This window comes from Narcine bancroftii, chromosome 2 (genome assembly GCF_036971445.1).
Source record: "Narcine bancroftii isolate sNarBan1 chromosome 2, sNarBan1.hap1, whole genome shotgun sequence".
NCBI classification, from domain to species: domain Eukaryota; kingdom Metazoa; phylum Chordata; class Chondrichthyes; order Torpediniformes; family Narcinidae; genus Narcine; species Narcine bancroftii.
The window spans coordinates 192,103,066-192,247,244 of NC_091470.1; the positions used below are offsets into that span (position 1 = coordinate 192,103,066).

The window sequence follows — 144,179 nt, forward strand, 5'->3', positions numbered from 1 at the left end:
CTCACACAAACACACACTCACACAGACACACAAGCACACACTCACACAAACAAACACAGACACACACACTCACAAACACACACACACAGACACAAAAACTCACACACACACATTCACACACGTACACATTTCCTCCCTCTCGCTCCCTCTTTCTCTCTCTCCGTCTTTCTCTCTCCCTTTTTATCTCATTTCCTCTCCTCCTTTCTCTCTCTTATTTTATCTCCTTCCCTCCTTTCTCTTTCTCCCTCCCTTCCCCCCCCCCCTTCTCTCTCCCCCTCCCTTTTCTCTCTCAATCCTCCCCCCCCCCTTTCCTGTTTTGTGATTTGTGAAAGGTCGAAGGATATTGAATGAAATTACACAATCTTGCATCATGGACCACGACCTGAACTTGCCAGGATACTGGTGGTTACATTGATGGCGATGAGACTAACTATTTTGTTTGATTAGATATGCGTTTTGTCTCAGGTATTAACGAATTAAAGCTCCTCCTTTCCAATAAAGGGGAATGATCGAGATCAGAATTGATTTAGATAAATTAATCTTATGTTCATCATCTGCAATTCTCATCCCTTTAATCTTATCATTCTGTCATATTATCTGAGCTAATGGTTCGATAGCCAATGCAAACAAGGCTGGTGATAATGGACAACCTTGCCGAGTCAATCGCATCAATTTAAATGGTAAATAAATTTGACCATTTGTCACCACCCTAGCAATTGGATTTGTATATACAGCCTTAACCCAACCAATAAAATAAGGGGCAAAGTTAAACTTCTCTAATATCTTAAATAGAAAATTCCACTCAATCCTATCAAAAGCTTTTTCCGCATCCAGTGCAACCACCATTGATTGGATGGTTGGGTTGTTGTCTAGATGCATTGACCAATGTTACCAATCTAAGGATGTTATCCGACACATTTCTATTTTTAATAAAGCCTGTTTGATCTATATGTATCAACTGAGGTAAGTATTTATTTGCAGATGATGTGTATTTGACAGAACCGGAGCAGTCTTTGAAATATTTGATGAAATTTGGAGAGTTATCTGGATATAAAGTAAATTGGGGTAAGAGTGAAATATTGCCAGTTTGGAAAGGAGATTATTCAGAATATAAAAATATTATAAAATTAAAATGGTCAGATAGAATTAAATATTTGGGAGCAATAGTCAATGCAGATGATCAATCTTTATATAAATTAAATTATGTTCCTTTATTAAAAAGGATTAAAATGGATTTGTTTAAATGGAAAAATCTACTGTTAACATTAATTGGTCGAGTAAATTGTATGAAAATTAATATTTTTCCTCGAATCCATTATCTGTTTCAGTCGATACCATGTTTACTTCCAAAGGGTTTTTTTTCAGGATTTGAATAGAGCAGTGCAGAAGTTTTTATGGAAGGGAAAATTAGCACGAGTAGCTTTGCACAAACTTACATGGAAATACGTATTAGGTGAATCAATAGGCAAGCCCTTAAAATTTAAGATGCTATTTATGCAAAGTTACTGGGATTTATATCCAGATACCTGGAAAAGCATTCATCTGGAAATCCAATATCATAAAATTGAAGAATTAAATTCAGTCATTAAATCTGGATTAAAACACTATAGTGATAACAAATAGTGGCTTGTGGTAAAAGTATCTGGTTGATTAGTCTATAGAGGAGAAAATTTAGTTTTCTTACCCAGACAAGCTTGTATAAGACACCATACCTACCAATGTAACTCAGGCTTTGAGAAAGGTTGAGCAGCCTGGGACTTTTTTCTCTGGAGCATAGAAGATTGAGGGGGGATTTGATGGAGGTGTTCAAAATTTTAAAAGGGATGGAGAGAGTCAACGTGGATAAGCTTTTTCATTTAAGAGTGGGAAATATTCAAACCAGAGGCCATGGTTTGAGATTGCAGGGGGAAAATTATAAGGGGAACATGAGGGGAAATTTCTTCAAGCAAAGGGTGGTAGGATGTGGAATAAGCTTCCGGCGGAGGTGGTTGAAGCAGGAACATTATTTACATTTAAGAAAAGACTGGATAATTACATGGAGGGGAGAGGATTGGAGGGGTGCTAGTCAGTGGGACTGGGAGGGTGGGGATTTGTTCCGGCATGGACTAGTAGGGCCAAATTGGCCTGTTCTGTGCTGTATATGGTTATATGGTTATGGTTATATGGATTGCAGTTGCCTCATTTTCAAAATTATTATGAAACACCTCAGTTGAAATTTGTTAGTAGATTGATGGATATGGATCTGCCTCTGAGTTGGGTGAAGGTGGAAATGGCTTGTATTTACGAAGTTGAGGTGCATCAGTTTATATTTAAGTGGAATGTGAATGTATTATGGGAATGTAATATGCAGGTATGAAAACATTTGTTAAGGATATGGGTTAAAAGAAATATGGTTTTAGGATCAAAGGGTAAATTATCAATTCAAACCCCATAATATCATAATCAGCTTATTCCTTTTTCAATGTTCAATAATCATTTAAAGAGATGGAATTCTAAGGATATAAAGATAGTTCAGGACTGTTTTGAATAAGGTCAGTTTCTTGCTTTTAATCATTTGAGGGAGAAATTTGATATATCTGTAAATTCTTTATTTGTGTATTATTAACTCAGAGCTTTGATAAAAGATAATTATGGTAAAGAGATTAATTTATCTATGTTGTTGAAATTTGAATCTTTGATTTCCTCTGTACCAAAGAAAAGTTATATTTCGGATATGTATTAGTTATTACAGGGAAGTATGGATAAACTGGAATGGGAGAAATCTAGGACTAAATGGGAAAGTGATTTAACTTACATTTTTCCTGAAGATAATTGGGAAGGTATGTGTAGCAAAAGTGTAACAAACCTGACAAATGTAAGATATGGAATGGTTAATTATAATTTTTTGCATCATTTATGTTTGACTCCAGAGAAATTGAAAAAATGTGGGTTTAGTAATTTGGACTCTTGTTTTAGATGTGGATTATGTACTGGAACTTTTTTACATGCCTTTTCGTCTTATGTTAAAGTACAACCACTTTAGGAAGGAATCAGGTTGGTTTTCGAAAAACTATTTAAAATTAAATTACCATTAGACCCATCGATTTTTTAATTGGGTCATATGGTTTCTTTGAAGGGATTGGTGCTGGATAAATTTCAAATTGCATTTATACGCTTAGTGCTGTCTGTAGCACGAAAATGTGTAGCTAATACTTGGAAAGATAATGTGGAGATTAATATGTCATGTTGGCCTAATGAATTGAGAGCTTGTATTATTATGTAAAAAATTACATGTAACTTGCATTATTCTTTTTTTGTTAAAATGTGGTCTCCTTATTTGGAATATATGAATTTAGAAACACTTTGAAATACTGTATATATTCTGTTTTATTTTTATATTTGCTCCCCTTAAGGGGGCTGCCTGAAGGGGTGGGAGGGGTTTTTGTTTTTTTATATATACAAAAAATTATTTCTTTTTCTGTTGTGTTGGATTGTAAGTTGTTTAAATTCTTCTAAATAATTTTTTTAAATGATTTAGATTAATCCCCGTGTTACTGAAGGGTTGTAGCTTCCTGGCCTCTTCTTCCCAGCACACTTCCAGACGGAGGTGTCAGGATGGGAAAGTTTTAAACAATAACGTTCCACGCTCTCCTACACTCCCCGTTCATGGGTCCTTGCATGGGACTGGGAAGGAGTCGGCTAATCAAAGAGTTTCGACTTGAAAGGAGGTTTCACATACATGCTGGATGGAGCTCGCCTCTTTGCTCTCTATGAATCGGTCCGTCCGATCAGGACACGGGGAACGATTTTTCAACGTAGGTTTCAATGGGGAAAGTTTTCGAGTTCTCTAAAGCAAGATGTATGTGCATCTTGATTTTGTTTTTGTTGTGCAGAGGTTAGAATTATTCTTCTGATTAGTCGACGTCCCACAGCAGAAATAGAACCATAGCAAGTTACAGCCCTTCTGGTCTGTGCCGAACTATTTATTATTTGCCTGGTCCCCGACCACATCCCCCACGGATCTGCCCAAATATTTTTTAAATGTTAAAACATCCACCACCCCATCTGGCAGCTCGTTCCACACCCCCACCGCTCTCTGTGTGAAGAAGTTTTCCCCTCTGTCTCTACCCTAGATCATTTGGTACACCTCTGTCAAATCTCGCCTCATTCTTCTACGCTCCAGTCCTAACCTGTTTAACCTTTTCCCTGAAACTCCGTTCCCGGCCACATCTTCTCTGCACACTTTCCAGCTTATTGACGTAAGGTGACCAAAACTGCACCCAATGTTCCAAATGTGGCCTCAGCAATATGATTCCTGTGAATGCACGAACCCGCCCCATCTCACTCGTCTTGGACACGGGCCCTTCGAAGGTCGGGAAAAATCGCAGGGAGGTGACAAGTTGCCCGTTTGACACATCGGCGGGACCAGTGTGTCAGAGCCAGGTATCTTTTTCATCCCGAGTGTTGTTTCTTCTTCAAGTGCCGGCCCGGGAAAGGTTCTCGCGAAGTTGGGATTGCTGTAGAGGTAGGGGCGGCCCGGGTGGTGCAGCGGTAGGTGGAACCGCGCAAGCGATGGAAACGGGGGTTCGAATCCCCGCGCTGCCTATAAGAACTTTGTACGTTCTCCCCGTGTCTGCGCTTCCCCCGCCTCCCCCCCACCCACCGTTCAAATAGGGTGGCACGGATGCGGGGGTCCGAATGGCCTGTTACCGTGCCGTAGGTCTAAAATTCAGATACAGTCCACGCAGAAAGAGGTTTCCGCTCAGGACGATTGGCCCCGAATGAAGAAACATGTTTCTTTTTTACTTCGCGAATGAGAATCTATCCCCAGTGGCATTTTTCAAACACTCGCCGATGATTCGGGTTTAAACGCAGTGGGGCGTGGAGATGAGAGAAAAGTTGGCTGTGGGCTTGACATGGGGCGGGAAGCTTTAGACCTCAGTTAGAAGCCCATAAAACGCGATTGGGTGTAAGTCATGCCTTCATTCTATTCAAATATTATAAAATGATGAAAACTGGTTCACAAGTTGAAATGTTAAATCTGGTCAAGGCTAATATCGATGCCTCCATGTGCCTGCCCTGAAGTCTCTTAGATGTCCCTATTGTATCTACCATCGCCCCGACAATGCATTCCAGGCACCTACAACACTCTGTATTTAAAAAAAACTTACCCTTGATGTCTCCCTTAAACTTCCTTCCTCTCACCATAGAACCAAGGAAAACTAGAGCACAGAAAACAGGCCATTTGGCCATTCTAGTCTGTGCTGAAACATCATGTGGCTAGTCTCACTGACCTGAACCCTTTCCATAACCCGCCAGACCTTTCCCATCCATGTATCTATTCAATTTATTCTTATAAGGTAAGAGCAAGCCTGTATTTACCATGTCAGATAACAGCTCGTTCCACACTCCCACCACTCTCTGAGTGAAAAAGTTTCCCCTAAACCTTTCCCCTTGTACAGACTTCCTCTGGTATTCACTACAACCGCCCTGGGGGGGGGGGGGGGGGATGCCTTATCTGTGACTCTCAGAATCTTGTAAACTTCTATCAAGTCTCCTCTTATCCTTTTTCGTTCCAAAGAGAAAAATCTGTTAACTTTCCCTCGTGAAATATATTTTCTAATCCAGGCAACATTCTGGTTAATCTCCTCTGCCCCCTTCCATATCCTTCCTGTAATAAGGTGACCAGAAATGAACACAATATTCTAAATGTGGTCTCACTAGAGACTTATGGAGCTGCAATATGACTTCAAGATCACTGAACACCATGGCCTGACTAATGAATTCCAGCATCCCAGTTGGTCTTCCTAAATATCCTATCAACTCGCACAGTGCCCTTGAGAGATCTATGATTTTGAACCCCAAGGAACCTCTGTTCGTCCACACTGTTAAGTGACCTACCATTAACCACATGCTCTGCCTTCCAAAATGCCCTTCAATCCTGAGGTGGTGCTCTCTTGTCCTTGACTCCCTTACCATCGGAAACAAATGTTCCTCATCCACAGGTGGTTGTGGAGGCCGGGTCACTTAAGACAGAGACTGATAGGTTCTTGATTAGCCAGAGCATCAAATGTTATGGGGAGAAGGCCGGGCAGTGAAGCTGAGAAAGGAATGGATCAGCTCATTATTAAATGGTGGGGAAGACTCGATAGGCTGAATGGCCTATTTATGCTCTTTTGTCTAAAAGTCTGACAACTGTAGTTCAATCGAACTTGCTCTGGGTGGCTAGTATACCTTCCTGGTTTGGCGATTAAATAGTTATCGTCAAGCAGACAGAACAGATGAAATATTATACATTTCAGCATCTTTTTAGACAACGGGGGCTTCCTGTCTTCACACAAGTTAACATCTCAAAGGTGTCGACTCTGAATAGATCAGCTGTTCCTTTCATTTTAAATTCGTTTTTAAAATTTTAGACAGGCACACAGGCTCGAGCCTGTGTCGCCCAATTACACCCCAATGACCTCCAACCCCCAGTTATATTCTGAAGGGTGGGAGGAAATGGAAAACCTGGAGGAAACCCACGGGGAAAACGTACCAACTTCTCACAGATAGCGCGGGATTTGACCACGGGGTCGTTGCCGCTGCACGAACCGTGGATCCCTGGATTCATGTCATGAGATTTGATTTCTTTATCCTGCAGTGGGATCGGCGCTGTGTGAAATGCACCAATCAATGAGTTTATTTTTAAAATGTTAAGGCACAACAGCGACTGCAGTTCCTGAGAAAGACGGAATCGAGCAAGGCTACCGGCCACTATCATGTCACCCTTCGACAGGAGCTCTATCGAGTGTCCAGTCATAAAGAAACAGGGATTTTATTACACTCAGTTTGGTCTTGTATAAAAGTGGGAAAAGTTTTGGAAAGATTTGAGTATATTATTGGGACAAATTATGAAGAAACAGATACCAAAACACCCGAGAATATTTTTACTTGGTAATTTATATGAAACAGATACGAAATTAAAGTTAGATACACATCAAAAAAAAAAGTTTTTGAGTGCAGCGGTAGCAAAGAAATGTGTGGCATTAACGTGGAAACCGGACAATTGTAGAAGGTTGGATAGATGGCAGACTGCAATACAAAATTGTAGACCTTTGGAAGGTCTACAGTTCAAGGAATCAACCCTGAGAATTTTCATATGATTTAGAAACCGTATGTGGATCTCGACGGTAAAAGTCCGTCCCCGTCGTCCACATCCCCTGCTCCTTCCAACTAATATCCAGAGAATAAAATAATCAGGTTAGATTAATATGAATAGTGATCAATATATAAATCCAGGTGTTTGCTTTCTCATTTTTTGGGGGGGGGGGGAGGTAAAAAATTATGAATTATTTTGTGTCGATTTTTATTATAATATATTGTTAGATGAATGATTAATTGTCTGTATTTGATGCAAATGAAAAATAAAATGTTCAAAACAAAAACAGTGTGGGTCCGGTTGCTGCAGAGAAATGGATCGGCGGTCAGTCCACAGGGCCAGAAGAGAGGTAGAGAGGATCACTGGGGGTCTCCCTCTCTGCACCTCCTCCCCCATTGACGTGATCTACTGAGATTGTTATCTGAAGAGCAAAATTATAGCGGAATTCTACCACCCCCACCCTATTCCACCTCCCCTCCCCACCTCACAACACAGAGCGCCTTTCAGCTGCTCCCGTCGGGGAAGAGATCCAGGAGGATCACAGCCAGCACCACCAGGCTGAGGAATGCTGAACGTCCAAACTCCTAACATAGAACAGTACAGACCCTTCATCCCATCAAGGATGTGCCCAACAACCAAAAACTAACCTAAGCACACTTTCACCTTCCAACTGACCCTCCGAGCCGTTATTTGTTTATTAAACAATATTTATGAATTTTTATATCAGTTTTCTTGTCCTGCAAATGTATAGCTTGTCTGTAGGTGAGTTAAGTTCGGTTGTGTGTCTGCATGTTTTGCACCGAGGACCGTTTGTTTGAGGGGCTTTTCCGGCCATTCTCAGCCCCTCAACGTCCAGTTGCAGAAGAACCCTGAACTGTGGTGCTTCCCACAAGCGTTGCCTGCACCAAGCGTCAGTTCACCCCCGCAACACATGCTCCTCCAGTCTGGAATGTTCCAGTCGGCGGCCTTCGCTTAACAACCTTGTGCATGTCCGGCAGACCGTGGAGCATGGTTCCTGCAGCATCTCTGCATGCGTCCGAGGCAACAGCCTGTAAATTGGCTGATGATCTGTCCGCAACTATCCAACACCTGAGGCTTCCAGTAAACGATTTCTTCCCAGCACACTTCCCACTTCCAAAGGAAGGTGTCAGGATGGGAAAGTTTTAAACATTGTTATTCCATACTCTTCCTCACTCCCCATGCACAGGCCTGAGGTTTTGTCGTGGGGGAGACGCTGGCTGATCAAAGAATTAAGAGTTGAAAGAGAATTTCACACATTTTCAGTCTTTGTGTTGAATTCAGATCAATTGGTCCATCTCTCTCTCACCCCCCCCCCCCGTCTCCCATACTCTCTCTCTCTCTCTCTACCCCATTCTCTTCCCCTCTCTCCCCTCCCTCTTCCTCTACTCCCCCCTCTCTCTCACTCTCCCATAATCTCTCTTCCCATTCCCTTCCTTCCCTCTTTGTCTCACTCTCCTTCTGTCTCTCTCCCACTATCTATCTATCTCTCTCTCCCACCATTTCTCTCCCCTCTTTTTCTTTACCCCCTCTCACCCTTTCTCCTCTCTCTCTCTCTCTCTCTCACACACACACACACTCCCTGCCTCTGTCTTCCATACTCTCTCTTCCCATTCCCTTCCCCCCCTCTCTCTCTTCCTTTGTGTTGTCACCTTTCTATCTATAAGTCAGTGGCCTGGTTGTCTAGTATTTGGATAAAGCTAAATTATCTCTGGAGATTGGATGAAAAATATGTGTTTCCAGTTTTGAGCAGACGTCCACAAAAGGCTGGACTTTGAACACACCGGTGCTGCATGAATCATTGAAAAGATCTTACTAGAGTGACATCCAAGGGATCATTCTGTTGAGGAATATTCATTCACAGTTTATAACGAAGAAACATTCTTGAGACAATTAATCGGATTCCAGAGGTCAAAAGCCACCCCAATGCCCAAAGGGTCACAGGCATAGGAAGAGTCCGTGAAACCCTCGAGGCCAAAATGAACACAGCAGGTCTGGCTATTCACTCAGATTTCTGTTCCCAAACCTTTGATTCAAATTTAAGCATAGACATGCAACATGGTGACAGGCCCTTCTGCCCCATGGGCTCCTGATGCCCCAAATACCCCAATTAACCTACCCACCCCACCTCACCCCGGAAATCCACACAGACAAGGAGAGAACGTCCAAACTCCTAACGTAGAACAGTACAGACCCTTCAGCCCATCAAGGTTGTACCCAATACCTATTTCAATCATTACCAATTCACCTAACAGAGAAATTCTTCAAGGAGGTAAAGAAAATAATAAGGAAATTCTTATGGAAAGGGGATAAACCGAGGACAGCACTAGATAAATTAATAGAATGGTACAAACAAGGAGGCTTACAACTACCAAATTTTAAGAATTATTATAGAGCAGCACAATTAAGATACCTATCAGATTTTTATAAAACAAGAGAAAAACAGGAGTCACGTGATGGAGTAGTGGCCGGTAGGGGAACTCCAGCCCTCTCCAGAAAAGTTAAAAAAAGATAGAGAAAAAGCAAAGGCACAAACTTAAAAACCAAAACAAAGTGAAAGTAAAAGTGTGAAGAAAATGGCAGCAAAGAAAGAAAAACCAAAAACAACGGGAAGAAAAGAAGAAGGAAAGACGTCGGAAGAAGAAGGTGAAGGCCTTACCTGTCTGAAGAGGCCCGCCACGGAGAGAGAGGCTCGCTCCCACAGGTCAGAGGAGGTCCCGGGCTCGGGACTACAAAAATGGCTCGCAGAGCCGAGTAAAAGTGCGCAACCGCGCATGAAAAAAAACACACTGACGGGAGGGGGGAACAGCTGCGGAGTCGATCTCCACAGCTGAGAGAGACACCTGCAGCACAGCAGCAGGTGCAGAACACAGACAATAACGACAACAAGAAAGAAGAGGGTAAAAAGAAAACAAGGAAACAACAGATGGTCAACCCAGAGGAAGAAGAAGAAGAAGAACAGAAAGAAGTGGAAGAAGAAGAGAAAAGCAAGACAATGGATGTATATTTTTTTAAATAATATATGGATCAGTGAAAGAATGGCAATTACAAGAATTTGATGAGATAAAAAGAAGAATTAAGAATGCAGAAGAAAGAATGAATAAAATGGAAGTGGCCATATCAGAATTGGCAAAAAGAGTGGAAAATATGGAAAAATGAGAAACATTTGTAGATATGGAAGTAAAAGACTTAAAAGAGAAATTAGAAGAATCTAATAAAAAAAGCTAAAGAAGCACAGGAGCTGTTAGCTCAGAAGATAGATATAATAGAAAACTATAATAGAAGAAATAATATAAAGATAGTGGGCCTTAAGGAAGATGAAGAAGGCAAGAATATGAGAGAATTTATAAAAGATTGGATCCCCAGGGTCCTGGGAAGACCAGAATTACAGGAAGAAATGGAAATAGAGAGGGCACATAGAACTTTAGCCCCGAAACCACAACCGCAGCAAAAACCAAGATCCATTTTAGTAAAATTCTAAAGATATACAACAAGAGAAAATATATTGGAGAAAGCAATGAAGAAAGTAAGAGAGGACAAAAAGTCACTGGAATATAAAGGTCAAAAATTTTTTTTCTATCCAGACATAAGTTTTGAACTCCTGAAGAAGAGGAAGGACTTCAATACAGCAAAAACGATCTTATGGAAAAAAAGATATAAGTTTATGTTAAGGTACCCAAAGGTACTTAAAATAGTTATTCCAGGGGAACAAAACAGACTATTCTCGGATCCAGAGGAAGCAAGGAAATTTGCAGAACAACTACAAAACAAGCAGAGATGAAGACATGTAATAAGAGTAAAAATGACCACGATCTATATGTATGTGTGTAAAGGGGTATATGTGTGTATATATATAGTGTGCATACATGAATGTATCCGTATTTAGAGGAAAATATATCGAGTATAGACAAGAATTAATAAGGGAGGGAAATGGAATAGAGGGAATAAGGAGGGAATTAAAAGAGTGACCTTTGTTACATATGAAAATTGAAATCTTTTCCGTGGGCGGCTGGGTGGGGAGGAGTTACGGTCACTGCAAAATCAGCTGACGTTTGCGAGTGAATTCGCAAATCCAAATGGAGAGGGGAGATGTGGTTGTCCGACAAGGGATAAAGGACAACTCAGGAGGGGGAGGGGAGAATGGGGTTAAAGAAGTTTTAAATAGGAGAATAAGGAAAATGTTTGATGTTTTAGAAATGTTGTCTTATAAAGTGTTCAAAACAAGAAAGCAGAAATGGATAAGAAGGAAAGGTAATGATGGAGAAACGGAAAGGGAAGATAAACAAAGTATAAAATGGCTATGCTGAACTATATGACTTTAAATATTAATGGAATACATAACCAAATTAAAAGGAAGAAACTGCTAAATTTACTGAAAAAAGAAAAAATTGATATAGCATTTGTGCAAGAAACACATTTAACTGAATTGGAGCACAAGAAATTAAAGAGAGATTGGGTAGGACACGTAACAGCAGCGTCGTATAATTCAAAAGCAAGAGGAGTAGCTATATTAATTAGTAAAAAATGTGCCATTTAAAATAGAAGAGGAAATAATGGATCCAGCAGGGAGATATGAAATGATAAAATGTCAGATATATTCGGAGTTTTGGAATCTACTCAATATATATTCACCTAACGAAGAAGATCAAAAGTTTATGCAAGATATCTTTTTGAAGATAGCAGATACACAAGGGAACATATTAATAGGAGGGGATTTCAACCTGAATTTGGATTCAAATATGGACAAAACTGGGAAAAAAATTAACAGAAAGAACAAAGTAACCAAATTTATAATTAAATCGATGGAAGAAATGCAACTTTTGGATATATGGAGGAAACAACACCCAAAGGAAAAGGAATATTCATGTTACTCGGCTAGACATAAAACATACTCAAGAATAGACCTATTTTTGTTATCAGCTCGTATGCAAGATAGAGTAAGAAAAACAGAATATAAAGCTAGAATATTATCGGACCATTCACCCTTAATATTGACAATAAAGTTAGAGTACATCCCTCCAAGAATGTATAGATGGAGATTAAAATCCATGTTACTCAAAACGCAGGATTTTAGAGAATTAATTGAAAGACAAATTAAAATGTATTTTGAAATAAACACAGAATCAGTGAAAGATAAGTTTATACTATGGGATGCAATGAAAGCATTCATTAGAGGGCAAATAATAAGTTATGTAACCAAGATGAAGAAGGACTATAATCAGGAAACAGAGCAGTTGGAAAGGGAAATAGTAAATATAGAAAAAGAATTAGCAATGAAGGAAGATACAACTAAAAGAAGAGAATTGGCAGATAAAAAAATAAAATATGAAACACTACAAACATATAAGGTGGAGAAGAATATAATGAAGACAAAACAGAAATATTATGAACTAGGGGAAAAAACACACAAAATTCTAGCATGGCAGCTTAAGACAGAACAAGCTAAGAAAATGGTATTGGCATCAAGGAAATAAGACAAACAAATCACATATAATCCAAAGGAGATCAAGGAAAACTTTAGAGAATTCTATGAACAATTATACCAAACTGAAAACGAAGGGAAAGAAGGGAAAATAGATGAATTTCTAACTAAATTTGAACTACCAAAACTACAAATAGAGGAACAAAATAAATTAACAGAACCATTTGGAATAGTAGAAATACAAGAGATAATAAAAAAATTACCAAATAATAAAACACCAGGAGAGGATGGATTCCCAATAGAATTCTATAAAACATTTAAAGATTTATTAATTCCTCCCCTCCTGGAAGTAATCAACCAGACTGATAAAACACAAAGCTTACCAGATTCATGTAAAACAGCAATAATTACAGTAATACTAAAGCAAGGGAAAGATCCACTCGCACCAGCGTCATATAGACCAATATCTTTACTTAACACAGATTATAAGATAATAGCTAAACTATTAGAAAACAGATTAGCAGAGTATGTACCGAAAATGGTAAATCTAGACCAAACTGGATTTCTTAAAAAAAGACGCACAACGGACAATATTTGTAAATTTGTTGACTTGATTCATGCAGTAGAAGGGAGTAGAGCGCCAACAGTAGCAGTTGCTTTAGACGCAGAGAGGGCCTTTGACAGAGTAGAATGGAATTATTTATTCAAAGTATTGCAAAGGTTCAGTTTACCAGAGAAGTATATTAATTGGATTAAAGCATTATATAAGGGACCATTGGCAAAAGTGACAGTAAATGGATATATATCAAAGCAATTTAACTTAAGCAGGTCAACACGGCAGGTATGCCCACTATCACCTTTATTGTTTGCGTTAGCTATAGAACCACTAGCAGAATTGATAAGAACAGAAAATAATATAAAAGGGATAAAAATAAAAGACAAGGAATATAAAATCAGTTTATTTGCGGATGATGTTATAGTGTACTTAACGGAACCAGAACTATCAATGGAAGAATTATATAAGAGGTTGAGGGAGTGTGGAGAAGTGTCGGGTTACAAGATTAACGTAAATAAAAGTGAAGCAATGCCTATGAATAATGCAGATTTCTCAAAATTTAAGAAGGAATCACCATTCAGATGGCAAATGCAAGCAATAAGATACCTAGGTATACAAATAAATAAAAATCTCGGCCAACTATATGAACTCAATTATTATCCACTAATGAAAAAATTACAGGACGATTTAGAGCATTGGAAAGATAAACTGTATTAAAATGAACATTTTTCCAAGGATATTATGCCTATTTCAGGCATTGCCAATACACCTGACAGAGAAATTCTTCAAGGAGTTAAAGAAAATAATAAGGAAATTTTTATGGATGGGGGGGGGAAACCGAGGATAGCACTAGATAAATTAACAGAATGGCATAAACAAGGAGGCTTACAACTGCCAAACTTTAAAAATTATTATAGAGCCGCACAATTAAGATACCTATCAGATTTTTATCAAACAAGGGAAAAGCCAGATTGGACTAGATTAGAATTAGATAAAATAGGGGAAAAGATACCTGAACACATATTATATAAATGGGATGAAAAATTGGTACAACATAGAAGTTCTCCAGTATTACATCATCTACTCAATATTTGGAAGAAGATTCATGTAGAAAGAAATAAAACAAATTATCAATTACCAAAACTAATATTGACGCAAAATAAGTTACTCCCTTTTACAATAGATAACCTTTCCTTTAGAGAATGGGAGAAAAAAGGGATCAAAAGAATAGAAAATTGTTTTTCAGGAAATCGATTATTATCCTTTGAATAAATGAAAGATAAATACAATATAACTCAAGATACAGTGCTGGCATATTACCAATTGAGATCCTCCTTGAAGGACAAATTAGGAAGCAGTCTGAGTTTACCAGAGGGAAGTAACTTTGAATATGTGATTACAGATTCAATGATAATCAAAAGATTTATAACAAATATGTATATTAAACTGCAAGAAAAGGAGAATGAGGAAACAAATGGTAAAACTAAACAAAAATGGGAACAAGATTTAAATATAAAGATAAAAAAGGAAACATGGGAGAAGTTATGTTCTGGAACGATGAGAAATACAATAAATATGAGGTTACGTATGATACAATATAACTGGATACACAGGCTATACATTACACCTCAAAAGTTAAATAAATGGGACCCAACAGTATCTGATAGATGTTTTCGATGTAAAAAAGAAATGGGAACAACAATTCATGCAATCTGGACATGTGAGAAAGTAGAAAAATTTTGGGAAGATCTAAACCAAATATTAAATAAAATTACAGAAAACAGTATACCAAAGAATCCAGAGATCTTCCTCCTAAGTAACATAAAAAACAAAGAATTTGGAATTGATTTGGATGATGCACAAAAAAGATTTGTTAAGATAGCTCTAGCCATAGCAAAAAAATGTATGTCAACCTGGAAATCGGAAGATAATTTGAAAATACAACAATGGTATATAGAAATGAATAAATGTATTCCATTAGAAAAAATAACATATAGTTTAAGAAATAATACTGAAATATTTGAACAAATATGGGAGCCTTACATGAAACACAATAGCGAAAACCTACCGGGGACATTCACTACCTAAATTAACGAAAGGAGAAGGAAATGAAAAGAATTGACTCAGTGGAATTTCTTGTTTATTTTTATTGAATGACAACATTGTTTGACTGGTTTAATGTATCCTAGATTTTGTACTTTAAATGGACGGGAGGGGGAGGTAGGGAGGTTGGGATGGGAGAAGGGAGGGGGGGAGAAAAGGGCACTGTATATATTTGAAAAGGAAAAAGTATGTATCATGGTTAAAGTGGTTTATGGTGTGAAAAATAAAAATTAAAAAAAAACAAGAGAAAAACCAGATTGAACCAGATTAAAGCTAGATAAAATAGGGGAGAAGATACCTGAACATATACTATATAAGTGGGATGAAAAATTGGTGCAACATAGGAATTCACCAGTATTGCACCATCTGCTCAACATTTGGAAGAAGATTCACGTAGAAAGGAATAAAATAAATTATCAACTACCAAAATTAATATTGACACAAAATCAACTAATCCCTTTCACAATAACCTTTCCTTCAGAGAATGGGAGAGAAAAGGGATCAAAAGAATAGAAAATTTTTTTTCAGGAAATAAATTATTATCTTTTGAACAAATGAAGGAGAAATATAATATAACTCACGATACAAGGTTTGTATACCACCAACTGAAAACCTACTTGGAGGACAAATTGGGAAACAGTCTGAGGTTACCAGAAGGAAGAAATTTTGAATATGTGATTACAGACACAATGATAATTAAAAAATTTATAACAAACATGTACATCAAACTGCAAGAAAAGGAGAATGATGAAACAAACTGTAAACCTAAACAAAAATGGGAACAAGATCTAAACATAAAGATAAAGAATGAAACATGGGAAAAGCTATGCTCTGGAACTATGAGAAATACAATAAACACGAGGTTATGCATGATACAATATAATTGGTTACATAGGCTATACACCACACCCCAAAAGTTAAATAAATGGGACCCAACAGTATCAGACAGATGTCACTGTAAGAAGAAAACGGGAACAACAGTACATGCAATTTGGACGTGAGAAAGTGAAAAAATTTTGGGAAGATCTAAATCAGGTATTAAATAAAATCACAAAAAGCAACATACCAAAACATCCAGAGATCTTTCTTCTAAGTAAAATAAGAAATAAAGAATTTGGACTCGATTTGGATGGTGCACAAAAAAGATTTGTCATGATAGCCCTAGCTGTAGCAAAAAAATGTATTATGTCAACCTGGAAATTAGAAGACAACTTGAGAATACAACAATGGTAAATAGAAATAAATAAATGTATTCCATTAGAAAAAAATAACATATAATTTAAGAAATAACATCACAATATTCAAACAAATATGGGAACCAAACATGAAACACAATAGAGAAATCCTACCACGGACTTCCACCACCTAAAATGACAGAAGGAGAAGACAATGAAATGAACTGACCCAGTATGTAAAAGTAAAAGACACAAATTTCTTGTTTATTTTTATTAAGTGATGACATTATTTAACGGGTTTAATGTATCTTATAGATTGAACTTTGAATAAATGGGAAGGGGGAGGTGAGGGAGGGAGGGAAGGGAGGGGGGAAAAGGGGAGAAAATGACACTACACATATTCAAGAGAAAAATGTCTGTATGTATTTTGGTCAGTATGGTTTATAGTGTGAAAAATAAAAAAATTTAAAAAAAAGGTTGCGCCCAACAACCAAAAACTAACCTAAGCACACTTTCACCTTCCATGTTTTACATCTTCCACAAACCTGCCAAGTCCCACGGCTACTTCGACTCCTATTCTTCACACACTGACCCCCCCCCCCCCCCCTCAGGATCCCATTCCCTCTCCTCAATCCCAATGCATCTGCTCCCATGCAGGATGAAGCCTTCCATTTTAAATTATCAGAGATGTCCTCCTTCTTCAAAATAAAACATGGATCACCCTCCACCGGCCCAACCCCTGCATCTGCCCTGAATCCCTCCACCCCCACGTGCAGTGGGCATAGGGCTTCCCTTGTCCTTGCCTACCATCCCACCGGCCTTCACATCCAACAAATCCTCCTCCATAATTTCCATCACCTACTCCGAGATCCCACCGCCAGGCACATCTTCCCTTCTCTTCCCCTCTCTACCTTCTTTAGGGACTGCTCCCTCCGTGACTCCCTCGTCTGCACCTCCCTCCCCAGCGGTCGACCCCCTTGGTGCCTACCTCTTGCATCCATGCCTCCTCCTTGACCACCACGCAGGGCCTGGACTGTCCTACCGGGTGAAGCAGCACTTCACTTGTCGATCTGCGAGAGCATCGGATTCGAACCATGGTCAATTGCAGTGTAATAGCATCACACTAACCACAACACTAACCATAGCACTCAATACTAACCATACCACTCAACTCTAACTGTGTCATTCAACACTAACTGTGCCACTCAACACTAACCATGCCATTCAACACTAACCGTGCCACTCAACGCTAACTGTACTGACTGCAAAACATTCTCACCTTAAATATACACAAGTGGCCTGGCAAAGTTCAGATTTATTGTCAAGAGTACATACATTACATCACATACAACCCTGAGATTCTTTCTCCTGCGGGCCAGGCAGAATTTCTATTTATCATCAGTGCAAAACACTGTAAAATTTAATTTTTTAAATTTGGACATAGAGCTCGGAAACAGGTCATTTTGGCCCATGAGCCCCTTCCGGTCAATTACACCCAATCGAACAACAACCCCCAGTACATTTTAAACGATGGGAGGAAACCTGAGAACCCGGTGGAAACCCACGCAGAAAATGTAATATTACACAAATTTTCTTTTTAGTCGACTGCAAGGCAGTCAAAGATCTGCCATCAGCAGATATTGTGCAACACCCCTTTTCAGTCAGATTAAGAGAAGCAAAGGAGAATTCCCCCCACCACCCTCCCCACCCCCAGTGTCCGGGGATTTGTCTGCAGGGCTCCTGCAACCTCCACAGCCTCACAGAGTCCAGTCCAAACCATCAGCAGCCCGGCCTCCTGATCCAAACCTCCAACATGATTAGGAACCCTTCAGTGCCCTTGGCACCCGCCTCAAATCCCAGTTCCCATACTTAGAACCCCATCAGCCAGTCTCGCGCCAGTTTCCAGCTGTCTGCAGCCCGGTGAGAGTCCCTTGACCACAGTCACTATATTTATTTGTATGTATGTATGAATATTTGTCCTGCATATGTAGTGTTTGTCTGTATGTGGGTTATGTCTAGTTGTGTGTGTCTCCATGTTTTTGAACCAAGGATCGAAGATTGCTGTTTCGTCAGGTCGTACGTGCGCAATCAGATGACAATAAACAACTTTTCGTCACTCCTCTCAACCTTTAATACTGATGGAGGGTCTTGGTCCACAATGTCACCAATCCCTTTTGTTCGCATATGCTGATGGGCCTTTGTAAGTTCCTCTACTACATTCTACCCCCTTTACATTTCCTTCCTTTCACTTGCAGCCTCTGGTTTTGGACACATGGAAAGATTCTATGAACTTTATTGGATCAGTTATAATTTTATAGACCCCTTTCGGGTCACTCTTCATCCTGGCACCCAGGAGGCAACATACCATGCGGGTGTCTTTCTCCTCCCCACAGAACCTCTTCTCTGCACCCCCCCCCCACCCCAACTATGGAGTCCCCTATGACTATAGCTCTCCTCTTTTCTGACCCGTCCTCTGTAGCACAGGGCCAGGCTCAAGGCCTGAGGCCCTGCCACCGTGGATCCCTCCTGGCAGTCATCACACACCCCCCCCCCCCCAACAGTATCCAGGGTGATATATTAATATATTATTTGGGGAATGGCCACAGGGGTACTGTCCACTCACCCTCGTTTCCCCCTCTCTGACTGTCACCCAACGACCTGCTCCTGGCAGCCAAGGTGTGACCACCTCCCCGTGGCCCTGATCAACGACTGCTTCATTCTCCCTTATAAGCTGAACATCCTCCAGCTGCTGCTCCTGATTCCTCACCCGGTCTTCCAGTTCGCCCAAGTGCACATGCACCTCTGGCAGATGTGGCCCTCCGGGAGAGGGGAGTTTCCCTCAGGACTTTCCACATCTCACACGAGAGGCCCCAATGCTGTCTCGCGAGTCATTTTAAATGCTCTAACTACACCCTCACTTAGGAAAGAAAGAACATGCCGGACACCCACCCCACCGACTCGGGGAAGGCTGCAGTGTCCAGTGACCCAGGAAAAGCCCTGGCGTCACCTCACCACTGACCCAGAGAAGGCCACGTGTAGTGCGAATAAAAGCTCTCATGACTGGAGGGAGAACATATGCTTTTATTAGCTTAGAATTGAGGACAGGGTCTTCAGAAGGGCTCAGAGTTAAATATAGGTAGATGAGGGCGGAGCCAGCCATCAGTACAGCACATCACCAGTAAATCTCAGTTCACTGCCCTTCCTCACTGCCAACCTGTCAAAAGCAGCGGAGTCATCTCACCGTCGACCAGCTCTACTGCCTGCCTGCCTGCTCAGTACCTTGCATGGACGAAATGGAAACCATGAGGAATACCTAACTGCTGTGGCAGTTGACATAACATGTACAAAACAATATCCCAGACAAACTCAATGCCTTCTATGTCCGATTCGATCATGAGAATAAGAATCAACCAGCACTGCGCACCCCCACGTCCCCTGATGATTCCATCCTCTCCATATCTGAGGACAACATGCAGGCTGCCCTCGAGAGAGAGTGAATCTGAGAAAAGTACCTGATCCAGACACAGTACCAGGCCGGTTATTAAAATTCTCCGTGCTGACCAACTTACCAAAGTATATACGGATATCTTCAGCTTCACAGTCTGTTCCCAACAGGTGTCATTCATACCAGTGTCCAAGAAGAGTGTGGTGACTTGGCTAAATGCCTATTGCCCAGTGGCCCTCACATCCACAGTGATGAAGTGTTTTGAAAGGCTGGCGTTGAAGCATATCAGCTCCTGCCTGAGCAGCGACGTGGATCTGTTCCAATTCGCCTATTGCAGCGACAGGTCTCCGGTGAATGCCATCTCACTGGCCCCACACAAACCCTGGAATTCCAGGACATCAAAGATGCACACATCAGAATGCTCTGTATCACGGTCAGAATCAGGATTTATTGGCATGAACAAGTCATGAAATTTGGGGTTTTGCGGCAGCGTCGTAGTGCAAACGTTCATATTATAACCATCTTACATTACTATAAAAAAAATTAAAATAACAGTGAACGAAAAGTAAGGTCGTGTCTTTGGTTCATTGGCTCTTCAGGAATCTGATGGTGGAGGAGAAGATCTCAGCAGTGCTCCTTTTGAGCAGATCGAGCCGACAGGGTTGCCTCTTATCTTCAGGACTTTTTCATGTGACTATTGAGCCCTTGGCAGAGGCAATTAGACAAGACCCAGAGATAAAGGGTTATATGGTGGGTCAGACGAGCCACAAAATTAATCTTATGGCAGACACCTATATTTAATAGATCCGACCAATTCCCCTACTAAATTACAGATTCTATCGAAAGCTTTAGGATACAAGGTGAACTGGGGAGAAAATGAAATCATCCACACTAACAAACTCTGATCTCACTGAGTATCAGCGATCGAGTCCATTCAAGTGGCCCTCAGGTGGCATCGGATACCTTGGAATAAAGATCTCCAGAATTTATGCACACTCAACTTGGTAAAATCGAACAAGACTTGAGTAGGTGGGTGAACTTACCCATCACTCTAATTGGGTGTGCAAAGATGAACACATGGCCAAGACTGCAGTACCTTGCCCATTCCACTGCCTCAATCCTTTTTTAATACCCTTAATCAGCGTGTCGGGTGATTTATCTGGAACTGTAAGGTACCGAGAATATCCATAGTAAAGTTAACATTATTATTATTAAAGTTTTTATTTGGCCGCCCAAATGAGATTAATTTCTTGGGTACAAATTGGACTGCATTCTCTGAAAGAGAAGGTGTATCATAATTTCTGTATAAATGGACTTCCAGAATTATAGCCCCCTCTGGTTAGAATGTGGGGTGAGACCCATGGAGGCTCTGGACTGAAGAGAGGACGGTCATCGAAGACACCTTTAAGACAAGCTTAGTTTAAACCCATGACTTTGATCAATAAAATTTTGGAAGCCTGGGATCACAACGTCTGGAGGATTGAAGGACTTTTCATTGAGCGTGACGCCCTCCAAAAAGGTAGTGGACACAGGCCAGGACGCGACAGGCAAAACCCTCTGCTCGACAGGGAACGCTGCCGGCGGAGGGCAGCAGCAATCATTAAAGATCCACCCAGCACACACTGCTGGCATCAGGAAAGCGGTGTCGGTGCCACACAAGACTCGCACCTCCACGTTCAGGGAACAGCTGCTTCCCCCCTCCACAACAAACTCCATCAGGGACTCTTTTAAAGGGTGCACTTTGATTTTTTTTTGCTCTCTCTCTGTATGGCAGTCAGTTTGTTTACATTCGTTATCTGTTTATCCTTCTTTATTTGTTTACACGTTTACGCTGTGTACACTTTATTTGTGGCAATGCTGCCGTGTCCACAGGGAAAGGAGCCTCAGGGCTGTATGTGATGTCATGTATGTCGTTTGACAATAAATCTGAAACTCTTCTGTTAATCGTTCAGGGAGATTCGTGCTTTGTAGGAGCCAATGAGAGCTCCCCCTTTCCAATAAAGATAAAACAGATCGATTTAGACAAATTCCTGAATTCTTCAAAGACGGGCCCACCCCGCCCCGCCCCTGCCCAGCACACTTCCAGACGGAGGTGTCGGGATGGGAAAGCTTTAAACCTGAATATTCCACACTCCACCTCCCTGCCCATTCCCAAGGTCTTTGTGTTGGACGGAGGGGAGGTGCCGGCTGATCAAAGAGTTGCGACTTGAAAGCAAGTTTCTCAGACTCTCAGAGCTGTTAGTGGAGTTGACGGTGGTCAGCCTGCACTTTTCTGTTCAAACTCGATCTTTGCCATTCCTCCATTAATCTCAACAAATACTAACCTCGACGTAATTTTTAACAGGAGCGAAAACCTGGAAATGAAAGATCTTCAGTTTGCAGAATTGAGAACTTCTGCTCAATAACAGAATTGCAAAGTCAGCAAACTAATTCAAGTTCATTTGTAAAGTTTAGATGTGAGACTGATTAGGACTATAGACAAATGTGCAAACCATCGAAACCCCCAAGCTAATTTCTGAACCAAGATTTTTATTTTTAAATAATGTATTTACGGACATGTAATTTATAGCAATTTTTGTCGCAGAAACGACGGATTTCACGACACGAAATTTGGATTCGGATTGTTTGCTATGGATGTGGACCTGATGAGAGATTCTGAAACTGTAAGTAGCAGCAAGGTGACAACTTGTGCCTTCCACATGCTCGCTTGATGGGGGGGCCACAGATCGGTGGTGTCAGAATCACAGGTCTGTGTTATCTCCAGCTTCACCCGGTGTTTGAAACGGTTGTGCAGCCAGTCGCACTTCCCTCCCAAAGTGGGAGATTCCTGTTTGTGGTTTAAAAAGGGGCTCGTAAAAATCAGTACCCCTCCACCTCCCCCGAACGCAGAATTTTCCAGCTGCTCCCGTCGGGGAAGAGGATCAGAGCCAGCACCACCAGGCTGAGGAACAGCTTCTTCCCACGGGCAGCGGGATTGCTGGACACACATCAACACACAAAGACAAATACTCCCCGACTTACGGCCGGAATGGGCCCCAGATGGACTGGTCGTATCTCAAATGGACACGTCCGAATTTTGCCCTCACCCTTGTGGAGTAAATAAGCCTTAAAGCAAACTTTTGAATCAAACTTTTCCTCATCTATCTTGTGAGTTGGGGTCCCAAAGGCTGGGCATGGCCATCTTAATTCCTGCGCGCGAGTCTTCGGTTGGTGCATGCCCAGTGGGTTTGCGTCTTGGAGTTCTGTTGGTGCCAGCGCGAGAGTTAAGGCGCGAATTCGGTATCGACAGGGCGCTTAACTCTCACACTGGCGCCAACCGAACGCCAATACGTAGACCCACTGCGCATGTGCCAACCGAAGACTCACGCATGCGCACGAATCAAGATGGCCGCGCCCAGCCGATAGAACCTGGGACGCCAACTCAATAGTTTAGTTAAGTATGCAAATTTTGGCTCCTACATGCCCTGTATCCCTGTATTGGTGTGTCAAATACACATAAGCCACGTAAATCTTATATTTTTACTTTTTTTTGGACAAATTTTTGATAGTATGTGCGGATGGACGTAAGTCGCATAGGTGGAAGGTTGGGGAGTCCTGTACTGTTTATACCTGTGAGAGATGAGAAAAACTGACATTGCAATATGAACATGAAGAAATGAAGAAAATAAAATTGATACAGAAGTAAATGAATGAAGCCAGTGCAAACACCATGAGACATGGATATTAGAAGGCAGGAAGCTGACACTGTCTGAGTAAGATAAGAATCTCCTACACCAGCAAGTTCACTGAATGAAGGAGAGAAGGACAGACAATTGAGAATAGAAGTAGAGTTAGTCTGAATGAGATAAGGGTCGCCAAGCCCCAGATAGAATTAGCAAGGCTTGCATAAATAATTAGAAGACCTTAGACAGTATTAGCAAGTTATACATATATAATTAGTAAGCCATACAACAGATTTTTCAAGTATGCATATTTAACTAGTAAACCCTAGACAAGATTAACGAACCCTGCAGATGAAGGGACTGTAGCCCTGAGAGTCGGGAAGGTGTGAATGGGGACAAGGGCTAGGATGTGAATAAGGACAATGGGAATAATGGCATAAGAAGACACCGACAGGATACCCCCTGGTCCTCCAAGTATACTGAAACTGCACGTAGGCAGGAAGGATTGCCTCTGCCAAACCCATCCAGGAGGCAGAAGAATGTAAGGGGGAGGGTATTCTGATACTGAAATTTTCTATATAAAAGTTGGGTGAGCCCCAGTGTATGTGTGTATTTCCAGGGTAAGGGGAAGCACCCAACTTTGCATTGTTGCTGTAATAAATGTTCTTTGTTCTCAATTTTTGTCTCGAGCAATTTCTTTAAAGGTACTTCTATTTCTAACAAATGGGGGCTCGTCCGGGATCACACTCCCTCCACTGACAGAGTGCCCGACGACGAGAGTAGGTGCACCCCAGCTGATTCAGCTGGACTCACGGACGATGGGTGGCTGGTCAGTGGAAGAAGCGAGTGATATCCGAGAAGAGGCATTGAGAACAAACGACGGAAGAAACGTTAAGGAAGCGCGCTAGAACCTTGCTACTGGAACCTGGTAAAAGGAATTTTACTTGCCTCTCAGTATGGGAAATATGGGTAGCAAGGAAGAGAGTCCTGGTTCAGGATGTGAGGATCAGATAACTACGCACAGCCCGCTTGGGTTGATGTTATCTGACTGGGGCACGGGAAGGACCCGTGGAAAGGACAAACTGACCATGGTCAGGTATTGTTGTAGGGACTGGGTTAAATACCCGATAAAAGGGAGCTCCGTGTACTGGCCAAAACTCGGATCCAAGGATGATTGGATGTGTCAAGCATTGAACATCTGGCTCTATCAAAACCAGAGAGATAACCTAGAGAGCAGAGAATATGCAGCCTGCTGGCTTAGGGGATCGTGTGATCAATTGGTTTTGAAAGAAAGAGTACAGGGACAAGAGAGAGGAGGAACCTTTTGTCCCTGAACCACAAGGGTGGGATGTGCTACATTCCCTCCCTCCACCTTATGTTCCTCCTATGCCAGCTCCTATCTTTCCTCCCCCTCCTATAACCTACCCTTCTGCACCTTCCCCACCTCCCCCACCACTAGAGAAGAGAGAAGAGAGCAGGAGTGGTATGATGACTCGCTCACAAAGCACTCGATTACCACCCCCCATTGACAGGAGAGAGAGGAAACTTTAATTCAGAACAGTGTGAGACTCTTCAGGAAGAAAGGGCAGAGCCCCCCAATCCATCTCCCAGGGAGCAGGAACCCAGACCTAATAAGCCAGAAACCAACTGGATGCGACCCCTGCGGGAAGTTCCCGTAGGAGAGGGTCTCGGCTTCGTAAATGTGCCCCTGACCAGTACTGAAGTGCGTAACTTTAAGAAAGAACTCACCTCCCTGATAGAAGATCCCCAGGGATGTGCTGAACAGTTAGACCAATTTTTGGGACCAAATCTATATACTTGGGAGGAGTTAACATCTATCTTTAGGACCCTGTTTACTTTGGATGAGCGTGGAATGATCCGCCAGGCAGGGATTAAAGTCTGGGATAGGGATCACCAAGGGGGACTAGATGCGGTACCAGGAGAAACTAAATTCCCCTTGGCAAGACCGAATTGGGATAAAAATACCAATGACGGTCGGGTATTGATGGAAGAGTACAGGGTTAATTTGATAAGAGGAATCAAGGAATCTGTCCCAAAGGGACAGAATTTCAAGAAAGCCTTTGAGGTTCCCCAAGGTCCCGACAAGACCCCTTCCGCATTTCTGAATAGATTGCGCACGGCAAATCAGCAATATGGGGGTCTCGACATAGAATCCCCAGCAGGGCAACAATTGGTACTAACTGGTTTTGTTACCAACTCAGCCCCAGACATTAGAAGAAAATTACAAAAGACAGAAAATTGGCATGAGCAGGGAATAACCCAGCTTCTACAGATCGCACAAAAAGCATTTGTCCAGAGGTCTGAAGATAAGCAAATAGGGAAGGCAAAAACATTAATCCAAGCAGTCAGAGAGGTAGTAGATGAGCGATCTAAAAAGGACAGGGACTGTGTGCCAGCTCCTGTATGCGGTGAGGGAAGCCACGGGTGGGGAAGTGCGGACCCCAGTGGATGGAGGAGTAGAGGAGGATTCCGGGGACGACGACCCTTCCCAGGGCACCTTAGAAACCCAGGTAGAGATTGGGAAATGGGAACATTTGTCTGTTTCCATTGTAAAAAGGAAGGACACTTTAAAAAGGATTGTCCACTGCGAGCCAGGGACACACGATCCTATGCCCTGATGGAAGCAGATTATGAATAGGGGGGGGTCACGGTTCTCAGTCAATACACACTGTGGGGCTGCACGGAGAACCATTAGTTAATTTATGCATAGGACCCCACAGTGACAACATGATATTTTTAGTTGATTCTGGAGCAGCCCGATCTAGTATTTTACACCAACCAAAGGGGGTTAAAATAGAAGGGACAATGATAGTTTCGGGGGTGGGAGGAAGAGACTTCACAGTCCCTGTATTAAGAGAGGTCAGAATCCAAATGGGAAATAAGGTAATAGTAGAGGATCTTCTACTACTTCCCCAGGCGGGGGTATGCTTATTAGGACGAGACTTACAGGACCAATTGGCTATCGGTACCAGACCACTAGAATCAGGCATCGGGGTTCAATTTTATATTTTAAGCGAGGAAGATCGAGAACTTATCAATCCAAGAGTATGGGCAGAAAAAGGCAATAGAGGAGTTTTAGACATTCCTCCCCTCCAAGTTACTTTAAAAGACTCGCAACAAACAATTAGAAGAAAACAGTACCCAATTCCTATGGCTGGCCGCAAAGGTCTGCAGCCCGTAATTGACCAGCTGCTTAAGGATGGTATACTCGAACCTTGTATGTCACCCTTTAATACCCCGATTTTACCTGTCCAGAAACCAGACGGTACCTATCGATTAGTACAGGACTTAAGGGAGTTGAACAAAATCATTCTCACCCGTCACCCTGTTGTACCTAATCCCTATACGATCATGAGTAAAATCGATCCCCATAGTAAATGGTTTAGTGTGATTGACCTCAAAGATGCTTTCTGGACCTGTCCGTTAGCAACAGAAAGCAGAGACATGTTTGCCTTTGAATGGGAAAACCCTTTTACTGGACGTAAAAATCAATACCGGTGGACTGTCCTTCCTCAGGCTTTACAGAATCTCCAAATTTATTCGGTCAGGTCCTGGAACAGATACTAGATGAGGCTCCACGGAGAGAAAATTGTCAGCTAATACAATACGTAGATGACTTGTTAATTACTGGAAGAACATACGAATTGGCTAAAGAATTTACTGTTGCACTTTTAAATTTTTTAGAAAAGAAAGGTCTTAGAGTGAGCGAATCCAAATTACAATTTGTTCAATCAGAAGTTAAATACTTAGGTCATCTGGTAAGTCAGGGAACTAGGAAAATAAGTCCAGAGAGGATACGTGGTATTCTGCAGATTCCCCCTCCCAAAAATGCCAAGGAACTTAGGAAATTCCTTGGCTTAGTGGGATTCTGTAGAATCTGGATGTAAAATTATTCTAGCCTTGTTAAATTTCTTTACGATAAACTCATGACTATAGAGAACGAAGCTCTAGTCTGGACAGACGATGAGATTAAAGATTTTGACTTCGTTAAACATAGCCTTACGCGTGCCCCAGTCTTGGCACTACCCGACTTAAATAAGCCTTTTGATTTATATACTAATGCCAAAGGAGGTGTAGCCACCGGAGTACTAACCCAGGACAGGGCAGGCTATAGACAACCAATGACTTTTCTATCAAAGATTTTAGACCCCGTTTGTCGTGGCTGGCCAGAATGTGTACAAGCCATCACAGCCACTGCTGTTTTAGTTGAGGAAGGACGGAAAATTACTTTCGGCGCCCCTATGATAGTTCACACCCCTCACACAGTCCACACTATTCTGTTACAACGTGCTGGGAGATGGCTCACGGACCCTAGAATTTTAAAATATGAAACGATCCTAATGGATAGGGATGATTTGACCTTGCTCACGACTAAAACCCTTAACCCAGCAGCCTTCCTCGTGGCTCCAAATTTGGACAATTCCACAAATGAATTAGAACATGAGTGCTTAGAAGTCATAGACCTACAAACCAAGATTAGGGAAGATCTAACTGATGTCCCTTTAAAAGAAGGTGAAAGATGGTTTATTGACGGCTCTTCACGATGCATTGCAGGAACTCGCTATAGTGGGTATAGTGTAGTGGATGGGAAACAAGGACTAGTGATTGAAGCCGGTCGCCTCCCTGATCATTGGTCAGCGCAATCCTGTGAATTATACGCCCTATGTAGAGCACTCCATGGCTTAGAGAACAAGATAGGCACTATCTACACTGACTCTAAGTACGCTTTTGGTGTAGTCCACACCTTTGGGAAGATCTGGAAAGAACGAGGAATGATAACTGGTAAAGGACACAAGTTAGCCCATGAACACTTAATTGTCCATTCCCTAGATGCTCTGACGCTCCCGACTGAAATAGCCGTAGTACATGTCCGAGGACATCAAAGTGGTGACAGTCCTGAAGCTAACGGCAACAGACAGGCTGATGCAGCTGCCAAACAGGCTGCACTTGCGGAAAATATTCACATCCACCTATTACTGCCCACACCACTAGAGATTAAAAAAAACCCCCATCTTTTCACGGGAAGAGGAGTTCTCAATGAAAGATCAGGGATTTCGCCAAAGTGCCGACGGGTTGTGGTGGACAGTAGACGGACGTCAAGTCCTTAACAAAGCATTAGCCCGCCAAGTGGTAGATCAGCTACACCAACAGACACATTGGGGAACTCAGGCGCTTGTAGATGCCTTTCAACAATCTTTATACTGCTCCGGTATATATACAATTGCTAAACTTACTACTCGCAGCTGTCCAATCTGTCAGAGAATCAATAAGAAATCTATGCGCCCTGTACTGCCTGGCGGTCGCAACATCGCAGTTCGCCCGTTTCAGCGCATACAAGTTGATTTTACAGAACTTCCTAAAATTGGTATTTACAAATACCTTCTAGTCATGGTAGATCATTTTACACGATGGGTTGAAGCTTTCCCCACCCCGAATGATCGAGCTATCACTGTAATCAGAATACTTATTGAATCTGTGATTCCAAGATATGGTCTGATTCAAACCATTGATTCAGACCGAGGAACACATTTTACCTCTCAGGTTCTCCAGGGTGTCTGCAAGAAACTGGGAATAGACTGGCAACTACATACCCCATGGCACCCCCAAAGTTCAGGTCGAGTTGAAAGAATGAATCAAACTTTGAAAAATCAACTCACTCGACTTCATGAAGAGACTGGCCTCCTGGATGAAATCTTTACCATTAGCCCTGCTTAGAATTTGCACAGCCCCTCTTAAAGACCTTGCAGTCTCACTATACGAAATGATGTTTGGACTTCCATTTATGGGATTCCACACTGATACCCCTATCCCTGAGGCTAATGATCAATACATTTCAAAATTTCTACAGGGTCTTTCCACTTCTATACACGACCTGAAACAGAAGGGATTATTAGACCAAACTCCACCCCTGGAATTTCCTATCCATTCTATTAAACCTGGTGATTGGGTTTATGTCAAAGCATGGCAAGATAACCAACTGAAACCTGCCTGGGATGGTCCCTACTGTGTACTTTTGATTTCAGACGCTGCCGTGCGAACAAGAGAAAAAGGCTGGACCCACATCCAACGGATTAAACCAGCTACCGAACCACAGGATCACGACAGTCAAACTTACCTATATAAAATAAATTGTTAAGTAAACAGGAGAGTCTCTGAGAGTTTATATGAGCAGTTCGTTCAGGGTCGACGTGGAAAGGTTGTTTCCCATAGTGGGAGAGTTCAGGACAAGAGGATTGAAGGGCGCCCGCTTAGAACAGAGACACAGAGGAATTTCTTCAGCCACAGTGAATCTGTGGAATTTGATGCCACAGATAATTGTGGAGGCCAAGTCATTGGGTGTATTTAAGGTAGAGATTGATAAGTTCTTGATTAGCCAGGGCCTCAAAGGTTATGAGGAGAAGGCTGGGCAGTGGGGCTGAGTGTGGAAAATGGATCAGCTCATGATTAAATAGTGGGGAAGATTCGATGGGCTGAATGGCCCGTTTCTGCTCCATTCTTGTAAAAGATTTTACTGCTAACACATACCAGTTTTACCACTCCTGGAACCCTTTGAATAGGTTTTAAAAACACATACAGTAATGCTGGAAAAAATGCCAGTTGGTGTATTGGTTAGAGCAACACCTTTACCGCACCAGCAACCAGTGCTCCAATCCCGCACTACCTGTAAGGAGTTTGTCAGTTTACCGGAATGCTTGGTGGTCTCCTGAGGGTTTCGGCAGGATTAATGTAGTGTAATGGGAGATCAGAACTCTCCATTAACCCAGTCGCAGAAACAATGGCTTTCATTGCCTCCTTCTCTCTAAACTTCTCCGAATGAATTAGCTTTAACACTGGGCCCCTTTCACAAAATTCATTGAAATTCATTGCCTCTGTTACAGCGTATTTAAGCACCTGGCTCTATGTCTGTGTCCGGAACGTGCTGCAGACAAGAGACGGGGTTTAAAGCAGCAGGCCTACAGATTGAGGATTAAGCAAAATTCCCGGTGAACAGACCAGTGTCTATGAAAACATCCCGAATGTAATTCCCTCCCTCTCTAAAGAGAGTGACAATCAGACTAAAGTCCTCACTAATCACAGGCCACTTTAGAACAGGTGGCTGGGATAAAATTGTGCCTGATTCCCTCGAGTGATCACTCACCCTGGTCCGCTAATCTGAGGCTATGGAAACTCAGTCAAGGATTATTTGACTCCACCCAGACCCTTCATCTAGTCTCGCCACCAACACAGCTGCATACTTTTCAGAGACTGAGCGAGGAGTGTTTGAAGGCTCTTGTCCTGTGCTTGATGGAGTTTAGGAGAATGAGAGGGGGGATCTCAATGAAACCTTTCGAATGTTGAAGGGCATGGACAGAGTAGAAGTGGAAAGGTCGTTTCCCACGGTGGGAGAGTCCAGGACAAGAGGGCACAACTTCAGGATTGAAGGGCGTCCACTAAGAACAGAGGAATTTCTTCAGCCAGAGGGCGGTGAATCTGTGGAATTTGATGCCACGGGCGTACAGTAAAATCAGCACTGCCCAGAGATTGGGTCAGTCCAGATTTTCGAGCAGTATGCACTTTTTAAAAATTCTAATTTAAGGAGGAATAACGAAGAGATGAACAGGTAAATGTTTATAGTTTATTCATTCACAAGTACAGCAAGCTTCATTTATCAAAACGAGCAGTTTTAAAGGAAAGTAACAACTAAAATGAAAATACATTTTTTCACTACAAAAATATGTAATACTTGAAATTAAGTTTAAAAATGAACATTGTGAAAGACAATGACAGCATACAAATGAATTTCTTTGTGATAAAATTACCTGTTGCTGAGCACCTGTAGGGTTTACGCACGCACACAAAACGGCAGCAAGATTGGCAAAGAGGTTGGTGCCAGGGATCAGAACAGGGCATTCGAATCCCACGCTGTCTGGAGGGAGTTAGTACTTTCTCCCCGTGTCTGCTTGGGCTTTCCCCAGGTCTCCAATTTCCTCCCACTCTTCAAATATGTACTGGGGTATTGGTTAATGGGGTGCAAATTGGGCGGCACAGACTCGATGGGCTGAACTAGCCTTTTACAGGGCTGCGGGATTTAAATTTAAAAGCCCGCTAAATTTAAAACATCAAGGTGTGAGCAAAATGTCGACAGGCGTCCAAACAAAATGGTGGGGGGGGAAAAGGAGCGCAGACCCACAGGATAAGGGAGGGAGGGCACACCAGGAAACAGGGGGAGAGGGGATGGTTCTGTGAATGGAGAAGGGAGGGGTGGAAAGCTGGAGGGAAGGGAAGGGAGAGAGAACGGGGAGTGGGCCGGCAGAAACCAGAGAAGTCAATGTTAATGCCGTCCTGTTTGGAGAGGACCCAGATGGAAAATTAGGTGTTGCCCCTCCAATTTACGGGTTTGGCGGTGCACGAGGCCATGGACTAACACGTTGGTGTGGGAGTGGGCCGCGGAATTGAGAGAGTCAGCCACTGGGAGGTCCCTGTCATTGATGCAGACAGAGCGAAGGTCCTCAGCAAAATCTCCCAGTCTCTCCAAGACCCCTCATTTTCTCCATTCAAAGAGCCACCCCACGGCTCCTGTTTGCAGATGTCCCCTATCCACCTATTACCTCCTGCCTGTGGGACTGTCCCCCCCACCATTTTGTTCTGGCGTCTGCCGACACCTTGCTCATACGTTGATAAAGGGCCCAAGCCCAAAGCGTTGGGATGTGTCTTTGCTATATAAAGTACAGTTTGACCTGCTGGAGAAACTCCAGCAGTGCTTGAACTGCAGGATCAAACAACCAACTCTCTCTGCAGGGACGTGCAAGTGACTTCTGGTCCTGGAGATGCACAAGGAGAGTAGATGCAGAGAAGACCCTCTCGGATATTTTGCCTCCAAGGTGTCATGTCAATTTATCACAGCTCAGGAGTGTTAAATCGCACTTACTAACTTTCCATCTTCACAACCAAAACCTCACGGATGATCTTTAGAAGTTGTTTAGGATTAGACATACAGCATGGTACATCTAACCTTAATTAGGAAAGATGGAATTAGATGGTGAAAAACAACGTACAGAGCAAGGTGTATCAAGGATAAACTCAAACTATCAGTATGAGGTGATGCATTCTGAAGGCTGAGTGCAGAGTTCGTGATCAGATACTTAACAGGGTGGGATGGTTAGCCGAGGGGGCAGTGCGGTTACAACACTGTTACAGCACCAGTGTCCCAGTTCAAATCCTGCTCTATTGGTAAGACGTTCTCCCTCTATCTGCATGGGTTTCCTCCCACCCTTTAAAACATACAGGTTTCATTGGGCAGCACCGGCTCGTGGGCTGAAGGGCCTTGTTATCGTCCTGTAAGTCTGAATTTCAAATTTAACGGAGGGATCCTTAGATCTCTCAAGGTTGCCACCTAGGTTGATAGGATATTTAAGAAGGCCTATGGGCTTCATTAGTTAGGGGATCGAGTTCAACAGTCATATGGCAACTCTACAAATCCCTGGCAAGACCACACTTGGAATGTAGTGTTCAGTTCTGGTCACGTTATTGCAGGAAAGATGTGGAAACTATGGAGAGAGAATTTACCAGAATATTGCCTGGATTGGAGAGTTCAGTCTAATGAAGCAAGATTGGCAGAGTTACCACTTTGGAGCGAAGGAAGATGTGAGGTGACTTAATTAAGATTGATAAGATTCTGAGAGGCATAGATAGGGTGGGCAACCAACACCTTTTTCCCAGGGCTGGAGTAGCAAACACCAGGGGACGTCTGTACAAAATGAAGGGAGGGAAGTTTAGGGGAGACAGAGATGTGGGTCCCTGGAAGGCCTTGCCAGGAATGGAGGAGGAGGCTGGAACATTAGGGAGATTTAAGAGACTCATAGCCAGGCGTGTGGATGAAATAAAAATGGAATTTGGAAGGATTTTGTTTTTATTTTAGTAGGTATAAACCGGCACAACATCAATGGCCGAAGGGACTGTACTGTCCTCCACGTACAGAGGAGCTGGAGATTTAAGGTGTATGTCAAACTAAGATGGATTGTGCAAGTCAGGGGTATTCAAAAGTTCGAGATGGATAAATGGCCAGAGATTTCACCGAACAGAGAATGAAGGGGATTGGATGTGCCTCCTGCTGTTTGATCTCGAGCAGGATTGGTCAGTACAGCTGGGAGAAGAAGGGACAGCAAGTTCATCTCACGAATGTGAAGACGCAAATATCAGATATTCTTAATCAACTTTCAATTTTATTTGTGGCATTTTACAAGTTGCCAAATGAAACCATGGAATAGCACTGCATACCAAGTCCGGTAACTGTTTCGACAGCAGAGGGCAGCGTGAAATGGCTGTGCTGTAACAATCGATCCTCACGCTGAAGCAAAGTACGGCAGCTGGCTTCCACTGACGACTTTGCGTTCGACTCCTTTCTCAGTGATGGCCGCGAGACGAATCACCCCTCCACTTGAACCATCGCGATCCATCGCTAGTGCAATAGCTGAAACACAAAATGTAGGTGCTGGTGTTTGAGGGGATCACTTTTGTCAAGGTAGCAGGCACAACCATCCATTCGATAAGAGTCACGCCATTGCAACAGGGTTTAACAAAATTTATCAGGAACAATTTCAAACCTGGGCAGCACAGTGAGCACAACACTTTTACAGTGCCAGCAACTGTCTTTTTCAGGTAAGGATGTAAATGAAAAATGGAGGATATTCGAAAAAGAAATTTTGAGGGTACAGAGTAGATATGTCCCAGTGAGGATCAAAGGAAAGGCTGGAAGTCATAGGGAGGCTTGGTTTTCGAGGAATATTGGAAATTTGGTTAGGAGAAAAAGGGAGGTGTACAAGAGGTATAAAGAGCAGGGAGCTGACAATTTGAAGGAGGACTACAAGGAGTGTAGAAGGAATCTTAAGAAAGAAATTAGAAAGGCCAAAAAAAGGCATGAAGAGGCTTTGGCAGACAGAGTAAAAATAAATCCAAAGGGTTTCTATAGTTACATTAAAAGTAAAAGATTAGTGAGGAATAAAATTGGACCCCTTGTAGATAGCGAGGGTAGGCTGAGTGAGAAGTCAGAGGAAATGGGGGAAATTTTGAATGATTTCTTTGCCTCTGTATTCACTAGGGAAAAAAATATTGAACCAGTTAAAGTAAAGAAAAATAGTGGGGAGGTCATGAAGCATATAAGGATAACCGAGGAGGTAGTGATGGCTGTGTTGAAAAAGATAAAGGTGGATAAATCTCTGGGACCGGACAAAATATTCCCAAGGACACTCAGGGAGGCTTGTGGACAGATAGTGGGGCCATTAACAGAGATATTTAGGATGTCATTGGCCACGGTGGTAGTGCCAAAGGATTGGAGGGTGGCACATGTGGTTCCGCTGTTTAAGAAAGGGTCCAAATGTAAACCTGGGAATTATAGGCCCGTGAATCTGACATCTGTGGTGGGCAAGTTGATGGAAAGTGTTCTGAGGGATGGCATTTACAAATATTTGGAGGTACAGGGATTGATAGGGAGTAATCAGCATGGTTTTTTCAGGGGTAGATCATGCTTGACAAACCTGATTGAGTTTTTCGAGGGGGTTACAAAAAAGGTTGATGAAGGGAAAGTTGTGGATGTTGTCTATTTAGACTTTAGTAAAGCTTTTGACAAAGTTCCCCACAGGAGGTTAGGAAAAAAGGTGGAGGCATTAGGTATAAATAAGGAGGTAGTGAAATGGATTCAGCAATGGTTGGATGGGAGGTGTCGAAGAGTAGTGGTAGAAAATTGTTTGTCCAATTGGAGGCCGGTGACTAGTGGAGTTCCTCAGAGATCGGTCCTCGGTCCACTATTGTTTGTTATATATATTAACGATCTGGAGGTAGGAGTGGAGAATTGGATAAGCAAGTTTGCGGATGATACAAAGATTGGTGGTGTTGTGGACAGTGAGGAAGATTACCATAGATTAAAAGGTGATTTAGGAAGGCTGGAGGTGTGGGCTGAGAAATGGCTGATGGAATTTAATACAGGTTAAGTGTGAGGTGTTACATTTTGGAAAGGCAAATCTAAATAGGTCATATGCATTAAATGGTAGGCTATTGAGATGTGGAGAGCAACAAAGGGATTTAGGAGTTATGGTAAATAGTACCCTCAAGGCTGATACTCAGGTAGATGGTGTGGTGAAGAAGGCATTTGGAATGTTGGACTTCATAAATCGGAGTATTGAATTCAAGAGTAGGAGGTTATGATGAAATTGTACAAGGCATTGGTGAGGCCAAATTTGGAGTATTGTGTACAGTTTTGGTCACCAAATTATAGGAAAGATGTAAACAAAATAGAGAGAGTGCAGAGAAGGTTCATGAGAATGTTGACAGGATTTCAAGGTTTGAGTTACAGGGAAAGGTTGTGCAGACTAGGGCTTTTTTTCTCTGGCGCGTAGAAGATTGAGGGGGGACTTGATAGAGGTGTTTAAGATTTTAAAAGGGACAAAGTAAATGTGGATAGGCTTTTTCAATTAAGAGTGGGGGAGATTCAAACTAGATTGAATTGAAGGGGGAAAATTATAAGGGGAACATGAGGGGAAATTTCTTTACGCAAAGGGTGGTGTAGGAATGTGGAATGAGCTTCCGGCAGACATGGTTGAGGCAGGATCATTGGTTACATTTAAGGAAAGACTGGATCGTTACATGGAGAGGAGAGGTCTGGAGGGGTATGGACCGGGTACTGGTCAGTGGGACTAGGAGGGTGGGGATTTGTTACGGCATGGACTAGTAGGGCTGAACTGGCCTGTTCTGTGCTGTAAGTGGTTATATGGTTAACTGGGATTCAAATCCCACGCTGTACTCCCCCTGGTCTGCATGGGTTCCTCCAGGCGCTCTAAATTCCTCCTTCCAGGGGTGTAGGTCAATTGGGAGTAATTGGACAGCACAGGCTAGTGGGCCGAAAGGGCCTGTTACTGGCAAGATCACGCCAGCACATGTCACCAAATTTCTGTAGGTGGAGAGCATTCCGACTGGAGGCATCACTGTCTGGTGTGGAGGTGAAAATGCACAGGACAGGGGGAAAAAAAACAAGAGAGTTGTGAGCCTGGCCAGCGCCATCATAGGCATCAGTCTTCACTCCATCGAGGGCATCCAGGAGAGGCGGTTTTAAGAAAGCACCCTCACCACCCAGGCCCTGCCCGGTTCACTCTGCCACCATCGGGAAGGAGGTACAGGTGCCCGAAGACCAACACCCAGCGGCACAAGGAAGCTTCTTCCCCTCCGCAAATAGATCTCTGAATGGACGATGAACACTACCTCACTTTCTCTTGTTTTTGCATTCATTTATTTATTTTCAAATGTAATTCATAGCAGCATTTGCACAGTAATTCTGCCGCAAAACAACAAATTTCGAGACACGGCCATGACAAATTCTGATTCCGAGACAGAATTAGTCGTTCTCTGCTTTTATGACACAATAAAAATATTGAAGACAAAATCAGAATTTGTCATGACCACGTCATGAAATTCGCTGTTTTGCAATGCAAATATCACTACAAATTACATTTAAAACAATTAGTGGAAAAAAAGAGAAAGTGAAGGTGATGTCTGTGGTTCATTGCCCATTCAGAAAATAAGCCTAGAAAATTCAGATGTGTAACTGGATCACGTCAAATTTCTTGCCCTTAATTCACTCAGTGAGAAGGATAAAAGCATAGCTCTGGATACGCTAGAACCATTAACCCTTCCTACAATAACAAATGTAATACAGAAAGAATAAAAAAGAAAATCAATAAAGTGCACAAGTAAGAGACCTTAAATGAGTCTCTGATTGAGTTTGTCATCAAGGAGCCTGATGGTGGAGAGGTAGCAGCTGTTCCTGAACATGGGGATACAAGCCTTGTGGCACTGATACGTCTTTCCTGATGGCAGCAGCAAGAACAGACCGTGTGGATCTTAGAGGATCAGAGGTGACAAGAGTAAGCAAATTTAAATTCCTGGGAATCACAATTTCAGAGCAACTTTCCTGGACCCAGCACATGTATGCCATTGTGAAGAAAGCATGGCATTGCCTCTACTTCCTCAAGAGTTTGTGGAAATTTGGTCATGACACCGGGCAAACCTCCATATGCGTGGTGGAAAGTGTGCTGACTGGCTGCGTCACGGTTTAGTGTGGGGGGAACATTACTCCTGAATGTAAAGCCCTGCCAAAGATAGTGGGCACAGCCCAGTACTTCACAGGGAAGACTCTCCCCGCTATTGAGAAAACCTACTTTGAATGCTACAGTCGGAGAGCAACAACCACCAAGGACCCACACCACCCAGCACACGCTCCGTTCTCGCCGCTGCCATCGGTACCACAAGACTCGCACCCACCAGGTTCAGGAACAGCTACTCCCCCTCCACCATCAGACTCCTCAACAACAAACTCAATCAGGGACTCGTTTAGGGACTCATACTTTGCACATTATTTATGATTGAATACTTATTTCCTGGACTGCACAGTTTGTTTGCATTTTGTTATTTGTTTACATTTCTCCCTTTTGGGTCCACATCTTTTCTTGAGTGCCTTTTTTTTTTGCACTACCCAGAAGTAGAAAATCTGTCTGGCCCACTGGATAGAAGAATCTCAGGGTTGTACGTGATGTCATGAATGTGCTCTGACAATAAATCTAAACTTTGAAATCTGTGGGAAACAGAGGGGGAAAAGATTTGAAAGGTGGTAGGTATACGGAATGAAACTACGGGGGGAATCTGTAGAGGCAAGGACAGCTGTCATATTCTAAGGACATTTTGGATACATGGATTACAAGAGTGATACAAGCCGAATGGCACCAGCTGATAGTCATTGATGTCAGCATGAACAAGTTGGGCTGAAGGGCATTTGGGTGCTGTGCTTAACAATCTGAGTCTCAATTATGGTTTTTAGACTGCAGACATGTAACGGCACAACCAACAAAAGGAAAGTGCAGGAATTTTGAGTTAATTCCTGCACCGCGATTGATCCTGCAGGACCCCCTACTGCTTTTAGGAGGAAGTCTGCAGTCCAAATCGCACCGAAAACTTACCTCACGAAGTCGACATCCAGCTGATGGCACGCTCAGCAGGTGACAACCATCCTGCTCCATTTCTCTCCTCAAACTCATCCCTCTCCACATCACAAAGGCATTTACGAAATGTGTGAATTCACGGTTTGTGCGAATAAAGCCATATATACTCATTGATACCTTCAGCATGGTCTGAGGATCGACAGCCATGGATGCCTTCTTAAACGCACAGTAATGACATCAGCAATGCTGCCGACGAGATAATGTCACACGTTGGACGTCAGTTACAGACGCAGGCCACGTTGCTCCACGTAAAAGCACCTGGACTAATGCGCACAGGAACTTACAGCGTCCAGCATAAATGACCACAAGGTAATTATGTTAAATTTTTCCAACATTGCTGTCTAAAAAACACTGAGGACAAAACGAAAGATATGATTGTGGACTTCAAGAGGACCAGCAATGATTAACCCCCCCCCCCCTCCCCCAATGACACATCAATAACTCTGTAGTGGAGAGAGTGGAGAGCACAAAGTTCCTCAACTAGTGACCTATCATGGACATACAACATCTCCTCACTTGTCAGGAAGGCGCAACAGCGACTGCACTTCCTAAGAAGACTGAAGCGGGCAAGACTACCACCACCATCATGTCAACCTTCTACAGGAGCTCTTTCGAGAGCGTCCTTGCCAGCTGTATCAGTGTGGTGTGGTTTCTGCAGAGAAATGGATCGGAGGTCAATCCACAGGATCATAAGTGTGGTAGAGAGGATCCCTGGGGTCTCCCCCCCCCAACATTGTGATCTACGGGATCATTGTCTGAAGAGGGAGTGCAAAATCACTGAGGACCCCTTCCACCCCACACACAGCATCTCTCAGCTGCTCCCATTGGGAAAGAGATCCAGGAGGATCAGAGCCACCACCACCAGGCTGAGAAATAGCTTCTTCCCACAGGCAGTGAGAATGCTGAACAACCAAAGGAAATGACCATCCGAGACTCTCATATTCATGAAAAAATATTTGTCTATATGAATACTTGTCCTGCATCTGTATTGTTTGTCTGTATGTGTATTATGTCTGGTTGTGTATCTGCATGTTTTACACCGAGGACCAGAGAACATTTTGTCAGGTTGTACTTGAGCAATCAGATGACAATAAACTCGACCTCCTCCTTTTCTAAATGAAACCTTCAATGTGTTTCATCCAAAGTTACTCAAACTTACCATCTTGCTTTTAACATTGATGGGGAAATGCAGACTCCAGACGGTTGCTATCTGATCTTGAAACATCTCCCACTGATTTGACATTGTAAGAGCTATTCAGCACATGGCACTAACCATTTGATGTGAAGTCCAAGCACTCCTCTTTTGTCATTCCAGGCTTGTAGGTGGAGTCAACATAACCATATATGTAGGTGCTTCCAGAGCCACCAACAGAGAATGGCTGCCGCACCATCATCCCACCCATTGGAACGGTGTACACCTGGAATCAGACCACAGAATCATAAAACACCTCAGCTCAGCAGTAGGTCCTTCAGCCTTTCTAGTCTGTGCTGAACTATTTATCTGCCTAGTCCCACTGACCTGCACCAGATCCTTCCAATCTCCTCCCACCCTTGTACCTGCCAAAGCTCCAACACATTCCAGTCAAGACTGGAAAGAAGAAAGTTTTGCAGACACTGTAGTAAAAACACAGAAATTCTGGAAGAATTCAGCAAGTCTTATCGAGTCTATAGGAGGTAAAGATATGTTTTGGGGTCCTCATCTAAGAAAGAGTGTGCTGACGATGGAGAAGTTCAGAGGAGATTCACAAGGACGATTCCGGGAACAAAAGGGTTATCACATGAGGAGCTTTTAACAGCCCTTGCTCTATACTCATGGGAATTTAGGAGAATGAGGGGGATCTCATGGAAACATTTTGAATGTTGAAAGGCATGTACAGAGTAGATGAAGAAAGATTGTTTCCCATTGTGGGAGAGTTACAGTGGTTTTCAAACTTTTTCTTTCCACTCACAGACCACTTTAAGTAGTCCCAATGCCATAGGTGCTCTGATTAGTAAGGGATTACTTAAGGTGGTCTGTGAGTGGAAAAAAAAATTGAAAACCACTGTTCTAGGACAAGAGGACACAACTTCAGGATTGAAGGGAATCTGCTTAGAAAAGAGGTGCGGAGGAATTTCTTCAGTCAGAGGTTGGTGAATCTGGAATTTGTTGTCACAGGCGGTTGTGGAGCCCAGGTCATTGGATATATTTAAGGTTCTTGATTAGGCAGGGCTACTCAATTGTCAAGGTCCCTGTTATTTGTCATAAAGGTCCAAAACTTAGTGGGTGTCAAAGACAAAATAGAAAGACAATTTTAACCAGGACAGCTTCAATGCTGTGGGCAGGACAGAAGGGTTTTGGAGGGACCTCAATCAAATTGACGGAGCGACCAACATGAAAGGGTTAATAACAAGGACATTGGACACTGGGGTGATGGAGGGAAAAGAAGATGACTTTCCTCTCCTGTTCCGCCAGACTGGGGTCCGGTCATTAGCTGAATGTTGGCAATCAGATCAAGGCACTTGATTCAAAATTTAAATTCCTCCACCCGCCCCCCCCCCCCCCCACGCCAAATCTTTACCTGTCCACCGTTCCTTTTGTCCCACCCAGCGACAATGATCCCAGCCATCAGCTCCTCCCGGTATTTATAACACATGTCTTTGAACAAATTGGCAGCGGTCTGCACCAGTGGAAGTTCATCCAGTTCAATGCTGTGAAAAAAAGGGTAGCAAAAATAGTGTTACCCCTTCAGGCAACCAAAAACAGTTCCAACAACATCCCAGAGACAGGTTGGACACTTGTTTATTCAGCACAAATATTTAAGGTTTGAAGATTATACCATAGAATATTACAGCAGCACAGGAACAGGCCCTTCGCACCATCAATTCTACCTCGTCCCTCTGACTTGCACCCAATCCATATTCCTCCATACCCCTCCCATTCATGGACATACCCAAATTTTTCTTAAATGTCAAACTGAGCCCACCTTCACCACTTCAGCTGACAGCTTGCTCCGTAAACTCACCACCCTCTCCACGAGGAAGTTCTCCCCTTAAAACAGTTCGCCTTTAACCCATGTCCTCTTGTTGTTTTTCCTAACCTCGGTGGAAAAGGCATGCTTACATTTACTCTATCAAATCGCCAGCTTCCGCATCAAACACATTATCCACCAGAATTTTCAGCACTTACTATACGACCCCACCACCAGACACATTTTTCCTTCTTCCCCACCCCAGCCTTCCATCGGGACCGCTCCCTCCATGACTCCCTTGTGCACTCTTCTCTCCCCACCCATCGCCCACCCAGCACCTTCCACTGTGGTCGTAGGAGATGTAACACCTGCACCCACACCTCCTCCCTCACCACGGTCTGGGGTCCCAAACAGACCTTTCAGGTGAAGCAACACTTCACCTGTACCTCAAAAGAACTCATTTACTGCATCCGGTGCACCCTCTGTGGCCTTCTCTACATCGGAGAGAACGGTAGCAGATTAGGAGATCGCTTCGCTCAGCACCTCCTCTCCGTCTGCAACATAAGCGACCTCCTCGTAGCCTACCATTTCAATTCTGAGTCACCCTCTCAAGCTCACGTCTGCCCTTGACCTTTCACACTCCCCCCCTCCCCCCTCCCCCCCCGATCACCCGCAGATTGGAGGAACTACATCTCATTTTTTGTCCGGGCCCCCTCCAACCCTAGGGCATGAACAATCCACTAATCAGCTTGCTTTTTTCCGTTTCTTCCCCCTCTCCTCTCATCATTTGTTCAGGCATCTCTCATGTTCCACACCCCCCCCCCCCCAACTTGAAGGACTCAAGCCCGAAACATTGGTGATGTACCTTTGCTACATAAAAGCACTGTTTGACCTGCTGAGTTTCTCCAGCATTTGTATGTTTTTTCACTTAACCACAGTGTCAAGAGTCCTGTTTTACCTCTATCAAATCGCCCTTCATTCTCCGACACTCCAGGGGATAAAGTCCTAACCTCGTTAACCTTTCTCTGTAACTCAGTTCCTCATGTCCCACGAGTAAATCTTCTCTGCACTCTGTCAATCTTATTAATAGGTGACCCAAACTGCACACAATACTCCAAATGTAGCCTCACCAATGTCTTAGTATTCCTCATATCAAACTGACTGAAAGGAACATTCATCATCCTATGGGATGGATAATCAGAATAAGAAATAGAAGAGAATCCCTATTCCTACAGTCAAACCTTGGATTTATGAAGGCCAATATGTCAAAAACTCTCTTTACAACCCTGTCCACTTTCAGGGAATTATGTGTCTGTATTCCCAGATCCCTCTGTTCTACTGCACTCCTCAGTGCCCAAAATGAGGACCGTCCAAAACCGTCGGGAGTGTGGAACGGAACAGGAGATTTAAAAGTAATCAGAAGCAGAGGTGAGTTCGAGTTCGTTTCAGAAGGAAGGCAGGCTCCAGCAGAGCAGCCACTTTGAGGGAGGCTGCCATCAAATTGAATTGCTGCTGGCCCAAATTGGTGAGGGCTTTGGAGAATATAAGGCTTCAAGGAAGGTGGCAAGTTACCCAAAGGTAAGACAAAGGCAAAGTTAAGACCATAGGACCATAAGGCACAGGAGCAGAAACTGGCCATTGAGTCATGAGCTGATCCATTTCACCACTCAGCCCCACTGCCCGGCCTTCTCCCCATAATCTTTGATGCCCTGGCTAATCTCTGTCTTAAATCCACCCAATGACTTGGCCTCCACAACTGCCCGTGGCAACAAATTCCACAGATTCACCACCTTCCATCTAAAGAAATTCCTCCTCATCTCTGTTCTAACTGGGTGCCCTTCAAACCTGAAATTGTCCGAGACCGGGGTGGGCAACCTACGGCCCTCAGGCCAAATTCATCCAGCTTGCAACACAATGCATTCACCCCATCCCCCCTCATCCGCTCCAACATACACCGTTTGCCGCACTAAACTGTCAGCTTTTGTTGACGGTGGTCCCAGGGATTGTGCGCGTGGATTAACCATCTCTCAGCAAAGGAAATACTTTGTGGCTATATACATGCCATTCCTTCAGGGTCGAGAACTGGGCAGTGAAATGATTCCGCGTTCACACGGAATATTCACTGAAGTCTCTCCACATCATTATAACCAGAAATCGATCATCAACCTCATCATTTTTGTCCCCCTGGAAAAATAACTCACCCTGGTGCTCCCGGGAACACACTTCCCCCTCATGATGGGCCTGAGATAAGCTGTGCATCAGTGGCTAGCTGTCTTGCTCTTGGTCCCAGGCCACTCACCCACCAGTGAATATGGAGTCAGGTGACCAATGCGACAAACTTTTCGGAGCAACCCTGAAGCACCCCCTCCCCTGAGCTGCTGCTGCCACACCCCCCCTCTCCCTGCTTCCCTAAGCTTCCCCCTCTTCACCGCACTGCAAGCCACCCCCCTTTCCCTGCTCTCCCAAGCTGGTCTCTCTCCCCTGAGCATTCCCTCTTCGCACTCCCCCAAGCCGCCCACCTCTCCCTGCTCTCTGCGCTCCCAAGCTGCCCCCCTCTCCCTACAAACGGACAGGGAAAAGGAATGGTTTTGTCGCTAGTGATCCTTTTGGAAAGAGTAATCACAGAGTAACTGATTTTCTCATACAAATAGAGGGTACAATAGTACAATCTAACACCAATCTCACAACAACAACAACGGGATAAGGGAGGGAAAACGGCAGTGCTGCCGCTGGTGCGGTCCCGCGGTGGGTGAGGAACAGAGATACATCGTTCCCGTGCGATCCAACCGCCCAGTTCAACTGTTGTCAGCTCCACACTGCCTTGAATGGCCCGTTAAAGGAGCCATTTATCTGCTTTAACAAATGAAACGTTAAATGGTTTCATTTAAAATCCCGCGACGTGTGGTCTGCGCCCAGGATGGCAGCGCCTATGATCGTCAGCAGTCGAGGGGTTGCAGACTCCAAGGTAGTGGAGGACTTGCGCAGGGCATCAAAAAATGGGGAGATGACTCCCCCCCCACCCCCATTCTGTATGAGAAGGAGAAGCAGAGGAAACAATCCACGGCGGCGGACCAGTGAGGGGGCTCTGCGGCTGAAAGACCCACGCGTGCGGCGAGCTGCTGACGACTCAAGGCAAAGAACCCACGGAGGCTGTGGGCTGCTGGAGACTGCTGTCGGAAGATCTGCACCAGGTTGCGGATTGCTGGAGACTGGCTGAAGGGGTTCAGGTATCGGAACCAGGATGGGAGGGGGTGCCGAAGGATTCCTGACCATGTCAGAGGTTTGGATCTGGAACTCGGGTTGCATATGGTTTGGACTGGACTGTGGGTGGGGTGGGGTCTCTCTTTTGCTTCTCTTTCTCTGACTGTCAGCAGCGCTTCAGGCAATTTCTGCCGATGGTGAATCTGTCCGCCTTACAGCAGACGAAAGCAATTTAATGTAATATAACACTGTTTTATTACAATGGCAATAATTTGAATCTTGAGATGGTGAACATAGACTGAGAACACAGCTTATATGGTGGGATAGCTGTAGACTTTAAAATCAAGATTTTTTAAAAAACTCAACAAAAGTATATTCGGTTATCATAATGGTATTACAGCGCCAGTGACCTGGGATCGAATCCGGCGCTCTCTGTAAGGAGTCTGTACATTTTCCTTGTCTGCGTGGGTTTCCTCTGGGTGCTCCCAACATTCAAAACATATGGGGTTTGTAGGTTAATTAGGAGTATTTGAGCAGCACGGGGTCATGGGCTGGAAGTGGTTGTTATCGTGCTGTATGTCTAAAGATATAAGTTAAACATTTAAAAAGGATACGAAGGGTAGGGAGAGCGACAATTGCATAATGAAGGAATCAAATTGAAAGCTCATGCAAAGGTGCCAAGAGTCCAGGGGAAATTGGAAGATTGAGAACATTTTTAAAACCCACAAATAACCACTGAGAAAGCAAAAGAAAGGGAAGTCAGATTATGAAAGTAAACACACATAATATAAAGAGTAATAGTATAATTATATAAAGCAGAACAAGGTGGAAAAAGTGGGTCTTGGAACATGAGAAGGGGGAGTGCAGAAGAGGCTGAGACTGCAAACAAATATTTTGTGCTGGTCTTCGCAGAGGAGGACAGGTCTAACGTGCCAAAGAGTTAAAGATGTGATGGGAGGTGAAGACCTCAATACAAAGAGGTAGCGCTGAGCAAACTTGTGGGTCCAGAGGTTGATAAGTCCTCTGGTCCTGATGGAATACATCCCTGGGTACTGAAAGAGATGGCAGAAGTCATAACAGGGGAATATTATCTGAAGCATACCTATTCTTTATAAAACCTGTTTGATCAACATGTATCAATTTAAGTAAAAATTTAGCCAATCGATTCGCTAATACTTTAGCTATTATTTTATAGTCTACAATCAAGAAAGAAATTGGTCTATACGAAGACACCTTTAACAAATCTCTATCCTTCTTAGGAATTACAATAATTAAGGCACTAGAGCACGATTCAGGTAAATCATAATATTCCTTAATCTGTCATAACACATCTCCAAACACTGTAGATAAATATTCTCCAAGTAATTAGTTTGATTAATAAACATGGACAGTGCCCCGACCATCTGATGGTGATATCTCTTGATGCAGAAAAGGCTTTTGACAGACTTGAGTGGAACTTTATATTTAAAGTTTTAGAGAAATTTAACTTTGGTCCTTCTTTTATTGGTTGGATTAAAGCTTTATACAATAAACCAATAGCCAGAGCATTGATGGCCAGATCTCAGAATCTTTTAGATCAACTTGTTCAACTCGACAAGGTTGCCCTTTGTCTCAAGCTTTGTTTGCGTTAGTAATTGAACCTTTAGCACGGTTGATATGACAAAATATTCAGATACAAGGTATGAAAGTTTTAGATGAGGAGTATAAAATTAATTTATTTGCTGATGACGTATTGGTGTATTTAACAAACCCAGCTCAGTCACTTTTGCACTTGAAGGATGTTTTACACAATATGGATCTTTGTCTGGATATAAAGTTAACTGGGAAAAAAGTGAAATTTTACCGATAGGTGAAGGAGATTATTCAGTTTATAAGAATATTATTAATCTGAAGTGGACTGATCGAATTAAATATTTGGGTATAAATGTGGATGTTGATTATTAATCTTTATATAAATTAAATTATGTACCGTTAATGAAAAAGATTAAAGCTGATTTGATTAAGTGGAAGGATCTTCCTATAAATTTAATTGGAAGAATAAATACAATTAAAATGAATATTTTTCCACGTATATTTGTTTCAATCAATTCCGAGCTTACTTAATAAGAATTTTTTTCGAGATTTAAATAAAATGGTTAGGGAATTTTTATGGAAGGGTAAATTTCCGAGAGTAGCTTTGAATAAGCTAACCTGGAAATATGCATGAGGGGGATTACGCTTACCACATTTTCAAAATTATTATGAGGCAGCTCAATTTAAATTTATTAGTTTATTAATGGACTTGGAACAGCCCCCTAGTTGGGCTAAAATTGAGATGGCAAATATTTCTGAATTTGAAAAACATCAATTTTTGTTTCGGTGGAATTTAAATTTATTACAACAATATAATGTGCCTATCTTCTTTCTTCTTTGGCTTGGCTTCACGGACGAAGATTTATGGAGGGGTAAATGTCCACGTCAGCTGCAGGCTCGTTTGTGGCTGACAAGTCCGATGCGGGACAGGCAGACATGGTTGCAGCGGTTGCAGGGGAAAATTGGTTGGTTGGGGTTGGGTGTTGGGTTTTTCCTCCTTTGTCTTTTGTCAGTGAGGTGGGCTCTGCGGTCTTCTTCAAAGGAGGTTTCTGCCCGCCAAACTGAGGCGCCAAGATGCACGGTTTGAGGCGATATCAGCCTACTGGCGGTGGTCAATGTGGCAGGCACCAAGAGATTTCTTTAGGCAGTCCTTGTACCTCTTCTTTGGTGCACCTCTGACACGATGGCCAGTGGAGAGCTCGCCATATAACACGATCTTGGGGAGGCGATGGTCCTCCATTCTGGAAACGTGACCTACCCAGCGCAGTTGGATCTTCAACAGCGTGGATTCAATGCTGTCGGCCTCTGCCATCTCGAGTACTTCGATGTTAGGGATGAAGTCGCTCCAATGAATGTTGAGGATGGAGCGGAGACAGCGCTGGTGGAAGCGTTCTAGGAGCCGTAGGTGATGCCGGTAGAGGACCCATGATTCGAAGCCGAACAGGAGTGTGGGTATGACAACGGCTCTGTATACACTTATCTTTGTACGGTTTTTCAGTTGGTTGTTTTTCCAGACTCTTTTGTGTAGTCTTCCAAAGGCGCTATTTGCCTTGGCAAGTCTGTTGTCTATCTCGTTGTCAATCCTTGCATCCGATGAAATGGTGCAGCCGGTTGACCGTTTTGAATTTTGTGTGCCCGATGGAGATGTGGGGGGGTTGGTAGTCATGGTGGGGAGCTGGCTGATGGAGGACCTCAGTTTTCTTCAGGCTGACTTCCAGGCCAAACATTTTGGCAGTTTCCGCAAAACAGGACGTCAAGCACTGAAGAGCTGGCTCTGAATGGGCAACTAAAGTGGCATCGTCTGCAAAGAGTAGCCTCGGATGCCCCCCAAAGTTCCTCAACATGGTTATCCAACTGCACGAAAACCAACAAGGTCAGGTCAGATACAGCAATGAGCTCTCTGAACCCTTCTCCATAAACAATGGCATGGAGCAAGGCTGCGTTCTCACACCAACCCTCTTTTCAATCTACTTCAGCATGATGCTCAACCAAGCCATGAAAGACCTCAACAATGAAGACGCTGTTTACATCCGGTACCACACGGATGCCAGTCTCTTCAATCTGAGGCGCCTGAAAGCTCACACCAAGACACAAGAGCAACTTGTCTGTGAATGTGCCTATACTAAAACATTTAATGAAGTTATGGATGAGGAAAAATAGAATGATAGGTTCTAAGGGTAAATTATTGACTTTAACATCGCTATATAATAACCAACATTCCTTTTTCAATGTATAATCAGTGCTTATGACACTGGAAATCTAAAGGAATAAAAAACTTGGGGGATTGTTTTAAAGAAGGTCAATTTTTATCTTTTAATCAAATGAGGTAAGATTTTGGTATTAATGAGAATTCTTTATTTGTTTATTATCAACTTCGATCTCTAGTAAAACAAATATTTGGTAGAGACATGATTTTACCTGATTTCACTAAATTTGAATCTCTTCTTATGATTGCACCAAAGAAGGGATACATTTCATTGATGTACCAAATATTACAGGAAAGTGTGGAAAAAAAGGAATGGAATAGATCTAAGATTAAATGGGAAAGGGATATCAAGTTTACTTTTTCTGAGGATGACTGGTTAGATATTTGTCATGTTAGTGTTACTAGATTGATAAATGTTCGTTATGCAATGGTTAATTACAATTTTTTACCTGAAAAGTTTTTAAAAATATGGTTTTAGTGAATCAGACTCTTGTTTTAGATGTGGTAATTCGGTTGGAACTTTTTTTCATGCTGTTTGGTTATGTGTACATATACAATCTTTTTGGAAAGCAATTCAATTGTTTTTGGAACATTTGTATGAGATTAAAATACTTCTAGACCCGACAATATTTTTGTTGGGTAAGTTGAATCCTTTGAAAGATTTGGGATTAGATAAATTTCAGATTGCTTTTGTGTATTTAGCTTATCTGTAGCAAAAAAAATGTATAGCAAGTACATGGAAAAATGCTAATGTGATTGATATTAATAGATGGCATAATGAGATGAAAACTTGTTTGGTAATGGAAAAAATTGCGTATGTTTTACATAATTATTCTTTTTTTTCTTAATAAGTGGTCTTTATATTTAGAATATTTACATTTAGATTTACCTTGATTAGATTTTAATCAATATATTTCGAGTTTTTTTCTCTCCGAAAGAGAGCTGGCTGAGGGGGGGGGGGGGGGGTTCTTTTTTTTTTTCTTTTCTCTTTGTTTATATATATTATATATATATATATATAAAGAAAAAAAATTATCATTCGTAATATGTATTTTTCTTATTGTATGTAATAACTTTGTTGAACTAATAAATAGTTATAAAAAAAAAAGAAGTCATAATAGGGCCACTTGCGATAAGCTCATTAACCGAATTTCTCTGGACAGTGGATTGGAAGTCAGCAAATGTCATGCCACTGTTTAAAAGATGTAGGTAAAGGCCAGTTTGCTTAACATCTGTAGATGGGAAAATACTTGAAGCTATCTTGAAGGAAGAAATAGCAAAAGATCTGGTTAGAACTTGCTCCATCAAGCAGACAGAGCATGGATTCAGGAAGGGCAAGCCGTGTTTGAAAAATTTATCGGAGTTCTTGGAAGATAGAATGAATGCAGTAGATAGGGAGGAATGAGTGGATGCTAGATTTCCCAGGAGTTCGATAAGGTGCAGCATGAAAGATTTATCCACAGGATTAAGAATGCATGAAGCAAAGTCCAACAGGGAGGAGTCACGTGATGGAGTAGTGGCCGGACGGTGAACTCCAGCCCTCTCCAGAAAAGTCGGGAAAAACAAAGGAAAACACAAAGGCACAGAAATAAAAGTTACAGAAAAGTGAGTATAAAGGTGGAAAGAAGATGGCGACAAAAAAAGAAAAATCGAAAGCAACGGTAAGAAGAGAGGAAGAGAAGACAAAGGAGGAAAAAGGTGAAGGCCTTACCTGTCCGAAGAGGCCCGCTGCGGAGAGAGAAACCCGCTCCCTCAGGTCGATAAATAATGGACTACAAAAATGGCTCGCAGAGCCGAGTAAAAGTGCGCAACCGCGCATGAAAAAAAACACACCGACGGGAGGGGGGACCAGCTGGGGAGTCGATCTCCACATCCGGCAACGACAGCTGCAGAACACCTGCAGCAAGAAGAGACCACAGAAGACAATGGAAACAAGAAAGAAGAGAAGAAAAGGGCAACAAAGAAACAACAGATGGCCAACCCAGAGGAAGAAGAAGAGGAAGAGTATAGTGAAATAGAAGAAGGGAAAGGCAAGGTAAAGGATATACTTGCTCTTATTAAAGGATACATGGAGTCATTTAAAGAATGGCAAACACAGGAATTTAAGGATTTAAGAAAAAGAATAAACAACACAGAAGAGAAAATAAATAAAATGGAGATGACCTTAACAGAAATGGGAAAGAAAATGGACAAGATGGAAGAGCGGGCAGTAGCAGCAGAAATGGAGGTAGAAGACTTAAAAAAGAAATTGGAGAAATCTAATAAAAAAACTAAAGAGACACAAGAACTACTAGCTCAAAAAATATATACAATGGAAAACCATAACAGAAGAAATAACATAAAGATAGTGGGCCTTAAGGAAGATGAAGAAGGCAAGAATATGAGGGAGTTTATAAAAGAGTGGATCCCTAAGACCCTAGGATGTCCAGAACTACAGCAAGAAATAGAAATAGAAAGGGCACATAGAGCATTGGCCTCTAAACCACAACCACAACAAAAACCAAGATCTATTGTAGTAAAATTCCTAAGATATACTACAAGAGAAAAGGTACTGGAGAAGACAATGGAAAAAGTAAGAGAGGGCAACAAACCACTGGAGTATAAAGGGCAAAAAATCTTCATTTATCCAGATATAAGTTTTGAACTCCTAAAGAAGAGAAAAGAGTTCAATACAGCGAAGGCGATTTTATGGAAGAAAGGGTATAAATTTATACTAAAGCATCCAGCGTTATTGAAAATATTTATTCCAGGACAACAAAGCAGACTATTCTCGGATCCAGAAGAAGCACGAAAATTTGCAGAACAATTACAAAAATAGACTGAGGGAGGAAGACGGGTAATGAGAGTTAAAATGATCACGATTGATATGTATGTGGGTAAAGACAAAAATAGACTGAGGGATGAAGACGGGTAATGAGAGTTAAAATGATCACGATTGATATGTATGTGGGTAAAGACAAAAATAGACTGAGGGATGAAGACGGGTAATGAGAGTAAAAATGATCACGATTGATATGTATGCGGGTAAAGAGGTATAAGAGTGAATAGAGACAATGAGCATACATGAATGTATCTGTACTTAGAGGAAAATATAGATAGTATAGACAAGAATTAATAAGGGAAGGTAATGGAATAGAGAGAATAAGGAGGGAATTAAAAGAGTGACCTTTGTGACATATGAAAAGTGAAATCTTTTCTGGGGGAGGCGGGGTGGGGGGGAAATAGCGGTCACTGCAAAATCAGTTGACGCTTGCGAGTGGATTCGCAAATCCAAATGGAGAGGGGAGATGTGGTTGTCCGACAAGGGATAAAGGACAACTCAGGAGGTGAAGGGGAGATTGGGGATAAATAAGATAGAAATAGGAGAATAAGGAAAATGTTGGATGTTGTAGGAATGTTGTCTTATAAAGAGTTGAAAATAAGAAAACAGAAATGGAAAAGGAGGAAAGGTAATGATGGAAAAACGGAAAGAGAAGATAAACAAAATATAAAAGGGCTACGCTGAACTATATGTCTTTAAATACTAATGGAATACATAACCAAATTAAAAGAAGAAACTACTAAATTTAAATGAATAAATGTATTCCATTAGAAAAAATAACATATAGGTTAAGAAATAATATTGAAATATTCGAACAAGTATAGGAGCCTTACATTAAATACAATAGCGAAAACCTACCGGGGACAAACATTACCTAAGTTGATGGAAGGAGAAGGAAAGAAAAGAATGGACTCAGTAGAATTTCTGGTGTAATTTTGTTGAATGACAACATTGTCTGACTGGCTTAATGCAACCTAGATTGTATACCTAAAATGGATGAGAGGGGGGGTGGGGGGGTGGTTTGGGAGGAAAGGGGGGGGGGAGGTTTGGGAGGAAAGGGGGGGGGAGGTTTGGGAGGAAAGGGGGGGGGAGAAAAAGACACTGTATATGTGTGAAAAAGAAATAGTGTATATCATGGCTAATGTGATTTATGGTGTGAAAAATAAAAAAATTTAAAAAAAAAGCAAAGTCCAACAGAAAGTTGGGATGTTGGCTTCTCTGGATGGCAATAAGTGGTGAGATGAGTGGTGCAGATCAGTGCGAGGTCCGTGACCATTTTTAAAAGTGATGATTTGGAAGGGGGGACTGAGAGTAGCATATCCAAGTTTGCTAAATTGAGTGAAAAGACAAATTGTGCAAAGGATCTGGGGCATCTACAGCAAGATCCAAATAGGTTCAGTGAATGGGCAAGGTTCTGGCAGATGGAATACAATGTTGTCATCTATTTTGAAAGCAAAAACTCATAAACCAGGTTAATATTTAAATGCTGTTTTGCAGAGGAACTTGGGAGTGCTTGTCCATGAATTGCAAAAGGTTGTTTTGCAGGTGCAACAGGTGCTTGCTGGAGGGATTGAAATCAAGAGCAAGGAGATTCTGCAGGAACTGGACAGGTTCCAGTGAAATCCCCGTTATCCTGATTTCAAGCAACCAGCCACCTCAGACGACAATTGGCGCCCCCTAGCAATTAGTTCACACAACACACAATCTCAAGCACCCTCTAATCCAACAGCTGGGGGCTTTGGTGAGGCCACATTGAGAGTACTGCATGTGGTTCTGGGGCCCATCCTTGAGAAAGAATATAGTGGTTTTAGAGGTGGTTAACCAATTAAACACAAAAGATGAGGGGGTTATGAGCATATGGGAAGAGTCACCTGGAACTATCATTGCTGGAATTCAGAAGAATGAGAGGAGATCTTTTAAAAACATGAAATCACATGATTCAAGAGCAGAAGTTGCCAATCGGCCCTTTGCGTCTGCTCTGCCATTTAACCATGAGCTGATCTTTATCAGTCAGCCCCACTCCGGCCTTCTCCCTGTAACCCTTGATGCCCCGACTAATCAAATACCTGTCCATTTTGGTCTTAAATACACCCAACGACCGCACTTCCACTGCTGCCTAAGGCAACATTTCATGACTTAAGACCCTCTGACTAAAGAAATTTCTCTACACTTCTGTTTTAAATCAACGCCTTTTTATCCTGAAATTGTGGCCTCTTGTCCTAGACTCACCTACCATGGGATTTTGATTCCATAAAATCTTGAAAGGGATAGAAAAGAGGCAGGAAAATTGTTTCCATTGGTAGTGATACTAGATGTGGGGGGGGCTCGGTAGGTTTAAATTAAAATTGTTTATACACAAAACATGGTAATAAGCCCTTCCGGCCCTACAAGCCAGTGCCACCCAAATATCCCAATTAACCTACAATCACCATACGTTTTGAAGGATGAGATTCGCCTATCGTCACAATCCCTCCACAGCAGATGCAATATTGCTGGCTCTCCACTCAGCCCTGGATCAACTTGAACAGCGATTCATGAGCTTCTCTTCATCGACTGCAGCTCGGCCTTCAATACCATTATCCCCTCAGTACTGGTGAAGAAGCTACAAATTCTAGGCCTCTGTACCCCCCTCTGCAATTGGATTCCTCACTTTCTCAAAGGAAGACCACAGTCAATACGAATTAGAAACCTCTTCCCCCTCACTGATTATCAACACAGACTCACCTAAGGATGCGTGCTTAGCCCACTGCTCTACTCGTTATACACCCATGACTGTGCAGCCAGGCACAATTCCAATGCCATCTACAAATTTGCTGACGACACCACAGTTGTCAACAGAATCACGAACGTCAATGAGGAAGTGTATAGGATGGAAATAGATCAGCTCATTGAATGGTGTAATGACAACCACCTTGTGCTCAGCAAAACCAAGGAGATGATTGTGGACTTCAGGAGGAAGTCAGGGGGACATGAACCAGTCCTCATTGAGGGCTCAGCAGTGGAGAGGATCAAGAACTTCAAATTCCTGGATGTCAACATCTCTGAGGATCTGTCCGGGAGCCTCCACATTGATGCCAATCACAAGGCGGCTCGCCAATGACTATACTTTGTGAGGTGTCTGAGGTGATTTAATACATCATCGAAGACTCTCGAAAACTTCTACAGGTGGAGAGCAATCTGGCGGGTTGCCTCACTGCCTGGTACAGGGGCTCCAACTTTCAGGGCAAGAATAAGCTGCAGAGAGTTGTTTACTCGGCCTGCGACATCACAGGCACCAGACTTCACTCCATCGAGGACACCTACATGAGGCGGTGTCTTAAAAAAGCAGCCTCTATCCTCAAAGACCCCCACCACCCAGGTCATGCCCTCTTCACTCTACCACCTCCAGGGAAAAGGTACAGATGTCTAAAGACGAGCACAAGGACAGCTTCTTCCCTGTTGCCATCAGATTCCAGAACAATCAATGAACCATGGACACTACCTTACTTTTCATGCACTGTTATTTTCACTTTCTTTGACAGTAATGTTGTAAGATGTTTATAATATGAATGTTTGCACAATGATGTGGCCACAAAACACTGAATTTCATGACTTGTTCCTGACAATAAATTTTGATTCTGAAACCAGGGCACCTAGAGGAAACCCTTGCAGACACAGGGATAACATACAAATCCCTTATCAACAGCAGTGGATTTGAACACTGGCATGTAACTGTGTTGTGCTATCCGCTAAATTAACTATACCAGCCAGGCAGAGATGAGGAGGAACTCTTTCTTCCCCCTTAGAGTGGCGAATCTGTGGAATCCAGTAGAAGCTGTCTCATTAACTATATTTAAGAATCAGTTCGATAGATTTTTTTCAGAGGAGGGAGATTAAAGGTGACAGGGATCACGCAGGTAAGTGAAGCTGAGTCCACAGCCAGATCAGCCATGATCTCAATACATTAAAAATCCTGGTACCTGGAATTCAAGCAACCAGCAACTGAAATAGAGGAAAATAAATTCAAAAATTAAAAAAATAATAAAATATTAGGTTAAAAAAATACACAAATTTAAAATTGTAAAAGTAAATGTTCTCTGAAGTAACGCATAAGCCTTTGATGAAGACGGGAGCAAATATGCAGCCAATGGAGAGCCTTGGCTGGGCTTTGCTCATAGCAGCTGTTTGAATAAGGTTGTGTGAAACAGCAATGGCGTCGCCCAGGATGAAGAGCTGGTTGATGCCGCTCACTGTTGGGGTGACTCTTCTAAAGTGTCTCCTTATCCCTGCTTAGTAAGAGTCGCCCAGGTCAGGAGGGCGGGGGGTTAATTATCTATAATGTTATTGTTCATCTTTTGGGCGGTTCCATGGAGGGGAGAGGAATGTGCGACAGTTAAATGTTTTCAAAGAATGTGGCTGAAAATGAAGTCAAATGCTTTAAGGTTTATATATTCATGCAAGTGAAGTTTGTTCAGTGTAAGTATCTCTTAAACTATTCTTAATGCAGGTGTATCTGTAAGGCATTGTAAGGGCAAGTCTCAAGCAACCGAAAAATACTCTTACCTGGCATCTACCAATCCCCCATAGGTGCCGGAGATCAGGGATTTTAGTAGATGGCCAACTGCTGCTCTATATTTTAAGTTCTTGTTAGTCTAATTATATTGATCAATAGCTTTGACTCCAATTGAAGATGTTTATCAATACATTGCACAGAATATCTTATTTCTACTGCATTATACAGGTATACCACGCTTTACCAAGGTACAGCACTCCTGAGAAACCACTCGTAAACCAAAAATTTGTAAAGTGAAGACCCATTGACTACTATTGGAGGCAATTTTCATAAAAGTGAAAATTCATTATAAGCCCATTATAATTTCTTCCTGAATTCAAACACGGGTTTCTTCATACAAGCGAGTTTTTGGTAATTCGAGCCTTCGTAAAGCGGAGTTTACCTGTCTAACATTTGATCAGACAGACCTGTGGAAGCCGAGCTGATATGTCACTGCATCTGCAATCGCCTGGGTGTCAGCTGCTGACCCTGAGCGGCAGCAGAAGATGAGATCGTGAATGGGAGTCAGTTTATCCGTCACCCTGTTTGCAATGTACGATCTGTAAAAAATAAAAATAAAATGCAACATCAAAAGCAGCAAACTGTTGGAAAACCATTACCTCCAAGAGCAAAGAACACTGATAGCATCGCATAGTATTGGTTACCTGTTCAACAAGCCCATGAATCACCTTACTTTTGAAGTACAGTACAACTCCAATCATCCAAAATTAGATTCTCCAAAATCCTCAATTATCTGAAATTATTTTTAAAATGTCATAAACATTACGATATCCAAAACGATCAAAAATCTTCAGTTATTCAAAATTATTTTCAGAGACAAACTGACCGGGGGCCTCCAGCTGCTGGCAGGAGCTGGGACCTCGGGCTCCCGGACAGGATCAGGGACCTCAGTGGGGAGCTGTCAGTGATTGGTGGTGGGCAGCAATTTTTTTGGTGAGAATTAAACATTATTTTAATGCTTAAAAAGCCTTCCATTGTTGTTGGTTGTTGTTTAAATACTGTTACAAGTGATTTGCTCTTGCTACTGGGCTGTTTTTAAAAAAATGACCCGTTCTCCGATAAAACTGTTTATCCGACATAGGCCCGGTCCCAACCATACTCACAGTTGTACTGTATCACTGCTACAAAACATAGCAACAGACAACAGTCAATTTGCAATGAACAAGCTCCTGGAACACATTGAGATTTACACCTTGTCTATATCGGATGTTGCTTGTTGCTTTGCCAAACTGGATTTATTCCTTCGGGTTCAATTATTTGATATCTGCTACATTTTTGATTCTTTTTAGGTCTTGTTTCCGACGTTTTTATTTAAAATCCCTCTGTGCCCAAGATGGTGGCGCCTCGGATCAGCAGCAGCCACGAAGGGTTGCAGACTCCAGGGGAGCGGAGGACTGGCGCAGGGCACCACCCCCCTCTGAGAAGGAGAGAGAGGAGACGACCCATGGAGACAGAGACCACGGCGGCGGACCCGTGACGGAGCTCTGCGGCTGAAAGGCAGTGGGCTGCTGGTGACTCGAGGAACCCACAGAGGCCGTGGGTTGTTGGGAGACTTGTGCCGAGCTGCGGACTTCTGGAAACTGACTCCAAACTGGTTGAAGGGGTACCAGGTACCAGAACCAGGATGCAAAGGGGCATCAAAGGGTTCCTGACCATGTTGGAGGTTCGGATGGAAAATGGTTTGGACTTGGCTTTGTGTGGCTATGGAAGCTGCAGAAGTGACCCCGTGGGGATTCTCTTCTGCTTCTTTCTCTGACTGTAAGAGGTTGTCCTGGGTAAACTTGTACCTCTCACTTTGTTTGTTTTAGATTGGTCACAGTGTTTGAGCTACCGAAAGAAAATAGACACACACACCGAGAACAGTTCAGTTTATACAGATGTTTATTAAAAATTCAAAAGCTGATTTCAAAGTACAATATGCTAGCCCTTCCCAATTATACTTATTAATGCCTGGACTGTTCCCAACTGCAGAAGCAAGGCAACGACTGCACACTTGTAGTAGGTTGTCGGGGCGCCGGTAGCAGCTTCTCCATCTCCCTCGACCGGGACGTTAGCTGGACTCTAGAAGTTCTTCTTGTGAGAGATGTTGCCACCTCTCGGAGAGTCTCAAACTTCAGCAGTGGGACCATGGCTTATATTACCCAAAAACTGCTTACCCAAGCACCTATTCCCAGCACAGTAAGAAAGATAAGCGAGCAAGCTAGCACACTAGGCTTCTATCGAATAATGTAATTTTCAGCTTATCACTTTGAATACAATGGTTTATTTTGCATCAAGGCTAGGCCTCTGACAGTCTGTGACCAAAACAAGCAAGAAGATCTTGGTACACAGATGTTCTTTCGTCAGATAACTGCATCTCTGGCCCCTCGGTGGAATGTCTGCTGATTCTAAAAAACAAGCAGGTTCTCAGCCTTGCAGAAGCAAAGGCTGCAAAAGTAAAAAACATGGTTTAAATCCTCCATTACAGAGGTGTTTCAGGCAATTTCGCCATTGGTGAATCTGTCTGCAATTTCATGTAATATGACACTGTTTGACTAAAATAATAATAAATTGAATCTTAATCATTTTTGGAGGAAGATACACAGTTATGGCATAGATTGTATGTCTAAATATAAAATTTAGTATATTTAGACATACAATCTATGCCATGAGAGGCACAGATAAGGTGGACAGACAGCGCCTGTTTCCCAGGGCAGGAAAAGCAAACACAAGAGGACACAAGCACAAAGTGAAGGAAGGAAGTTTAGGGGAGACATCAGGGGTAAGTTTTTAAAAAATATAAACCCAGAGAGTTATGGGGGGGGAGGGGGGGTCCTGGACTGCCTTGCCAGGGATGGTGGTGGAGGCTGGAACATTAAGGGCATTTAACAGATGGTGGTGGAGACTCTTAAATAGGCAAGAAAAATAGAGGGCTACAGGGGAGGGACAGCTTAGTACTTTTTTTTTAAGGATTATGTGGGTTGTCAGAACATCAAGGCCTGAAGGGTTAACAGGGAACATAGTAACAGACCCTTTTGGCCCAAGAGTCCATCCCACCCAATTACACCCAGCTGACCTAAAGCCCGGTACATTTTGAAGGGTTGGAGGAAACCCACGCCGACATGGGATGAACTTACAAACTCCTTACAGACAGCGCAGGATCCAACCCGGGTCGCTGGCGCCGCAACAACATTGTGCTAACCGCTACGGCAACCATACAATTAGTGATCTTGAGGCAAACAATATGAAGCATCTCTAGAAGAAGCCCAGGTACGACCTGCGGAAGGCAGGTCTCAGCAACAATGCAGCCATTCCAGAGGAAGCCAGAGACAGATACTCGCCAGCTCTGACAGGGAGTGCAGGCCATTACATCCTACAAAGCGAGGGCAAAGACCGTAAATGGCAGTGATGCTTCACGAGTGGATGAGCTGAACACCTCTGCCCGCTTTGAGAAAGGGAATGAAAGTGTCCATGAGAACCCCTGCAAAAGGCTGAGGACCCTGTGATATCTATGTCTGAGGCCAACGTTAGAACATCATTTAAGAGGGTGAACCCTCGCAAGGTGTCAGGCCCTGATGGCACACCTAGCAAGGTACTAAAAATCTGTGCCAACCAACTAGCCAGATTGATCACTGACATTTTCAAACCCTCCCTGCTGCAGTCAAAGGTTCCCTCCTGCTTCAAAAGGGCATTAATCACCCCAAGAGCAGACTGAGCTGCCGCGACTATTGCCCAGCACCATTCGCATCTACTATGATGAAATGCTTTAAAGGTTGGTCATGGCCAGAATTAACACTAACCCAAGAATTGGACCCACTGCAATTCATCCATCGTCACAATCGCTCCACATCAGATGCAATTATCACTGGATTTCCACTCAGCTCTAGAACACCTAGACACCAACAACTTGTACATTGGGCTGCTCTTCATGGACTCCAGCTCAGCCTTCAACATAATTATTCCCTCAATGCTGGTCAACAAGCTCCAATCCCCCCAAACTTGATCCTTTTCTTTCTCATTGGAAGACCACAGTCAGTACAAATTGAAAACAATGTCTCCTCCTCACCGATGATCAACATAATTGCACCTCAAGGATCCGTGCTTAGCCCACTGTACACCCATGGCTGTGTGGCCAGGCACAATTCCAATGCTATCTACAAATTTGCCAACAACACCATGGTTGTCGGCAAAAACCACACGAGGAAATGTACAGGGTGGACGTAGATCAGCTAGTTGACTGGAGCCACAACACAACGTTAGCAAAACTCAGAACACAAACCAGTCCTCGTTGACGGGTCAGCAGTAGAGAGGGTCAAGAGCTTCAAATTCCTGCGTGTCAACACCTCAGAGGATCTATCCTGGAGCCTCCATGTTGATGTCATCACGAAGAAGGCTCGCCAGCAGCTGTACTTGGTGAGGTGTTTGAGGGGATTTGGAATGTCGCCAAGGACTCTCCGAGATTTCTCCAGGTGGACCATGGAGACCATTCCGCTGGTTGCATCACTGTCTGTTAAGGAAGTGCCAATGCTTAGAACAGGAAAAATAACTCCAGAGGTTTGTTAATTTGGCCCGTGACGTCAGGGGCACCAGACTTCACTCCATCGAGGACATCTACAAGAGCCGGTGTCTTAAGAAAGCGGCCTCTATACCACCGGGAAAAAGGTACAGGAGCCTGAAGGTGAGCACTCAGCAGCACAAGGACAGCTTTAACCCGCTGCCATCAGAATCCTGAATGAACAAAGAACATAGACACTGTCTTACTTTGTCTTTTTCTTTCATTGTTTTGATTTATTTGGTAAGATGGTTTCATATAAATGTTTGCTCTGATTTGCTGTTGCAAATACAATGAATTTTGTGATATGTTTTAATGTGAATAAATTCTGATTCTGAACATAAAAATTAGGAGCAGGCAACACCACCTTGTTCCTGCTTCACCAAGCAGTAAGATCGCGACTGATGGAACTGACTAACTCACTTCACATTCAGGCATAGCCCGCTAAACCTTTCGTCCTTGCAAGCAGGTAACTGCTCAGATTCTAAGATGGCGGCACGGTCAATGCAGCGCTATTACAGCACCAGTGACCCAGGTTCGAATCCGGCGCTGTCTGTAAGGAGTTTGCACGTTCTACCTGCGTCTGCGTGGATTTCCTTCAGGTGTTTGGGTTTCCTCCCACCCTTCAAAATGTATGGGGTTGCAGGTTAATTGGGGTATTTGGGTGGCATGGGATTATGGGACGGAAGGGCCTGTATGTCTAGATTGTTTTTAAATGTCATTCCTCCACTGCCCACTGAGAAAGAATTTCAAAGACTTAGGACTGTCCAACAGATCGATCCACATCGTCAATGGACATTTATTTATTATGTCCCCTGATTTAAGACTCTCTCAAGAGGTTACATCCTCTCCGTAAGTGCCCCTAGGACCTTCCATCATCACCTCCAATTCTTTTGAACTCCAGTGATTCCAAGCCTTGCCTAGCCAACATTTCCTCATATCCTGTAAACCTTTTCCAAACTGCTTCCTATACTTTTACACCCTTCCATTAAAAAAAGACTGTACACCAAACTATCAATGCTCTATGGAACTGGAACCATTCCTCCCTACTTTTACGTTCAATTCCTAATTCTTGACCCAATTGTAGGAAGGATTGAGGTCTGAGATAGGGCGCAGAGAAGGTTTCCTGTTAGGATTGAACATTCAACTGCAATGTTCAACTGGAGAAGCAGATTTGTCATTGATTTGTCGTCCATGTATTTTGAATGTCAATGATTTATTGAATAAGTTACAATTACTTTTCTACCATTGAAAATGTGTTAACTGTGAGGAGTAGATTTCTTGCTGCAACTTGATTCCTGAAACTTAATAGACAGAGGTTGGGATAGGTAAACCAGTAACACTCAGGTGGATTAGTTTGAGCCAAGTGGTTGGTTTCTGGAGAAGCAGAGTCCTCTTTTGGGGCCATGCTCATTAGTTTTGATTAATTACTGCCTTCCCAAGTGTAGATTCATCCTGTCCTTCGGAATTCTTTTTGTGTAACATTTCATATTAGGCTCAAAGGCATGTAATTACCTGGCTTTATCTTTGCTGACCTGCTTGAGACAGCACCACTGATGGGGGTTTGAGGAAGAGAACAATGAAGTGGAATGAATAGTAGTGTACAAATTGCAAAATGTAATTGAACCATAATATTCTTTACTGGATTAGACGGAATGGACACCGAGATTGCAGTGCTCGGCCAGCGAGTCCTGGATAGGGACACAGTTTCAAGTGATGCAAACTACAATTAAATTTTAACAAAAAAATTATTTACAGCATGTTAGAAGCCAATTCAGGCTATTGAAACCCATGCCGCCCAATTACACCCAAATTAACTGTATGTTGTGAATGGTGGGGGGAAAGCAGAGCACCCAGAAGAAACCCAAGTCGACACAGGGAAACCATACAGACAGACAGCGCGGGATTCAAACCCGGGTTGCTGGCGCTGAATTAACATCATGCTAAACGCTACCACCGCCAGGTTCAGGGAACAGTTGTTACCCCTCCACCATCATAATGCAGGCTCTTTTAAGGACCCTTATCTGGCACACCATTTGTTATTGAATATTTATTTTCTGTATTGCATAGACTGATGGCACTGCCTTCTCGTTTACATTTCTCTCTTCTGTACTTGTATCTTTTTCTTTGCACTACCACTAACTAGAAATTCTGTCTTGCCCAAAGGAAAAAAAATCTCAGGGCTGTATATGACATCATGTCTGTACTCTTGACAATAAATCTGAACTTTGAACTTCAATCAGTCATTTGAAATGCTAATTAGACAGATGAAGTCAAAACTTGACAGATTAGAAGTGTAAAACACAATTACAATGTAATCATTTTAAATGAATCAAAGGGGCCTTTCGTTTCGGATTTCCGATTGTTGGTCAGGCAGGTGTAGACTGATTCGATACAGCAATAAAAGATGTGGTAGAAAAAGCAAGGAAAGTGCAAGGGCCAGAGACATGGATGGCAGCTTTAAAAGGATGGAAGGGAAGCATGAAGATTGGGCCAAAAGATGACAGGCAAGAATGCCAGTTTTAGTAGCCACCCGTGTCTTGGTTAGACAGGTGCTTGATTACAAAGAAATTACCGGTAAACATGATGAGGGATGTGAGCTCGGAGTGAACAGATGTCTCATAATTCCAACTTTGGAAGAACTGACTGAAAAATTTCACAAGAGAACAGACCCAACATTATGGGTGCAATTTGGAGCAACACCATCTCTAAGGGCGCCATGGTTAGCCTAGTGATTAGTGTAACATCAAAGCAGCGCCAGCGACCCAGGTTCATATTGAGAGCTGTCCATCAGAAGTTTGTACGTTTGCATGGGTTTTCTCCTGGCGCACTGGTTTCCCTCACATCCTTTAAAATGTATGGGAGTTGTAGGTGTAACTGGGCGTCACGTGCTCATGGGCTGCAAGGGCCTGTTAGCATGCTGTATGTATAAATTTAAAAATTCTGTGAATAAAGTCTGCCTGCAAACTCAACAAAGGACTTGAAACGGTGTACATTCAGGGGGTGTCAGGATGATATGGTGGTGTGAACCCAGCAGCAATGATGCTGAATTTGGAACCAAGTGCATGTTGGCAGTTCAGCCTGATCAACTAATAAAGACAAAACTATGGTAATAATTAGCAGGGCTGCCACAGCGCTGCTCCCATGACAGGTTCAATCCGTGTGGAGTGTTCATTTCATGTTTATGGCAGAATGTGGTTGCTCCAAATGCTTGTTTACTTGCACAATCCAACGTTGTGTGGATTCGTAGGGCAACTAGCCACTGTAAGCTGCTCTAAGACTGCAAGTGAGCACAATCTGAAGTAAATTCACTAGAATACGGGGAGACTAGCAATATAGTTAATAATTTCAGCTCACGACTGAATGTTGGGGCAGAGTTGATGGACTGAATAGCCATTTCTGCTCCGGTCTTATAGTAACATAACAATTACAGCACGGAAACAGGCCATTAGGCCCTTCTAGTCCACACCGAACCAAACACCCCTTTCTAGTCCCACCTCCCTGCACAATGCCCATAACCCTCCATCTTCTTCTCATCCATATACCTGTCCAACCTTTTCTTAAATAATACAATTGACTCCGCCGCCACTATTTCTCCCAGAAGCTCATTCCACACGGCTACCACTCTCTGAGTAAAGAAGTTCCCCCTCATGTTACCTCTAAACCTCTGCCCCTTAATTCTTAACTCATGTCCTCTTGTTTTAATCTTTCCTCCTAACGGAAATAGTCTATCCACATCCACTCTGTCTATCCCTTTCATAATCTTAAATACTTCTATCAAATCCCTTCTCAACCTTCTACGCTCCAAAGAATAAAGACCTAATCTGTCCAATCTCTCCCTATACTCTAGATGCTTAAACCCACGTAACATTCTGGTAAACCTTCTCTGCACTCTCTCCACTCTGTTTATATCCTTCCTATAATTAAAGGGTACTGTTAAAGGGTACTTGGTAGTCAGTGTAAACTCAGTTGTCATGTTTCCATGATAGACAATTTTATGACTACGATTGATGCCAACAATCGATAATATTAAGTAAGTGCTCATCTATTTGTTGTTCTTCAGATAATCAGTAGAATCCCCATCATTCAGAAACCCAAAAAAAGAAATCGAGCAAATGAACAAGAATTTAAAAAATTAAATAAAAGTTTAAAATTATAAAAGTAAATATTCTCTGAAGCAACACACAACCCCTTGGAGAAGATGGGAGAGAAATTCAACCAGCAGAGCGCCCCCGCCTGTACCAGCTGTTTGAATAAGATGGTGTTGCCCAGGATGAAGTGCAGGCCAATGCTGCTCACCACTGGGGTGACTCCCTAAAGTGTCTCGCTACTTCATTTGTATGAGGTATATTAGTAAGGCTTTATCTGTAACCTTGGAGGAGGGTGGATTAACTATAACGGTGGCACAGTCAGAGAAACGGCTAGGGCAACACTGTTAAATTTTGTAAGTTACGGGAATTTTCTGATTAAAGTGAACTTTACATAATTAAATATTACAATACTGATTTTTTTTCAAATAACTTTACTTTTGCACTGTCTTTAGTCTTTTAAACTGTGTATTTTTAATGCAGGTACATTAGTTTAGCCGTTGGAACAGTCAAACAGAAAATTCTCATCTCCGGTATCCACAATCCCCGTAGGTGCAAGAAAATGGGAATTTTACTGTGTTTACTGCTTACATCATCCCTGTTTTCTGACATTATTACTTAAGAACCTAAATTTTGATCAAAAAAATATATTGGCCCCCATTTTAAAGTGCAGAAAGCCTGAAAGACAGTATACTCAGTATAAATTTACAATCACAACATGCAATCACCAACAGCACATATCAGAAACAGCGAAAGAAAAAGGTATGCCTCAATTCAATTTTGTTTCATTCTCTTCTTACAAACAACCCTTTGACAGTCTTACCCCGTTGTAGTCCTTGAATCTGCACCAATGACAACACCTCCATCAAACTCCACGGCCATGATGGTAGTCTGTGTCAAAAGAAATCGGATTTTACATTGGGAAACACACAAAACCCCAAGAACAAGAACTGGCACCTCAGAATTTAAAGCAAACACGCAGTTAGGAAAAATTACAAGAATAAGAGTTGCAGTCATGTGGCTGCTTGAGACTGATCCACTAAGATCATGGATAATTTCATCTCGTCTTGGAGCTCTGTCTGCTCTACATAACCTTCGACTTCCTACCAAATCTACCTTGCATTTGAATGCCTTCAGTGATTCAGCCATCACAACCACAGGTGTAGGGAACTCCAAAAATTTACATCCATAGAACATTACAGCACAGAAACAAGCCCCTTCAACCCTTCTATCCATGCAGAACCAATTTTCTGCCTCGTCCCATATCCTTCCCATCTGTCCAAATTCTTATAAATGTCAAAATTGAGCCTGCAGCTGGCAGCTTGTTCCACACTCTCACCACTCTCTGTGAGAAGAAGTTCCCCCTTATGTTCCCTCTAAGCTTTTCCCCTTTCACTCTTAACCCATGACCTCTGGTTTGCATCTCACCTACCCTCAGTGGAAAGCCTATTTACATTCACTCTATCTGTACACCTCATAATTTTGTGTACCTCTATCAAATCTCCCCTCATTCTTCTGTGTTCCAGGGAATAAAGTCCTAACCTGTTAAACCTTTCCCTGTAACTCAGTTCCTGAAGTCCTGGCAAGAAACTAATAAATCTTCTCTGCCTTCTTTCCATCTTATTGATATCTTTCATGTAGTTCAGTGACCAAAACTGCACACAATACTCCAAATTTGGCTTCACCAATGTCTTATACAGCTTTACCATAACATCCTAGCTCGTTTATTCAATAGCTTGATTTATGAAGACCAATGCCAAAACCTCTCTTTACAACCCATTTTCAGGAATTATGTATCTGTATTTCCAGATCCCTCTGTTCTACCACACTCCTCAGGGCCCAACGATTTATCGTGTAGGTCCTTTCTTGGTTTGTCCTTCCGAAATACAAAACCTCACACTTGTCTGCATTAAATTCCATCTGCCATTTTTCACCTCATTTTTCTAGATGATCCCGATCCCTCTGCAAGATTTGAAAACATTCTTCGCTGTCCCCAACGCCTGCAATCTTAGTGTCATCTGCAAACTTGCTGATTCAATTTACTACATTATCATCCAGATCATTAATACAGATGACAAACAGCAATGGTCCAGCAACGATCACTGAGGCATACCACTATAGTCACAGGTCTTCATTCAAAAGCAATCATCCACCACTAATCTCCGGCTTCTCCCATCCAGCCATCGTGAATCCAATTTACTACTTTACCATGAATGCCGAGCGTCTCAACCTTTCTAACTTCCCTTGTGGGACCTTACTAAAGATGTCGACAACATCCGCAGCATTTCCATCATCAACCTTCGTGGTAACTTCCTCGATGGACTCTTTAAGTGATTTCAAGATCATTGCTGAAAGAGGAGAAGCAAGGGACTGGGGAGAATTGTGGGTGTTGGAAACCAGCTGGAGGTGAGTGGAGTTTAAAAGGGAGCAGGGCAGGGACTCAAGGCATTGTAATTTCAGGACTGTCATTGAAAGAGGAGCGAGGGATTTGGGAAGCTGTGACTGTCGGGAATCAGCTGAGGAGAGTGGAATTTAAAAGGGAGCAGAGGTGAGTGGTGGGAGGAATAATAAAGATAAGGGGCAGTGACAAATAAAATGAGAGGTAGCTCAAGCGGAGTGGCCAGTGGAAAGCAGTGGGTCTTAGAGACTTTGGCGAGCTGAGGACAAGCTTGATTTCAATGAGGTAAAGCCAGATGAGATATTTGTATTTAAATTAGGAAGAGTTAATGGAGACAGCTAGGGCAGTGGAATGCTCCAATTGCGGGATGTGGGAATTCTGAACAGATCAAGTGTCCCTGATGACTACACCTGCAAGAGGTGCATCCAGCTGCAGCTCCTGGGAGACTAAGTTAGGGAACTAGAGCTGGATGAATTTCGGATCATTTGAGAGGCAGAGGCATTAATAGAGAGGAGCTTCAGGGAGACAGTCACACCCAAAACTCAGAAGGCAGGTAACTGGATGACTGTTAGAAGAGGAAAGGGGAATAAGCAGACAGTACAGAGTACCCCGGTGGCTGTTCCCCTCAACAATAAGTATACTGTTTTGTATAGGTGTTGAGGGTGGAATCTATCTACCAGGGACAAGTTGTGGTAGTCTTGTCTCTGGCAGAGGCTACCCCTTCGTCTCAGAAGGGAAGGGGGAGAAGAGGAGAGCTATGGTGATTGGGGACGTTGGTTCAATGCATGGATAGCAGGCTCTGGATATGAGATCAAAGGGGGCCACGAGAAGGCTTTGGCATATACGATTAAGGAGGCTCCCAAGGCTTTCTATGTGTGTGTGAAGAATGATGGATGATGAGAATGAAGGTGGGGCCACTAAAGGAGAAAGGAGGCAACATATGCCTGGAAGTGGAGGAGTTTGAGCAGGTCCTAAATGAATACTTTGCTTCAGTATTCACAAGAGAAAAGGACGTTTATTCTGAGACGAGTTAATTCCAAACATATTGGAAGATATGAAGGGAACCGAGAGTCCAGGGTATAGTTAAACGAAAACTGGGAGATTGCTCCACTGAGCACCTTCACTCTGTCCACATCAGTGACAAGAATCTCCCACTGGCCAAGCGTTTCAATTCTGCACCCCACTCCCACGTTGACATGCTGACCATGGCCTGTCAAAACGGTTGTTTTCAAACTTTTTCTTTTTTATTATATGGAATAATATAACAGATAATGGCCTTGCTCAACCATGAATAATACAACTTTTGATTAAAAAAATTTTTTACAGAATGAGGAGACATGGAAAAACGATTGTATACTTTTCCTTTTTAAAAAAAAGTTATCATTCATTCAAAAAGATTTATTTAACTTCACTTTTCCTTTCCTTTATTTCTCTTTCTTTTGGTTTGGATTTTTCTTCTTGTTTGATGTTTATGTTTTATTACATTATAGGTACACAATCCTTTATCAGGAACCCTTGAGGGACAGTATGTATCAAATTTCAGAACAAAAGCCAGCTGCCCCAGATTTAAGCCCACCCGAATTGTGCTGCCGTATCCACCCCCTTTCAGTCACGCTGGCATCTCTCCCCCCAACCCCCCGCCTGCCCGAGTCTCACTGCTGTCTCTCCCCCCCTGCCTGCCCGAGTCGCACTGCAGTTTCTCCCCCACGCTCGAGTCACGCCGCTGTCTTTCCCTCCTCGACCACCTGAGTTGCGCTGCCATGTCTCCTCCCACCACCCCCCGCCTCTGCCCAGAAGCCTGAGGTGACTTCTTTGATGTGGATGGCACTGTACCCGACGTTGAGAATGGAGTCACCGATGTTGAAGACTTGGACTCAGCTCCGTTTGGCATCTTCCCAGCTGTAATTGTAATCACTTCCTTGGTTAATTTAGATGTGTTACTCAGCGATTTGGGTGTTTGGATTATTGCTGGGAGGCCTGGACACTACTGTAATTTCCCTCACTACTGCATAAGGAAACTCATGTCTACTTATTTATTTTTGTACATGCCTTGGAGTCCACGAAAGGGTCAATAGTGTAAAAAGTTTGTGGACCCCTGACCTATGGCATAGGTATGTGAATGGAAAGAAAAAGTTTGAAAACCACTGATTTTGGGGGAACTTCTTCACAGAGAGTGTGGCACGAGCTGCCAGCTGAGGTGGTGAATGCGGGGCTCAATTTTTAACATTTGAGGAATTTGGACAGGTACATAGAAACATAGAAAATAGGTGTAGGAGTAGGCCATTTGGCCCTTCAAGCCTACACCACCATTCATTATGATCATGGCTGATCAGTCCCCAGTTCCTGCCTTCTCCCCATACCCCCTAATCCCCTTGGCCACAAGGGCCAAATCTAACCTACACTTAAATATTGAGAGGGAACTGGCCTCAACTACTTCCTGTGGCAAAGAATTCCACACATTTACCACTCTCTGAGAGAGGAAATTTTTCCTCATCTCAGTCCTAAAAAAAAATCCCCCCTTATGCTTAAACTATGGCCCCAGGTTCTGGTTTTTCCTAGCATTGGAAACAACCTTCCTGCATCTAGTCTGTCTAAACCCTTAAGAATTTTATAAGTTTCTATAAGATCCCCCCTCAATCTTCTAAATTCCAGAGAATACAAGCTTAGTCTATCCAACCTTTCTTCATCCCTCCATCCCCGGTATCAGCCTAGTGAACCTTCTCTGCATCCCCTCCAAGGCAAGGATATCTTTCCTCAGATAAAGCAACCAAAACTGCATGCAGTACTCCAGATGTGGTCTCACCAAGGCCCTGTATAGCTGCAGCAGGATCTCCCTTCTCCTGTACTCAAATTCTCTTGCTATGAACGCCAACATACCATTCTCCCTCTTCACCGCCTGCTGCACCTGCACGCCCACTTTCAACGACTGATGCACTGCAACACCCAAGTGTCGCTGCATCTCCCCTTTTCCTAAACAGATACCATTTAAATAATATTCCTCTTTTCTGTTCTTACCTCCAAAGTGGATATCCTCGCATTTATCCACATTATACTGCATCTGCCATGTCCTAGCCCACTCGCCCAACTTGTCCAAATCACCCTGCACTCTCCTGGCATCCTCCACACAGCTAACCCTGCCACCCAACTTCATATCGTCTGCAAATTTTGAGATACTGCTATCTATTCCCATATCTAAGTCATTGATATATATCGTAAACAACTGCGGCCCCAGCACTGAGCCCTGTGGTACCCCACTAGTCACTGGCTGCCATTCTGAAACCCATTTATTCCTACTCTTTGCTTCCTGTCCCTCAACCAATTCTCTATTCACCTTAATACCATACCTCCTATACTGTGCTCTTTAAGTTTATATGTTAGTCTTCTGTGCGTAACCTTATCAAACGCCTTACTAAAGTCTAGTTCTCCCCTATCCATTCTATTGGTTACATCCTCAAAAAACTCTATTAGATTCGTGAGACATCATTTCCCCTTCACAAAACCATGCTGACTCTGTGCGATGATACCACTACTTTCCAAATTTACTGCAATTGTATCTTTAATAACCGATTCTAGCACCTTCCCTACTAAAGATGTCAGGCTAACTGGTCTGTAGTTTCCCGATTTCTCGCTCCCTCCCTTAAGGAGTGAGGTTACGTTGGCCACCCTCCAATCCATAGGAACTAATCCAGTATCCAAAGAGGTTTGGATGTGGAGGGGTTGCAGGTCAGTGGGACTAAACAGAAATAATGGTTCAGCCCAAACTAGAAGGGCCGAAGGGCCTGTTTCGCCCTCAGAGGGTCAAATAGCGTCTGTGTAAGCAAGATTCGGTCGAAGTTTCGAGCCGAAGTCCTTTCCCGGGACCCAGCAACCTTCGCATTCAGCACATGACTGTGCGGTGCTTCGGGTTCTAGCACCTGCCGCCTCCTGTGTGGGCCCGGGCCATGGCGCCGGGACATCCCGGGGCCTCAAGAAGCCACTGCCGCTCTCCCAGCCGCCTGCTCCCTACTCACCCCGGTGCTGACTTCCCGACTCGTCCAGTCTGGGTGGAGACTGAAGCAAGGCCGAGCGGACTCAGCCGCGTAATTCTCAATCCGCCCCATCATCGGCACCGCCATCGCCATCTTCCACCGGCAGGACAGAATGCCGGGAAGCTGGAGGAATGAGCGACGCATGGGCCGCCGGGAAACTGGACGAATGAGCGGCGGACACCTGGAGGGAGGTTGCGCAAGCGAGGAGGCTGCCGGGATACGAGGTGAATGAGCCCCACTGAAGACGGATGTCCACACCTCGTGGCAGGGAGTCCAAGGAATGGACAGGAAAGTTTGCACAGGGAATTTAAAATTTAAAAAAAAAGACAAGAAATACTCAACAGGTCACCGAGGGAGAGAGGAGCAGGTCATGATCAGGTCAAGGCCCCTGGGAATATCCAAGGGGTCGACAAATGCCAGGGGATCGATTGAACTTTTGAGGTCGAAAGAATGTGAGAGCCCAAGGTCCCGCCCCTGCCGAGGAGCACAAAGTCCACATCCCTGCCAAGGAGCCCCTGCCCAGGAGCCTGAGGTCCCCGTCCCTGTCTGGGAGAACCCACCCCAGCCTGGGAGTCCTTGCCCCTGCCTGGGAGTCTGAGGTCCCCGTCCCTGTCAGGGAGCCCCCACCCTTCCTGGGAGCCTGAGGACTCCACCCCTGCCTGGGTGCCCAAGGTTCCCACCTCTGCCTGGGAGCCCGAGGTCCCCATCCCTGTCCAGGAGCCCCCACCCCTGCCCGGGAGCCCAATGCCCCTGCCCCCGCCCGGGAACCCGAGGTTCCTGCCCCTGTCTGGAGCCCAAGGTCCCCACCCCTGACTGGAGCCCGAGGTCCCCGCACCTGCCTGAGGACCCCACCCATGCCTGGGGGCCGGAGGCAATTTCTTTGTTGCGGACAGCACCGCACCCGCTGTTGAGAATGGAGTCACCGTCGCTGATGCTGAAGACTTGGACCCAGCTCCATTTGGCATCTTCCCGACCAGATGCAAAGGTTTTTTTAACTGTTATTGTAATCATTTCCTTGCTTAATTTACATATTTGGTGATTGGGGTGTTGTTACAAAGTTTGGTTTGTTGCTGGGAGGCCCGGACACCATATATATGGTATGTAATTTCTCTCACTAAAGGCATATGTGTCTAAGAGGGATCAAGGATTCCATGAAGGGGTCCATGGTCTAAAAGGTTTAGGGTCCCCTGCTCTACACAAAGTGCCTCTACAGAGTCATTCAAGACACCCTTTTTGCACTCTGGGCACACAAAGACAGTGATCTACAGTTAATGCTGAACAAATTCTCAGACACTGCTACACTCTTTGGCCTGACCATCAACCTGAACAAGACTGAAATACTCCATCAGTCCATGCCAAACACCAACACCATAGAACCAAAAATCACTATCAGTGACACTCAGCTGACAAATGTAAACAGCTTCAAATACTTGGAGAGCATCATCTTGAGTGATGGGTCTTTGGTCAAAGAAATTGACTCCAGGATCAGCAAGGCCAGAGAGGCTCTGGGGAGATTGTGTTGCCAGAGTGCTCAATCAACACCACATCCACATCTCCACAAAGCTGAAAGTATACAGAGCCGTGGTCATTCCTTCTCTCCTATATGGATGTGAGACCTGCACTCTGTACCGACGTCACATCAAACAACTGGAGAAATTCCACATGTGCGCCCTCTGTTCCATCCTTGGTGTCCGTTGGCAAGAAGGTGTCTCCAACCTGGAGGTCTTGGGTCACGCCAGCATTGAGTCCTTGATCATCAGAGCCCAGATGCGGTGGGTAGGACACGTCCTCATAATGAACGACCACCGAATATCTCACCAACTGCTCTATAGTGAACTGTAGACCAGAAGGACACCTCAAGGTCATCCACGCAAGTGTTTTAAAGATGCTGTGAAAGAAACCCTACGCTACTGTGGGCATCCAGCCAAGAGAACTAGAAGTTGCGGCTGCTGACGGAACCCACTGGCGAGTCCTGTATGATGAAGCCTACATCACTTTCAAGGCAGGCACTGCCAAAAACTGATGGAAAACCGTGAAAGGCGTCGCAGAGCAGCCAGCCACAGTTACTACAACAATGGACTTCCGGTGCTCCCATTGTGCTAGACTCTTGCGCTTTCAGACTGGGACTGTACATGAACTGCACAACAACATGTCTTCTTCGAACAGAAGGATGACTAAAATATTCCTTTATTGTCATGTAATACAATGGGTCAGTATACAGGAGGGAGATTGAAAACTTGGCTGAACCTTGGATCTCTGGTCCCAATATCAACTAAGTTCTCAAATATGAATGGCTCAAGCCTGAAACATTGGTTATATTTGCTATATAAAATATAAATTTTGACCTGCTGAGTTTCTCAAGCATTTTTTACTGTGCATGATGTACAACTATTCACTTAATGCCTGTTACATTTGAACATCAATTTAATGAGTGCTGTGGTTGATGGCATCTCCCTTTCTCATTACTGCACTGTCCTTTCGATGAAATGCTGAGACTAGGCCAGTTCAAGAATTCCATGCTGCGCATACATGCGTTGAGTAATATTATAAACCCTTGCAATTACATTGACAGAGTTCCGTATCTTGTCTCTGGTCTCCTTATTGTCTTGCACACACAGTATGCGGAAGAATTCTGCACGTGAAGGGAGGGCAAGGAAGGCAATACCAGCAGCCTTTTGCACTAGCCAGGTGTGGTGTTTGGCCAGGGTCCGCTGGTAGGCATCAGCACACATGTTGGACATGGAGCTACTCTCGGAATTGGACCTTAACTTATCAAGAAATAGCTGAAGCCATTGCAGTGCTCGATGGAGAAGCAACAAAGTGCGGCAGCCAGACTCCAGACCCTCACTGCCAAGTCCATTGACTTTCACCAAATTGTTTCTCAATTCATAATCAATCATGGATTTGACGGTCGTGTATTCTTTCCCATCCACGCCCTGCTGATGTTGGATGATTATCTTCATTTTACTGGTCAACTCTTCAGATATAAATCCAAAAATAGTGCCAAGTGCTTTCATAAGACTGAAAAGACAAGCCCACAATCAGTTAGGTTGACAAAAATCGGCCTGTCTCACAGCAAAGTCTGAAGCTGCGTTACTGCAAGAAGAATTGAAGATCTAAATGTGTAAAACACAAGGTAAAAGCATCCATTTGGAATTTTTAAATTTAGACATACAGCACGGTAACAAACCCTTCCAGCCCACGAGCCCTTGCCACTCAAATATCCCAATTAACCTATAACCCTGGTACATTTTGGAAGGGTGGGAGGAAAGCCACTCAGACATGGGGAGAATGTAGAAACTTACAGACAGCGCAGGATTCGGACCTGGGGCGCTGGAGCTGTAGCTATGTTAACCATGCCACCCTAGAAAGTTTGGCTAGAAATCTGTCAAAGTATTGCTCAGTGGAGAGCTTTCATCTTTGGTTTGTATAATCTGTGTTCCATCACGCACACCAAGGCATACGCAATGGAATAAAACTCTATCTACACTGTCTCACCAAACATCCCAAGGTATATATGAATGTCACAATCTCACAAAAATAACATTGGACAATGAAGATTTTGGTTCCTGAACACTTCTGGGTGTATTTTATGGATTTTGGGCTTCTGATCATGAAAATCACCTGAACTATTTCCTATCACATACCGTTTTTAGATATAACCTATTTTTGTGATTTCCTGTCATTCAAACATACAAAACTGCGAAGTGCAACATGTCATTGAAAATTCATTTTCTGCATTCACACTTCGACGTCTTCCCCACTGGACTTGGTGCAGTCAGTGACAAACATGGCAACCAGGGCATTGCGACCATGGCAAAGCAGTATTAGGGCAATGAAATCCATCACTGCCGGCTGATCGTTGTTGGACACTGGCAAGAGAGGCATCAGATGCTGAATGCAAATGAAAATCAGCAGCAAAACATTTTTAGGTCAGTTGAACTAACGCAATGTATCAGCATCATTGTGCAATTAAACACGCTAAATTCAATAGAAGTTAATGTAATATTTCTCCAATGTCCTACGTGATAGAGCAAATCTGAAATTATTTTTGTGTTCAGCTTGAAGTTGTCTATCGTAATCCCCTTTTCTTTCAGGAAGCAAACCTTTTGAAAAAATGCGTCGTTCAGTAATTATTGGACCAATTCAGATCTGGTGTTCCCTCTTTCTTGGTCCATCCAGGTTCTCTCACCATCCCTTCGATCCACTCCTCTCAATCTTTTCAATTCTAAAGAATATAGCCACAGTCCAATCAACCTTTCCCCAGAAGCTCTTCACTCGGAGTGGAAAGATGCTTAAAAATCAGTTCCTGATTAGATTCCTCTCTCTCTGATGAATGTCTGGAGCACGATCAAAGTCTTGTCAACTTTAACCTTGGGATGACTTTTTTTTTTACAAGATCATAAATCTGAATAATTCTCACATCTGTCTATGATTTGCTCATCTACTGTTTTGGGGGAAATTTTAGAAAATTGCCATCATCCTTTCACAAATTATTCTCTGTCTGAAGTGGTCAGTTTTCAAACATTGAGTATAAGCAAACCTATTCCCAGATGACAGGATTTGAAAACTTGCCAAGCAAAGCTGGAAACTTTCGCGCTTGCCCGAAGCCTGCGGTTGCCAACAGTGAAGGAAGTCGTTTATTGTCATCTGATTGCACACGTACAACCCGACAAAACAGCGTTCGCTGGTCCACAGTGCAAAGCAGGTGCACAACTCATGTACAGATGAACAACACATATGCAGGGCCAGAATTCATATGAAGGGTGACCTGGTTGACGTTGGTTAGTGCAACGTCTTGACAGTGTCAACAATCAGGACCAGGGTTTGAATCCTGCACTGTCTGTAAGGAGTTTATATGTTCTCCCCATGTCTGCGTGGGTTTTCCCTGGAGGCTCCAGTTTCCTCACACACTTTAAAACATACCAGAGATGTAGGTGTAAATTGGATAATACGGACTCATAAGCCAAAATGGCCTATTATTGTGCTGTATGTCTACATTTAAATAAATAAATATTGTTTCGTAAATATGAGAGTTTTGGATGGGGAATGTCAGCAGTTCCTTTGGTCGTTTAGTGTTCTCACAGCCCGCAGCCCAAAGGGAGCAGCTGAAAGATGCTGTGTGTGGGGTGGGAGGGGTCATCAATGATTTTGCACGCCCTCTTCAGATAATGATCCCAGTAAATCACATGGATGGAGTGGGAGGAGGGAGACTCCAGTGATCCTCTCTGCCACTCTTATGGATTGACCTCTCTCTGCACCATCCGTACCACACTGTGATGTAGCCGGCCAGGACGTTCTTGATACAGCTCCTGTAGAAGATTGACGCAATGTTGGCCGGTAGCCTTGCCCGCTTCATCTTATCAGGAAGTGTGCTCGCTGTTGCACCTTCTTGTCAAGTAAGGAGATGTTCTGTGCCGATGATCAATCGCTAGACAAGTGAATTCCAAGGAGCCCCTGCAGAAAAGGTCCGTGGTCCTTCACTATCAAGGCAGAGTGGAGCAGGTGCTTAGGGATGGAATGTGTAGCAATGTGGCCCGAGCTAATGTCAGAACCCACTATTGGAGAATATTTGCCAATTTATGTGTGCATGAGATGATCTGATGTGGATGAGATGATCTGATGTGGATGAGATGATCTGATGTGCAAGCTGTCACCACTTTCATCACCCATTTTTCTTGCTTCCTTCAAATTTTTCAAAGAAAATTACAGTACTGTGTTTTCTGTGTGATTACTCAGAATACATATTTAAACTCTGACAATGGCAGCATTGTAATGGCCGTGCTGCCTCAGGTGCAGACCTGGAAGAGCAGGGAGCAGAGGGACAGCGCTGTGGGAAGAAGCAGAGCATTGAAAGCCTCCCTTGCAGAGATCTTCTAAATGCCAATAAATAGACCTGACCTGCTTGATTTCCATGCATATTATAAACCTCTTCATCCCAAGAATGCAAGTATACCCAACATGACATTGTGTGCCATTCGCTCATTTAAATGACCAAAAAACGGGAAGACCACCCCCCGTTTGAGAGAGAGAAGCAAAGGAGACAACCCACAGGACGGTGACCTTGGCGGTGGACCAGCGGGGGTGCTCCAAGGCTACAGATGGCGGAGTTGATGGACTGGGCAACATTCAAGGACTCAGTGTCAGGTTCGAGATTCTTGCATTGTTATGTAATAAAACAGATGTAATATTATATGAAATTGCAGTAAGGCAGACAGACATGTTTTTTACACAGCCGCTTTGTTCCAGAAAATTATTCCCAATTTCCCGGAACGCAGTCTGTGTAAAAAGATTGGAACAGGAATTAAAGATTCATTTTACCTCCTCAACCCCTAGTAATTTTCATGGGTCGCTTGCAGTCGAAACTGAACTGCGGCTGATCCCAACGGGCTAATGAACACAGCGGCTGTGATAAGTTCCGCCAGCCGGAAGAGGTGGGATCAATTGTCCAGAAAGAAACAAAAGGCTTGAGGCCTTTGGTGTGGGGGATGGAGGTGGAGAAGGATTGGCTATCCAGGGTAAACATGAGGCGATCGAGTTCAGGGAACTGGATGTTGTTGATGGAGGGTGTGTGAAGTGTCCCAGATGTTGGTGGGGAAGGATTAGACCATGGGGGGGGACAAAACAAAGTCGAGGTAAGTGGAAACCATTTTGGTGGGACAGGAGCATGTGGACACGATGGGTCTGCTGGGACAATTGGGTTTGTGGATCTTGGGTGGGAGGTAGAAACAGGCAGTGTGGGGTTGGGAAGCAATAAGGTTGGAGGCCGTGCCAGGGAGGGGACTGGAAGGGATGAGTTCAGAGATGGTGCGTGATAAAGTGATGTGTTCTGGCCATTGATTAAACCCTGTTCTCGAATGTTTGCACATTTTCAACCTCACTACATTAGTCTGAGGTCTCCATCTGCTTCAGATTCAGATTTCAGATTTATTGTCAGAGTCCACATGACATCACATACAACCCTAAGACTTTTTCCTGTAGGCAAGGCAGAATTACCACTTATTGGCATGCAACAATCACTGTGCACAATGTACACATGTAAACAAATATAAAAATGTAAACAAACTGATTTTTCAATGTAGAGAGGAAAAAAATCAATAAAATGCAAAAGTAAGAGTCCTTAAATCAGGATTGAGTTTGTTATTGAGGATTCTGATGGTGGAGGGGCATCAGCTGTTCCTGTACCTGGGGGTGCAAGTCTTGTGGGACCTTTTCCTTTTTCCTGATGGCAGCAGCGAGAACAGAGCGTCTGCTAGGTGACATGGATCCTTGACAATTGCTGCTGCTCTCTGACAGCAAAGTTCCCTGTAGATGTTCTCAATAGTGAGGAGGATTTTGCCTGTGATGTCCTGGGCTGTGTCCACTACCTTTTGCAGGGCTTTACAGTCAGTGGTATTGGTGTCCCCCATACCAGACTGTGATGCAGCCGGTCAGCACATCTGTAGAAAATTTCCAGGGTTTATGATGCCATTCCAAACCTCTGCAAACACCTGAGGAAGTAGAGGTGTTGACGTCCTTTCTTCTTGATGCTATTAGTGTGATAGGTCCAGGAAAGTTCCTCTGAGATAGTAATTCCCAAGAACTTACATTGGCTCACCTTCTCCACCTCTGATTCCTCAATGATCACTGGAATGTACAACCTCTGGTTTTTCTTTCCTGAAGTCAACAATCAGTTCCTTGGTTCCTTGATTTTGGTGAGGTTGTTGCACCAGTCAGTCAGGTTTTCACTCTCCCTCCTGTATGCTGACCCATTGCCCTTTTTTCTACAACCCTTTGTCAGCGAATTTGTGGATGGTGTTGTCTCATACTGAGCCACAGAGTCATAAGTGTAAAGCGAGTAGAGCAGGGGGCTAAGAACGCACCCCTGGGGTGCTCCGGTACTGATGGAGATTGTTGAGGAAGTTTTACCAATCCTCACTGATTGTGGTCAAAATGTTTCTCTACCCAAGGTTGGTTCTAGAGCAAATCAACTCTTATCTCAGGAAGGACCTGGATCCACTTCAATTTGCCTATCTTCAAAACATGTCAATGACAAACACCATCTTGCTGACCTTCCACTCTGCATTAGATCACCTATACCACGGGAACACCCAGGTCATTTACTGCAGCTCAGTGTTCACCGCCATCATACCTGCAAACATATGACCAAACAAAAGGCGGCATGGTTGGTGCAGCAGTTTGCGCAACGCTGTTGCAACGCCAGCATTCAGGACTGGGGTTTGAGTCCTATGCAGTCTGTAAGGAGTTTGTAAGGTCTCCCTAGTGGCTCCGGTTTCCTTCAACCCTCCAAAATGTACCAGGGTTGCAGGTCATTTGGGTGTGATTGGGCCAGTTACCGGATTGTATGTCTAAATTTAAAAAGATTTGGGATTCTGTTCTCCCCCATGCAACTAGATCCTTGACTTAGAACATGTACAGTATTGACCCCAATTACCTCCTCCTCCTCCCTGACCATCAGCCCAGGCATGTGAAGCCTGTATGCTCAGTCTCCTACTCTATTCCCTCCATGCTGACTGTGTAGCCAAGATCGACGACAACTCCAATTCACTAATGGCACAGTCGTTGTTGGCCGAATGACTGAAAATGATGCATCAGAATACAGGATGGAGAATGAGAATCTGGTTGTGTGGCCCTAGAACAACAATCTTGCTCTTTATGTCACCTGATCAAAGGTTATTGTTGATTTTTTAAAATTTAAATTTAGACATTCAGCAGGGTAACAGACCTTTTCGGCCCATGAGCCTGTGCTGCCTAATTACACCCAATTGACCTTCACCCCCGGTACATTTTGATGGGTGGGAGAAAACCTCCACAGACACGGGGAGAACATACAAACACCTTGCAGACAGCGCTGGATTTGAACCCTGGTCGCTGGCTCTGCAATAGCATTGTGCTAACCACTACACTAACCAAAGGAAGGGAGAGCCGAGGGTCATATTGATGGGGTGGAGATGGAGAGGATTAGTACCTTACATTTCTGTGAGTCCATATTTCGGAAGACCTCTCCTGGGTCCATGAAGGCATACTAACACCTCTACTTTCTGAGGACATTTGGTCTGTCGTCAGATCCTCCATCAAGGGATTTTTCTTTTTGGAGCATAGAAGGATGAGAGGCATAGATAGATAGCCTATTTCCCAGTCCAGGAATGGCAAACTCCAGAGGACATATCCACAAAGTTAGGAGAGGTAGGTTTAGAGGAGACATCAGGGGTAAGTTGTCTTACATACAGAGTTGTGGGTGCCGGAAATGCCTGGGATGGTGGTGGAGGCTGAAACGAGGGGCATTTAAGAGAGTCTTTAGCCCCTTTCACACTTGCATCCCAGTAAATCGACTGTTCAGTGTCCCGGGATAGGAATGGGGGGGATTTGGCCTTTCACACTAGACCACTCCTAACCGAGACACTGAACGCTTTCACACTTGCAAGGGGTTTATCCCCTGCGTTTGGTCTGTTCTACCTTTAATAAGAAGTGACTGCAATGTTGCTGCCCGTTTCACACTTGCCTGATCTCAACGCCGGCATCTGCAGATGCTAGGGAATGTATTAGGGGTTGAGGCTGGCAATCCCTGGCATGAGATGACGTCTTCACACTTGCCACTTTAAAGGCCGATTGTCGGTCGATTCCTGGGATCAGTGGCAATGTCAAAGGGGCTTTAGACAGGCACACGGATGAAGGAAAAATAGAGGGTTCCAGGGTAGAGTGGGTTAAGTAGTTTTTTTTAGGGATATGGGTCAGCACAACATTGAGGGTCAAAGGGCCTAAGTTCTATAAGGTGCACTGTGGAAGGTACACTGTGTGGTTCCACCACCACCCAGTTTGCTAATTTGAGTATCCAGGAACTCTGTAGGCTACAGAAAGTAGCAAACACAGGCAGGTCCATCACAGGGTCAGAACTCCCATCCACTCAACACATCTATGTGAGGGAGGTGATACCACAGTGATGCTGGCCTGCCTCCTCCCTGTAACTCCTCCCCCTGGAATTCCCCAATAAAAGCGATCAAGCCCCTCCTTCAGTACGAATCCTGGAATCAGGAGCCCGTCTTATGGAAATAAAACTCTGTGTCCAGAAACTTCAGTCGTTTGGAGTTATTAATAGTGTATCAGGGAGGCACTGCCTCAAGAAGGCCAGTGGTTCCCCAGCAGTGGCGTAGGCATCATAAAGGTCCTCCCCCCATCAGCCAGGGTCAAAACCTCTTCTCACTACTACCTTTGGATAGAAGGCACAAAGGCCTTCTATCAGTTAAAGGACAGTTTCTTTCTAACAGGTATCAGGCTTTTGGACCTGATACACGAACAATGAACTGTTTTGACACCACAAAAGGACTGTCTGCACTATTGCAAAGTCAGTTATCTCCTCACACTCAGATAACTGAAAATTCATGGTCTATCTTTTGTATTTATTGTGTTTTGTCATATAAATTATTACGCTATTATAGTCTTGTCACGGCAGCTACACTGCTACTAAAAGAAACACAACCTATTGAGCTCAGTGAGCAGAAAAAACTGGTTTATTGCTGGCTGTCAGGCTGGATTTTTACTCCCAGCCCGGACCTGGCTGAGAACGGCGCTGGGGGGGGCACTGACGTCACTCGGGTGTCACATGGTTCCCCAGCACGGACTTCTGAGCCCAGTGTTGAGAAGAAAGGGAAACCCCCCGATGGCGCCATTTTGGCCAGCTTCCCCGCCGCATGGATTACAAGCGGGGCCGGTTCACCTGCCTAGTGGCATGCCGCCACACACAACCCCCCCCCCCCAGAACTGGCGCCAATGTCCTTTAGCTGGGCAGGCTCGCTTCTTGGGTTCTTGGGCTGGGCCACAATCACTGGTTCAGTGGAGTCGAGGTGAGCTGGCTTCAGCCTGTCCACAGTAAACAGCTGCCGCCGAAGTCCAGCGTAAATGTAGGTCCTGAATGCTGGATAACCCTGTACGGCCCCTCGTAAGGTCTTTGCAGAGGTGCCACGGGTGGGCCCCGCTGAATAAATATGTACTCTGTGGAGTTCAGCTCACTAGATACGTAAGATGGCCGTGTGCCAAGTCTGGGCAGCGGTGGGGGTACAAAGGAGTCCAAGTGGGCCCAGAGGTGGGGAATTAGCTCGTGTGGTGACTGCTGGGGGTTGTGAAGCACGTTGATGAACTCACTGGGCAGTGCCAGCGGTGCGCCGTAGACCAGCTCAGCTGATGACACCCGCAGATCCTCCTTGGACGTGGAGCGATGCCCAGGAGCACCCAAGGCAGTTCGTCCACCCAGTCGGTACCGGTGGGTCGGGCCATAAGTGCCAGCTTAAGGTGGCGGTGGAGACGCTTGACTAGCCCATTGGCCTGCAGGTGATAGACTGTGGTGCGGTATAGTTCTATTCCCAACTTGTTGGTGAGCTGTGCCCAGTGCGCAGAGGTGAACTGGGTGCCCTAATCGCTGGTGAGGTGATTCAGAATGCCGAACCAGGTGACCCAACCATGCAACAACGCTCGGGAGCAGGAGTCCATGGAGGAGTCCAGCATCGGGATCACCTCGGGCCAACAAGTGCTGCTGTCTACCACCATGAGCAGGTAACAGTTGCCCCAGGAAACTGGTAAGGGCCTGACAATGTCCACGTGAATGTGGCTGAACCATTCCCGGACGTGCTCGAACTTGCACAGGCACCTTGGACATCTGGCAATGGGTGCATGTTCTGGCCCAACCGCGATCTGCTTCCGCAGCCCATGCCAGACGAACTGCTCTGCCACCATACAGACTGTGAACTTGATGGACGGGTGCGAAAGGTCTTGAATGTGAAGGAAGACTTGCCTGCGCCACTGCTGGGGAACCACTGGCCGCGGGGTGCCCATAGAGACATCACACAGGACAGTGCCTTCGCCGCTAGGAGTCGGGAGGTCTCGAAACCGTAGGCCCATGATGGCAGTCCTGAAGGCTTGCATCTCCTTGTCGGACTTCTGGTCCCGGGCAAGCTGGTTGAAGTCGAGGTGGGGTGTCAGCGTGCAGATGGCCAGACGCGAGAGTGCATCGCCGACCACGTTGTCCTTTCCCACCTTGTGCCGAATGTAGATGGTAAACTCCAACACGAAGGAGAGGTGATGCTGCTGGCGGGCCGACCAGGGATCCTTTACCATTGCGAGCGCCTGAGTGAGGGGTTTATGGTCAGTAAAGATGGTAAAAGTCCTCCCCTCCCAGAAATAGCGGAAATGCCACACCGCCAGGTACATGCCCAGTAACTCACGGTCGAAGTCGCTGTACTTACGCTGTAATAGGCGGAGAAGCTAGCTGAAGAATGCCAGTGGATTCCATTGTCCATTCACCTGCTGCTCCAGGACAGCGCCGATGGCTGTGGCAGAGGCATCGATGGAGAGTGCCATAAGCAGGTCAGTGTGCGGGTGGGTGAGCATGGTACCCTTCATGAGGGCGTCCTTGGTGGCCTTGAATGCACTTCAGGCCTCTGGGGTCCAGGTGAGTGTTTTGTGCTTGGCTGTGATGAGGGCAAATAGCAGCTGCATGATGTGTGCGGCTCCTGGGATGAATCGGTTATAGAAGTTGACCATACCCGCGAACTCCTGCAGCCACTTGAGATTGTCTGGGCGTGAGAACTCCTTGATAGTGGTAGCCTTCGTAGTGGTGGGTGTGGCTCCTTCGGCCATGATGGTATGGCCCAGAAACTGCATGGACTCTTTCCCGAACTGGCACTTGGCTGGGTTGATGGTGAGGCCAAAGTCAGCCAGCCGGGAGAAGAAGGCGCACAGGTGGGCCTTGTGTGGCACCCGATCCCTGCTGGCAACAAGGATGTCGTCCAAGTAAATGAAGACGAAATTCAGGTCCCTGCCCACTGAGTCCATGAGGCGCTGGAAGGTCTGAGCGGTGTTCTTTAGCCCAAACGGCATGCGCAGGAATTCGAACAAGCCAAAGGGGGTGATGATGGCCGTCTTGGGTATGTCCTCAGGGTGCACTGGGATTTGGTGATACCCGCGCACCAAGTCAACCTTGTCACCAAGTCACCGAATTATAGGAAGGATATAAACAAAATAGAGAGAGTGCGGAGAAGGTTCACGAGAATGTTGACAGGATGTCAGGGTTTGAGTTACAGAGAAAGATTGAGCAGCCTGCGGCTTTTTTCTCTGGAGCATAGAAGGTTGAGGGGGGATTGATGGAGGTGTTCAAGATTTTAATAGGGACAGAGAGAGTCAACGTGGATAGGCCTTTTTCAATTAAGAGTGGGGGATATTCAAACCAGAGGCCATGGTTTGAGATTGCAGGGGGAAAATTATAAGGGGAACATGAGGGGAAATTTCTTCACACAAAGGGTGGTTGGGATGTGGAATAAGCTTCTGGCAGAGGTGGTTGAAGCAAGGACGTTATTTACATTTAAGGAAAGACTGGATAATTACATGGAGGGGAGAGGACTGGAGGGGTATGAACCAGGTGCTGGTCAGTGGGACTAGGAGAGTGGGGATTTGTTCCGGCATGGACTAGTAGGGCCAAACTGGCCTGTTCTGTGCTGTATATGGTTATATGGTTTATATGGATGGGGTAACGGTCAGGAACTGTTCCCTCGTTGAGCCGTCGATAGTGTCCGCAGGGGCGCCAGCTGCCGGAGGCTTTCAGGACCAGGTGGAGCAGCGAGGCCCATGGGCTGTCGAAGCGCCGAATGATTCCCAGCTCCAGCAGATGCGAAAACTTACTTTGCCACCTGGAGCTTGTCAGGCGGGAGCCGGCGTGCCTTGGTGTGAACAGGTGGGCCCTGGGTGGGAATGTGGTGGAACACCGCGTGGCACAGTGAGACAGCGGAGAACTGTGGCCTGAGGAGGGCCGGGAACTCGTCCAGGATTCGCTGGAACTTGTCTCTGGGCGTGCTGATCGTGGCCATCTGTGGCTGCTCTGTGCAGGAGGCATCGAGGCGAATGGCCTGGAAAGTCCAGGCGTCTACCAGGCCCCTACCTCGAATGTTCACCAGGAGGCCGTGGGCAAGGAGGAAGTCGGCACCCAGGATGGCAGTTGGAAGGGACGAGATGGTGAACATCCACGAGAACTTTCGCTGATCGATCTGGAAGTGGACTGTCTTGTTCCCATATGTCCAGATCTCTGTTGCGTTGGCCACACAGAAGGGAGGTACTCAAGGTCGGTTCCTGGACTCAATGGCTGTGGCCGGGATGACGCTGAACTGGGCTCCAGTGTCGACGAGGAAGCGCCGGCCGCTGACTGAGTCCCGTAAGTAGACGAGGCTGTGTCCTTGGCCAGCTGCCGCAGCCATTAACTGTGGCCAACCTGCTCATTTCCCTGGAACGAGCAGGGCTGATGACACTTCTAAGCCTTGGCTCCCCAGCGCTGGTGGTAGAAGCAGAGACCCGGAGCGGATGCCTTGCCCCTGGTTATGCTCTTGGTGGCCCCGGCAGGGGCCAGGTGTTCTACCGCAGTGCTAGGGGCGGGCTTGGCATGGTCATGCCCGTGCCTTATGACCTTATGGACCGCCGAGCCCTCTGGGAATCGCTCAAGCCATAGCACTTGGGCCTTCTGAGCAACCTTCCTCGGGTCGGTAAAGCTCTCTTAGGCCAGTAACAGCCGGATGTTGTTGGGCAGATGGTCGAGGAAAATTCGCTCAAAGAGTGGGCAGTTGGTGTGATCACCCATGAGCATGAGCATCTCATCCATCAGGGACCTGTCCCCCAAGGCGTCGAGGTGCAGCATCTGAGCAGCACGCTGATGCCTGGATAGTCCGAGGGATCCGATGAGCACTTGCTTGATGGACCTGCATTTGTCTTCGGCGGGTGAGGGCTGAATGAGGTGCAGCACACGTTTTGCGGTGGCCTGGTCCAGGGTGGCGACCACATGGTAGAATTTGGTCGTGTCAGACAAAATCTGGCGGAGGTGAAACTGAGCCTCCTCATGGCCGAACCAGGTCTCCAGCTCCTGAACCCAAAATTCAGGCAGCTTGATGGCTATAGCACTGATCCCAGGCTCACTCAAGATGGGTTCAAAGACGTTTGAACTAGTCGGGGTCACCAATTGTAGCAGCAGCTACACTACTACTGAAAGAACACACAACCAGACGGGTTGAGCTCAGTGAGCGGAAAACAACTGGTTTATTGCTGGCTGACGGGCTGAACTTATACTTCCAGCCTGGACCTGGCTGAGAACCGTGCAGGGGGGCGCCAATGTCACTCGGGCATCACGTGGTCCCCCAGCATGGGCTTCTGAGCCTGGTGCTGAGAAGAAGGGGAAACCCCTGACGGCGCCATTTTGGCCAGCTGCCCTGCCACGTGGATTACAAGCAGGGCCGGTTCGCCTGCCTAGTGGCATGCCGCCACAGTCCTTTTCTTTGTGAAGTACCTCTTTGGCTGTAGCCAGTAAGAATTTCAGTGCATCTGTGCACTTAACAACATATATGACAATAAACTCTACCATTATCAGGGTAAAACTGTGCACTACAGGTAGTCCCCGACATACGACTGTAATTGAGGCCAGCAGATTGGTTGTACGTCGGGGACTACCTGAAGCGGAGGCTTTGGGCTGTTGTACTTCAGGTTTGTTCGCGCCAGAGCCCTGCACGGTTTAGCACAAGACCTTTACAGTGCCAGCAATCGGGACTGCTCACGTTGTCAGTAAGGAGTTTTATGTTCTCCCGGTGTCTACGTGGGTTTTCCCCCAGGGTTGCTGGTTTCCTCCCACCTTTCAAAACGTACCGGGGAGTAGGTTAATTGGGTGTAAATTGGGCTCGTGGGCTGGGGCCAAAATGGCCTGTTACCGTGCTGTGTGTCTAAATTTAATTACTTTCCCATTAAATCCACATTCCTTGCAATAAACACTGACATTCCATTATTCCTGTACCACCCAGATCTCTAGATTCCTTCATATACATAGAACATTACAGCTCAGTACAGGCCCTTCGGCCCTCAACGTTGGCTGATCTGTACATTACTACAAAAAAAAGTACTAAACCCTCCCTGCCCCGTAACCCTCTATTTTCCTTCCATCCAGGTGCCTGTCTAAGTGTCTTTTAAATGCCCCTAATGTTTTAGCCTCCAGCACCACCCCTGGCAAGGCCTTCCAAGTACCCACTACTTCCTGTGTAAAAAGACTTACCCCTAAACTTCCGTTTGCAGAGATTGTTCCCTAATGTTTGCTATTCCTGCCCTGAGACTTGTCAACCTATATTAAGTCTCCTCTCATCCTTTGACGCTCCAAAGAGAAAAGACCCATTTATCAGGCAACGTGCTGATAAATCTCTGCACCCTCTCCGTAGCTTCCACATCCTTCCTGTAATGAGGTGATCAGAACTGAACACAGTATTCTTAGTGTGGTCTTACCAGACACTTGTCGAGTTGCATGACCTTTCTGCTGCTGAATTCAGTCCCCCTTATTAATGAATCCCAGCGTCCCATAGGCCTTCTAAACTATCCTATCAACCTGTGCAGCAGCCTTGAGGGATGTATGGATTTGAACCCCAAGGTCCCTCTGTTCCTCCACACTCTTAAGTAACCGACCATCAACCCTGTACTCACCCTTCTGGTTTGACTTTCCAAAATGCACTGCCTCACACTTATCCAGATTAAACGCCATCTGCCACTTTTCTGCCCAACTCTGCATCCTGTCTATATCCTCTTGTAACCTTCAACAACCACTCACTCAATTAAGACCATAAGATATAGGAGCAGAACCATTCAGCCCATCGAGTTCTCTCCACCAATCGATCATGAGCTGATCCATTTTCTAGCCCAGCTCTACTCCCCTGTTTTCTCCCCATAACCTTTAATGCCTGACTATTCAGATGGTACAATTCCTTCACCTGCCAAAGCACCTCGTTTGATCTCTTGCCTATCACTGCAGTGCTCTTTCACGCCTTGAATGCACATGTCCTGACACTAACAGCAGGCCATGGTGAGTCCTCTCTGTTCCTTTCATAATTATCACTGTTCCCTATCCAAACCCTTCTGTACAATTTTACCTTGTCTGTCAAATGAAAAAGATCTGGTCTGAAGGTAAAAGTTCCATTATTGTCACATAATGCTACATTTAGAATCTAACATACATGAAATTCTTTAACTTTTGTCAACCGTAAGGCAGACAGAGAGTCACCACTTTGCTCAAGGCCCCTCACAGAAACCTACAGCACCTGGTGTTCCGAGGTGGTCTCCCCTCCAAGTACTGACTAGGTCCTGTTCCTGCTTCGTTTCCGAGATCAGACAATCTCAAGTGTACTAGGTCTACTGCTTTTGCCCACTTACTTTTGGAGTTCCGACCATCCTTCAAGATAACTTTTCAGTAAAATATCTTCATCCTTTGTCACGCAGACCTGGAAGGCAACGTGGAGTCGATGGATCTGGAAATTGCTCTTGCCACAGTGCTCTCCAGAAACTTTACTCACAGAATTTGCTGTCACTGAGGCACCAATGAGCTGTTCACAGGGATGAAAAGACAGAAAATTGAGTCAATTCTCGATATATTAGCTTACTTCTGGACGGAAAATCTCTAAATAATAGGGCCGTACCTCCCTCCAATTTTCTTTAATATAGCTCAAGTGTGGCGACCCGCATAATTGATGGCCGGGCGGACCAGCTCCGTGTGTTACGCGCGCACCAGCAAAGCAGCTGCATCAAAGATGGCACCGCGTGGCCTTCTTTTCCGGCAGAAACCTGGGTAGTGTGGTGGCGTCACAATAACGTGGTTTCCAGCGCGCAGGGGTGAGAGCTTTGAATGCCTTAAAAATGGCAGCACACTAGTCAAAATTAAGCTCACGATGAGCTGACCGACTGCTGGTCTCGTTCATTCACTCAGATAGCAATGCTATGGGCCCAGAGGACCCCAAAACCCAGCAGCAATAGAAATTCACCAAGACAAATAGTTACTTAAACAAAAGTCATTTTGTTTATTACTGTTTATTACTTTAGCTTATTACTGTTAACCTCACTTAACCCCCTTCTAATTCTAAGCACCTGTGTTCAGAAAAGTTCTTTGATTCACAGTCCAATCTCACTTCTCACTCCTCCAAGTTTACCGGTATCAGGCAATTCTTATACTGTGCACAGACTTCAACATTTATGAATTTTCACCAAGCTCTGGTGCTTAAAGGTAATTGGTTACCACTCAGGAAGGTTCTTGTTGGTTTTAGAGAGAGCTTTGTTGCTCGTTGGACGCACACAAACTGATTCCTTCCGATCAGCCACTTCAGTGTCTTGCTGAAGAAACTTGCCCCAGCAGGGTTTTCCAAATGATAACCTCTTCTTCTGCAGGTCACCACAGAGTTCCTTTTGTTTCCCTTATTTCAGGTGAAATATTCTAGCCAGCCATTTCCTCTTGTAAGGGTTTTCAAGTCAGAACTCACAACCCATCTTGAAGTGGCCTGTTACCATGCAGTGTGTCTAAATTTAATTGTTTTCCAAACCAAAGGTTTCAACAAGTTGCAGATTTGCCATGACTGCAGAAACCAGTTCTCTTGGAGAAAACCTGTTTGGTTTCCTCTCTCTTGCTCTCTCTCTCTCTCTCTCTGCTTGCAAAACCACACGACCTTCTTCGAACAGCAAATTGCAACCAGACAGATTGCGGCACTGACCTGTTCATCTGTTGCTTTCAAAACAATAATCCATTATTCCACAGCATGTCCAATTAACACCTACTTGTGAAGTCTTGGGTTCTTCTATTTGTACCTCCTTATGAAAATCTTGAGCAAAGCAGTTTTTATTGTCTTTACAAAGACACTGGGCCTGGACTGTCTGGTTTGAGCAAAGCTCTTGCATTTTAAATGAGATCTGTTTTGTGTTTGTTTGTGACCTACACTAAACCCCCACAATCTGTCTCCCTCAAAAATATAATATAAAATATGATATAATCCATCACAGCATGTTCGCTGCATTGTCTTTCCCTTGAATGCACATGTCCTGACGCTAACAACAGGCCATGGAGTGTCTTCTCTGTTCCTTTCATAATTCTCACTGTTCCATATCCAAACCCTTCTGTACAACTCTACCTTGAATGTCAAATGAAAACAATCTGGTCTGAAGGTAAAGGTTCCATTATTGTCATGTAATGCTACATTTAAAATCTAACGTACATGAAAAATCTAACGTACTTTGTCAACCATAAGGCAGACACAGTCACCACTTTGTCCAGCGCCCCTCACAGAAACCTACAGCACCTGGTGTTCTGAGGTGGTCTCCCCTCCAAGTACTGACCAGGCCTGAACCTGCTTAGCTTCCGCGATCAAACAACCCCAGGCATGTTCAGGTAAGTTGAACATTCCCACTACCTGGAGTGTGCACAATTATAATTTCGCTCTCTTTCAATCTATAAATAATACTAAACCCTTGCAAATTTCTCCAGGTGGACCGTGGAGAGTATTCTGTCTGGTTGCTTCACAGCCTCGTATAGAAATGCCAAAGTACAGGACAGGAAAAGGCGACAGAGTTGTGAACTTGGCCAGCGCCATCATGGGCATTAGTCTTCACTCCATTAAGGACATGGAACGCTACAGAAAACAGGCCATTCAGCCCTTCTAGTCTTTGCCAACCACTATTTCACTAGTCCTACTAACCTGCTCCAACTTCGTAACCCTCCAGATCTCTCCCAACCATGTATCTATCCAATCTATTTTTAAAACTCAAGATTGAGCCCGCATTCACTACATCAGATGGCAGCTCGTTCCACAGTCCCACCACTCTCTGAGTGAAAAGCTTCCCCCTAAACCTTTCTTCTTTCAGCTTAAAACTATGCCCCCTTCATATTTATCTCCCCCATCTAAGTGGAAAAAGCCGACTCGCATCCACCCATGAGCCCGTGCTGCCCAATTTATACCCCATTAACCTACAACCTACACCCCCTTACATATTGAACGGTGGGAGGAAACCGGAGCCCCCGGAGAAAACCCTCGCATACACGGGGAGTGTGTGCCAACTCCTTACAGTCAGTGCAGGATTTGAACCCCCGTCCCCATTGCTGGCACTGTAAAGCCGTTGTGCTAACCACTATGCCAACCAGGCCACCCTCAATTTCTGAGCAGACAATGAATCTATCGACACGACCACTCTTTCTCTCTTTTTGCACTAGCTTTTTAATTAAAACATATTTATGGAATTGTAATTTATAGTAACTTTGCACCTTGTTTCTATATAATACAACAAAATGTTCATTACAAAAAACCAGACTGTGATTCTGTAACCAACTCGAAGGACTGAGTAGCTTTGTAGGTTTGGCCCAGAGCTCCAATGCTATTGGGAAATGATATTCACTGATAAGGTAGGAGGTGGACAGTCACCTTACCTTGTGTTTGTGGTGAAATCTTTGGCTAGTTTCGTGTCCTGAATCCAAATGGTTCAACTGTTGCAATGGGGCTGAAAAAGTAATAAAAGAATCAGAATCCAAATTTATTGCCATGAACAAGTCACTGCAGCTGCATCACAGAGCAAACAGTTTATATAAATAAAACTATTGCACTAAAAGTCGAAGTGAGGCAGTGCCTTTGGCTCATGGAACATTCAGGAATCTGGTGGCAGATGGGAAGAAGCTGTCATTGTGCCGCTGGGTGTTCGTCTTCAGGCTCCCTGATGGTAGCAGAGTGAAGAGGGCATGGCCTGGGTGGTGGGGGTCTTTGAAGATAGAGGCCACTTTCTTAATACCCCACCTCGTGTAGATGTCCTCAATGGAGTGAAGTCTGGTGCCTGTGATGTTGCAGGCTGAGTTAACAACCCTCTGTGCTGTTCTTGTCCTGAGAATTGGCCCCTCCTTACCAAACAGAATGCTCTCCTCTCCTCCTCTTCTACACCTGTAGAATTTTTTATTTTTCAAGTGTCTTCAGTGATTTATCAAATCTCCTCAAACACCTCACAAAGTATCGCCACTGGTGGGCCTTCTTCATGATTGCAGCGAAGTGGAGGCTCCAGGACAGATCCTCGGAGGTGTTGACACCCAGGAATTTGAAGTTCTTGACCCTCTCCACTGCTGATCGTCTGATGAGGACTGGGTCATGTTCCCCTGACTTCCTAAAGTCCACAATCAGGGGGTTGTAGGATAATTAGACAGCACGGGCTCATGGGCCAGAAGGGCCTGTTCCTGTGCTGTACATCTAAATTTTAAAAATTTTAACTGATTAGAAGAATTAGAGAGGATTCGCTGATTACAAATGTCCACTTCTCGCACACCGGGCTCTACTTACAGAAGCTGAAGCTTATCAAGTAGAGGAGCAGGAGGACAAGAATGACTGTGACTGGCAGGACTCTCAGAGTCTTCCCCCAACAGGCTGACAACTTGGTCTTATTCATGTTGAGGCTGTCGAGAAGAGTCCCTTGGCTGGTACATCCCATGCCCTCAGAAAGTCCACATTGACATCTTAATCCAGAGTCCTTGTTTGGTGTTGTGAAATGTCAATTCACATGCAAACTAAAAACCAAAAGGTTCCAAAGTCCCTCTTGTCTTTTTGTCCCTCCCATTCAGCTCTCTCTCTCTCTTGTTCACCCGGCACACTGCTGCCTTTAAAGGGATATGCATTCCCATGTATGGAGAGATTTCTCAATTGGATTTTGCACCAAATGTCTGTATGATTTTGGTAAGATAAGCTGCCTCGGGTGGAGAAGGGAGGACTCAGAATCAGAATTTATTGTCACGAACGTCATGAAGTTATCATATTTCACAGTATATAAGACCCCACCCCCTCCCCCCAACCATTTCAGCGGGGAATATTAAGAATTTTTACAGTGTATTTACGGGTAAGCATTTAAAACTTGGACAAAACATGCAACGAGGACCACAGGAAAACACTTATTAATAATAATACTGCTGGAATTTACGAGAGAACAAAAGCAGCTGAACTATAGCAGAAAACATTTTATAAAAACAAACAGCCGCTGTCAGTCCCCACACTGGTCCCACTCTCTCCTGCTGTCCTCTCTTCAGGCACCCCACTGTCCCACTCTCTTCAGGTACCCCACTGCCCCGTTCTCTCCCGGCGGCCCTGCTGTCCCGCTCCCCCTGGCAGCCTACCACCAGTCCCCACACTGATCCCATCGCTCCACTCCCCCAGACAGCCCACCATCAGACCGCACACTGATCCCACCAACTCGCTCCCCCGACAGCCCACAACCAGCCCCCATTCTGATCCCATCACCCTGTTCCCTCCCTGACAGCCCACCACCAGTCCCCACACTGATCACATCACCCCGCTACTTCCACCAGCCCACATATAGATTCCACTGCCCCGCTCCCCCTGACAGCCCGTCACTAGCCCCCATACTGATCCCATCACCCTGTTCCCTCCCTGACAGCCCACCACCAGTCCCCACACTGATCATATCACCCCACTACTTCCACCGGCCCACCACCAGTCCTCACACTGATCCCACCACTCTGCTCCCCTTGACAGCCGTCACCAGCCCCTACACTGATCACATCACCCCGCTACTTCCACCAGCCCGTCACCAGCCCACCCTGATCCCACCGCCCCACTCCCCCGACAGCCAGTCACCAGTCCCCACACTGATCCCATCACCCTGCTCCCTCCCTGACAGCCCGCCACCTGCCCCCACACTGATCCCACCACCCTGCTCCCCCCCCCCCAGATAGCCTGCCACCAGCCCCCAATGAGAGATGGCGGTGATGCTAGGAGCCACACATCAATGAAGGTCACTGTCCGTGTTACCATTATCACGTGGATTTCATCTTTGCCTATAAGACCTGGGGGATATTTTTGAGCCATTGTTTTGTGAAAAAAATGGGTCTTACATGCTGGCTACCAACCAATGCTAATGAGCCCAGCCCTACCCATCCAGTTATACCAACCAAGGCTAACGAGCCCAGCCCTACCCATCCAGATATACCAACCAAAGCTAATGAACCCAGCCCTACCTGTCCAGTTATACCAACCAAGGCCAATGAGCCTACCCTACCCATCTAGTTATACCAACCAAGGCCAGCCCAACCCATCCAGTTACACTAACCAAGGCCAAAGATCCCAGCCCTACCCGTCCAGTTATACCAACCAAGGCCAATGAGCCCAGCCTACCCATCCAGTTATACCAACAAAGGCCAACAAGCCCAGCCCTACCCATCCAGTTATACCGTCGGGCACTCGGACAAGCCATGATGTAGCAAACTCAGTGAAACTGGGGGACCTAGTAATGTTGGAGAGGCCATTTGCAGTGACCTCCTGTCTGGCGAGCCAGACAGTGGCCACGTGGTGATCACTACACAGAGTGATCATTCAGTGATATTGGATGGAATGAATGGTGGTTAATAAAGGGGCTTTTTTTTCAAAAATATTCACATTAAATTATTTACGAAAGAAAAATTGTTCAGAGCCTGTTCCCACCTTTACTTTCACAACCATACATTCCCATTACTGCCTTGCTATATTCGATTCTATTTACACCATGGCACCCTGTCACTTCTCCCCCCACCTCACCCTCGTTGCTTGAGGGACTTTCCCTCAGCCTAAGCCCCTCAATGCTTTGTAATGGGAGGTGTCTAGACTGTGGTCCTTCCTCACAGCCCTCGCGTTGGCCTCAGCACGTACTCCTGCAGCCTGGGAATGTGCCCGTCGGCAGAGTTCCCTCACCGGCATCTCCGCGTGCTGAAAGACCAACAGGTTTTGGGCTGACCAAAGTGCATCTTTCATCAAGTTGATGGTCTTCCAGCAGTTCTGGATGTCATCCACTGTGTCCATCCCTGGGAACAGTCCGTAAATCAGAGATTCCTCCATCATGCTGCTGCTGGGAATAAACCATAGATCATTACAAGCACAGAAACAGGCCCCTTTGGCCCTTCTAGTCTGTGCTGAATCATTATGCTGCCTAGTCCCACTGATCTGTACCTAGGCCATAGCCCTCCATAACCCTCCATGTTCCTGTCTAAATACTTTTAAATGTTAAAATGAAGCCTCCATTTACCACTTCAGATGGCAACTCATTCCACACTCCCACCACTCCCTGTCTGAAAAAGTTCTCCCTCATATTCCCCTTAAACTTTTCCCCTTTCACCCTTAACCCATGTCCTCTGGTTTGTATCTCACCCACCCTCAGTGGAAAAAGCTGACCTACATTTACTCTGTCTATTCCCCTCATAATTTTAAACACCTCTAACAAATCTTTCCTGATTCTTCTACATTCCAGGGAATAAACTCCTAATCTGTTTAATCTTCCCCTGTAACTCAGTTCCTGACAACCAGGCAACATTCTAGTAAACCTTCTCTGCAATCTATCTTGTTGATATCTTTCCTGTCGATAGATGACCAGAACTGCATACAATGCTCCAAATTTGGCTTCACCGATGTCTTATACCTCACCATAACATCCCAATTCCTGTACTCAGTACTTTGATTTATGAAGGCCAAGAGGCGAAAAGTCTCTTGACAACCCTATCTATCTGTGATGAAACTTTCAGGGAATTATGTATCTGTATTCCCAAATCCCGGTGTTCTACCATATGCCTTAGTGCCTGACCATTTACCGTGTATGTCCATTCTTGGTTTGTCCTTTCAGAATGCGGAACCTCACACTTGTCTGCATTAAATTCAATCGACCATTTTTCAGCCCAATTTTCCAGCTGGTCCAGATCCCTGTGCAAGCTTTGCAATCCTTCCTCGCTGTCCACAACGCATCCAATCTTTGTGTCATCAGCAAACTTGGTGATCCAATTTCCCACACCTTAGCGAATCTGCACTTTGCACAGAGGTGGGGTCTCCACTGCAGTCAGCTCAGAGACAGCGTGTGGGGCGGGTGGTATTCATGTTGAAAACTGCATTCTCCTGAATATTGGGAACCGCTCTCATTTAGGCGAATGGAGAGTGAGTGTTCCATCGCAAATTTGACTTGAACCTTTCAGGTTCTACAAAGATTTTGGATATTGGGCAGAGTCATGAAAGAATGTAAATGCTGGAAGAAATGCAGAAAACGAAATGATGGAGGAACTCTGTGGGCTCAGCAACATCTTTTAAATCTTTATTTTTACATTTTATTAGCAGCACAGTAGACGCTAATCCCGGCCGTCGGGACCTGTGCTGCCCAATTGCACCCAAATCACCTCCCACTTTGTACATTTTGGATGGTGGGAGCAAAACGGAGCCCCCCTGGGGAAAACTTACACAGGTCATGGGGGGCACATGCAGCGCCGGATATGAACCCAGGTCATAGGTGCTGTCGCGGTATTGCGCTAACCACACCAACAGCGGAAGCAGGGGATGTTTTAAATTGAGACTCTGCACCAGTTCTGCTACATGGTTTTAATTTACATTTGTAAAGTTTTTAATTTAGACATACTTTACAAGGGCCCACGGGTCTCCATTAACCTACAACCCACGGAACGTTTCAAATGGTGGGAGAGCCTTTGGGGAAAACCCTATGCAGACAGGGAGAATGTACCAACTCCTTACAGACCGTGTGGGGATTCAAACCCTGGTCCCAATCGCTGGCGCTGTAAAGACCACGCCAACCAGGTCACCCAAATTCTTAGCGTTGACCGTTCTTTTGCCACCATAGATATTGCTAGATCTGCTGGGTTCCTCCAGCTGTTTGAGGTGAGGTGAGAATTTATTTTCATAAAATGTCCGTTCAAATTTTGGCACGTGACAAAAATTGCAGAGCGATCTTCAGTCCTGGAGTAGAGTCGTGGTTAGGAGACTATTACACGGTTAAGAGCCTGAGAGCTGTTGGGAAAGCACTGTTCTTGAACCTAGAGGTGCCAGACGTCAGGCGCTGTCATGTAATGATACGTTCAAATGTAACAACGTGATCTATTTTACCTGCCAGAAGGCAAACAGAGTTGCCATGAGCATTGCCCATTTCTATAAGATCCCCTCTCATTCTTCTAAATTCTAGCGATTCTGGTCCCAGACAACTCAATCTCTCCGTATAGGCCGACCCCCTTATCTCCTGAATCAACCTGGTGACCCTTCTCTGTACCACCTCCAAAGCCAGTCCATCCTTCCTCCAGGAAGGAGACCATGCAGTTCCCCAGATGCAGTGGCAGCAGGACCTCCCTGCTCCTAAATTGCTCCATGCTCCAAAGTGGGAGATCTCCACTTGCGTCCATTCAGGGTCTCAAACAATCCTTCTCGGACAGGGTGCCCCCAAACTTTTTAAACCATCTTTCCCCCCCCCCCCCCCCACCCCCCGACATGGAATACTTGATCCCTCATCGACTCCCAGGCACTGGACAGGGTGGGGGGAGGGGTGTGGAGGTGGCAGTGCTGGATGGGGAGGGAGGAGTGTGGTACCAGCACTGGATGTGGGGTGGGGGTGTGGTGCCAGGACCAGAAGGACAGATGGCAGCACTGGATGTGGGGTGGGGGACGCTACCAAGGCTACAAAGATCACATACATTTTTATTCTAAGCTCAGTCCGTCCTCCCATTCACGCTCAACTTATTCAAAAGCCGAAGAGAAAATTAACATGGCGGCCGCCAAGGTCCACTCGCGAGAGGCTCACAGCCCTGCTATAGGTGTTATTTTACGTTGATCCACCCCTGCTTTCCACCGCAGAAGTTCAACCGGCATTCCCCCACCCACATTATAGACCCCCTTTGAACCCCTTGGATAGTCCCATCATCAATATCAACCACTCTGGAGACCCCTGTTCTAAGTAAATCTTCACTGTATACGGTGCTCCCATTGTGGTCTCCTCTACATCGGAGAGACTGGGCACGGACGGGAGATCGTTTCATCGAGAACCTTCGCTCTGTCTGCTGCAACGATGAGGACCTCCCAGTGGCCACCCATTTCAATTCCGCACCCCATTCCCCACACCAACATGTCTCTCCATGGCCTCCTGCTTGGCCAAACCAAGGTCACCCACAAATTGGAAGAACAATACCTCATATTCTATCTGGACATTCTCCAACCAGATGGTATTAACATCGAGCTCCAGTTTCCATTTGGCCCCTCCCCTGTCTCTCCCACCTTCCCTACCCCCCCATGTCCTTTCCTCCAGCACCCCACCCCTCCATTCAGAGAGCCTCTCCCCATCACTTCTCCCTTCCCACACATATCCATTTGTTGGGCATTGACTTCTTCCCTCTTTCCCCCCTCTCCCACCCCACCCTTTTGTTCTGCTCATTCGTTGACGAAGGGCTCAGGCCTGAAACATTGGTTCTATATATATTTGTTTCCTACGGAGGCTGTGTGACCTGCTGACTTTCCCCAGCATTTTCATGTACTGCACCCCATCTCCATCGCATCTGTGCCTGGGATAAGGTCTTCCATGCCTGATCATCTCTAGAACACCTGGAAATATACTGTACATTCAGTTAAAACATTCGGTTTTTGGAATCATGGATAAAGGGATAAAGGATACCCTGAGAGAGGAGACACAGCGCAGATTTTTACACCTTTGTTCTTCCTACTTATCCACTCAAATGCTTCCAATCTCTTCCGCCGAACTTAATGGACCTCAGATGAAAACAGTTGCAGATAAAGTTACACAAGATTCAAGATTGTTTTATTGTCATGGGGAGGGGCAGCATGGTGGGCATAGTTGTCAGTGTAATGCCATTACAGTGCCAGCAACCTGGACCGGGGTTTGAATCCCGCGCTGTCTGCAAGGAGTTTGTACGTTCTCCCTGTGTCTGTGCGGGTTTTCCCCGGGGGGGGCTCTGGTTTCCTCCCATCATTCAGGGGTGTAAATTGGGTGGCATGGATGCATATGGCCTGTTACCATGCTGTATACTAAATTTAAATGCACAAAAAAATTAAATTACGAACAGAAAATGTGATATTACAAGAAATTTCCTTTAGTCTAACGTAAGGCAAAGATTTGCCATCAGTAGAAATTGCCGGGCACCCATTACAGCCAGAGAAAGAGAAGCCAAAGAAAGCCCCCCCCCCCCCCAAGAGTATGAACAGACATGGTTTCGCCTCCGGTGCTCCCGCAGCCTTCAGTCTGAACCATCCCCAGCCCAGCTCCAGGAGCACACCTCTGACACAATCAGGAAGCCTCCAGAGCTCCCTCTTGCATCCCAGTCCCGATTCCTATTGCCCCTTCAGCCTGTCTCCACCCTGCTGTGAGCCCTTTGACTGCAATCACCAGCAGCCCACGTGATAGCCAGCCTCAGAGCCCCTCGCCGTGGTCACCGTCCCATGGGTTGTCTCCTCTGCTTCTCCTTCTCAAATGGGGGGGAGGTGGTTGGTCTCCCCATTTTCTGGTACCCTGAACCAGTCCTTCGCTTCTCCAGAGTCTGCAACCCCTCGTGGCTTCTGCCAATCACAGGCACCACCAACTTTGACCCAGACCCCACATTCACGGGATTTTAAAATAAACCGGTCCGTTCCTTTAACAAGCTGTTTAAAGCAGGTGTGGCACTGAGGCTCAGTTGGTCCCGCGGCATTGTGCTGAAAATTCGCTCCCCACTCTCCACAGGTCTGCATCAGCGGCATTGCTGGCCATTACAGCAGATCTGGCACCAGAAAATGGAGAGACCAACCAGCCGGGGTTTTTTTCCCAACTTGTGACCTTATTTGCTAAAAAAAGCAACTTGCTTCTCAACTAACATGGGCTGAGTGACAAAGGTAAATGCACAAAAATGTTGGAGAAGCTCAGCAGGTCCTGCAGGGTCCATACCAGGTAGCCGGGAATGTAGATGGGGAGCAGTGAGAGAGACTCCCTTCAAAGAGAGGAGGAGAATCTCTTCAGAGCAGGCTTCCCTCAAAGAGCTTTCATATTGCAGTGGCCAAATGGAGAGAAACTGGAAAGTTTTCCAATGCTGTGATTGTAGTAAATACAGAAAAATTGGGGAGAAACTCCAGCAAGTCCCACAGTGTCCATCAGAGTGAATGGCCTCCAGCCTCATGAAATGTTCACCACAGGGAAGGTTGGAGTGAACAAATTGATATGAAGGTGGATGGAGGAGCTGGAGATGTCGAGGAATCACAAAGACGGCAGAAAGATTCAAAGAATGGGCAGAGAAGCGGCGAGTGTTCGGTCGTGCGCCTTGGTAGAAGGAATAAACGGGCTCACTCTTTTCTAAATGGGGATATCATTGAAAATCCCCAGATGCAAAGGGACCTGGGAGTCCTTGTGCAGGATGGCCAGAAGGGAAAGTCGCAGGTTGAGTCGGGGTTGAAGAAGGTGAATGCGATGCTCGTGTTCAGTTCAAGGGGAATAGGATACAACCCTATGTGATGTGAGGCTTCATAAGACCTGGAGAGTCCTCACGTGGTGGATTGTGAGCAGTTTTGAGCTCCTCATTTAAGAAAGGATGTGCTCACGTTGGAGAGGGTAGCAGAGTGAAAAGGGCACAGCCTGGGTGGTGAGGGTTCTTGAGGATAGAGGCTGCTTTCTTAAGACACCGCCTCTTGTAGATGTCCTCGATGGAGTGGTGCCTGTAATGTTACGGGCCAAGTTAACAATCCTCCAGAATTTTTTTTTTTGTTCCTGAGTGTTGGCACCTTCATACCAGGCAGTGATGCAACCAGCTAGAGTGCTCTCCATGATGCACCTGTGGAAGTTTGCAAGAGTTTCTGGTGACCTACCGAATCTCCTCAAACACCTCACCAAGTATAGCCCTTCTTCGTGATTGCATCGATATGGGGGCCCCAGGACAGCTCCTCACAGATGTGGATACCCAGAAATTTGACATTCTTAACCCCTTCCACTGCTGGCCCCTCGATGAGGTCTGTTCTCCTGATTTCCCCTTCCTGAAGCCTGCAATCAGTTGCTGCGTTTCGCCAACGTTGAGCGCACAGTTGATGTTGTGTCATCTTAAGAGATGTTGACAGCCAGGAATTTGAGACGTAGAACATTGCAGGCCCTGCAGCCTCCAATGGCCAGTTCATCGGGTGTATTGACTGGTTATGGGGAGATGGCCGAGCAGTGGGGCTGAGTGGGGAAATGCGTCAGTTCATGATTAAATGGTGGGGTACCCTCAATGGGCTGAATGGCCTATTCCCGCTCCTATGTCAGCTTCATTAGTCAGGGGATTGAGTTCATGAGTCGAGAGGTCATGTGGCAACTCTACAAATCTATGGTGAGACTATACTTAAGAGTATTGTGTTCAGTCTGGTCACCTCATTACAGGAAGGATGTGGAATCTATGAGGAGGATGTTGCCTGGACTTGACAGTAACTCTTATGAGGCTTGCTTGCTGCTGTACCCTCCTTCCATTCTCTGCCTAGTACCTCCTGCCTTTGCGATCACAATCCCTACCCCACCCTTTTCGTTCTGACGCCTGCCAACATTTTTCCATAGCTCGATGAAGGGCTCAAGCCCGAAACGTCGGTTATGTTTTACTATATAAAGGACACTGTTTGACCAGCTGTTTCTCCAGCTGAGAGAACTGCTGCTTGAATAATTCTGATGCAACCCTGTACAACAGGCTTTAATGAGCTTAAACTTGTACACACCAGTCTCAGTACCGTTGCTGGCTCTACGTGTCTGAATGCCCCTCGAAGGGGCCGGCTCAATCACCTGCCGGTGATTGACAGTCGGCAGGGGAAGCCAGCCTCCTAGGTTGTCTACCTGCAGGTAGAATGGCGGCCCCCTGCAGGAGGCCGGTAGGAGTGCAGCCAGTGTAGCGGTGGTATCACCACACGTGTTTTTACTTCAGTCATGGTGTCTGCAGATTTTTGTGTTTTACGGGTCAGCAGATCTCGGACTTTTCTCTTTGGAGTGAAGAAGGATGAGAGATGACTTGATAGAGGTCTGCAACATTCTGAGAGGTGTAGATAAGGTGGACGGCCAGTGCCTTCCTCCCAGGGCAGGAATACCAAATACCAGAGGAGTTGCTTAAATATGAATCTTAAAAATTCTGCCCAAGAATCTGGAAAATCCAAAAATCTGGACCGACCCAATCCCCGAGCAGTCCGGATTTTTGGACTTTTACTGTGGATGGGCCGCAGAGCCAGTTTCTATAGTTCTGAGGATGTGGGTGCTTTAAGGGAAGGGTTTAGGGGAGAGATCAGGAGTAAGTTTTTTTTAATATATATTCACTGAGAGTTGTGGGGCCTGGAATGCCTTGCCTGGGGTGGGGGTGGAGGCTGGAACATTGGGGGCATTTAAGAGACTCTTAGGCCCACAGATGCAAGACAAATAGAGGGTTATGAGGTAGGGAGGGTTGAGTGTTTTTTGGTACAACATCGAGAGCCGAAGGGCCTGTACTGTGCTGTAATGTTCCATGTTCAATATTTTATGGCCTGATATTAATTCCAACACAATGGAAATGTGCATGCATCAGTTCTGTGGCCCTTTATTTCCATTTATATAGAAAACTTGCGATCACAACCTGATGTCCCTGACTTCAGTCGGTTTGCAGGGTTTCCTTGGACGGGTGACTCCTGCTGATTTAACTGCACATTCCCATTGGCTGTGTTTAACCATAGATTCTGGGGGGGAAAAGAGAAAACCTGTAAGAAACAGTAATTCTGGAGAAGTCTGCAGTGTTCCCTTTAAACACCCTAGCAACACACTCCCTTCACTCGGTGCATTTCATTTCTGTAGACATCACATCACATCTGGGGGTATGCCCCCCCACCAAATGAGGTGCTGTGCCCCTGCCCCACATCCGCCTCCACTCCTTCTGGCATTACTAGCGTGTAGGTTAACACATGCAAGTGACTCTCCACCCACGCCAGGTCGTGTGTGCCCAGCATCAGTAGTGTCCAGGTTGACGCATGCTAAGCGACTTTCCGCCCACCCTCGTCTGCATCACTAGCGTGCGCCCAGCATCAGTGGTGTCTAGAGATGGTGCCGACCCTGATGTCAAGTCAAGTTTACTGTCATCTGATTGTACAAGTACAACCCAACGAAACAGCGTTCTCCGGTCCTCGGTGCAAAACACTCAGACACACAACCAGACATAACACACTTACAGACAAACAATACATATACAGTATTCATGTATACAAATAAATAAATGTTGCTTTTTAAATACAAGCATCTCGGATGGTTATTGGAGCAGTTCCTTTGGTCATTCAGTATTCTAACTGCGCAAGATAACAGGTCCTTCCGTCCCAGGAGCTCGCACTGCCCAAAAACCCCAATTAATCTACAACTCCCGTACGATATGAAGGGAGGGAGGGAGGCTGCAGAGCACCAAGTTCCTTGGAGTTCACTGAAATCGTGACCTATCGTGGACATACAACATCTCCTCACTTGTCAGGAAGGCACAATATCCATTGCACTTACTGAAAAGACTGAAGCGGGCAAGACCACTGGCCACCATCATGTCAACCTTCTACAGGAGATCTACCGAGAGCGTCCTGGCCGGCTGCATCACAGTGAGGAACAGTGGCTCTGGAGCATTGCATCAGAGGTCAAATCACAGGACCATAAAAGCAGCAGAGAGAATCACTGGAGTCTCCCTGCCTCCTATCAATGTGATTTATTGTGACTATTATTCAAAGAGAGCACGCAAAATCAGTGAGGACCTTTACCTCCCTGCACACACCATCTCCCACCTACTCCACGAGTAGCTGGTGTCTCTCAGCTACTCCAAGACACAGGAGCAGCAGAGCCAGCCCCGTCCGGCTGAGAAACGGCTTCTTCCTATGGGGAAGTGAGAATGCTGAATGACCAATTAACTGTTCAAACAACTCTCCACGATTCAATAATAAGTTAATACTTATTTTAAATGTATGAGGGCATGTACTGCACTTGCCTGCATGTGTATTATGTCTGTGTGTTTGCACGGTTTTGTACTGTGGACCGGAGAACTTTAGTTCATCGGGTTGTACAGGTACAATCAGATGATAAATTAACTTGAACTCCTAAAAGTTAACCACCAGGCTGGATCGGCAGTAAAGAAAGTGCATGTTATGTTGGCATTTGTCTCTAGAGGAACAGTGAGTAAAGAGTTGTTGATGAGGCTCAATCGGACACTGGTGATACCTCATTTGGAGAACTGTGTGCAGCTTTGGGCCCCTCATCTGAGAAAGGATGTAATAATGTTGAAGATTTACCAAGATGGTTCCTGGAAATGCAAGGGCTAACATCTGAGGAACGTTTAGCGGCTCCTGGACTCTATTCATTGGAGTTAGAAGAATGAGAGGGGATCTCATCAAAACATTTCGAATGCTGAAAGGATTGGATAGAGTAGATGAGAAAATGTTTTCCTTGGGTGAATCCAGGACAAGAGGGCACAGCCTTAGAATTAGAAGGTATCCATTTAAAATAGAGATGAGGAGAAATTTAATTTGCCAGAGGGTCGTGGATTTGTGGAATTCATTGCTACATACAGATGTGGAGGGCCAATCATTGGGGGAGATTGACAGGGATCTAATTAGTCAGGGTATCGAGGGATGGGGGAAAAAGCCGAAATTTTAAGCTAGATGTGAGAACAGTTTACCTCAGTGGTTCTCAACCTTTCTCTTTCCACTCAGATACCATTTTACGTAATCCCTAGGCCATCAGTGCTCTGTGAATAGTAAGGGATTGCTGAAGGTGGGATGTGGGTGGGAAGGGAAGGTTGAGAATCACTGCTCTAGACTTGATTGTGACTGAAATATTTTGCTTGAGAAAAATTGTCATTGGCCCATTTCCTTTGGAGTTCTGAAACTGTGCGCATAACAAATCAATGAGGGACAATTAAAACAGGGGCTTTCAAACTTTTTCTTTCCACCTTAAGCAACCCCTCACTAATCACAGAGCATTGACAGCAGAGGGAATGCTTCAAGTGGGATGTGAGTGAAAAGAAAAAAGCTGAGAACCACTGGTTCAGCTCAGGGTGGATTTGCGGAACAGACGCGACAGGCCGAATGGCCTACTTCTGCTCCTTTACCTGGTGATCTTGTGAACTCACCTCATCAACCTCCCACATTCCAGGGTAAACAGGCCTAGATTTTCCAGGGTCTCGCGATAACACAGCTCCCCTCATCATGTCAACAATTTTGCACACCCCTTCTGCATCCTTTCCAACTTGATAAGACCTGATAACCTAATACATCTTCTATGCCCAAAGCAAAGAAGGCAAGCACGCCAAGCAGTGTCTTCCTGCACCTTGTACCTGCATCCCAGAACAGCGTTGGCTACACTTCCATATTAACTAACATGGCTTCTTCTGGTATTATGTCAGTTAGGGGCCTCCTGACATTTTCACCTGTTCCACAGCAGTCTCCTGACCTAAAGTATCTCTCCATTTCTAAATTCAGCATTCGCCTCCACCCAAATGTTTGTCGATCTTTCTTGCCACTTCACGTGCGAATCCCCTGATCTGCTGTATCACGTATCGAGCATCTTGGTTGCAATTCCAACACCCTTTATTTAATGAGGTCAACATAATTAATCTTCTTGCACCACAATCTAGCTTGGCCCAGTACACCAGCTCGCATTCATTTTTATGGCTACAACTTAACCTCTGTCCACAGCTCAACCTGCTTGCACAAGTACAACCTCACCAAACAGCGTTCTCCGGTCCTCAGTGCAAAAGCAGGCAGGCGCACAACCAGACGGAAAGCACATGCAGACAAACGGTGCATATGCAGAAGGAAATACTGACATAAAAATAAATTAATATTGTTTACTAAATGATAAGGTCTCGGAAAGTGTTCGTGAGAGCAGTTCATTCAGTTGTTCAGCATTCTCACTGTCCTTCAGCCTGGTGGTTCTGGCTCTGATCCTCCTTTATCTCAGTAAGCAACTTTAAAAGTTCACCAGGGACAGATCAATAGCCTCCCCTGGCTTTTTCTCATCCAGGTTCGGACTTTATTCCCTGGAGCGTAGAAGAATGAGAGGAGACAGGGTCGGCACCAGAACAGGTCTAAGCGAGGGGAATTAGGGTAATGGAGGGGGGAGGAGGGGGACACAATTTGCCACTCTAAAACTCACTCAGCGGGGGAGGGCGGGCACTTGCCATGTTAAATGCAGCATCCCGGGGTCTTTAGGCTGTGCGTGATGCTACCAGCCACCATCATGTTGACCTTCTACAGGAGCTCTATTCACCGCGTCCGACCGGGGATCATGAACTGAGTGGTCCCCGTGAAGTGCAGAAAAGGGAGAAGGTATGACTTGTGGAGGGATAAACTACAAAGGATCATTAAACTCCAAAATTTGACCCTGAACCACACTGAAAGCATATATTGGAAGTGCGTTATAAAGGGTGCTTACGTTTCTTCCGCTTCCGGAAAATACCATGGTCAGGCCTTTTGTCTGCTGAGTGGGTCTCAGGGCCTTGCCAGCCTTGAGCTCACACAAAAGCTCCCTGTTGCTCAATGAAGGGGAGGTCATGTTGAAATAAGTTGGATCTGCAAGATCAAAAAAAGAGTTATTGCACAGAAAGATAAAAACAGAAAAATTATGGAGCAACTCAGCAGGATCGTGCAAATGTAGGAGGTAACTAACGCTTCAGGCCTTCTTCAAGGTACCTCCATATGTTGAAGAGGGGCTCAAACCCAAAGTATTGATAAGGTACTGTATCCTTACCTCCTGTGGATGCTGCTGAGTTCCTCCAGTATTTTTGTGTATTTACTGGGAATGGGGGCAGGTCTGATGGCCAGGGATGACCGCAAATGTTCTTCATTCAGAGATGGGTAGGAGTGTGGGACGAGTTGCCATTTGATGTGGTGAATGTGGGCTCGATCTTGTGTTTTAAGAATAAATTGGATATGTACATGGATGGGAGAGGTCTGGAGGGTTGTGGAATGGGAGCAGGTCAATGGGATGAGTGGAATCATGGTCGGCACAGACTAGAGGGAGCAAATGGCCTGTTTTCTGTGTTGTAGCATAGCATTCTGTAGTTCAAAGACCAGGTTAACACTGGAAATCAGAAGAGAGCCTGAGAATACAGCAATGGTACAAAGAAATGAATAAATGTATTCCATTGGAAAAAATAACATATAATTTAAAAAATAAAGTCACAGTATTTGAACAAATTTTGGAACTGTACATGAAACATAACAGAGAGAGCCTACTGCGGACCTCCACCCCCTAAAATGATAGAATGGGAACTGTACATGGAACACCGCAGAGAGGGCCTCCACCCCCTAAAATGATAGAATGAGAAGAATACGAAATTAATTGATCCAGTGTGTAAAAGTAGATGACACAATTTTCTAATTTATTTTCATTGTGTGATGACATTGTTTAATTGTTTTATTGTATTGTATATGTTGAACGTTTAGTGGGTATGGAGGGGTGGGAAGGAGGGAGGGAAGGGAGGGGGGAAAAAAGGGAGAAAATGACACTGTGCCCTCAGACATCTCCAAGAAAAGTGCAGAGAACAAAACAAAGGACTCTACATCACCTTTGTTGACCTCACCAAAGCCTTCGACACCGTGAGCAGGAAAGGGCTTTGGCAAATACTAGAGCGCAACGGATGTCCCCCAAAGTTCCTCAACATGATTATCCAACTGCACGAAAACCAACAAGGTCCGGTCAGATACAGCAATGAGCTCTCTGAACCCTTCTCCATTAACAATGGCGTGAAGCAAGGCTGTGTTCTCGCACCAACCCTCTTTCCAATCTTCTTCAGCATGATGCTGAACCAAGCCATGAAAGACCTCAACAATGAAGACGCTGTTTACATCCGGTACCGCACGGATGGCAGTCTCTTCAAACTGAGGCGCCTGCAAGCTCACACCAAGACACAAGAGAAACTTGTCCGTGAACTACTCTTTGCAGACGATGCTGCTTTAGTTGCCCATTCAGAGCCAGCTCTTCAGCGCTTGACGTCCTGTTTTGCGGAAACTGCCAAAATGTTTGGCCTGGAAGTCAGCCTGAAGAAAACGGAGGTCCTCCATCAGCCAACTCCCCACCATGACTACCAGCCCCCCCACATCTCCATCGGGCACACAAAACTCAAAACGGTCAACCAGTTTACCTATCTCGGCTGCACCATTTCATCAGATGCAAGGATCGACAACGAGATAGACAACAGACTCTCCAAGGCAAATAGCGCCTTTGGAAAACTCCACAAAAGAGTCTGGAAAAACAACCAACTGAAAAACCTCACAAAGATTAGCATATACAGAGCCGTTGTCATACCCACACTCCTGTTCGGCTCCGAATCATGGGTCCTCTACCGGCATCACCTACGGCTCCTAGAACGCTTCCACCAGCGTTGTCTCCGCTCCATCCTCAAAATTCATTGGAGCGACTTCATCCCTAACATCGAAGTACTCGAGATGGCAGAGGCCGACAGCATCGAGTCCACGCTGCTGAAGATCCAGCTGCGCTGGGTGGGTCACGTCTCCAGAATGGAGGACCTTCGCCTTCCCAAGATCGTGTTATATGGCGAGCTCTCCACTGGCCACCGTGACAGAGGTGCACCAAAGAAGAGGTACAAGGACTACCTAAAGAAATCTCTTGGTGCCTGCCACATTGACCACCGCCAGTGGGCTGATATCGCCTCAAACCGTGCATCTTGGCGCCTCACAGTTCGGCGGGCAGCAACCTCCTTTGAAGAAGAGCGCAGAGCCCACCTCACTGACAAAAGACAAAGGAGGAAAAACCCAACACCCAACCCCAACCAACCAATTTTCCCCTGCAACCGCTGCAACCGTGTCTGCCTGTCCCGCATCAGACTTGTCAGCCACAATCGAGCCTGCAGCTGACGTGGACTTTTACCCCCTCCATAAATCTTCGTCCGCGAAGCCAAGCCAAAGAAGTATCTTCAAGAGATGTTTGTGTGTATTTTGGTTAATATGGTTCATAGCGTGAACATTTTTTTTTTAAATTTTTAAAACACCAGGTTAACAGGTGCATCAGAACTGCAAGTTCCACAACAATCTAACTCAGAAGACTGATGGAGGAAATGCAGTGGATATTATCCACATGGACTTTAGTTGAGGCCTTTGACAAGGACCTGCATGGGAGGTTAGTCCAGAAGGTTCAGTGGCTCAGGGTTCATGGTAAAGTAATGTACTGGATTCAACATGGCTTTACAGGATAAGCCAGAGAGTGGTAGTGGACAGTTGTCTCTCTGACTGGAGGCCTGTGACGAGTGGTGGGCCTCAGGGATGGGTGCTGGGACCATTCGTTTGTTGTCTATATCACTGACCTGGATGATAATGTGGTGAATTGGATCAGTAAATTTGCAGATGCCACTAAGATTAGAGGCGTTGTGGGCCGCAAGGAGAGGGATCTGGACCAGCTGAAAAAATGGGCTAATAAATAGCAGATGGAATTTCAATGCAGACAAGTGTGAGGTGTTGCATTTTGGAAGGGCAAGCCAAAAAGGGCCGACACGGTAAATAGTCAGGCACTGAGGAGTGCGGTAGAATAGAGGGACCCGGGAATACAGATACAGTGAAATGCCCTGATTTGGTAGATGCCGGATAGATGAATTTTCCGGTTGCTTGAGACTCCCTCTTACACCAGCATTAAGAATAAACAGTTTAAAAGACAAAAGACATGGAAAATGTAAAGTAATTTGAAAAAAAAATCTGTATTATAGTCCTTAATTATGTGTAAAATTCACTTTAATCAGATAATTCCCATAACTTAGAAAATTTAAATTGAAATTCGATCCCTGGTTGTTGACATTGAAAAAGCATTGTGTTATCTGTTACGCTAACCAGACGCCATCAGAATCATAATTTACTGTCATGAACAAATCATGAAATTTGGTGTTTAATCGGCAGCATCAGAGTGGAAATATTCGGAGGAGTCACGTGATGGAGTAGTGGCCGGTCGGGGAACTCCAGCCCTCTCTGGAAAAGTTTTAAAAAAACACAGAAAACACAAAGGCACAAACACAAAAATTAAAATAAAGTGAAAGTAAAGGTGGGAAGAAAATGGCAGCGAAGAAAGAAAAGTCGAAAGCAACGGGAAGAAGAGAAGAAGAAAAGACATCGGAAGAAGAAGGTGAAGGCCTTACCTGTCCTAGGAGGCCCGCTGTGGAGAGAGAAGCCCACTCCCTCAGCTCAGTCGAAGTCCCGAGCTCGGGACTACAAAAATGGCTCGCGGAGCCAAGCAAAAGTGCGCAACCGTGCATGCGCGATGCGCATGACAAAAAAAACACTGACAGGAGGGGGGACCAGCTGAGGAGTCGATCTCCACAACTGAGAATGACAGCTACAACACAACAACAAGAAGAGAACATAGAAAACAACGAGAACAAGAAAGAAGAGAGAAAAAAGAAATCAAGGGAACAACAGATGACCAACCCAGAGGAAGAAGAAGAAGAAGAACACAGAGAAATGGAAGAAGAAGGGAAAGGCAAGACAATCGATATATTTTTTTTAAAAGAATATATGGAATCAGTAAAAGAATGGCAATCACAAGAATTTAGTGAAATAAAAAGAATTAAAAGTACAGAAGAAAAAATGAATAGATTAGAGATGGTCATGTCAGATATAGGAAAAAGAGTGGACAAGGTGGAAGAACGAGAAACAGCCGTAGAAATGGAAGTAGAGGACTTAAAAAAGCAATTAGAAGAATCTAATAAAAAAGTTAAAGAGACACAAGAGCTGTTAGCTCAGAAGATAGATAGAATGGAAAATTATAATAGAAGAAATAATATAAAGATAGTGGGCCTTAAGGAAGATGAAGAAGGCAAGAATATGAGAGAATTTATAAAAGATTGGATCACCAGGGTCCTAGGAAGACCAGAATTACAGAAAGAAATGGAAATAGAAAGGGCACATAGAACATTAGCCCCTAAACCACAGCCACAACAAAAACCAAGATCCATTTTAGTAAAATTCCTAAGATATACAACGAGAGAAAATATATTGGAGAAAGCAATGAAGAAAATAAGAGAAGACAAAAAGCCACTGGAATACAAAGGTCAAAAAATTTTTTTCTATCCAGATATAAGTTTTGAACTCCTGAAGAAGAGAAAGGAGTTTAATACAGCAAAAACGATCCTATGGGAAAAAGGATATAAATTTATGCTAAAGTACCCAGCGGTACTTAAAATAGTTATTCCAGGTCAGCAAAACAGACCATTCTCGGATCCGGAGGAAGCACGAAAATTTGCAGAACAACTACAAAACAGGCAGAGAGATGAAGACGTGTAACGAGAGCAAAAATGACCACGAACTATATGTATGTGTGTATATGAGTATATATATATATATGTGTGTGTGTGTGTGTGTGTGTGTGTGTGTGTGTGTGTGTGTGTATGTATATATGTGTGTACATGAGTGTATGCGTATTTAAAGGAAAATATATAGAGTATAGATAAGAATTAATAAGGGAAAGAAAGGGAAGAGAGGAAGTAAGGAGGGAATTAAGAGAGTGACCTTTGTTGTATATGAAAATTAGAATCTTTTCTGGAGGGGGCTGGGTGGGGAGGAGTTACGGTCACTGCGAAATCAGTTGACGCTTGCGAGTGAATTCGCAAATCCAAATGGAGAGGGGAGATGTGGTTGCCTGACAAGGGATAAAGGGCAACTCAGGAAGGGGAGGGGATAGTGGGGTTAAAGAAATTTTAGATAGGAGAATAAGGGAAATGTTTGATGTTTTAGAAATGTTGTCTTATAACGTGTTCAAAACAAGAAAGCAGAAATGGATAAGAAGGAAACGTGATGATGAGGAAATGGAAAGGAAAGATAAACAAAGTATGAAATGGCTATGTTGAACTATATGACTTTAAATATTAACAGAATACATAACCAAATCAAAAGGAAGAAACTGCTAAATTTACTGAAAAAAGAAAAAATTGATATAGCATTCGTGCAAGAAACACATTTAACTGAAATGGAGCACAAGAAATTAAAGAGAGATTGGATAGGACATGTAACAGCAGCGTCATATAATTCAAAAGCTAGAGGAGTAGCTATATTAATCAGTAAAAATGTACCAATTAAATTAGAAGAGGAAATAATAGATCCAGCAGGGAGATATGTAATGATAAAATGTCAGATATATTCGGAGTTTTGGAATTTACTCAATGTATATTCACCTAACGAAGAAGATCAAAAATTTATGCAAGATTTTTTTTGAAGATAGCAGACACGCAAGGGAACATACTAATAGGAGGGGATTTCAACCTTAATTTGGATTCAAACATGGATAAAACTGGGAAAAAAATTAACAGAAAGAACAAAGTAACCAAATTTATAATTAAATCGATGCAAGAAATGCAACTTTTGGATTTATGGAGGAAACAACACCCAAAGGAAAAGGAATATTCATATTATTCGGGTAGACATAAAACATACTCAAGAATAGACCTATTCGGAGGAGTCACGTGATGGAGTAATGGCCGGACGGTGAACTCCAGCCCTCTCCAGAAAAGTCAGAAAAAACAAAGCAAAACACAAAGGCACAAAAATAAAAATCAAAGTAAAGTGAATATAAAGGTGGAAAAAAGATGGCGACGAAAAAAGAAAAGTCGAAATCAACGGTAAGAAGAGAGGAAGAGAAGACAACGGAAGATGAAGGAAAAGGCCTTACCTGTTCGAAGAGGCCCGCGGTGGAGAGAGAAACCCGCTCCCTCAGGTCGGTAGAAAGTGGACTACAAAAATGGCTCACTGAGCCGAGTAAAAGTGCGCAACCGCGCATGCAAAAAAACACACCGACGGGAGGGGGGACCAGCTGGGGAGTCGATCTCCACAGCCGACAATGACAGCTGCGGAACACCTGCAGCAAGAGGAGAACACAGAAGACAACGAAAACAAGAAAGAAGAGAAGAAAAGGGCAACAAAGAAACAACAGATGGCCAACCCAGAGGAAGAAGAAGAGGAAGAGGAAGAGTACAGTGAAATATAAGAAGAAGGGAAAGGCAAGATAAAGGATATACTTTCTCTTATTAAAGAATACATGGAGTCATTTAAAGAATGGCAAACGCAAGAATTTAATGATTTAAGAAGAAGAATAAACAATACAGAAGAGAAAATGAATAAAATAGATATGACCTTATCAGAAATGGGAAAAAGAATGGACAAGGTGCAAGAACGAGAAGCAGCAGTAGAAATGGAGGTAGAGGACTTAAAAAAGAAATTAGAGGAATCTAATAAAAAAGTTAAAGAGACACAAGAACTGTTAGCTCAGAAAATAGATATAATGGAAAATTATAACAGAAGAAATAACATAAAGATAGTGGGCCTTAAGGAAGATGAAGAAGGCAAGAATATGAGAGAGTTTATAAAAGATTGGATCCCTAGGATCCTAGGATGTCCAGAACTACAGCAAGAAATGGAAATAGAAAGGGCACATAGAGCATTGGCTTTTAAACCACAATCACAACAAAAGCCAAGATCTGTTTTAGTAAAATTCCTAAGATATACTACAAGAGAAAAGGTACTGGAGAAAACAATGGAAAAAGTAAGAGAGGACAAAAAGCCACTGGAGTACAAAGGGCAAAAAATCTTCATTTATCCAGATATAAGTTTTGAACTCCTAAAGAAGAGAAAGGAGTTCAATACAGCAAAGGCGATTTTATGGAAGGAAGGGTATAAATTTATACTAAAGCATCCAGCGGTATTGAAAATATTTATTCCAGGACAACAAAACAGACTATTCTCGGATCCAGAGGAAGCACGAAAATTTGCAGAACAATTACAAAATAGACTGAGAGATGAAGACGTGTAACGAGAGTACAAAAGACTGCAAACTAAAAAGACATAAGTTTTGAACTCCTGAAGAAGAGGAAGGAGTTCAAAACATCGAAAACGATCTTATGGAAAAAAAACTATTCTCGGATCCAGAGGAAGCAAGGAAATTTGCAGAACAACTACAAAACAAACAGAGAGATGAAGACATGTAATAAGAGTAAAAATGACCACGATTTATATGTATGTGGGTAAAGAGGTATATGTGTGTATATGTATAATGTGCATACATGAATGTATCCGTATTTAGAGGAAAATATAGATAGTATAGACAAGAATTAATAAGGGAAGGAAAAGGAATAGAGGGAATAAGGAGGGAATTAAAAGAGTAACCTTTGTCACATATGAAAAGTGAAATCTTTTCTGGGGGGGCTGGGTGGGGAGGTGTTACGATCACTGCAAAATCAGCTGACGCTTGCGAGTGAATTCGCAAATCCAAATGGAGAGCGGAGATGTGGTTGTCCGACAAGGGATAAAGGACAACTCAGGAGGGGAAGGGGGGATTGGGGCTAAAGAAGTTTTAAATAGGAGAATAAGGAAAATGTTTGATGTTTTAGGAATGTTGTCTTATAAAGGATTCAAAACAAGAAAACAGAAATGGATAAGAAGGAAACGTGATGATGAAGAAATGGAAAGGAAAGATAAACAAAGTATAAAATGGAAATGTTGAACTATATGACTTTAAATATTAATGGAATACATAACCAAATTAAAAGGAAGAAACTGCTAAATTTACTGAAAAAAGAAAAAATTGATATAGCATTTGTGCAAGAAACACATTTAACTGAATTGGAGCATAAGAAATTAAAGAGAAATTGGGTAGGACACGTAACAGCAGCATCGTATAATTCAAAAGCAAGAGGAGTAGCTATATTAATTAGTAAAAATGTGCCATTTAAAATAGAAGAGGAAATAATACATCCAGCAGGGAGATATGTAATGATAAAATGTCAGATATATTCGGAGTTTTGGAATCTACTCAATGTATATTCACCTAACGAAGAAGATCAAAAGTTTATGTAAGATTTTTTTTGAAGATAGCAGATACGCAAGGGAACATATTAATAGGAGGGGATTTCAACCTGAATTTGGATTCAAATATGGACAAAACTGGGAAAAAAATTAACAGAAAGAACAAAGTAACCAAATTTATAATTAAATCGATAGAAGAAATGCAACTTTTGGATATATGGAGGAAACAACACCCAAAGGAAAAGGAATATTCATATTACTCGGCTAGACATAAAACATACTCAAGAATAGACCTATTTTTGTTATCAGCTCGTATGCAAGATAGAGTTAAAAAAACCAGAATATAAAGCTAGAATACTATCGGACCATTCACCCTTAATATTGACAGTAAAGTTAGAGAACATCCCTCCAAGAATGTATAGATGGAGATTAAACCCCATGTTACTTAAAAGGCAGGATTTTAGAGAATTTATTGATAAACAAATTAAAATGTATTTTGAAATAAATACGGAATCAGTGGAAGATAAGTTTATACTATGGGATGCAATTAAAGCATTCATTAGAGGGCAAATAATAAGTTATGTAACCAAGATGAAGAAGGACTATAATCAGGAAACAGAGCAGTTGGAAAGGGAAATAGTAAATATAGAAACAGAATTAGTAATGAAGGAAGATATCACTAAAAGAAGAGAATTGGCAGATAAAAAAATAAAATATGAAACACTACAAACATATAAGGTGGAGAAAAATATAATGAAGACAAAACAGAAATATTATGAACTAGGTGAAAAAACGCACAAAATCCTAGCATGGCAGCTTAAGACAGAACAAGCTAAGAAAATGGTATTGGCATTAAGGAAAAAACACAAATAAATTACATATAATCCAAAAGAAATTAAGGAAAACTTTAGAGAATTCTATGAACAATTATACCGAACTGAAAACGAAGGGAAAGAAGGGAAAATAGATTAATTTCTAACTAAAATTGAACTACCAAAACTACAAATAGAGGAACAAAATAAATTAACAGAGCCATTTGGAATAGTAGAAATACAAGAGATAATTAAAAAATTACCAAATAATAAGATACCAGGAGAGGATGGATTCCCAATAGAATTCTATAAAACATTTAAAGACATTAATTCCGCCCCTCCTGGAAGTAATCAACCAGACTGATAAAACGCAAAGCTTACCAGATTCATGTAAAACAGCAATAATTACAGTAATACTAAAGCAAGGGAAAGATCCACTCACACCAGCGTCATATAGACCAATATCTTTACTTAACACAGATTATAAGATAATAGCTAAATTATTATCAAACAGATTAGCAGAGTATGTACCGAAAATGGTAAATCTAGACCAAACTGGAATTATCAAAAAAAGACGCACAACAGACAATATTTGTAAATTTATTAACTTAATTCATACAGTAGAAGGGAATAAAGCACCAACAGTAGCAGTTGCTTTAGATGCAGAGAAGGCCTTTGACAGAGTAGAATGGAATTATTTGTTCAAAGTATTGCAAAAATTCAGTTTACCAGAGAAGTATATTAATTGGATTAAAGCATTATATAAGGGACCATTAGCGAAAGTGACAGTAAATGGACATGTATCAAAGCAATTTAACTTAAGCAGGTCAACACGACAGGGATGCCCACTATCACCTTTATTGTTTGCGTTAGCTATAGAACCACTAGCAGAATTGATAAGAACAGAAAATAATATAAAAGGGATAAAAATAAAAGACAAGGAATATAAAATCAGTTTATTTGCGGATTATGTTATAGTATACTTAACAGAACCAGAACTATCAATAAAAGAATTATATAAGAAATTGAAGGAATATGGAGAAGTGTCGGGTTACAAGATCAACGTAAATAAAAGTGAAGCAATGGCTATGAATGATGCGGATTTCTCAAAATTTAAGAAAGAATCACCATTTAGATGGCAAATGCAAGCAATAAGATACCTAGGTGTACAAATAAACAAAAATCTCGGCCAACTATATAAATTCAATTATTATCCACTAATGAAAAAATTACAGGATGATTTAGAGCATTGGAAAGATTTACCATTAACACTAATAGGAAGGATAAACTGTATTAAAATGAACATTTTTCCAAGGATATTATACCTATTTCAGGCATTGCCAATACAACTGACAGAGAAATTCTTCAAGGAGTTAAAGAAAATAATAAGGAAATTTTTATTGAAAGGGGGGAAACCGAGGATAGCACTAGATAAATTAACAGAATGGTATAAACAAGGAGGCTTACAACTGCCAAACTTAAAAAATTATTATAGAGCTGCACAATTAAGATACCTATCAGATTTTTATCAAACAAGGGAAAAGCCAGATTGGACTAGATTAGAACTAGATAAAATAGGAGAGAAGATACCCGAACATATATAAATGGGATGAAAAATTGGTACAACGTAGGAATTCTCCAGTATTACATCATCTGCTCAATATTTGGAAGAAGATTCATGTAGAAAGGAATAAAACAAATTACCAACTACCAAAACTAATACTAACGCAAAATCAGCTAATCCCTTTTACAATAGATAACCTTTCCTTTAGAGAATGGGAGAAAAAAGGGATCAAAAGAACAGAAAATTGCTTTTCAGGAAATAAATTATTATCCTTTGAACAAATGAAGGATAAATATAATATAACTCATGATACAGTGTTGGCATACTTGAAGGACAAATTGGGAGGCAATCTGAGGTTACCAGAGGGAAGTAATTTTGAATATGTGATTACAGACGCAATGATAATCAAAAAATTTATAACAAACATGTACATTAAACTACAAGAAAAGGAGAACGAGGAAACAAATAGTAAAACTAAACAAAAATGGGAACAAGATCTAAACATAAAGATAAAGAATGAAACATGGGAGAAGTTATGCTCAGGAACTATGAGAAATACAATAAATACGAGGTTATGTATGATACAATATAACTGGATACACAGGCTATATATTACACCTCAAAAGTTAAATAAATGGGACCCAACAGTATCTGACAGATGTTTTTGCTGTAAAAAGGAAATGGGAACAACAATTCATGCAATCTGGACATGTGAGAAAGTGAAAAAATTTTGGGAAGATCTAAACCAGATATTAAATAAAATCACAAAAAGCAATATACCAAAAAACCCAGAGATCTTCCTCCTAAGTAACATAAAAAACAAAGAATTTGGACTTGATTTAGATGGTGCACAAAAGAGATTTGTTAGGATAGCCCGAGCTGTAGCAAAAAAATGTATTATGTCAGCCTGGAAATTAGAAGATAACTTGAGAATACAACAATGGTATATAGAAATGAATAAATGTATTCCATTAGAAAAAATAACATATAATTTAAGAAATAATATTACAATATTTGAACAAATATGGGAGCCATACATGAAACACAATAGAGAAAACCTACCGGGGGACATCTACCACCTAAAATGACAGAAGGAGAAGGGAATGAAAAGAATTGACTTAGTGGAAATTCTTGTTTGTTTTTATTGAGTGACAACATTGTTTGACGGGTTTAATGTATCTTAGATTCTGAACTTTAAATGAATGGGAGGGGAGGTAGGGAGGGTGGAATGGAAGAGGGAGGGGGGGAGAAAATGACACTATATATCTGAAAAGGAAAATGTATGTATCTTGATCAATGTGGTTTATAGTGTGAAAAATAAAAAATTTTAATTAAAAAAAAGAGAAGGCAAAAAAAGAGTGGAAACATTCATACTATAACCATCTTACAACATTTCTATTAAAAAATTAAAATAACAGTGCGTGAAAAGTAAGGCAGTGTCTTTGATCATTCAGGAATCTGAGGGCAGCGGGGAAGAAGCTGGCCTTGTTCCGCTGAGTGCTCGCCTTTAGGCTTCAGTACCTTTTTCCCGAAGGTAGCAGAATGAAGATGGCATGGCCTGGGTGGTAGGGTCTTTGAGGATAGAGGCTTCTTTTTTTTTAAGATACCGCCTCGTGTCGATGTCCTCAATGGAGTGAAGTCTGGGGCCTGTGATGTCGCAGGCTGAGTTAACAAATCTCTGGAGTTTATTCTTGTCCTGAGAGTTGGCATCTTTGTACCAGGCAGCGATGCAGCCAGCCATCTCACCTTTCCTCTTACTATATCCAATTATTACCTCTGGCTGTTGGTCTGTGTAGTCTGTAGACCCCCAAGAAGCCCTCAGGACATGGAGGAGCAGACCAATAAGCAGATTATGGAAAGGTCCATAAATAACAGGGTGGTTGTCATGGGCAACTTCAACTTCCCAAATATTGGCTGGCATTTCCTGGGTGCAAAAGGTTCAGATGGGGCAGAATTTGTCAGGTGTGGCCAAAAAGGATTGCTGGTATGTGGAACAGCCGACAAGCGGAGAGGCCAGACTGGATCTTGTTCTGGGTCATGAAACTGGTCAGGTGGCAGACCTCTCGGTGGTGAAGCATTTTGGTGATAGTGACCACAACTCTTGGACCATTAGCAGAGGTATGGACAAGGGTAAAAGCAGACCAAATGGTTATGTATTGAACTGGGGAAGGGCAAATTTCCATGGACTAAGACAAGGGCTTGGGAGAGTAAAATGGGAACAGATGATCTCAGGGAAATGCTCAACCGAAACGTGGGAGATGTTGGGAACCACATGTCTGGGTCCTGGATAGGTTTTTCCTTCTGAGATGGAGACCCATGGTTGACAAGAGAGGTTGGGCAACTAGCCAGGAGGAAGAAGGAAGCAGGAAGCAGGAAGGGCTTATGAGAATTCTGTGGTAGCCAAGTAGGAGCTTAAAAAAGGTCTGCAGAGAGCTGGAATAGGGCATGAGAAGTTCTTGGCAAGCATGATGAAGGAAAACTCGAAGGCATTTGTCTGTTTCAGAGATTTTTAAATGTCCCGACTGTTCCAGCCTCCTCCATCACACCCAGCAATATATTCCAGGCACTCCACTTTTATTGGGAAGGGCTGTGGCTGTCATATGACAGGACTACTCCCATCTAGTTGGACAACACATCAGCTGCCGATCAAGGTTTGGTTCCCCCCCAACCCATTAGTGCATAACCTTGCTGTTGGATCCATGTAAATTACCTGGCACTGAGCCATTGTACCCTGCTAATGATCTGGGCTGGACCCTCCAGCACTATAAAGGTGCCATGTGTTCTTTGGTCTCCCTCTATGCCACCTTGGGACCACCCTGCTTCATTCCAGGCCTAGAAACCTGCAAAGGTACTGGAGAAATTGTTGATAAAATGTGCACTGTTTAAAAGGGTTGGGAGCATTTAATTTGTATCCCTTGTGGCAGAGAGCTGTGCCTACACTGAGTCAAGGGGATGGTGGGACATCATAGTGATTTTTCCTTGATCATTGTATGGACCAGTTCATTGTGTATGTATTTTGTTCCCACGCTATTTTCACTACATTCATTATTAATTGTCCACTAATTACTTGTGTGTGTGTGTGTGTGTGTGTGTGTGTGTGTGCGCATGTGTGTGTGTGTGTGTGTGTGTGTGTGTGTGTGTGTGTGTGTGTGTGTGTGCGCGCACGGGCGCACAAAAATGATGGTCAGTGTAGCAGTTAGCGCAACACTTTTAAAGCGCTGGTGACCGGGGTCCAAATCCCACGCTATCTTTAAGGAGTTTGTTCGTTCTTCCTGGGTCTGCGTGGGTTTCTTCCCACCCACCAAAGCATTCCGGAGTTTTAGGCTAATTGGGTGTGATTAGACGGCACGGGCTGGTGGGCCAAAAAGGCCTGTTACTGTGCTGTATGTCTAATTTTTACATTTTTAATTTAAATATCCTCTCCCCACCTTATACAGATGTCCTTTGGTATTTACTACTGTGGCCATGGGAAGGTGACGCTGGCTACCCACCCTGTCTATGCCTCTCATAATCTTGTAGACCTCTATTAATTAAATCACCTCTCATCCTTCCTCGCTCCAAAGAGAAAATCCCTGGCTCTGTTAACCTTGCCTCCAATCCAGGCAACATCCTGGTAAAATTTTGCAGTAAGGTATGGGCAGATCAAGGTGTCAAGGGTGGCGATTGGTAGCAACTCAGTCTATCTGAGATCTCTACATTGGGCGGCATGGTTAGCTCGCTGTTATAGTGCCAGTGACTTGGGTTCAAATCCCACACTGTCTTTAAGGAGTTTGTTCATTCTCCTCGTGTCTGTGTGGGTTTCCTCCGGATGTCCCAGTTTCCTCCCACCTTTCAAAACATACCAGGGTTCATTGGGAACGGGCACATGGGCCGGAGGGGGCCTGTTACCGTGCTGCATGTATCTCTTTCTTTCTCTTTGGCTTGGCTTCGCGGACGAAGATTTATGGAGGGGGTAAAAGTCCACGTCAGCTGCAGGCTCAATTGTGGCTGACAAGTCCGATGCGGGACAGGCAGACACGGTTGCAGCGGTTGCAGGGGAAAATTGGTTGGTTGGGGTTGGGTGTTGGGTTTTTCCTCCTTTGTCTTTTGTCAGTGAGGTGGGCTCTGCGGTCTTCTTCAAAGGAGGTTGCTGCCCGCCGAACTGTGAGGCGCCAAGATGCACGGTTTGAGGCGATATCAGCCCACTGGCGGTGGTCAATGTGGCAGGCACCAAGAGATTTCTTTAGGCAGTCCTTGTACCTCTTCTTTGGTGCACCTCTGTCACGGTGGCCAGTGGAGAGCTCGCCATATAACACGATCTTGGGAAGGCGATGGTCCTCCATTCTGGAGACGTGACCCACCCAGCACATTGGATCTTCAGCAGCGTGGATTTGATACTTGCGGACTCTGCCAGCTCGAGTATTTCAATGTTGGTGATGAAGTCACTCCAATGAATGTTGAGGATGGAACGGAGACAGCGCTGATGGAAGCATTCTAGGAGCCGTAGGTGATGCCGGTAGAGGACCCATGATTCGGAGCCGAACAGGAGTGTGGGTATGACAACGGCTCTGTATAATCTTTTTAAAAATATCCAAATTTAAATTTAGAATACAGCCATCGCTTTGGGCTGGATTGGATTTCTGAGTACCCCAGCAGGCCATCCAGTCCCTAGAACGCACACACTGACCTTTGCCCGGTGACTGAAGAGGTGGGGTTGTCCTGTTGCACACTGGAGCATTCGGAAGAGAGGTGGTGAGGGTACTGGTCAGAGGGAAGGATGCTGGTAGCATTCTGTGATTGAAAGGTAGAGGGGAAGCCTGAAACATAAAACACCATCATTAATTAAATATCACAAGGAGCAAAACGTCACTTCTCATTAAACACGATGAAGCATGTGACAGTTTGGAAATGGTCACTTCACAAGAACAAGAAAATAGTGGTAGGAACCCAGGCTTCAACTCCTGTTCTGTGCCTCAAATACATTTTTAAAAAACCGCGGAAAACGTCTCAATATATAAAATTTCAATGAAGTTTAAAAATTGTTAAAAGCAATGTTCTCTGAAGTAACACACGATGAAATGGGAGCAAATTTCCAACCAGCGGAGTCCCCTGGTTGGGCTTTGTTCAAAGCAGCCATTTTAAGTAAAGTGGTGTTTGAATAAAATGGCATTGCCCAGGATGAAGAGCAGGTTGATGCTGCTCGCCGTTGGGACAATTCTCTTAAAGCATCTCTTTATCCCTGATTAGTAAGAGTTTCCCCGGTCAGAGGCTTTACTTGTAAACTTTGGGGGGGGGGAGATTATCGCTAATGTTATTGTTCAAGTGGCTCTGTGGAGGGGGAGGAACCTGCAGATGCAGCGATGGTTAAATGTTTTCACAGAATGTGACTGAAAATAAAGTGAAATGCTTTAAGGATTATATATTCATGTAAGTGAAGTTTGTTCGGTGTAAGAACAGTAGGGTACTTTTGTTGAAGTTATTTAAGTCATTGATGAGGCCAAATTTGGAGCATAGTGTTCAGTTCTGGGTGCCAAACTACAGGAAGGAAGGAGAGAGTGCAAAGAAGATTTACTAGGATGTTGCTGGGGCTTCAGGAGTTGAGTTACAGGGAAAGATTAAACAGGTGAAGACTTTATTCCTTGGAGTGAAGGAGAATGAGGAGAGATTTGATAGAGGTTTACCAGATTATGAGAGGTAGAGACAGAGTGGATGCAAGTCGGCTTTTTCCACTTAGATCAGGGGAGATAAATACAAGCAGTCATAGTTTTAAGATGAAGGGGGAAAGGTTTAGGGGGATCATTAGGGGAAAGTTCTTCCCTCAGAGAGTGGTGGGAATGTGGGACGAGCTGCCATCTCATGTGGCGAATTTGGGTTTGATCGTGGGTTTTAAGAATAAATTGGATAGATACATGGATGAGAGAGGCCTGGAGGGTTATGGAATGTGAGCAGGTCAAATAGGACTAGTGGAATGTGGTCAGCGCAGACTAGAAGAGCCGAATGGCCTGTTTTTCTGTGCTGTGGCGTTTTGTGGTTCAATGGGTATTTTTGTCTCTTAAACAGGTTATTCTTAATGCAGGTGCATGAGTTAACCATTGTAAGAGTGAGTCTTAAACAACTGGAAAACTTCATATATTTATATTTCACCTTAAATTTTCTAATGGTGAAGAGTCACGTGATGGAGTAGTGGCTGGTAGGGGAACTCCAGCCCTCTCCAGAAAAGTTAAAAAAAGATAGAGAAAAAGCAAAGGCACAAACTTAAAAACCAAAACAAAGTGAAAGTAAAAGTGTGAAGAAAATGGCAGTGAAGAAAGAAAAACCAAAAACAACGGGAAGAAAAGAAGAAGGAAAGATGTCAGAAGAAGAAGGTGAAGGCCTTACCTGTCCGAAGAGGCCCGCCGTGGAGAGAGAGGCCCGCTCCCACAGGTCAGTGGAGGTCCCGGGCTCGGGACTACAAAAATGGCTCGCAGAGCCGAGTAAAAGTGCGCAACCGCGCATGAAAAAAAAAATGACGGGAGGGGGGAAACTGCTGCGGAGTCGATCTCCACAGCTGAGAGAGACACCTGCAGCACAGCAGCAGGTGCAGAACACAGACAATAACGACAACAAGAAAGAAGAGGGTAAAAAGAAAACAAGGAAACAACAGATGGTCAACCCAGAGGAAGAAGAAGAAGAACAGAAAGAAGTGGAAGAAGAAGAGAAAAGCAAGACAATGGATGTATCTTTTTTTAAAGAATATATGGAATCAATGAAAGAATGTCAGTTACAAGAATTTGATGAGATAAAAAGAAGAATTAAGAATGCAGAAGAAAAAATGAATAAAATGGAAGTGGCCATATCAGAATTGGCAAAAAGAGTGGAAAATATGGAAAAACGAGAAACATTTGTAGATATGGAAGTAAAAGACTTAAAAGAGAAATTAGAAGAATCTAATAAAAAAGTTAAAGAGGCACAGGAGCTGTTAGCTTAGAAGATAGATATAATAGAAAACTATAACAGAAGAAATAATATAAAGATAGTGGGCCTTAAGGAAGATGAAGACGGCAAGAATATGAGAGAATTTATAAAAGATTGGATTCCCAGGGTTCTGGGAAGACCAGAATTACAGGAAGAAATGAAAATAGAGAGGGCACATAGAACTTTAGTCCCGAAACCACAACCGCAGCAAAAACCAAGATCCATTTTAGTAAAATTCTAAAGATATACAACAAGAGAAAATATATTGGAGAAAGCAATGAAGAAAGTAAGAGAGGACAAAAAGCCACTGGAATATAAAGGTCAAAAAAATTTTTTCTATCCAGACATAAGTTTTGAACTCCTGAAGAAGAGGAAGGAGTTCAATACAGCGAAAACGATCTTATGGAAAAAAGGATATAAGTTTATGTTAAGGTACCCAGCGGTACCTAAAATAATTATTCCAGGGCAACAAAACAGACTATTTTCGGATCTAGAGGAAGCAAGGAAATTTGCAGAACAACTACAAAACAAGCAGAGAGATGAAGACATGTAATAAGAGTAAAGATGACCACGATCTATATGTATGTGTGTAAAGGGGTATGTGTGTATATATATAGTGTGCATACATGAATGTATCCGTATTTAGAGGAAAATATATAGAGTATAGAAAAGAATTAATAAGGGAGGGAAATGGAATAGAGGGAATAAGGAGGGAATTAAAAGAGTGACCTTTGTTACATATGAAAATTGAAATCTTTTCTGGGGGAGGCTGGGCTGGGAGTTACGATCACTGCAAAATCAGCTGACGTTTGCGAGTGAATTCGCAAATCCAAATGGAGAGGGGAGATGTTGTTGTCAGACAAGGGATAAAGGATAACTCAGGAGGGGGAGGGGAGAATGGGGTTAAAGAAGTTTTAAATAGGAGAATAAGGAAAATGTTTGATGTTTTAGAAATGTTGTCTTATAAAGTGTTCAAAACAAGAAAGCAGAAATGGATAAGAAGGAAAGGTGATGATGGAGAAACGGAAAGGGAAGATAAACAAAGTATAAAATGGCTATGTTGAACTATATTACTTTAAATATTAACAGAATACATAACCAAATTAAAAGGAAGAAACTGCTAAATTTACTGAAAAAAGAAAAAAATTGATATATCATTTGTGCAAGAAACACATTTAACTGAATTGACAATAAAGTTAGAGGACATCCCTCCAAGAATGTATAGATGGAGATTAAACTCCATGTTACTCAAAAGGCAGGATTTTAGAGAATTAATTGAAAGACAAATTAAAATGCATTTTGAAATAAATACGGAATCAGTGAAAGATAAGTTTATACTATGGGATGCAATGAAAGCGTTCATTAGAGGGCAAATAATAAGTTATGTAACCAAGATGAAGAAGGACTATAATCAGGAAACAGAGCAGTTGGAAAGGGAAATAGTAAATATAGAAAAAGAATTAGCAATGAAGGAAGATACAACTAAAAGAAGAGAATTGGCAGATAAAAAAATAAAATATGAAACACTACAAACATATAAGGTGGAGAAGAACATAATGAAGACAAAACAGAAATATTATGAACTAGGGGAAAAAACGCACAAAATTCTAGCATGGCAGCTTAAGACAGAACAAGCTAAGAAAATGGTATTGGCATCAAGGAAAAAAGACAAACAAATCACATATAATTCAAAGGAGATCAAGGAAACCTTTAGAGAATTCTATGAACAATTATACCAAACTGAAAATGAAGGGAAAGAAGGGAAAATAGATGAATTTCTAACTAAAATTGAACTACCAAAACTACAAATAGAGGAACAAAATAAATTAACAGAACCATTTGAAATAGTAGAAATACAAGAGATAATAAAAAAATTACCAAATAATAAAACACCAGGAGAGGATGGATTCCCAATAGAATTCTATAAAACATTTAAAGATTTATTAATTCCTCCCCTCCTGGAAGTAATCAACCAGATTGATAAAACACAAAGCTTACCAGATTCATGTAAAACAGCAATAATTAGAGTAATACTAAGCAAGGGAAAGATCCACTCACACCAGCGTCATATAGACCAATATCTTTACTTAACACAGATTATAAGATAATAGCTGAACTATTAGCAAACAGATTAGCAGAGTATGTACTGAAAATGGTAAATCTAGACCAAACTGGATTTATTAAAAAAAGACGCACAACAGACAATATTTGTAAATTTATTAACTTAATTCATGCAGTAGAAGGGAGTAAAGCGCCAACAGTAGCAGTTGCTTTAGACGCAGAGAAGGCCTTTGACAGAGTAGAATGGAATTATTTATTCAAAGTATTGCAAAAATTCAGTTTACCAGAGAAGTATATTAATTGGATTAAAGCATTATATAAGGGACCATTGGCGAAAGTGACAGTAAATGGATATATATCAAAGCAATTTAACTTAAGCAGGTGAACACGGCAGGGATGCCCACTATCACCCTTATTGTTCGCATTAGCTATAGAACCACTAGCAGAATTGATAAGAACAGAAAATAATATAAAAGGGATAAAAATAAAAGACAAGGAATATAAAATCAGTTTATTTGCGGATTATGTTATAGTATACTTAACAGAACCAGAACTATCAATAAAAGAATTATATAAGAAATTGAAGGAATATGGAGAAGTGTCGGGTTACAAGATTAACGTAAATAAAAGTGAAGCAATGCCTATGAATAATACGGATTTCTAAAAATTTAAGAAAGAATCACCATTCAGATTGCAAATGCAAGCAATAAGATACCTAGGTATACAAATAAATAAAAATCTCAGCCAACTATATGAACTCAATTATTATCCACTAATGAAAAAATTACAGGACGATTTAGAGCATTGGAAAGATTTACCACTAGCACTAATAGGAAGGATAAACTGTTTTAAAATGAACATTTTTCCAAGGATATTATGCCTATTTCAGGCATTGCCAATACACCTGACAGAGAAATTCTTCAAGGAGTTAAAGAAAATAATAAGGAAATTTTTATGGAGGGGGGGAAACCGAGGATAGCACTAGATAAATTAACAGAATGGTATAAACAAGGAGGCTTACAACTGCCAAACTTTAAAAATTATTAAAGAGCCACACAATTAAGACACCTATCAGATTTTTATCAAACAAGGGAAAAGCCAGATTGGACTAGATTAGAATTAGATAAAATAGGGGAAAAGATACCTGAACACATTATATAAATGGGATGAAAAATTGGTACAACATAGAAGTTCTCCAGTATTACATCATCTACTCAATATTTGGAAGAAGATTCATGTAGAAAGAAATAAAACAAATTATCAATTACCAAAACTAATATTGACGCAAAATAAGTTACTCCCTTTTACAATAGATAACCTTTCCTTTAGAGAATGGGAGAAAAAAGGGATCAAAAGAATAGAAAATTGTTTTTCAGGAAATAGATTATTATCCTTTGAACAAATGAAAGATAAGTACAATATAACTCAAGATACAGTGCTGGCATATTACCAATTGAGATCCTACTTGAAGGACAAATTAGGAAGCAGTCTGAGTTTACCAGAGGGAAGTAACTTTGAATATGTGATTACAGATACAATGATAATCAAAAGATTTATAACAAATATGTATATTAAACTGCAAGAAAAGGAGAATGAGGAAACAAATGGTAAAACTAAACAAAAATGGGAACAAGATTTAAATATAAAGATAAAAAAGGAAACATGGGAGAAGTTATGTTCTGGAACGATGAGAAATACAATAAATACGAGGTTACGTATGATACAATATAACTGGATACACAGGCTATACATTACACCTCAAAAGTTAAATAAATGGGACCCAACAGTATCTGATAGATGTTTTCGATGTAAAAAAGAAATGGGAACAACAATTCATGCAATCTGGACATGTGAGAAAGTAGAAAAATTTTGGGAAGATCTAAACCAAATATTAAATAAAATTACAGAAAACAATATACCAAAGAATCCAGAGATCTTCCTCCTAAGTAACATAAAAAAACAAAGAATTTGTAATTGATTTGGATGATGCACAAGAAAGATTTGTTAAGATAGCTCTAGCCGTAGCAAAAAAATGTATTATGTCAACCTGGAAAGCAGAAGATAATTTGAAAATACAACAATGGTATATAGAAATGAATAAATGTATTCCATTAGAAAAAATAACATATAGTTTAAGAAATAATATTGAAATATTTGAACAAATATGGGAGCCTTACATGAAACACAATAGAGAAAACCTACCGGGGACATTCACTACCTAAATTAACGAAAGGAGAAGGAAATGAAAAGAATTGATTCAGTGGAATTTCTTGTTTATTTTTATTGAATGACAACATTGTTTGACTGGTTTAATGTATCCTAGATTTTGTACTTTAAATGGACGGGGGGGGGGGTAGGGAGGGTGGGATGGGAGGAGGGAGAGAAAATGGGATTTGAAAAGGAAAAAGTATGTATCATGGTTAATGTGGTTCTAGCAGAGATTTCTGGAGATTCAACGAACACCTTCACAAGGGAATTAGGGGGAGGGGGGTGTTAAAAAGGTTTTCCTGCAGACCATCTCCAGAGGAAGTGCTGTCAGTGACGCAGCCACTTGAACGTGGTCGGGGGACCCACACGGGCTGCTGGAGACTGGGTCATGGGAATCAGGGAGCGGAGCTGGGATTCGAGAGGGCGCTTGACGGCAGGAAGGACTCCAGAAGGGGCCTCAGGCGCTGAGGATTGGACCTGGTGCTTGAGTGGCCGACGGATTGAACCGGAGTCTGGTGCAGCTGCGGGTACGCTGGCGGCGAATCCACGGACGCTTGGTGTCTCTGATCTCTCTCTCGTTATTGGGGGTGACGGGTAATGGTCATGGCGAATCTTTGCCTTTACAGCAGCTGGTGTGTGTGGAGGAGGCAGAGCCTTCCTGCCTATTGCTTGGTCGTCGTGTGAAACATTATCGTGGAAAGCATTATTAGCCGCTTGACCACACTTGTGACGAGGCCTGGGGCAGGTCTGATGGCCAGCGATAGCCGCGATCATCTTGGGGGGGCAATGCAGCTAGACCCTGTATTTAGCACTGGCACAGAGGACACTCGCTCTCTCTACTTCGTGGTGTTAGCCCCGAACACCACTCCACGTCAGGTCACTGCTGCAGGTATCGCTTGGAAGGGTTGCGGGTAAGGTGAAGCTGAGCCGTGGTAATGGCTGTAGTTCAGATTGTTATAGATCAATACTGGCAGTAGAGCCACCACTCTCAACTGATCAGGGGTCCGAGGGCGTGCGAATACCCCTGTAGGTCGAGTGACCAGATCCACCTCCTCTTATTCAGAGATCCGGGAGGGTCTGTCTCACCCCTGTGTATAATGTGCGAACGTCTGCGTTACCTGTGTGAATTCATAATTGTGTACTGTTTAACATTCTCCCCTCACGAATTTTCCCACACTCCCTTATTAATTGTTTTGTTAACAAAGTTACGTTTGATTGAAAACCCTTGTGCCCAGACCCGTCTCTCTCTGAGCCCACCGAACCCGACACTGTCTCAACAAATCAGCAGGGAAGTGGTAAAGTATATCATGCATAGAAATGTTTTTGGATTAAAACAAGGAAACTCGAAACTCTGGATTGAAGTTAAGGCCTTTTATTTGTGCCATATATCTTTGGCCCGACTTTAACCAGGAACTTTATGATCTGCTTGTTGTGAACTGGTCGTTCAAGATAACATTTGATCGATTTTGGGAGGAGTTATCACTAGAGCATTTTACTGGACTCCAGAGCTGGGATCAATACTTTACAATTTCAGGTCAAGTATTCAAAGACACCGCTGGAGATGACTATTCGTCAGAATGTTGAGGCAATGGCTACACAGGGTATGTCAGGGGAATTGGGCTGCACAGGGTACTAGTGCCAGGTCTGAAGCTGATGGCAGGCTTGAACCCTTTGAACTCCAACCATTTTTAACCTTTCATAATATATACTCCAGACTAAGTCCATGGGTCAACCAACAGTAATGAACCAGCTGGTGGTTGGGTATAGAACCAGTCACATAAAATACAGGGACACGGAGTATATGAGCTTGTTTGCAATCCCTGAAAACGGGGACACTGAATCCAAAGGGTTAAAGGACTCATCAGAGTCATTAAGATGTGTCTTTTTTAATATCTTGCAACCAGGGAGGTCTGTGCCCAAGATGGCGGTGCCTACGCTGGACAGCGTACCACTAGGGGTTCCAGACTCAAGGGGAGCAGTGAACCAGCACCGGACTAGAAATGGGGAGAACTCCCCCACCCCCCGACAACCATTGAGAAGGAAAAGCATGGGAGATTACCCTACAGGGAAGGTGACCTTAGTGGTGGACCAGCGAGGGGTTCAATGGCTCGAGGGACCCACACAGTCTGGGGACAACGTGGGTAGAAAAATAAACAGGACTATTTTTTAAATGAGGAAAAAAATTGAAAATACCCAGATGCAAAGGTACCTGGGAGTCCTCGTGCAGGATGGCCTGAGGGGAAATTCACAGGTTGAGTCGGGGAGTGAAAAAGGCGAATGCGATGCTGGCGTTCAGTTCAAGGGGATGTGACGTTGAGCCTTTATAAGGCCCTGGTGAGGCCTCACATGGAGGATCGAACCCCGCCCACCGACTGAGGATGAAATTGGGATTCAAGCAGACTTGAAATCGAGCAACGGCCTCTGGAGTTCCGACTAAACGCACCCATTTACCACATCTTAGTTATGAAAGTAAGCCAAATCTTGTTGAAGGAGATTCATTATATCTGACTTTTGTTCCAAACTTAGAAAGGACCTAATATCCAGGAACCATTGCCTTTGGGTGGGTGGAGAGTCCCCTTTCCATTTCAGCAATATTCCTCCTCCACCCAGTAACAGAAAAGGCTAAGACCTGTTTTGGTTCGACGTTTAATCTACGTTTACATCACTGGGGAAGCCAAACACTGCACATCGACAGACAGGGGTCTAAATCGATCCCAAAACTGGCCAAAAGTGTTCTCTAAATAGTTGTCCACTATTCTGTTAAATTGGGGCAGAACCAAGAGGCTTCCAGCCTTTTTTCCATTTGTCCCACAGTGAATTGATACCTGGGCAGATTTAAGCGAGTTCACCTGGAGATTGCACCACTTTAACTTGAATGAAACTCTGCCAAGTGCATAGAGAGGAGTCGAGAATCAGGGCCAAATCTTCTTCTGAAAGAGACATGTTAAGGTCATCCTCCCTTTCAGTTTCCATCCTGATTAAAGAGACTGTTTTTAAATTCAATATGTTATAATATAAGGCGGATATTCTACCTTAAGGTACAAATTGTAATTCAAAAAGTTGGTCTCTGAAATTCAGATCTGGAAATACTGAAAGTTTAGAACGAATAAAATGATAATATCTGGGGGGAAAAAAGTGTCTGTTTGGCAGATTAGATTTTATCGGCGATGAAGATGCAAAGTTTTGCAGGATAAAAAGATCGTTAAAAGTTGTAATCCCCAGTTTACATCTAAATTGGCAACTGGATACGGTAGAATGGGACCAAGGAAATATAAATCCCATGATTCAAAAAAAATCTCTAAATCGAGTCCAAATCTTCAATCTATGCCTCATTATTAAATTCCAAGTTAGTTTTGGAGTAGAGAGGAAAAGGTGAGCCCAACACCGCCTGTAAGGAAGTTGCTTCTCTATCTCTGCCCGTAAGGAGATCCAGGGCGATTCCTGCTGGTGGGGAGTCTTACAGCCGACTGGAAGCAACTTTGTGTGATACTACATGCTTAACTTTTTGCTGGATCCTATTCCTTATCATCCTTCTCAAAGAACGGCCTTTTGCCCATCCAATTCAGCCTTGCCCAAGGGTTCCTGACCGTGTCGGAGTTTCGGATCGGGACCTTGGGTCTGGACTGCGGGGTCTGCGGTGGCGCTCAGGGGAGGGGTGGGGGGGAACTCTTGCTTCTCTCTCTCTGACTGTAAGGGGCGAAGCTGCCTGAAAATAAATTTCATGTAATGCGACACTAAGATAAAAATTGAATATTTCCACCTTCATAACAAATCAAAGATTCTAAAAGAAATTCAAAAAGGGTTTGAAAATTGACATTCAAATGGGAAATTGAGCATCTAATCTTCTCTAAGTTTGAACATGACATCACGTAGCTATTGAGCGTGATTAGACAGGGTAACGTCGCTCCATCTGAGCCACAGATAAATAAAAGCTGATACATGCAGATTCGATGCCGTTAAAAGTTATGTGTCTCTCTCTCCAACAGCAGCAAATAAAACAGTTTAGGGACTTGGTTTAACATTAACTTAAAAGTGCAGAGAAAGTTTGAAATACTTCGTTCCAATATTTCTCAACACTTGGACATGTCCTGAACATACGAATTAATGAATCATCTCCATTGTTGCATTTACCACAATGAGCAGATATATCTCTTGAATGCATATTTTAATCTCTTTAATTTTTTTTAATCCCAAATGTCAGGGTACAAACAAAATGTTCACTGAATCGGAGCCCAGTCAGGCCTTGGAGGACGAGCACTCATTGCAGTTTTCAACAATCCTCAGCTCTCCCCTTCCTCCACCTTTTCATTCAGGAGCCTGCCTGGCCTTTTGTCGCCCACACCACGACGGAGGGCCCAGGGCGCGCCTCTGCCGGGGGGAGGGGGAAAGAACCTGCTGAGTTTCTCCTGCTTTCCGCCGGAGATCGCAGCACCTGCAAACCTTGGTTCTCGCCGGGTGCACGATTGAAAGACGGGAAGGCTGGAGGGAGGAGGCTCACAGATGTAAACTTTGACCAGAACCTCTGCGTGGAGTAGAATCTGGCTGCCCCAGCCTTACCCAGCACCAGTGCCCACCCCAGTGAAACACCAGCCCCACCACCAAGAAAAATGTAGTAAGGACACACAACAATTACAACAGGCAAGTGCATAGCTCACCGTGAGCTGCAGGAACCAGTTTCGTGTCCCCTCTTGCTCCAAGGTTGCAAAGGAAGGCTCTTTACCTATGAAATGATTAACCTTGCTTCAAGGGACTGAAACCATAGCAACGCAATCTGGAGAGTTGGAGAATTGGGCGAGATCATAAAATGTTTTAATTGGCTCCCGAGCTGTGTGGAAACTCAAAACTCTTCCTCAACGTTAAAAGGGCAATGTTAATTTCATGTCGGGGACAGCTGGGCCGAATGCCAAGCAAGGCCACAGCCCCCGAGCTTTTCTCAGGACTATCGTGGCTTCTCCTCCACCACCGTCAACTTGGCCCTCACCCGCATTTCCTCCATTACCTGGCCCCTCTGCCCCCACACACAAGGACAGTCAGTATTCCCCTTGTCCTCACCACCATGTGAGAGATGGGAAAATTGACCTAAAATTATGAACATGGAAGAAACTAAAGTTCATCAGTAAAATGGCTGTAACCAGTTCAAACAGGATAAGCTTGGGGCTTAGGATGCAGGAAAGCAGAGTCAGCACGATTAACATAAGAATCTTCTAGTCTTTGTGACAAGACCATAGGACTAAGATAAGGAATGGTAAGGTACAATAGAATGTAGGAAGTTGAGGTAGTCTGGATCAGATAAGGGTCTCCTAGCCCTGGACAGAAGTACCAAGTCATACATTTCTAATTAGCTAACCATACACAGATTTATACATATGAAATTAGCCAACCCTAGATAGAATGAGTCAACTCTGCATATCAAGAGACTGTAGCCCAGAGAATCAGGAAGGTGTGAATAAGGACAATGACATGATGGGGCACCCACAGGATACCCCCTGGTCCTCCAAGTGTACTGAAACTGCACGTAGGCAGGAAGGATTACCTATGCCAAACCCATCCAGGGGGGCAGAAGAATGTAAGGGGGAGGGCATTCTGATACTGAAATTGACTGTATAAAAGTTGGGTGAGCCCCAGTATGTGTGTGTATTCCCAGGGTAAGGGGAAGCACCCAACTTTGCATTGTTGTAGTAATAAATGTTCTTTGTTCTCAATTTTTGTCTCGAGCAATTTCTTTAAAGGTACTTTAATTCCTAACAAATGGGGGCTCGTCCGGGATCACACTCCCTCCACTGACAGAGTACCCCGACGACGAGAGTAGGTGCACCCCGGCTGATTCAGCTGGACTCACGGGCGACGGGTGGCTGGTCAGTGGAAGAAGCGAGTGATATCCGAGAAGAGGCATTGAGAACAAACGGCGGAAGGACGCGCGCTAGAGCAGTACTGCTAGAACTCGGTAAGAGTATTTTACTTGTTCCTAAGCATGGGAATGGCGGGCAGTAAAGATGAGAGTCCTGACACAGGACGTGACCACCAGATAGCTACGTACAGCCCGCTTGGGTTGATGTTATCTGAGTGGGGCACAGGAAAGACCCGCGGTAAAGACAAACTGACGATGGTCAGGTATTGTTGTAATGAATGGGTTAAATACCCGGTTAAAGGGAGCTCCGTGTACTGGCCAAAATTCGGATCCGAGGATGAATGGATGTGTAAAGCTTTGAACCTATGGCTCTATCAAAACCAGAAAGACAATGTTGAGAGCAGGGAATATGCAGCCTGCTGGCTCAAGGGATCCATTGAACAGCTGGTTTTGAATGAGAAAGAATTCAGGAATAAGAGAGAGGAGGAACCTCTTGTCCCTGAATCACAGGGTTGGGATGTGTTACATTCCCTCCCTCCACCCTATGCTCCTCCTATGCCAGCTCCTATCTTTCCTTCCCCTCCTATGACCTACCCTTCTGCACCTTCCCCACCTCCCCCACCACTAGAGAAGAGAGAAGAGAGCAGGAGTGGTATGATAACTTGCTCACAAAGCACTCGATTACCACCTCTGTTGGCAGGAGAGAGAGGTAACTTTAATTCAGAACAGCGTGAGACTCTTCAGGAAGAAAGGGCAGAACCCTTTGATTCATTTCCCAGGGAGCAGGAACCCAGACCTAATAAGCCAGAAACCAATTGGATGAGACCACTGCGGGAAGTTCCCATGGGAGAGGGTCTCGGTTTCGTAAATGTGCCCCTGACCAGTACTGAAGTGTATAACTTTAAGAAAGAACTGACCTCCCTGATAGAAGATCCCCAGGGATGTGCCGAACAGTTAAGACCAATTTTTGGGACCAAATATATATACAATATGGGGGTCTCGACATAGAATCCCCAGCAGGGGAACAATTGGTACTAACAGGTTTTGTTACCAACTCAGCCCCAGATATTAGGAGAAAATTACAAAAGACAGAAAATTGGCATGAGCAGGGAATAACCCAGCTTCTACAGATCACACAAAAAGCATTTGTCCAGACATCTGAGGATAAGCAGAAAGCAAAGGCTAACATTTTGATGCAAGCAGTTAAAGTAATAGTAGATGAGTAACATGGAAAAGGCAGGGACTGTGTGCCAGCTCCTGAATGTTGGGAGAAGTGCAGGGAGTGGGAGAGTAGAGACCAGAGATAATTTCATAAATCATGACTTCCCACTTCAGTCACTGACCAATATTGATTAAAATTCATGCTAAAAATTAAATGTCATAAATGATCGTTTTTCAATACTGTAGAATTAGCGAATTTAACTACCAGTTAATTCCAATTTATGAAATAAATTGTATTCAAATGTGATTGTGCACAGGGAGTACCTGAGAGTTGTGATGTTATAACATTTGCAGGGAGAAATGTTTGCGCAAATAGGGTGAGTTCTACACGTCTTATTTTAAGTGTATGTAAGATAAAGAAAGGATCTGATGTGTAAAGTGGCTGGTTCAGCCAGTTGAAGGGGGAGTGTGCATGTCCCTTTAAGTGCACTGTGGCACTTGAAATTGAGGCTTCAGGCTCTTGTCTTGCAGTTAGAGGTATGGAGCCCTATCAACAGATTTAGTACATTTCTTCTACACATTCAGCAGTCAAGGTCCGTGAGTTGAAAGATCACCCACCTCTGGAGAATAAAGATACCTCTGGGGATTCCTATGGGGATTCCTATAAGTTTAATCATTCATTTCTCTGGTGCATTTTCCTCTGGAGTGAAATTAATGCCTCAGCACAATTTCTCTGTATTGCCGCTGTTATTTAATTCATGATAACTTTCCCCATTCATCAGGTTTATATTTAAATCCGGTAGTGCGGAAGTTACATTGTAAATGATCACGGAGGTAAACCCTGCGCGAGTGGATTCAGCTTAATGGAGAAATAAACCTGCGAACTGGTCTATGGTGTTGTGTGAGTACTGCAATAGGTGGAATATGATTTAAATTGGTGGCATAGTTCAGAACAATTGGGTGCATAAGAATAATAATATCATTAAGAACTCACAGATCTTGTACCAGATGCTATTCAGTACATCTTGACTTAAGGACTGGAGAAATTGGCATGTTAGAATGAGATTGGCATGGTACCAATATTTCTTGATTCAATAATGACTCCACAAGCTCCAGGATTCATGCAGCAGAACTTTTAAGTGGAATATAATAGAAACTAGCCTGTACTTAAATTATTGTGTGTGCAATCTTCATAAGAACATCTTTTAACTTTTTTTTTGGTGCCTGTTTTACAGACTGTTTTAAATAAGGCCAGCTCCTGTGAGCTGTGGCACAAGGCATTTTACTTAAGGCAGAACTAAAGGTTGAATATGTTTCAAGTTCTCTTGCAGGGGCTCTTGTGCTGCAATGTCTGTTATGTACTCACTCTAACAAATTGGAGGGTTGTGCCCCATACAGACAAGCAGCTCCAACTGCATTTTAATAAGGTCTAACATATTCAAAACCCATGCAAATATGGTTTGTGTTTCATTTTACAATTTTTACACTAACACAAAGGAAAGTCAGATTGTTATTCATTTTATTAAAATCTAGTGATTGGTTATATGTAAAACCATGGCAAGAGGATCAACTAAAACCTGCCTGGGATGGTCCCTTCTGTGTACTTTTAATTACAGACACCGCAGTAAGAACAAGAGAGAAAGGCTGGACCCACATTCAAAGAATTAAACCAGCTTCTGAACCACAACATCACGACACACAGATTCAAACCTCAACCTGTCGTGCAGTTCCTCATCCATCAGACCTGAAACTTACACTGCGCCGTGACAAAGTGCCGTAATGTTACTCGTTTTTTTTTGGTTTATTCAGTTATTTTTGTATTTTATTGCTGTTTTCAATGAGCTTTACATTTATTGTGGTTTATTCAGTTTTTGCTGTATTTTATTGCTGTTTTCAATGAGCTTTACATTTATTGTGGTTTATTCAGTTTTTGTTGTATTTTTTGCTGCTTACAATGGGTCTTACTTTCATTGTTGTTTACTCATTTTTTGGAATATTGTTCGTTAATGTTTAAGTCCCCCCTGGAATAGGGGCAGCAGAGGTTACAATTGGGCTCCTTTAGAATGTAGACAGGGCATAGATTTAATGTATAGTCATAGTGGGATATAAGGGATCCCAATACGGACCAGGGGAACTGAACAGCTTTAGTGGAGTACATCTAATTTGTATCTTAGCCTACACAGGTATTAGAGACAAGAGTTTTGAGGCGATAGCACAAAGGACATGGTGGGACAAAGACAGACAGAATGGTAGTCAGGATTGTACATGTAGCAGAGAGAGAGAGAGTTGACACATATGCTAATGTACACAGACAGGCTGCAACTCACAAGTTCAATGATACATATGCTAATGTTAGCAGACAAGCTGCAACACACAGTTAAATCACAAGAAACAATCCCCCCCCCAGCTTGGTCACTTTTCATCATCCCATGAAGGGGAGCACCAGTTTCCAACAACGTGAGCTGCTTGACACTTTAATATCAGGCTCCAAACAGCCTTCGGAGATCGGTGGCCCTAGAGTTCGGGGCTGAAGAGGACATCAGATACTAGCCACAATTAAACGGAACCGCCTGACTACTCGTTCGCTGCTGAAGGCAGCGCTTCTCACAGACTGCTACTCGTTCGCTGCTGAAGGCAGCGTCTCTCACAGACTTCGTCAGGACAACGCTTACAAAAGTCGGGTGGTTCAAAGACACTGCTTCAATGTTTCAACGTGTGGGATGGACTAGACTCTTTACTGAGAGCTGGAGCCTGATACTCGCAACCCTAATAAGCAGCTGGACTCGCTACTGTGACCTTCATGGTGCTCCCCTACCTAAAGACTTTACACAGACATTACAATTCGGTTATTGACCAGCTGGGTAAAACTACACCTTACACTTGAAAGATCAGTATTACTGATCTAAAAGAAAAGTGAGGAGGTGGGGGGGGGGGGGGAATCAGTCACACTGACACTAGTAACCAAAGATCAGTAACACTGATCATGGTGAAAGATCAGTATTACTGATCTAAAAGAAAAGTGAGGATTGTGAGAGATGGGAAAATTGACCTAAAATTATGAACATGGAAGAAACTAAAGTTCATCAGTAAAATGGCTGTAACCAGTTCAAACAGGATAAGCTTGGGGCTTAGGATGCAGGAAAGCAGAGTCAGCACGATTAACATAAGAATCTTCTAGTCTTTGTGACAAGACCATAGGACTAAGATAAGGAATGGTAAGGTACAATAGAATGTAGGAAGTTGAGGTAGTCTGGATCAGATAAGGGTCTCCTAGCCCTGGACAGAAGTACCAAGTCATACATTTCTAATTAGCTAACCATACACAGATTTATACATATGAAATTAGCCAACCCTAGATAGAATGAGTCAACTCTGCATATCAAGAGACTGTAGCCCAGAGAATCAGGAAGGTGTGAATAAGGACAATGACATGATGGGGCACCCACAGGATACCCCCTGGTCCTCCAAGTGTACTGAAACTGCACGTAGGCAGGAAGGATTACCTATGCCAAACCCATCCAGGGGGGCAGAAGAATGTAAGGGGGAGGGCATTCTGATACTGAAATTGACTGTATAAAAGTTGGGTGAGCCCCAGTATGTGTGTGTATTCCCAGGGTAAGGGGAAGCACCCAACTTTGCATTGTTGTAGTAATAAATGTTCTTTGTTCTCAATTTTTGTCTCGAGCAATTTCTTTAAAGGTACTTTAATTTCTAACAACCACCCTCCGCATCCAATGCATCCTCCTGCGCCATTTCTGCCACCTACTACATAATCCCACCACCAGACACATATTCCCCTCTCCGCCTTCCGCAGGAATCTTCCCTCCCCACCAGTCGATCCCTTGGTACCTACCCATGACCACAGGAGATGCTCCACTTGCGCCCCCACCTCCTCCCTCACCATCATTCGGGGCATTATTTCACTTGTGAATCTTGCAGAGAGACAAGACCTCGAAGTGTACATATTAGTTTATTAAAGCTGTCTTATACTCGCGCTGCCAGTGTGGTGATTGTCTTTACCTCCTTTAGACACTGCAAGACCGGTAGAGTGCTTAAAATTTAAATTTCTTTAATTATTTTGAATGTAGACACACGGCCCTTTCAGCCCACGTGCCCATGACACCCAATTACACCCCATTAACCTACAACCCCCGGTACCTATGTTTGAAACCCACGCAGACGCAGGAAGAAGGTACAAACTCGCGGGATTCAAATCCCGGTCCCTGGTGGTGCAACAGAGTCACGCTAACCTCTATGACAATTGTGCCCCCAACATTTCTGTGTGGGTTTAACTATTACAAGTACGTCCACTTCTGAACTGCTAGAAGGTGATGACAGTGTTGAAACCCCTAACTCCGTGGAAAGGGGTCTCAAAAATAGGCGTGAATCACGGATGTCTGCAGAAACGCTAGAGGTACTCAGGAGGTAAAGATATATTACTGACATTTTGGGCCTGAGCCCTAAACAAAGACAAGAGTCAAGTTCACACAGTCATTGGGTTCTTCCACACGCAAAGAGGCCACTCTGCCCAACGTGTCCATGCGGACGAAGCCAACCCAATTCTCGCCCTCATCACCTCTTCTCTTTCTCTCGGGCAGAAGCAAGAAAGACGACCACCGGGCTGTGATTTTTACACTGAAAAAAGACACGAAAAGAATTAAGCAAGGATTAGATCTATAAAAGTGTCAGAAATAAAACTAATGTCCTTCCATGATTTGGAAACAAATTCAATTCGAATAAGCTGTTCACCCATTGGTGTACTAGGGTCCACGCCCGCATACTGTTGGACATTCTTTCTCACCCTCTCCAAAAAATCAGTAGGGGACTAGTCTTTCCCCTGGTGGTTCCCAAATGCCTTGGTGAAATTGTGACCCTTTGGCACAGCCTCCCGTATCCCTTTAATTGTCCACTCTCTATATTGTCTCATACTTGCCAATCCCTCGGGTGTTCGTTTGTCCCACCTGGGTTCATTTAAGGGATATTTTTGTTCATGGGGTCTGGGGTCTCCAGGTTGTTCATATTCCCACATGAGGAGGGCAGCCCGTCGAATCATCTGCCTCTCCTGGGGTGAGAATAATGTTCCCATTATTGCCTGCATCTCTTCCCACGTATATGTGTTTGGTCCCAGGAATTGGTCGAGCTGTTCAGCCAGTCCTATAGGATCTTCCAATAACTTTTTCATTTCTTTCTTAAATCCCCACACCTCTGTACTAGTTAGGGAAACATTCACATATCCCGTTCCCCCTCCCGGTCCTCCCATAGGAACTTCCCTCAGGGGATTTAGGCTTATTGAAAACTTTGATGGTCCTGGACCAGTCTGGGATCTTGTCCAGGGTCGGTTTACCGGTGGAAGTTTAGGGTCCGACTCCCTTAATTCATTCTTTTTTTCCCGGCCCCTTTCGGGGCAATCAGATTCATCACCTTTCCCCTCCAGCACCGAGCTTCCCTCGGGCGCAGTAGGCACCAGGGGAATATAAGGAAGGGGAAGGTTGTCCAGAGGTTCCCACTTCTTTTCTCCCGCTACCCTCAATTTAAAACATTTTGTTAAGGATCCTGGCCAGGGAATCCAACAAAATGCATACGCTGACTCTTCTTGATTCACCTTTGGTCTCGAATTTACATATATGTTTAATGCTTGTCTAACCCAATCCTCATCAGATCCAAATTTCAGCCACCAGACCGAGGAACCTTTAATAGGTTGTTTCGACCAAAGGAGACAATATTGGATCATCTTTTTCTTGTTTTTGTCTCGATATCTTTTACTATCCCAATTTTCAAACATTCTCCCCAAAGGGCTGTCAAGGGGAACTCCCAGGAATTGTCCTGAATTTTCAGACGAGCCCTTAGATTTTGATCCTCCCATTTTCCCACCTAGATCTGTTTATCGTTGCTGAGGACCCTCTCATTCTGGACCCTACTCCCTTCTTCTCAGACGCCTCGTCGGAGGTACTGTCCCTCCTTCGGTTACCGCTGAGGTTTCCCTGGGGTTGACCCCTCTCTTCTCGGCACTTCGTCGGAGGTGCTGTCCCTCCTTCGGTTACCGCCGAGGTTTCCCTGGGGTCTATCCTAGAGTCCCACGACAGGGTCCTCACACCACGACAAAAGCTCTATACCTGATCTATTACGTTAGGTTTTTTTTATCCAAACAGGTGTATCCCGTTACACCTGTTACCCAATCCCCACACCACAATCGTAAGTCGTCACTTACCGGTGTCTTCCCGGGGATTGAACCGTCACCCTTCTCCTCTCCGTCTTGTCGTGTCACCTTGTCCGGATACCACTCGCTCAAGCCGCCCGAAGCGACGAGCAAGGGACTAGGAGCCGCTGAACTCAGCGGGGTGCACCGCCTCCGATGTCCCTCTTCTCGCCTCCCCTCACGGCCGGAGTGTAGATCCCGGACGAGTCCCCATTTGTCAGAAATAAAACTTCTCACACATGAGTCTCTTTAAAACTGATGACACGACAAGCTTTATTTACAAGTCTGCAGAGTTGGACTCAACTGGCTTCTCACCAGTTAAGCCCCGATACATACAGTGCATTGACTTTTATACCCTTGTTGTTTGCCCTTCCCCTTCTTATTAATACTGTTTTAATTGGTTAGTATTGCAAAAGCATTCTAAGTACAACTGCATTTTTAATTATCACGTTCGTTACGTACGCTGCGAACTCTACATACACTAAATTCTGTTTCTCACCCTTCTTATCAATCTTTTGTCTCCTGCATGTCTCTCACTATGACCATGAAAAGATATGTTTAAAAAAACGTATCCAGCTGAACTTTTTGTCCTTGGCTGCTAGTAAGCTCCCTGTCCGTTCTGGCTTCCCTTTTTATGATTAATCATCACATTTTAACTTAAGCCATTTTAACCTAAATTCTCTATCTCTAACAAAAGGTTCCGGACTTCACCCCAGCTGGCCCACCGGCTGCTGTGGAGTCTGGTATCAGAACCAAGATGGGAGAGGGTGCCGAGTGTCCCGATTGTGTCGGAGGTTCGAGCTGCCGATGATTCAGACTGAAGGCCGTGAGGCTGCGGAGGCTGGAGGCGAAACCACGGACTCTCGGTGACTCTGTTTTGCTTCCTGTAAGGGGAGCTGGGCAATTATGGCGAATCTTTGCCTGCCTTACGGTCAACGAAAGGGAATTTTGTGTAATATCACATTTTCTTTTCATTTATCCTTGAAACTTATTGATTTTAGATTAACAGTTGGGGACCCCTCAGCCCATGATGTTGTGCTTTTCTTTCTTCTTTCTTTGGCTTGGCTTCGCGGACGAAGATTTATGGAGGGGGTAAAAAAGTCCACGTCAGCTGCAGGCTCGTTTGTGGCTGACCAGTCCGATGCGGGACAGGCAGACACGATTGCAGCGGTTGCAAGGGAAAATTGGTTGGTTGGGGTTGGGTGTTGGGTTTTTCCTCCTTTGCCTTTTGTCAGTGAGGTGGGCTCTGCAGTCTTCTTCAAAGGAGGCTGCTGCCCGCCAAACTGTGAGGCGCCAAGATGCACGGTTTGAGGCGTTATCAGCCCACTGGCGGTGGTCAATGTGGCAGGCACCAAGAGATTTCTTTAGGCAGTCCTTGTACCTTTTCTTTGGTGCACCTCTGTCACGGTGGCCAGTGGAGAGCTCGCCATATAATACGATCTTGGGAAGGCGATGGTCCTCCATTCTGGAGACGTGACCCATCCAGCGCAGCTGGATCTTCAGCAGCGTGGACTCGATGCTGTCGACCTCTGCCATCTCGAGTACCTCGACGTACCGTGAGCAGGAAAGGGCTTTGGCAAATACTAGAGCGCATAGGATGTCCCCCAAAGTTCCTCAACATGATTATCCAACTGCACGAAAACCAACAAGGTCGGGTCAGATACAGCAATGAGCTCTCTGAACCCTTCTCCATTAACAATGGCGTGAAGCAAGGCTGTGTTCTCGCACCAACCCTCTTTTCAATCTTCTTCAGCATGATGCTGAACCAAGCCATGAAAGACCCCAACAATGAAGACGCTGTTTACATCCGGTACCGCACGGATGGCAGTCTCTTCAATCTGAGGCGCCTGCAAGCTCACACCAAGACACAAGAGAAACTTGTCCGTGAACTACTCTTTGCAGATGATGCCGCTTTAGTTGCCCATTCAGAGCCAGCTCTTCAGCGCTTGACGTCCTGCTTTGCGGAAACTGCCAAAATGTTTGGCCTGGAAGTCAGCCTGAAGAAAACTGAGGTCCTCCATCAGCCAGCACCCCACCATGACTACCAGCCCCCCCACATCTCCATCGGGCACACAAAACTCAAAACGGTCAACCAGTTTACCTATCTCGGCTGCACCATTTCATCAGATGCAAGGATCGACAATGAGATAGACAACAGACTCGCCAAGGCAAATAGCGCCTTTGGAAGACTACACAAAAGAGTCTGGAAAAACAACCAACTGAAAAACCTCACAAAGATAAGCGTATACAGAGCCGTTGTCATACCCACACTCCTGTTCGGCTCCGAATCATGGGTCCTCTACCGGCACCACCTACGGCTCCTAGAACGCTTCCACCAGCGTTGTCTCCGCTCCATCCTCAACATCCATTGGAGCGCTCACACCCCTAACGTCGAGGTACTCGAGATGGCAGAGGATGTTGTGCTAATGCACATAAATCGACCCAACAACAATCTAACCCATCCCTACCTCACAGCCCTCTTCCCTACCTGACATCCACGTGCCTTAGGATCTTTTACGTGTCCCTATTGTACCAGCCTCCGCCACCACCCTCAGCAGGGAATTCCAGGCACCACCTTTCACAGAGAAAATATCCAGCACTGTCGCTGGCCGCGATTTCCCACCGTTGTGCGAAAAACCTACCTCTTACATCCCCCCCCCCCCACCTGTACTTACTCACAAGCACCTTAAAACCATGCCCCTTCCCGTTTACCGTTTCAGCCCTGGGAAAAAGACTCTAGCCATCCACAAGTTCAGCACCTCTCTATCACGCCACCCCTCATCCTCCTTCACTGCAAAGAGTAGAGACCAGGTTCACTCAATCTGTCCTCATGAGACGTGCTCTCCAATCCAGGCAACACAGAACGAAAACAAAGTTTACCTTTCATAGAGCAGCCCTGAAATGCTACTCCAGCGTCGCATTCACATCGAGCGGCGCCTCGGAGCGCTCTCACATTGGCGCCGTGGTGCCACCTGTTATAAATACGCGGTGGACACCAGCCCGAGGCTGTTGCAGCCCTGTCCATTCAGGTCAGGTGGCGGAGCGCAGCGCCTGTCGATTATTCTTTCTCAAGAAGTGTTGGAATCGGCACCTTGGAGCCGGAAACAGCACATTCAGAAAGTTACGTCTCTAGGAGCAAGGGCAGAGAACC

The 144,179-nt window shown here is 44.0% G+C and overlaps 1 protein-coding gene across 4 annotated transcripts; it reads right to left on the reverse strand.

Moving 5' to 3' along the window:
• Positions 1-33,704: 33,704 nt before the first annotated feature.
• Positions 33,705-92,247, reverse strand: psmb6 (proteasome 20S subunit beta 6). 4 transcript variants are annotated; one of them, XM_069919769.1, is made up of 7 exons: positions 92,019-92,223; positions 91,127-91,197; positions 65,288-65,355; positions 56,253-56,384; positions 41,104-41,233; positions 39,819-39,963; positions 33,705-33,972 (listed from the first exon to the last, which is right to left on the reverse strand). In XM_069919769.1, the coding sequence occupies exons 1-7, from the start codon at positions 92,164-92,166 to the stop codon at positions 33,845-33,847; spliced, it is 822 nt and encodes a 273-aa protein (XP_069775870.1). In that variant the 5' UTR covers positions 92,167-92,223; the 3' UTR covers positions 33,705-33,844. The 4 variants fall into 4 exon arrangements, with proteins under 4 accessions (XP_069775870.1, XP_069775873.1, XP_069775872.1 ...); XM_069919772.1 differs by lacking the exons at positions 91,127-91,197; positions 92,019-92,223 and adding an exon at positions 88,099-88,212; XM_069919771.1 differs by lacking the exons at positions 91,127-91,197; positions 92,019-92,223 and adding an exon at positions 70,873-71,049.
• Between the last annotated feature and the right edge of the window lie 51,932 nt (positions 92,248-144,179).

Excerpts from the sequence above, each read along its gene's own strand:
- psmb6 (XM_069919768.1), bottom strand. The coding sequence starts at position 92,166 with ATGGGATGTACCAGCCAAGGGACTCTTCTCGACAGCCTCAACATGAAT. Across the intron at positions 88,269-91,126 it reads GATTTCACCACAAACACAAG|CTCATTGGTGCCTCAGTGAC; the intron begins GTAAGGTGACTG and ends CCCTGTGAACAG. Across the intron at positions 73,912-88,098 it reads GGATGGTCGGAACTCCAAAA|TCTTATGAAAGCACTTGGCA; the intron begins GTAAGTGGGCAA and ends TTGTCTTTTCAG.